The 144,179-nt window shown below is 38.8% G+C and overlaps 4 protein-coding genes and 3 non-coding genes across 8 annotated transcripts in view; 6 read left to right on the forward strand and 1 right to left on the reverse strand.

Annotated features, from left to right (window-relative positions):
* Window positions 1-5,402: 5,402 nt before the first annotated feature.
* On the forward strand, window positions 5,403-85,741 carry stk11ip (serine/threonine kinase 11 interacting protein). Its single transcript, XM_055163365.1, is given in 29 exon segments — window positions 5,403-5,577; window positions 5,716-5,783; window positions 6,861-7,063; window positions 8,272-8,346; window positions 8,428-8,523; window positions 8,613-8,696; window positions 8,698-8,721; window positions 9,705-9,776; window positions 10,130-10,259; window positions 10,429-10,532; window positions 11,244-11,333; window positions 12,039-12,080; window positions 12,221-12,385; window positions 12,472-12,550; window positions 13,405-13,869; window positions 14,354-14,586; window positions 16,281-16,388; window positions 21,364-21,527; window positions 28,999-29,016; window positions 31,757-31,786; window positions 35,285-35,438; window positions 36,178-36,415; window positions 41,416-41,525; window positions 49,235-49,332; window positions 55,497-55,678; window positions 67,062-67,146; window positions 68,608-68,690; window positions 77,015-77,241; window positions 81,855-85,741. Coding segments are annotated over 28 exon segments (3,558 nt in total). The 5' UTR covers window positions 5,403-5,577; window position 5,716; the 3' UTR covers window positions 81,987-85,741.
* A 33,768-nt stretch (window positions 85,742-119,509) lies between these two features.
* Window positions 119,510-129,667, forward strand: LOC110170897 (gap junction gamma-1 protein-like). 2 transcript variants are annotated; one of them, XM_055163492.1, is made up of 6 exons: window positions 119,510-119,888; window positions 124,092-124,187; window positions 126,943-127,211; window positions 127,280-127,508; window positions 127,626-128,306; window positions 128,540-129,667. In XM_055163492.1, the coding sequence occupies exons 3-6, from the start codon at window positions 126,972-126,974 to the stop codon at window positions 128,551-128,553; spliced, it is 1,164 nt and encodes a 387-aa protein (XP_055019467.1). In that variant the 5' UTR covers window positions 119,510-119,888; window positions 124,092-124,187; window positions 126,943-126,971; the 3' UTR covers window positions 128,554-129,667. The 2 variants fall into 2 exon arrangements, with proteins under 2 accessions (XP_055019467.1, XP_020792242.1); XM_020936583.2 differs by lacking the exon at window positions 124,092-124,187.
* Window positions 129,668-130,906: 1,239 nt separating this feature from the next.
* Window positions 130,907-133,012, reverse strand: inha (inhibin subunit alpha). Its single transcript, XM_020936592.2, has 2 exons — window positions 132,712-133,012; window positions 130,907-131,640 (listed from the first exon to the last, which is right to left on the reverse strand). Exons 1-2 carry the CDS (start codon window positions 132,974-132,976, stop codon window positions 130,907-130,909), a joined length of 999 nt encoding a protein of 332 aa, XP_020792251.1. The 5' UTR covers window positions 132,977-133,012.
* Window positions 133,013-137,089: 4,077 nt separating this feature from the next.
* Window positions 137,090-137,163, forward strand: trnat-agu (transfer RNA threonine (anticodon AGU)). The gene has a single exon. It is a non-coding gene; the product is annotated as a tRNA-Thr (tRNA).
* A 702-nt stretch (window positions 137,164-137,865) lies between these two features.
* trnat-agu (transfer RNA threonine (anticodon AGU)) lies at window positions 137,866-137,939 on the forward strand. Its single transcript has one exon. It is a non-coding gene; the product is annotated as a tRNA-Thr (tRNA).
* Window positions 137,940-138,266: 327 nt separating this feature from the next.
* trnat-agu (transfer RNA threonine (anticodon AGU)) lies at window positions 138,267-138,340 on the forward strand. The gene has a single exon. It is a non-coding gene; the product is annotated as a tRNA-Thr (tRNA).
* A 3,830-nt stretch (window positions 138,341-142,170) lies between these two features.
* spega (striated muscle enriched protein kinase a) overlaps window positions 142,171-144,179 on the forward strand; it is a 101,521-nt gene continuing 99,512 nt past the window's right edge. The window contains exon 1 of the mRNA XM_055166751.1: window positions 142,171-142,300. The gene's annotated coding sequence lies outside the window, so the exon portion shown is untranslated. The remainder of the gene's footprint in view (window positions 142,301-144,179) is intronic.

Here is a 144,179-nt window from a genome sequence, read left to right on the forward strand (position 1 = left end):
GCATTCCGCCACTGTCCATGGGTTTCAGAAAGATGAAAAGTTAGGACTGTTGTTATGGGAATTGTATCTTGTGAATGGTCAACCGTCCTCAAATTGGCAGCATATCACAGGGAGCTGAAACCCATAGATAGGTACACTGGCTTCCTTCATCAACCTATAATATTCACAATAGGCTATTCCTCCAGCTAGATACTCCTCCTGGCCAAGACAAACTGCTAAGCTAAACTTCATAACACAATAAGTGAGTTTACATGCACACGAGTATCCCAGGTCCTTATACTGGTTATGACATTATTCTGAATATGGTGTTTAAATGCGCTCAGAGACACCAGGATACTCATCTCCCTGAATTCACCTTATTGGACCCGCCCACATTTGTCTCTAAACGCTCCTAGTCTGTAGATATGGCAAGGAGCTTGTAGTGGCCACAGTGCACCTCCGGCCACTGTGTGGCACTGTGTGTTTGTTTTCTGTAGGTTGTTACCTATTTAAGACCTCTAATTACCAATACCAGGTGTTGCAAATTGATGATGAACAGTCTTTTGACTGTGTTCACTGCTCATGCTACACTGCAGGAATATTTAAGCTAAAATTTGCATCCTAGTGGCTTGTGTGGAATAGGGCCACACTACCCCTACCCCAATGCTAAACCATAGACTGTATAAAGAAGTGTTCTAAGGGAGTGTGACGTCACCCACAGTGTTCAGCTCCAGTCAAACGAAGCTCACGATGCTAACTGTTATACTGGTGACCCAGGCTCTGAAAAGAATTTTTTTTACTGAAAAAAACAGCGAAAAAAAACAACAAAAAAACACCAGGATCATGTAGAACGGATTCATACATCCTGGTGTTCAACTGAAGAAGCAGCTTGGATGAGCTGCGAAACCTCTTCAACCAAACTAACTTTTGTCCAGTTGACAAACTGAATTTTCTCCTCGCCATGGATTCTACCTGAACGACTGAGGGATTCTTCACACAACGGATTCATACGAACATTTCAAGATCAAAATGACGAGGCTCACAGCAGCAGCAGCTACAGAGAGAGGGGCCACAATATCCCAGTGTAAGTCAATGGGAGCTGGAGTCGATGGAGCCGGAAGAGCCCACATGTAAACTTCCTATATGGAACACGGCGGCTAGTGCATTAGCCATGTCCATTTATATATATAGTCTATGAGTTAAACAAGTAGCAACTTTGCTAACTTAATGAGGCTTAGCATGTTTTAACAACAAAAAATACACATTCAAATAAGAACATGACACTATGGAGCACTTATTAACATATGAACAATATGACGCAACCTCAGTTTAGTTCAAGTTCACAGAAGAAGTCACAGAAGTTAAAATGTGGTTATATTAAAGAGTACACTGCTTTATTTGTTGGAGGTGTGGAATATTATTACTTCAAAAGTCCTGGTAGGAGTTTGAGACTTTTTGGGAAACTAATTGCTCCAACCGTTTTTGTTATTTGAGTTCACACATCCTCATTACAACTCGAGTTTTGAGAAATCAGGGTACTGTGTTTACATGCAACAGTTTCCTGAATACTATCAGAAAAACCCAGTGAGAGTATCCAGGTTTCTCATCACCGGGATACTGACATCACGATACTGATTTTATGGACACACAAAAATTCGATCAGACCCAAGATACTCGAGGGCATGTATACGCGCTTAATGATACATAGCAAATATAATAGGCCTATAGTAAAGCTACCAACTTCCATGCCTCATTTGCCTCCTGTAACCTTATCACCCAAAATAATTCCCGTGCGTTGGATATGTTTTCATTTATTTATTGGAAAAAACCCCAGTCCATTACACTCAGCGGAGATTAGCAAGGGCAAATAAAACCTTCCCAATACGGGCCGTGCATCACTTGTTGCTAGGCAGTAAACAAACACACATATAAGTATTTTCCAGTGGCCCCGCTGTTGGGCTCTCCGTGTTGGGTCTTATGTACGGCAGTTTGGTAAACATTTCCATAGAGCGACATCATCTCATCGGTTACAGCGGTGTAGGCCTTTAGCTAGCATACAAGCTGTTCTGTGTTCCTATTTATAGATTAGCCAAAAGTCGCTAACATGTGGCAGTGGTTATAGTAATGGTACGTAACGCAAGGGTTAATTATACTTTCAACAAATGGTACTTACTAGGTTGTAAAATACTACACCGAAATGAGTCTTAATAAAGCATGAACACATAATGAAGAAATGGTTTATTAAAAATGATTCAAGGTTAGCGACTAGGCTAATTAAAGGGTTATAATGTATTTTCCTCGTCATAAACAAACCTGGAGTTGTGTTTTATTTCATTCACGCATGTTTAACTAATGCATAAACCCTGCGTATTTAGGCTGAGTTCTTCTCTCAAAAAGAAAATGCGCTGTTCCACCTTGTGATCATGTGTCATGTGGTGATACAGGAAATGCTCCACTGTGTTTTTAAACTCCATACACTTTCACTAGAATCATTTGGATGATTTCAGTCCAGGAATTGCCAATCTCTACTGAACTAAAGGGAAAAATAAGTAGCTGTTAACTTGAAAAATACCACTTCATGACATCACAAGGTGGAATAGAGCATTTTGTAAGCAGAAACATGTGTGAATGAACAAAACACAACTCCAGGTCTGTTTTTGAGGAGGTTAGAGTTACAAGTTAAGGTATTTAGGTACTTAGCCTGAATCATTCTTTCTAAACTCTTTGTTCATTATGATTTCGGTCTTTTATTATTTATTTTTTATTAAGGTTAATTCAATGATTATAAAGTGTTACCCAACTGATTCATGCATGTAGGCTATAAAAATGTGGCTAAATATATTGATAACTGGTAATCAATACTGGTAAACTGATAAAAAAAAAAGAGTGTACAAATAACATTTTTAGGGCAAATGAAAGCTTATGGTAGGCTCATTCACTGTCTATATATTAAAGATCTTATATTACCCAAAATTAACTCTTGTGAACTTTAAGTCATGTTATAGTGCTGTTACCCCCTCAAAAACAGACCTAGAGTTGTGTTTTGTTTCATTCACACATGTCTGAGTACACATCTACATCTCCAAAGCTCCACATGCTCTGTTACACCTTGTGATGTCATGAAGGAGTAGTTTTCAAGTTAACAACTCTTTTTACCTTTAGTTCAGTAGAGATTGTCAATTCCAGGGCCGAAATCATCCAAATGCGTCAAGTGAAGGTGCGTTGAGTTTAAAAACACAGTGGAGCACTTCCTGGATCACCACATGACATCACAAGGTGGAAAAGGGAACAGTTTTTTTCAGTTTTAGGGACAAACTCAATCTAAATATGCAGAGTTTCTGAGTTAAACATGTGAATGAAACAAAACACAGCTCCAGGTCTGTCTGTGATGAGGAAACAACATGAGCACACAGATCAGAAAACAGCATAATATGGGCCCTTTAAAAACACTTGAAGTTAATGAAAAAAAGAAGCTAGAGCAAATAGAGTAGAAGTACATAAAACAGTTCCACACTTCAGTTTAGATATAGCTTCCGATGTAAACAATCCTACAAGTTAAATACAGTGACAAGGTCCATACACCACAGCACGAAAACAGTCTATTACAAGAAATATTTAGCTTTCCTCATCTGAGTGAAATCTTTATAAAGACTCCCAGGTTCACCTTGTCCTGGTTTGATCCTGGTTTGAACCCAGAGTAGACTTGATGTATAGGAATGGGCCTGTTCTAGTACTGATTTAGTCCTGTTCTAGTCCAATTTTAATGTGGTATGTTTACAACTTTGACACTACTACGATTACTTCTTATTAACTTGAAAACACAGCCTCTTTTCTGTGCATTTTACCATGTTACTTCACCAAACTGCACTTTGCACTCTGCTTTGACACTACTACTACTACTACTACTACTACTACTACTACTACTACTATTATTGCTACTACTATTACTATTACAGCTACTACTACTTTCCCTACTTCTACTATGCACATTTTAACTTGTGTACAGTTCTTCTCTGTACATTTCACCTGGCTGGACTTGCCTTTTCAGACACTACTAGTACTACTAAGACTACTACTACAACTACTACACGGGTATTAAATTGAGTACACAGTCTCCCTGTTAATAGGCCTTCACTCATCACTGGTGCTATATTTTATACTGAATTACAGAAGACATATTTGCATTTCCATACAACTATGCATAATTATTTTTGTTTATTTACATATACTAATTAAAATCGTAGGCTATTAGGTTCACGTTTTTAAAAGACGGTTGTTGCTACCAGTTTGCATGAATTCTTAAACAGAATATTACAGTCACAACATGGCTGCCAAAGGTATGTCTGTTAATATACAGTAGATTACCGTAAGGGTGTAGTTTTCATCATACCTCAGTGCTCCCGTACCAAAACGCCTGAACCATTTGGGTTTAGAGTATCCATATATGAGCTAGGCTGTGTAAGAATCTTCTTATAAAACATTGTAATATACTTTAGGTAATAGGTCTTTAAATAACACGCATGGATCTTTAGCAATGCAGTGTGCTTGGAATATATTATATATTTCTGTTAAAATATTATTTAACTCTTAGATAAAATAAAGCAAATGGCTTGTTCACATGTGCTTTTATTAATAATGATAAATACCAAAAAATCCAATTTGAAAATATGAAGACAATACATTTTTAAATATTATTTTTGACATCTTCTGATTTATTCCCAAATGTAGTCCTATTTTAGTCCTAATTAAATTCTAGTTTAGTCCTGATTTGGTTCAATTTTAGTCCTGATTTAGTCTTTGTTTAGTCCTAACTTAGCCATATTTTATTAATATTTAGTCCTGTTGCTGCATTAGTCCATGTTGCTAGTTTGGTCCATGTTTAGTCTTGGGATAGTCCTGGATTAGTGCTAGTTAAACCCATATTTAGGTCTTGTTTAGTCCTGATTTATCTGTAGTTGAGTCCTTGTGTAGTACTAATATATTCCCTGTTTAGTCCTGATTTAGTCCAGATTCACACCCCAATATGATTGCTTCCATGTTTTATAACAGGTTAGACTGAGCCACCGGACCTTTATTTATGTTTAAATCCTCAACAGGACACATTCAACCTTTAACAGTGGTTTTATCAAGGTAGATTTTCAAAAACTTGCAGTAAAAAGTACAGCTTAATGTATAGGACAATACCGCCGATGTCTGGCGCCATCTAGTGTTTACATAATCAACTCCGGTTTAGGTCAGTTTAATTACTGCACTAAAACATCTAGAAACATAGAAAATTACGCAAAAATAAACAATTTCTTAGTTGTGAGATATTAAACCAATAAATTTCAAACATTTTTTAAGTTACACTTGAATATTTTACCTATCTCACGAAGTTTTCTTTTGACACCCAAGAGCCACCGTACAGCGCTCAACCCGCTCGTGTCACGTGGTTATAAAAATGTCAACATTGCCGTGCGCTGCGCTGTGCCCAATTATTACAAGATTACCACGACCTCTCTGCTTTTTATGACTATTTATCCAAAATACATGTGTTAAATGCTTTCTTAGACTGGAATATTGATGTTAGACGTTTAAATCGGGATTGTCACCGCGCAGGTACGTGGTTAAGAAGGCTTTGACAGGCTAGCATGATGAGTTGGTTAGCTTTAGCCCATATTAAATTAAAAGTGAAACAAGTGTCGGATTGCATGTGTTGCGTAGTATTTATTTGTTATTTGCTTGTTGTCGTTGCAGGATGGCGGTGTCTCAAGCAGGACAGTCTCCTCTTGTTCATAGTTTGGCCAAGCTCCTTCGAAATGATGGTAACCCAAACCCAGCCCACTTTCATATGTGTTTTTTTTTTTTTTTTTTTAAGCTACAGATCTGAAAGTATACATTAACAGACTTCTTGTGGTTCCCCCTCATGAGTCCTTTGTGGGTATTTTAATATAAAGTGAACTTGGTTTTTCTTTCAGCTGCAGTTAGAATGATTTGTAGTCCTCCACTTCCTATTCCTGGTCAACCACACTATTACAAATTCTGTATTACATGAATGAGCTGTCAACACTAGTTTGCTTCGTCATGTTTTAAACAGCTAAACACATGATTTTATAGTTGTATGACTTTCAATAACCTGTGATTACTGCAAAATATCATCTGATTAGGATATGAATGGTGAATGATGGATACAGAAAAATCCAGTATGATAATGTAAACACAATATATTTTTAAAACCTCTTTGTCAGTGTTAAAAGTAATTAAATAGTAAGTACATTTTTGACATGTTCTGATTTATTCTCAAATGTAGTCCTATTTTAGTCCTGAATTAGTCCTGATTTTGTTCAAGTTTAGTCCTGATTTAGTCTTTGTTTAGTCCTGAGTTATTCTTTGTTTAGTCCTGATTTTGTCCTAGTTTAGTTCATGTTTAGTCATGCATTAGTCGTGAGTTTGTCGTGGATTGGTCCATGTTCAGTCCTGTATTAGTCCCGGATTAGCCCTGATTTAGTCCTGCTTTAGTGCTTGTTTAGTCCATGTTGAGTCCTGCATAATCCTGATCTAGTCCTAGTTTATAACTGGATTAGTCCTGATTCAGTCCTAGTTTAGTCCATGTTTAGTCCAGCATTAATCCTGATTTAGTCTTAATTTATCCCTGGTTTTATCCATATTTAGTTGTGCTTTTGTCCTGGTTTACTCCTGATTTAGTCCCCGGTTTAGCCCTGGTTTAGCGCTAGTTAAACCCAGATTTAGGTCTTGTTTATTCCTGATTTAGCCCCAAATGAGCCATTGTGTAGTCAATGTCTAGTCCTTGTGTATTCCATGTTTAGTCCTGATTTAGTCCAGATTCACACCCCGATCTCTTTGCTTCCATGCTAAGTCCAGTTGCCCTTGTCTTGTCCTAGGTGACTTGGTTTTGGACGGCAGCAGCACCCTGACCCTCCCGGCCCCCACCCTTGGCCAGCTGACCCGTCTGTTTGAGCAGTACCTATTGTCCCGCAGTCAGCAGCACGGCTTCCTGGCCCTGCCCTCACACCCCGCAGACACTGCCTCCCTGCTCCAGCTGCAGTTCCTCTTCGATGTGTTGCAAAAGACAGTCTCTCTTAAGGTACTCCGTGTTGTAACCTCCAGTGACCACAAAGCAAGACTTAGTTGGTTCACAGTGCATATACAGTAAATGGATACCAACGCAATAACATTTGAGAAAAGAACTGAAAATCAACTTTCCAACTAATCCACAAATTCCATACGTTTTTAGAACATGTTAACAGAGGGCTACAGAATAAGAATAAGAACAGAAAAAGACCCCATGGAGGCACAGGAGGGGCACACTGGGACATTTCAGAACACGTTTGTAGAGGTCTGAACTACAGGGTTATCAGCTTTTACACATAGTAAGATCTCATGGAGATTGAATATATTATTCTCTAGACAGAATATTTTCAGGTTGTTAATAATGATCATTCCAGTTCCAGTTTTGATTTAGTAATCTTTCAGTATTAGATTTTAGAAGCCTAAAAGTAAATTTGCAGTACACTCTGAGATTTTCATGTCAGTGCATGCACTTTAAAGCCACAGTATGTAATTTTATGCTTGTTTTCCTTTGATTTTGTTAAGATTATGGTGGCCCAAATGATTTGTATTTGAATAATATAATCTAATTCAATTGGTGTTTATAAATGCCACTTACTGCCTAAATTGAATCATTAGCAAGTTTATGATGATACTATGAGCAATAAAGTCTAATTTTGTTATGCCAGTCTCGGCCAAGTTTTTTTTAGACTACGGGGGCTACCATAATCTCCTGTATTCATGGGAAACACTGATTTTATATACTGTATTTAAAATTTGTATTGTGCACTGAAAAACTTTGAGAAACATTCACATTACTGTGAGCAGGCTTGCATTTCCACAAATCTGACTCGTATTTAGTTTAGAGGAAATGTTGCTGGATATAATCTTCCACAGTATGACATAACACTTATCTTCATAGAAAACAGTCTGGAGTATGGTTTTATCTTTCTTTCCAAGGAATCATGCAGATGATTTTCCACCTCCAGAAAGTTGTATACGGTGCCTTTAAATGTGGTCTGAGTATATACTATTCTTTGTTTAGGACTTTCAAATACTTTTTCTTTTGAAAAACATGTTTGAGTAAATGTATCTCCTTAAATGTAACTCATTAGTAGTCACCTCCGTGTTCATATATTGTGTGATATAATCTTTGTAGATTGATGGAGCCTAAAGATTATAGAAACTCAATGCTTGTTTCTTGATTCAGACATCAATAATATGGATTCCCTTTGTGTTTGACAGATCATTAACCCCCCAGATACAAGACTTCAGTCTGTGGTAAAGATCTTCCCCTTCAAATCCTTAAAGATTTTAGAGGTGAGACACCATGCTTCTTTCCTTATATCATTAAATGTATGTAGTCCTTTGTCAACCATATTGTTGCATCCTTTCATTTAGATCAAGCGAATCCCTCCACATTGCCTTGAGGGTCTTCGAGGAGTCTACTCTCAGTTAGAAGTATTCATCTGCTCCAAAAGTGTTAGTTCTTTAGAGGTAACATTATCTTTCTTATTTTGTTAATTGTATTGGTTTAGTTAAGCTAAGTTAAAAATATTTGTCTTTTTCTTGTCCATGTTGTCCAGGAGCTGTTGTCTTTATGTGGAGGAGATCTGAGCTCAGCGTTGCCCTGGCTGGAACTGCACACACTCAACTTCAGCTACAACTCCTATCGTCTGCCTTGACCAGTCACTAGTGAGACAATTATGTATTTAGACTGTTACGTCATTACATTTACTTCCAATTCTGAGGAGATGTTTGTATGAAACTAATTTAAAAAGAGAAGGATAAGGACAACTTTTTAAAAAGAGAAGACATTTTGAGGTAGCAAATACTTTAATATAAACATGCCAGAAAAACTTTAAAAAGACTAGCATATGTGCTCAAATTTCAGAGGATGTTTCTACAGATCTAAATGAGTAAAAGTGTCAGCAGCTTTTCTGCACAATAACACAGGAGATTTTATTGTTTGTAGAGGAAATGATGGTACTTTAAAAACTGCAGTCTTTGCTATTTGTTAATTATGTCCATTCAAATTGTGATTTTGTGTCAATTGTGATTAATCTTGCAGTCCTAGAATATGGTGTGATTGGAGGTTGGTGGGGCATTAATATTGAAAGTTTAAGCGATCCTTCATTCTTTGGGTACATTGAGGCTTAATATTTGCTATTTTGCTAGCCCTTTTACACAGTGTCAGTTACGTGTCACCAGTGCTAATTATTAGGGGTGGGGCAAGATCTCGTGAGACAAAATTGCCACAAGATCATGCGCACAAGAGAAGAATGATCTTGTGAGTTTTTTCCCAAGTGTTTACATTTGGATCAGACAAATAAAGGGTCATGTGTTGGCAAGTTACATATCTTACAGTTCCAAAAAGCAGAACAGAAACAAAAATGTGAAATCAAATAAATCTGAAATTGTGAGGCCAATACTGGGAACTGAATTGTGAAATTTATTAGTGGGTTAGAATCCGAAAACTTCCAATATATTAAGAATTCTTTTCAAATCTCGTCTTGTCTCGTTCTCATGGACCCAGTCTCGTATCTCGTCTTGTGAAAATTGCGTCTCGTCTCATCCCTGCTAATTACTCAAAAGTGTAGCTACAATATGATGAGTTGACTAGTAGATTCCAATAATTCAAAAATATTTATGTACTTTTTCTGTAAAATTTTGTCTAGAGTTTACTAAATGTCCTCAAATACTTGGATTTGAGTCACAATAAGATCCAAGACTGCGCTGAATTCCTCAAGGTAAGATGGCAACGCATTTTCTGTCTACAATCTAGTATCTTTTTAAAGGTGCATTGTGTAACTTTTCCGAAGGAAGGTCTGTCACATGCTTTTCTCCATGGACATGCTATTGCGTCATCTGGAATGTTTCACAGTACGGCATTAAACCTTTCTGTCGACATCAAGACCAAATCGGACGAAGTTACAGAGAGACAACCCCCCATGTCATAGTCATACTGTGGAACATTCCAGACAGCAATGACATATCCATAGAAACAAGAACTCGACAGACCCCAATAAAAGAAAATTTATACACCGCACCTTTTAAATATTTATCTTTTCTTAAGTGTTTGTTTTTAATGTTTTGTTTTTAGCCTTTGAGTGAACTGGAGCACCTCAACCTTGGCTACAACTGCCTCCAGAGGGCGCCATTGCTCGGCCTAAGCGCGAGGGCCAAACTCCTCACGCTCGTCCTCCGAAATAACCAACTGGAGACTATAAACGGTAACAGACAGACTCGCTCTTGTTACTACACTCACCACAATTAAACACAAGTCATTTAGTATCTGAAAATAGAGTACTTTTATTTATACGTACTTGGGTGTGGTATTGTTTTTGCATATGTCTGTGGTGTTGTTGAGGTTTTAATATTTTTTTTTTTTTTTTTTTATAGGCGTGGAGCAGTTGTCGGCCTTACAACATTTAGACTTGGCTTATAACCTTCTATTGGAGCATGCTCAGCTAGCCCCGCTCTCTATGCTGCACTGCCTACAAACAGTTAAGACCAGTTTTGTATCTTTATATACAGGCGTACTATGTATTTTTTTTTGGCAGAACTTACATCGCTCGTTTGTCTCCATGGAGATGTGGCTCCTTTGTTTGGAATGGTCTGCAGTACAAGATTAAACGTATCTGTTTAGCATTTGTTTTAATGGAACAGTTTTAGTTGCTCAAAAATCTTGCATTGCTGTGAGCGGGATTGCCTCTCCACTGGTCTGGCTTGTAAATTGGTCTACTGGCACTAGGTTTGGGTTTTCAGAAGTATCGCAAATCAGAAACTAATCAATTCTAAATCTACTACCGAAACTAGATACTTGTTTGAGCAGGTATAGATACTAAAAAAAATCACGTTCACAGGACAGAAATGAGCCTTTTCTGAATAGTTTTAGAATGATCTAGAGCTGTATCAGAACAAGTATAAGAGCACAAAGACTAGTATACACCCATGGACCACTATGGACCACTGAGGAATTACACACATATAAGGCTACATGGAAATAGAAAAGAAAGTACTACTACTCGTACTATTTAAGGTTGAAAATCACATTCTGTTGTCAAAAGAAAAGAGTTAGATTCTCCATTATGATAGATTTATGCCATACTGTGGAATATTCTTACACAATCTACCAGAAAATCTACCAGTCCTCCTTTTGTTATGATTTTTTTTATATATATATTTTGTACTTTATGTCGTTTTTGTTTTTGTAGTTGAATCTAGAAGGGAATCCACTGTGTTACCAAAAGACACATCGTACCTGCACTGTGAGGCATATGTCACCCAAAGCTGCTAGTCTTCGAGTGAGTATTTGAATTTGATTTGAGTATAATTATTGTGATTTTATTCACACAGCGTGTTATGCTATTGTACCACAGTGGCATGCGCTAAAAATCAAGAGTAATTGTTTATTTTTTGCAGCTTTAAGATTATGAAAAGAACATGAACACGGCAAAGTCATCTGATTTCTTTTTGAACGTGGTCCCTCTGATCACTCACTTCAGATTTTGTGGATTTCATGTCGTTTAAATCATTTAAAAGCTCCAGAAATCAGATTATAAACAGATTTTAGTGTGCATGTGAGCAAGGCCACTGTACATTGGAATATTTACTTAGGCCTGTGTTTGATTTCTTTGTTTCTTGTTTGAGGAAATGTGTTAGTTTATTGTAAATGGAAAAACAAAATGAGACTTTGATTTGGATTTTATGAGGCATTTTGTTGGATGAGAACCACAAGGAAGCATCTTACATGGACAGTCAGTTTTATCCAATCAGAGATGTTGCTAAATGACAACCACATGGAAGCAACTGCCTGTGACGGACAGTCGAGTCTCTGACATGGTTCAGCATCAGAGGGAGTGAAGATTCTAAGCAGAAGGACTAACATTTCTTTCTGAATCATGTTCAAAATCAGGGATAGCTCTTTTATTGGTCATAGAGGGGTAATGTTTATGTCATATTTTATACACTTTTACATTCATTAACTTCTAATTATATATTTTTGCTAGTTTAAGCTGGATGGTGTCAAGCTGTCCTCAACAGAGATATCAGTAAGTGTTCTACATTTGTTTTATATTTTATTCCATATGCTATAGTAATTTTCATTCATAAAAATAAATAAATAAAATGTGCAAATACTTAAACATCATCAAAATAGAACAAACATGTGCCTTCTCTGCTTGTTGTTCAGGTGTTGCCAAAGTCTGGTCGTCTGTTGGTCCAGAGCCAGTCCATAGCGTCCGTGGGCTCAGTGGAGCGTAGTCAGGAGGGCTCCAGTGGTCCAGGAGAGCTCACTGACAGTGTGTCTGTGGTGGAGGGGCCAGCAGCCAACATGCGCAGGCTCAGGAAGTCTAAGGTATGGATCTGAAGTTCTATTTAAATCAGTGTACTTTTAAATGGTTGTAATCTAAATGGTTTCTGTTTCAACCGTACTTTTGGCAGAGTAAAGTGAGAGTGAGAAAAGCGAGCATCTCTGAGCCCAGTGACACAGACTACGAGACCAAACCAGTACCAGCACAAAGTAAGTTCTAAACAGTATTTGCGTGTATCTTTTATATGAGGGCTTATAGGTATTATTTTTATACAAGCCTGTGCAAGGCTCAGCCCACAAGCCTACGTCACCCATCCTCCCACACCATCACTTTCCAGCAGGGAACAAAACTCTTTGGAGGAGGGCAAAGGGAGTGGGGACTCGGAGCAACAAAAACGAAATTGAAACTAATGAAACATATTAATATATTGTTTTCTGTGAAAAAACATTTTCAAAACAATAAAAGGTAACATGGTGATTTAAATATGTTATGTCAGTTAATACCTCATAGAAGTAAAATAGCCACTCTTTAAAAGTTCAATTATAGTATAATACATATTATTATACTCTGGGGTGGACAGTGGCTCAAGTGGTAGTCCCATTCTAGCCTATTTATACTAGTTTTTGTCCTTGGGCAAGACACTTCACCCACCTCACCTAAGTTAAACTCAACAGAGGTGGGTAAAGTTGCTAAAATTCTTCTCAAGTACTTTTACTTCAATTAATATATTACTCAAGTAATATATAAGCTTAAAGGCCCAAACAAGGCCCGCTTGACTGTGGCCTTGGTCTATGTAGCAATATACAGCCCCCAATGAAAACAAGTGTCGACACCCCGATCTATAATGTCATGTTTAAATAAAAAACAGAGACTCTCTGTTGGCATTAAAAATCCTTTATTAAACAGGACTTGTCTATATGTGGCTGTGTAGGGCCTTCTTCAGGCCAAACATGGATAAAAAGATGCTGTCTTTTTTTTGTCCTGTAGAGCACCTGACCTGATACTCGATGGACCCACTGAAGCACTTTGTAATTGATCTATAATTCCATCTTCTCTTCCTCAGAAATAGTCCTCCCTCACCAGGAGGAGATCGAGCGCATGTCAAGCTTCAGAGAGCAGCTGGGAGAAGACTGGCTCCGCTACCAGCACCACTTGGACCAAGGACCTCCTCTGACCACCACCACTGCTACCACTGCTACTGTGGACCATCAGAACATCTCCAATGGTTTCTGCTCCTCCTCACCTGCAGCACAACCCTCCCCTGCTCAAATAAAACCACCTCTATCACACCTGGAAACTGAAGATCCTGTGCCGTCATTTGTGCGCTCTCCTGAGGTGAAGATGGTGCTAGGAGGAGAGGAAGAGGAGGAGGAGAAGGAGGAGGTGGATACAGAGTCCACACTGCAGAGACAGTCAGAGGGCACAGTGGAGGAGAGTCTGGAGGGAGCAAAGGAGGAGGTGTCAAGTAGGAAAAGTTCTGCCAGAAGTGAAGGGGGCAGAGAGGAAGAGGAGGAGGAGGACCTGGGAGGTATTTCAATCTAATCTTATAAATAATAAAAAAAAAAAATATCCAATACAAATGAAACATGTGTAACTGTGTCTCAAAATCAAAGGTAGACATTTTGTTTTTACCAAATTAAGTGTAAAATGTTGAAAATACTAATCAGTTTCATCCTTCCTGGCCACCAGAGGGTGGAGCTGAAACCACTGAATGTTCCTTGTGTTTGTACAAAGGGGATTCATAGAGCCACAGTTACATATATAACTTTTTGAGGCATTTAAAAATGATATTATATCTTTTCAAATTTCTTACATTTGATAGAAGTATTCATGTGTTTTTATACCAGCATTTTAAAATATCAATGAACATATATGGTTTTTGGGATGGTTCTTTATCTATTTTTTTTTCAATAAATACAAATGCTTTAAATCAAAATTGATGATCAGTAATTTTGGTTTGGTTATTTTTTATCTTAAAGAATCCAAAAAAACTTTGCTTTCTTTCTTTGCAGTGGACCTGTGCCACCCCCTGCTTGTGGGTGTTCTGGCCGATGAAGAGGAGGATGAGAGAGAGGAGGAGGAGGCGGAGGAGGAGGAGAGAAAGAGGCAGAGGGGAGAGGTGTTCCTGCGTCTCAGAAAAGGTCTGCTGCTGGAGGTGGACATGCACAGAGGACAGGAGAGGTGCAGACTGGAGCTGGACAGTCTCACCAGAGTGGACACAACAGAGGCCAGCTGGACACAGCGGGTAAACATGGACTATATACTGTCTACTGTATACCAGGTCCCATTGTGTGAACTAGTTTGGGGAAAAAATCTAATAAGACTGTGACTGCAATTTATTTTTAATGGTTGGATTCTTCTGTGTATATTGAACCATTCATACAGTGCCACTCCACAAATCTGACCTGTAATTCTACTCAGTGGCAACACTTGCTTGTCTCCGTGGAAATTTAAGTTAAATGCCACAAAAAAAACAAAAGAGGGTGTAAACTTTATCAGAAAAGTACACAGTGAACCTTTAAATTTCAGTCTATACAATTTGCTAATCTTGCCAATTCAAATTCTTCAGTTAGATTGCAGCTGTAATTTGACTTTGACTTTCACCTATTTTAAGAGATTTGAATCAGCATAAACATCTATTGGTGGTTTTCAGATTATAGAATGTGAAGATGTCATACTCAGATCTCCCTGTTGATCACATTGTTTTTCACCATGAAATCTCCAAAAAGTAAATTCACTAATGTTGAACCTGGTATTTTCAATTAATAACTAAACTCAAAATCTCACTCTGTTCTAACATAATTTTGTATTTTAAGAACATTTACTTTAGCTGCCCCCATCTGTATTAATTAATATTGGGCTATAGAATGCTGTGATGTCAACTGAAACCCAGCAATAAGGGAGCAATGACAAGACAAGTTATAATAATCATAATAAATAATCTTAATAAACAATAACAAACAATAAAAATAGCATCTAGAAAGCATACAAAAACAGGCAATGATGCAAATTCAATTAATTATAATAAATAAATGAATGAATAATATAGAATAAAAATAAATAAGGAATAAAATCTAAAACCAGCCAACTGATAAAAATTAGTTTTAAGTTGGGTTGTTGTACAGCTGTTTGGAAATGTGTCATAAAGGTGCTTTGATGTGTTATACAACCGTACATTATGGGTGTTAAAATGCAGAGTTGGTGATTTTATTTATTTATTTATTTTTTGCACTAGAGCTGTGCTGTTTATGATCAAGATTCAGTGTTTTCTAATTGTCAGTGTTAAAGGGGGAGAATTCTGCAAAATCAATTTTTGAGCTTTCTACAGTGTTATCACAGTGCTCCCTCATCAAAAACATGTCTGAACTGGTTTTAGATTTAGAATCATGCATTCATGGTTTAGTAATCTACTGATCTCTCCTGGACCCTATTCAAACCTGTCTTACATTTAGAAGTACAATCATGTGCAATGCTCCTCCCACTTCACCCACACAACAATTTTCAGAAATGCACAAAATCATGAGACAACAAAATATACTACAACTTCACAAACCTGATGCAATGTGTAGTTTCATTAGCGGAATGAATCCATCTTTGTAATAACGCTTTGAATAGGGCGGCTCACAGCTTCACAAAACCAAATTGTTACTGATTGAACAAGTTAAGACGTTGTTTTTCGGCAAATTGAGCCTTTTTCAAAACAATAAAAGGTAACATGGTGATCTAAATATGTGATGTGTTAGCAGTTAAAACCACCTCTCTAATGAGCCCTTTTACCCCTCTTTAATGAGCAGCTTGGGTGTTTTAATGGAGACAATCCTCTGCACGTGGTTTGGAGCTTTGGAGTGTTTTAAATTTTGTCAGACAACTTGTATTTAAAGTCATTCTTAAGCCTTGTTTGTGATCATAATTGAACTCCCCTTCATTCTCTTGTCTCAGGGCTCGGCGAAGCTCCCCGTCGTAGAACTCCAGTTTGACTACATCAGCAAAGAGAAGCAGAGGAGACGCTATGTACTGCTCGATGACAGCCCACAGGAGGCGCTGCAGGTACCAAAACTCACAATCACAATCGCATTCTAGAATCTTTATAGTTTGATATTGAGCTGGAGGACAGGTCAGAATCCTCAGGTAGAGTTTTCTATTTAACTGTCACATTGCAGAATTGGTGACTTTGGTAATTTGGTTTATGGTTCATATCTGTAATTACTGGACCTATTCACATGAAACAAAAACTGGCACGAATTTCAGTGTCTTCTCTCAAAATAAATGACAAGAGTTAAAGACTTTTTTTTTTTTTAGAATAGCTTCAGTAAGTGGTGTCATTGTTCATCCTTAAAGACATAATAGTTGTAAGTAGAAAGGACTTCAAAATATAAAATTTAAGGGGCTATAACTGATTTTAACTTAAACAGAGCTAGTTGATTTTCAACAGTTTGTAGAGGTAAGGTTAACCAACACAACCATGCTAACTGCACACTTACTGTTTCACAAAAAATAAATCGGTTTTAAATAGATGCAGTACACAAGTGTACAAGGGCAAACAATAATTTACTTAACAAAAAACTGGTACAACCCCATTTTAACATTTTTTGACATATTAAAATGGTTTGAGAGGAGAGTTAAAGAGGCTATTTTTGTTAGAAAAGACAATCCATCTTTGAACAGCAATGGAGGGCTCAGACATCACTTATTTACAACTTCATCCTCAGACCAAAACAAAAACAATAGTGTATGCTCAGAGGTGTGAAAGCATAGCCTGATTCATCAGCCTGTTACACTTTTAGAAACCGTCTGACCTTGCAGCATTAAGATTCATAGGCAGGTTATTTTTTTCATTCAGCCATTTGCTGCTATTTGGTCATGACGTATGTAATGCGCTGCTAACGGGGCTAACTGGTATTTTAAGCTTTTCCCAAATCCTGTAGGAAGAAGGGCAATAACTTCTTTCCCCTTGTTAAAATTCACCAAACATTCTCTTTGTTCCGGCTTTAAATCCTCAATCTCGGGAATTGTTGACAACACATAATATATGGCTCTTCACTGATTGGTTGGTGCCCGAACTCACACTTCTGGGGTTTATGCAAACCGTCTTGTATATTCCAATTCCTGACCCAGTCGCTGGAGAGAAATGAAATTGAGCAGAGGCACTAGGTGGCACCAGCCTGGTGAGTGAAAGTACCCATCAGGGGCCTGAATGATTCTGCTAATATGACTCAGGCATAGTCCCATAATCCGTGTGTCATTCGTTCATTCGTCTTTCAATATAAAACCAAAAATAAGAAAACGAAAAAACAACAGTTTTCTTCGTTATTTGTCTCCAAAACCAAAATGAAAAAACGGATAACGATTCGTTTTTTCAGTTTTCGATTTTGTGTTTAAATGAAGAATGGAAAAAACGGATAACGGCCATTTCCCGTTTACGTGACTTCCATGACTGCGATGCCGAGCTTTTGCACCGGGTACGGACTGAACTAGGACTGATCCAGGTCCGAGACCAGACCGGGACCAGAGCGGGACCAGACCAGGACCAGAGCAGGACTGGGGCGGACTCCAAGCTTTGACTCTGAGCCTCCGCGGGGTCCAAGCCTCAGCTTCGAGCTCCGGCCCTGCCGTGGGCTCTGAGCCTCCGGTCTGGTCCCAGTCTGGTCCTGGTCTTGTCTCTGTCTCAGGCCCGCTCTGGTCCCGGTCTGGTCCCAGTCTCAGTAGCGCTCTGGTCCCGGTCTGATCCCGGACCTGGTCCATTTGAACCAAAAGCTCTTAGTTCGGTTCGTTTTCGTTGGTGTGAAAGCCTCAGTTGGATGCTTTGCACCACCTCGGAACCAGCCGCAGTTCTGGAGCAGCCTGTCCGGACCTGTAGTCCACAGAACATTCTCACTTTCCCCGCACGGAACCAGCGCGGAGACGATGACACGGAACCGCTCGGACCGCTGGTCTCGGTCTCAGTTCCGCTCTGGTCCCGCTCTGGTCTCGGACCTGGATCAGTCCTAGTTCAGTCCGTATGCGGTGCAAAAGTCCGGCATCGCAATCACGGAAGTCATGTAAACGGGAAACGGCCGTTATCCGTTTTTTCCATTCTTCATTTAAACACAAAATCGAAAACTGAAAAAACGAATCATTATCCGTTTTTTCATTTTGGTTTTGGAGACAAATAACGAAGAAAACTGTTGTTTTTTCGTTTTCTTATTTTTGGTTTTATATTGAAAAACGAATGAACGAATGATACACGGATTTCCCATCTTAGTGCTGTTCAATAGACCGAGCTAACAAGCAGAAACTGTAAATAAGTAGGTGTGTTAGTTTCAGAGTAGTTTCAGTGTAGTTAGCTCCTCCCTTCAGGCAAATAGATATAAGGCAGTATCCACCAGCATCTGACCAGAACTGAAGAAGCAGCTTGGATGAACTGTGAAACATATTTGATCAAAATAAACATTTGTCCAGTTCACAAATTTAATTTCTCCTTTGCTATTTTTGACATATTAACCTATTTATTGACTGTTAAGCTTTGATGAAATGACTGATGTGTTCCTGTGACTGTGAGCCAAAGACAATAAAGTTAAATTAAAGTTGGTGAATCCAGTAAACAAACAACTAAATTCAACCTTTGTGGATCATAAGTTTGGATATTTCTTCCAAAAACAGTAAAACTCCCATAGAATTATACAGACCCCTGTCATCCATCTGAAATCATGACATCATCAGATTCTAGATCGATAGAAACTTATCGATTTGAGTCTCCACAATTCACAAAAAATTCACGATAACGATGATAACAATAACAACAATAACAACAAATAACAACAATCGCCCATTGGACATAGTTATGTTCCGTGGTGGGCTTTACGGTTTGACCTTTGACCCTTCTCCCCCAATCTCATGTCAACATTGTGCAGAACAGCCTGTACCATGTTTATGGCCTCTTTTATAGCCGTAGTCTTCTCACATTGTGCAACTTTCCGGAGCGTGCCAGATAGAATTTGAACACGGCAACGCGTGGCCATGCCAATTCCTTAATGTGAAGCGCTTTTGCACAGAGATCTTAAAGGTTTTCACAAAGACAAACAAGAGGCAGGGCTGAGAGCAATTCTGGGAAGGTTACAGATTTTTCAAGCTACCCAGTAAAAATGTAATGTGCTCGTCAATAAAAGCGGAATTAAGATTAGCCAGGATGAAAACCATGGCTCTCTCCAACTATTACCAGTGTGAAGCTACAAAGTGCACTTTTATGGATTTGGTACTTGACAAAAATACAGCTGTGGCGTAGACAATGTCAACAGGTTCGCCAGTTAGAATTCAACCTAGTCTTGATAATTTTTATGATGATACGCTTTTTGGAGACATAAATTTGTTCTTTCTTGCTTTTTTGTTTGTTTTTTATTTCATTAATGAGGGGTATTACACTTCTATGGGGTATTAACTGCTAACACATAACATATTTAGGTCATTCTTTCTGTTTTAAAAACGCTATGTTCGGCAAAAAAACAAACAAAAAAACAACATTTTATGAGTTCCTGTTTACTTTTTGACACTGAGTTCCCCCTCCCCTTTGCTCTCTGTGCTAAGTTTGCCCCCTTCAGAGCGCTATCACAACACAATCAGCGTCATTCTGCTAATGCAACTACCGCACATCACATCAGGTTTATGAAGTTGTAGAGTTTTGTTTTGTATCAGGCTTTTGTATATTTACGAATAATTGTCATGTGAGAGCATGGGTGTGTAACAACTAACAGGGCAGCTAAAAATGAGCTAAAAATTATTATTTATTATTAATTAATTTTCACCCAGGTTACAGGTGATGTAAGATTGTGGGCGGAGCCTTGCACAGGCTCGTGCTGCTGAACCGCAAGGAGAGTTTGAATAGGGCCAGAGAGAGATCGCAATATTACTCAAAGGGATGTTTTTGATTAGGGAACAATGTTATAAGATGGTAGAAAGCTCCAAAAAGTCGATTTGGTGTAATACTCCCTCTTTAATTAAAACCACATTTTTGGAAAAAGAAAATATATTTGAATTCTGAAATTCTGACTCACTCACTTTTGGGTCATCTGGGCAACATTTACAGCCATAATTGTTATGCATTTTTTGCCGGTGAAAATTTTGCTTTCAGGGCAACTTGACCCAAGAAAGGTTTGTCCAAAATAACACTACCCTTACCAAAGATTTTTAATAAAATTCATATTGTATAAAAAGTTCAATTTCATATTTTATTTTCATAGTGCTGTTGTGAGATGTTATTGTTTAGTCTGGGATTTATCTATCCATCTGGCCTGTTTTATTTCAGTTACAGGTGTTTTAGTGCTGAAATATACAACACTCTTACTGTGAGTGAACTCGCCTCTTCACAAATTTGACTTGAATTTTTATCTAAATCTTATCCGGCTGTGTTTGCTAATGTGTGCATTGTGTCACCTTGGCAACTGGTGAACATTCCACCTTGGATATACATGCAGTACCCTCCCAGCATGATGCCCCCCTAATGTTAAAGGGCTCATATTAAACTACTTGATCTGTTCTGTGTTATATTGATCTGTTCTGTGTTATATTGATCTGTTCTGTGTTATATCTGTGTTGTAGTTTCCTCATCACAAACAGACCTGGAGTTGTGTTTTGTTTCATTCACACATGTTTAACACACAAACTCTGCATATTTAAAAACAGAAAACACACTGTTCCACCTTGTGATGTCATGTGGTAATACAAGTGCTCTGTACACCTTTATAAGAATCAATTGGATAATTTCAGGCCTAGAATTTTTTATCTCTCCTAAACAGGGTAAATAGGTAACTGTTACCTTTAAAACTACGGCATCACGACATCACAAGGTGGAATAGAACATTTTGAGCTTTGGAGATGTAGACAGAGTAATAATGCAAGATTACTCCAACATGTGTGAATGAAACAAAACCCAACTTCAGGTATGTTTTTGCGGAGGTAACAACATTCTAACATGGTTTAAAGCTCACAAGAGGCAATTTTGTGTACTACAGGACCTTTATCGTGACTGTTTCCTCTGCGTGTGTTGTAGGCCTTAACAGAGGTGCTCCGTGGGGTGGTGGAGCAGAACCAGCGCCTCTCCCTGGATCTGGGGCATGTCCGTCTGCAGTGTCTGCGCTGCGGTCTGGACTTCTCCCATCAGCAGGATCAGGGCAGCGACCAGGAGCTAGGCGCCAGGGGCAAGAGGAGGCTGGGGTCTGCTGTGGTGCTGAGGGAGGACGGAGAGGAAGAGGAGGTTGAGGAGAGGGGCGGATGAAGAGGACAGTACGGACGCTGCAGGTAGAATTCAAATGGGAATCATGTGTATTAAAGCGCGACTAAACACCTAAACTCCACCCACAATATTTCAAATAGAGCTTGCTGAAATGAAAGTACCTGGTGGAGTGGTGCAAAAGGGGCAGGGTCTAGAGGTATAAGGAGCATTGCGATTGGTCTGACTGGCATCCACACTTCAGACTCCACCCGTGCAGCCAGGTGTTTGTGATCGGAAACATCTGGCTGGAATCAAGCCAATCTTGCATGATGTCACATAGTACTTGAAACTGCAGCGACATTGGAGCCACCATACTCATTTTTATATGTTTTTGACTAGAAAGCTGCAAATTTACCTACTTTGCACTAAAATGATAACAGGTATGAATAGATGCCAATATTTGTACTCAAGTTAGAGCACTGTTACTTCAAAATATTATTACTCAAGCAGAAGTACAAAGTAGTGGTAGTAGTAGTCCAGAATTTGGGAAGCTTAGACTTAGACAAACTTTATTTACACTCAAGGGAAATTACTTGGACACAGTAACTCACACATCACAATATAATATAATAAAAAAAAGAGAAATGGTAAATAATAATAAATTCTAAAAAATTAAATTGCAAAAATAGCAAGAGAATGGTTTCAAAAAAGGTGTAATTATACAAATGTACACTATCTGTCAAAAGTTTTAGAACACCACACTTTTTCCAGTTGTTTACTGTTGACCAAAACTTTTGATTCATGAAAGTGTCCAACTTTGGCAGATATAACAGCTGAACACACTCGTAGCATTCTTTTTACAACTGAAATAAAATGTTCTTCAGAAACTTCCCAAGTCTGTTCCAGAAGTTCTCATAAATGTGTGGCACTTGTACGTTGCTTCACTCTTCTGTCCCGTTCATCTCAACCAACTTGATTGGGTTTAAGTCTGGACACTGTGCTGGACACTCCATGTTTTCAAGTTCACCATCTTGTTCTTTTTCCTAAGGTAGTTTTGGCAGAGCTTGGACTTGTGTTTTGTATCTTTTATCATTTTTTTTAACCTCTGTCTGTTCAGTTTTTACCTTTGTACCATTTCAAGCTCTTCATTGGACTTGCACGACTTGAATTGCAATAAATAACTGGAAAAATTAGGGTGTTTTGACCAATAGTATATATGTACAAGTCAAAATAAAAAAATATAGAAATAAAGTCATTCAAATATATCTCAGCTAAATTCAAACTGTAAATTGACCTAATTTGAATGAAAATTACGCCCCCAAAATGACAAGAAACAGTAGACAATGCACCATGTACACAGTTTAGTCGTGAAAAAAGTAGATTTTGTGTTCCACTTTTTCCTCTATAGAGTTTATTTAACATTTTGCAGTTTTAACTTACTGCAAATGACCATGTTTGTTTATTTATTCATGTATTTATTTACTGTATTTCATAAAGTATAAAAAGACATCAACAGCATCCTGATATTAAACATACCAGAAATGAATGAAAAGGAGCAGAAAGAAGAATTATCTTATGTTATCTGCTCCCCCTTCCCTTTTCCAGACAATAAATTTACACTGATAATTGCTTTAAAACACATCCAGTTAGGCCTATCACGATAACAAATGTTGAAGTTCAATATATTTTAGTGGTAAATATTACAATAAACTATAATAAATGGACCTGTATTGCAACCTGTCTGCACACACGCTCAGATAGCAGCTTTGACACAATGTTGTTGGTATTTGCTGGCGTTTGTCCCTGTGTTAGCAGCGTTGTATCTAACACAAAAGCTAACGTATTATTTATGAAACCGCAATTTGCCTCTGGGTTATTCAAATTCATAGTTAGCCTGGCATGGGGGTATTTCTGAAAATCATTATGAATAATATTTAGAAAAGTGTTCCATTTTGTGTGTGAGAGAAAATACAATGATAACTTGTGTCAAAATTGCGTGCGTCAAAATGATAATAAGTATAAATAGTTGCCCTAGGCCTCTCACGATGTATTGCTACAGAGATAGACTGTGATAAACCATAATATTGGAACTGATTTCTGACACTGACACTGATAATCCCAGTAAACCCATTTTTGGTAACAGTAGTAGTTGTAGTAGTAGCAGTAGTAGTAGTAGCAGTAGCAGTAGAGATATATCCATCTCATGGCACGATATTTATTGCAATATTTTGTGGAAGCTAAATTGTGAATATGCTACTTTTTCCTCTTAAAATGCCTTGACAAGAGGTAATTCAAAGAACTAAGATAAGGGCTTAGAATTGTTATTTCTTCATGTAGTTTTCACCAAAATGGAGCAAAGGATCATGGTCGATGTAGTTCCCTCTGTTTTTTAGTTATTGCTGCACGATAATAATGAATTTAAGCAAAGAAACTTGTAATTCGATATATTGTGATGACCCATGATATTATTGAGAGACTTTTGACGATATGATATCACAATACTTTGGTTGTTCCATTGCTACATTGGTATTGGTCCGATATTGAAAGCTATTCTTTATTTGGCAACCATGTTTTTTCTGCACTGCTCCAGTCTGCGTGCCTGAGTGTCATTCCCAGTTTGTCTTCAGAGTATCAGGTTTGTCTTTTTGAACAGACCCATGAGTAAAAATATGAATTTAAATTCCAGATACAAAAACATTTTGTTATTTTTTTACAAAGGCAATACGTTAATGTGTAAACTTTATGGTAACTTAACATAAATTTGGTCTGTACTATACATTTTAAAAGATTAATATCGGTACTAGCAAATATCGGTTATCAGTCACAACAATTCAGCAATCGCATATCGTATGAGCTAAAAAGAAATCCATACTTTACACCTTACATGCTAAAATAGTGTAAATGTATCAAATAATCTTATTTATTGAACAATAAATAGGAGTAGCATGTCCAGATGACTCCTGTAACATGCACAATTTAAGAGAAAATGCTGTTTCTAGCTTATAGTTTTGCTTGAATTGACTTATAATCGCCATCATTTCTCAGTTCATTTCAGTTTCCTCTCAAATGTTAGTCGTTTTGTTTACACTTCAAACAGAACCCTATTGAAGCAATACAAACCCGTATAAAAGCCACACTCGCTACTCACCGTACCGCACTGATTAGCAAGCAGCTATATTCGCGCTTTATTAGTTTTACAATCAAAACAGGCGGAAAAAACAAGGACCACAGATATGTTTCGGTCATGGTTCGAACCAGGGGCTGTCATCCTCTCAAAATGACAGTAGGTATGAATAGTAGCCAATATTTGTTCTCAAGCATTGTTACTTCAAAATAATATTACTCAGGCAGAAGTACGAAGTAGTGGTAGTAGGAGTAGGAGTATAAAACTTAATAACAAAAGAAAAATGGTAAATAATAATAAAACTCTAAAAAAAAAATAGCAAGAGACTGGTGTCAAATAAGGTGCAATTATATAAATGTGTATGTACAAGTGAAACTTTAAAAAATAAACATAGAAATAAACTAATACATTAATACAAATATATCTCAGCTACGTACAAGAGCTCAAATTCTAATTATAGTCTTACTACAATGTACTACAAAAATACACACTCATGACGCACCATTCCACACAGATTGGCAAGAGGCTTTATTATCACTTTGTGGTAGTACTAGTAGTAGGAGTGTTTTGAAAACTACTACCGGTACTCAAGTAAAATCTCTAAATGTCTCCATCTAATTCAGACCATACTGGATACTTACATTACATTTCAAACTTTACTTAACATACTTACGATAATGTACTACAGAAATACACACTTGTGACACACAGTACTGCACAGATTGGCAAGCCACCGTATTTGCACTTTGTGGTAGTGGTAGTAGTATTAGTAGTAGCAGTATTTGGAAAACTACTACTCAAGTAAAACTACCTGTCTGCATCTGACCTAGACCACAGTGGATATATAACAATTCAAACTCTACTTACATACTTACTACAATGTACTACGAAAATACACACTCAAATACACACAAATACAAAGTGTATTTGTGTATTTGCACTTCGTCGTAGTGGTAGTAGCAGTACTTGGAAAACTGCTCCTCAAGTAAAAGTACCTGTCTGCATCTGACCCAGACCACACTGAATACTTTTCAAATTTCAAATTCTACTTACATACTTACTACAGTGTACTACAAATATACACACTCTTGACACACAGTACTACACAGATTAGCAAGCGGCTACTTTTGCACTTTGTGATAGTGGTAGTATTAATAGTAGTAGTAGGAGTATTTGGAAAACTGCTACTCAAGTAAAAACAGCTGGATACTTACATAAAATTTCAGACTCTACTTACATACTTGCTACACTGTACTAGTACTACAGAAGTACACACTTGTGACGCACAGTACCACACAGATTAGTAAGCAGCTATATTTGCACTTTATTAGCTTTACAGACAAAACGGGCGGAAAAAACAGGGACCACAGATATGTTTCGGTCGCGGTTCAAACCAGGAGCTGTCATCCCCTCCACGCACCCGCGCCTCTGCACTCCACCCCACCCGCTCACTGCACCCCACCCGCTACCCCCCACCCTCGGCGCTGAGTAATGTTCAAACCTCACTCACCAAACCTCTCAGCTATGCGCACGTTTATTTTCACGGTTTTCGGGCCCAAAACCATGAAAAATGCCTTGTTTTCGTGTCAGGACACAGGATACGCCGTTTCACCTGGCACCAGTTCACATGGCCGAGGAGCATTGACGTCAAAAAGGAGAAGCCAAGTTCTAAAAAGGATGCAGGGACACGGTGGGAAAAAGCAAGGCTAAACACAATAACGGGATTTGAAATTTGAATACAAAACAAGTTATTTCAAATTTCTGCACGGTATTTAGGATTTGGGGGAACAAACTTGAGGATTAAATGTTTTGATATAAGGGCAGATAATGGATTTACTTAGGTAATGGAAAGTCCTCTATAAAAACAAAATATTCTGTCTTTTTAAATGTAAAACCTGCCAACACTGTAATTCAGAGATGCACCGATCCAATACTTGCATCAGATATCAGTGCTGATACTGAAAAGAACTGCTGGATCGGATATCTGCTCCCAAATATTGGTTCAGTCAATATTCTGGTGTAACATATAAACAGATTTAATGAGACTATTTACTAGGGGTGTTAACCAAAAAATCGTGATATCGTATCGTCAGAGTTCTCACAATAATATCGTGTACCATCACAATATATCAAATTAGAAGTTTCTTTGCTTAAGTTAAGAGTTATGGTGCAGCAAGACAGAGGGAAAAAAAAAAGACAGAGGGAACGTGGATTAAGTCTTGTTCAGGAATTTTATATCACAATAAATATCGTACCATGAGATGTATATCGTGAAAATATCGTACCGAGAGATTTGGATAATGTTACATCCCTAATCGTGAGTCTCACCACCATATCATGAGCTTGACAATATCGTATGGTGAGACTTGGATATTGTTACACTCCTGCTATTTACTGGTTGTTTTTCAATTTTTATTGATGCAAATTTGCTCTGTGGTTACTTGAGAGATAAATAACAGATTCATAACAGATTTTGGATCAGTTTTTTGAAATAAATGCTGCTCTCAGTAGATACTTAAAGCTATAGTATTGAAAACGGTATCGGAAATGAAAAAGTTGAATTGGTGCTTCCCTAGTTTAGACCGCTACAAACATGCTCTAACATATTCCTGTGTGCCAGATGCCCTTCCTGTGTCTCCATGGGGTGTTATTCAGTGTAAAAGCTGCAAACCCTGTATTTAAGACCTCTACAAACATCTTCTGAAATGTCCCTATGCGTCAGATGCCCTCCCTGTGTTTCCATGGAGTCTTATTCTGTGGAAAAGCTGCTAAACCCCGTAGTTTAGACCTCTACAAACATGTTCTGAATTGCCTGGGATTCTTGAATTTGTTTAGTTGTTCACATTTCAGTCTTCTATCAATCACATGTTAACCCTCCCGGAGTTGTTTAAAGTGCGCACTGTGAACTGAATCGTGAATTCAAAATCATGAATTACAATTCGACCCAAAATGTGCTTCTCACACGTTAGAACATGTTTTTAGTTGTTGTTTTTTTTTGGTTTGTTCCAAATGGAAATTAAAGGCTTGTATATAGGGATCAGTCAGGATGGATGGATCTCTAGTAAATCAAAATGTTATTGTTGATTATTCTGTGCCAAGTGTTATCCATAAAATTGTAAAAATCAAAATAAATAAATAAATATAAAATAAAAAGAAGTAAATGCATACATAAAAAAACATTATAAAATAAAATAAAAATTATAAAAAATACATTTAATCAGTTTTCTTTTGTGTATTTTTAAAGAAACATTTATTCTTTTTATAGATTTTTAATTTAAAAATAATATTAAAAAATGACCAAAAAAAGTAAATAAAAAATAAAACAATACATAATTTAAGATCCAGCTACACCAGAATAAAAAAAAATGGAAAGAAAGATTTCAGAACCCCTTTTAGTCCTTAATCCTTTTTTTTTTTTTCAAGAACAAATTTTTCCAGGAATTATTTTATTTGTGTCTTTGCCAACAAGCTCTTCCCAAAACACCACCTAGCATCTCTTTCTCAGTATTTATCTTTATGGTTTAGATTGCCGGCTCTTTCCCACCTCTATAATCAGCCGTACAGATAGCAGTGCTTGTTTTGCCATGCCTCCCATTGGGCTGCATTACAACCTGTCTCCACATGTGCTCACTCTGCAGCTTTGACACATGTTGTTGGTATTCACTGGCTTTATCCTCGTGGTAGTATGTCGGCGATGTAGCTAACACCAGAACTAACCATGGATCTATAATAAGAACTGGATAAGACATTCCCCCCCATCCCTGTGTTCTGTCGAAATGGGCTACCCAGTCAAAATGAACTACCTGCAGCCTAAATCGACAGTGATGTCTATTAATTCACACTACCCTGTCGAAATAAGCTACATTACGTTTTTCCGTGTGCAATTGTATAGATCCAATAAAGCCTAACCCGGACCTCCCCAGTTTTACAACATTTCTTTGGATTAGAGACAGCGGGTTTGATGCTCTTAGCACATGGTGATCACACTTTATACCTTAATTATGTACAATTTCAACTGATTTATATGAATATGTGTAGGTACCGTATTTTCCCCACTGTTAGGTGTTCTGGATTATAAGTGACACTGTCATAGAATGGTCTATTTTCAAACCTTTTCACAAATAAACCGTACCGGACTTTAAACGAAACACAATATATGGCTCAGTTGGACTTTGTTTGGCGCATTCACAGTGACTCTTGGCTTTGTTCAGTTGTGGTGTGTAGGGAGGGTGCTGTCTGGGACTGCTGGATTGTTGGCGTGTTCGCAGTGACTCAGTTGTGGCTAGAAGTGGCACATTGCACTCGCTTTTTCAGTTTGTTCCTCTGTTCCATTCCTCGTCCGTGTGGAGTGATGAGTGTGGCTGTGGGTATTTTTCGCTGTGCGGTCATTGTCTGCTCCGTGCCTGTTTGCGTGCGCTGTGGGTGGTGTAGCTTTGTAGTTTTCTGAAGTCGAAGAGCGTGCCCAATAGCCTGGAAAATATGGTAGTTCATTTGGACAGTCGTATTCTGCTCACATAGGGCTCAGACTAAAGGGAGCACATATTGAAAGGACAATGCTCCCACTGTAGAATCACCATTATTCACTCATTTAGATGAATTTTGGTGGAGGAGCTCATATCCACAGGCTGATATCTTCTGTCAAATAAGGCTCCCACTATATAAGAGAAAGAAATGACTGGAAACACTGAGATCTTTTATATTCAATAAATATCATAGGCTACAGTGTGAATTTCCTATTCTAATATAGTGATATTGTATTTATACAGCACCTTTTTTAAACGTTTTCTACACATGGAAACAAAATAAAATATGATCTAATGAAAATGATAATGATAAAATCATATATTATATCCAAACTATTCAGTCATCTAACGTAGGTTTTCTGCCGCAGATCTAACACACACATGTCGTTGCTTAACTGGTCAAAACATACAATAAAAGAGTACACTTTTAAAATGTTACTTGTTACACCACTTATGCCTTGGGAGCTCAAATCGGCAGTATTTAAACTCTAACAGCGCTTGGGGGTTGTGCACATGAGCAGTAATGCTAGGTAGCTCAATTCGACGGTAGCTCAAATTGATGGGACACCAGCTACAGAACAACAAGTGGCTGTTCCAGGTACTGCAGCTCCTGGAAATTCTCCCATAGAGTACGTTGCATTTTTTGAGGAATTCAAACTGCCCATGTTCAGGTAACAGGGCATCAACAAGTTTCACAAAGGTCAGATTTTGCAGGATTCTTTTCTATTTTCACAACATAAAGTTTTTTAAATGTTTAAATCCTCAAAGCACCTAAAAGTGAGCTTTGTAAGACTTAGCCTAGCCAAGCTCTGAGCCCGCGTTAGCTCCGCTCTAGCAGCTCTTGCTCTGATTGGTCCAAATGCTCCATGGCGTACTCATTACAGACATCACATGAGTGGGAGACGCTCGCCCGTATTGAGGAATTAAATGCGGAAGAGAAAATTATTTTTGGGCCCATGCGCCAGTGAGCTTAGGCCATTGAAAACAATGCAACATCATCTTGGGTTCACCTTTCGGATTTTATTATAATTCTATGGAGCGAACACCAGAGCTAACACCAGAGCTAATATATCATTTTTGCAGTTTGCCTCTGGGATATACAAATACGTAGTTAGTCTGGTATATGGGTACTTCTGAAAATCATTACGAAAAATATTTAGTATGTTTACCAGAGAAAAATATTGCTTGTTTTTATTCTCATGTCAAAATTCTGTTCATAATGATAATAGTGTGAATTGTTGGTTTTCAGATTCCAAAATGTGATGTCATACTCCCAGATGGGGGCGAAACTCAGTTTTCCCTATTGATCACATTGTATTTTGTCATGGAATTTCCAAAAGGTAAACTCACAAATGTTGAACCAGATCATTTCTATTAGTGACTAGACCCAAGAAGTCACGGAATTACAACAAAGATTTTCATTTTAACAATATTCATTTTAGCTGTTCCCCTCTGTATTAACTAATCTTAGCCTATAGAATGTTGTGATGTCATCTGAAACAGTAAAGGTGGATAGAGTAGCCAAAAAAAGAGCACTGTTATTTCAAAATAATTGTACTCACATAGAAATATATCGTAGTAAGTAGTGATAAGGCATACGGAGCCCTGTAGATGACGTAAAGGAAAAAAAATAATAATAATTGCAGCCATGAGATAATTATCTTGAGGGCACAACAGGGCTAATGATGTGACTTTTGGCTCTTTTATGGGATCCAAATCCGTTCAAAGAACACTGTGTAACTTTTCTGGTGTAGGGTCCACCAGCTGCTTGTTTCTGTGGAGAATTCTCTACAGCAGGGCAATAAATTTATCCATTTCTAAAGAACCAAGCAACTGACACTACAAGACCAGATCAGATCTGTGGAGAGGCAACTACACTGACAGTGAGAATGTTTTTAAGGTATTTTTGAGCAAGAAACATCTGTCATTTACTTAATGTAAGATGTTTTATGGCATGCTGCGGAATATTCCTGGCAAAGCAGTGACATCTCCATGGAGACAATGGAGACAATTATGTTTATACTATATAATTATACCTGAACGTTGCAGAGTGCACCTTTGAAAACAAACTAATCACTGAGAGACATGACCAAAACTATGATTTGATTCACTTGTTCAAACTGAGAGTGGGGTATGTTTACTCAAGTTGTACTACAGTGATACTAATTTTAAAATGCAAGTTTTTTGTGTACAGAGCTCTCACTTTTGTTGCCTGCTCTGCTTCTCTGCAGTTCTTGTTTTGGTTCAGTGTTAACCAGTATAAAAATGCATAGAAATAGAAAAAAGATTCTAATCTTTTAAATGATCCGGTTCCAACCATTCAGATTAAGGAACCATTCAAAGGAGCTGACTCATTCACAAACGTCATATCACTAGACGGCCAACTCTAGACAAGGGTGGAAATAAAAACTGAAATTCTTGCCCACCCATTTCAGCCTGCAAACTAATGTAAATACACATATACTGTAGCTGTTATATTTGCCCTTCTAAATCCGCACTAATTCGGGTTGGCTAGAACCTAGTTCTGAAAAAGTGGGAAATGAGTTGTTATCTTGAGTGAACAAGATAGAAAACTGAGGAGCAGGTAAACTCTGAACTCTGGAGAAGAAGCGAGGTAGATGAGAGCGTGGGTACCTCTTCCAGGCTGATTTTAAGTTAGCACTACTACTACTTCTACTACTACTACTACTACTACTACTACTACTACTACTACTACTACTACTACTACTACTACTACTACTACTACTACTACTACTACTACTACTACTACTACTACTACTACTACTACTACTACTACTACTACTACTACTACTACTACTACTACTACTACTACTACTACTACTACTACTACTACTACTACTACTACTACTACTACTACTACTACTACTACTACTACTACTACTACTACTACTACTACTACTACTACTACTACTACTACTACTACTACTACTAAACTAACTCTACTACTACTACTACTACTACTACTACTACTACTACTACTACTAAACTAACTCTACTACTACTACTACTACTACTACTGCTACTGCTACTACAAAACTAACTACTACTACTACTACTACTACTACTACTACTGCTACTACAAAACTAACTTTACTGCTACTACTAAACTAACTCTACTACTACAACTACTACTACTACTCCTACTACTACTTACTACTAAAACATGGCTCATCTTTATTGATTCTCTGTTGTTTGCCATTGAATCTACTACTACTACTACTACTACTACTACTACTACTACTACTACTACTATGACTACTACTGCTATGACTACTACTACTACTACTACTACTACTATGACTACTACTACTATGACTACTACTGCTATGACTACTACTATGACTAGTACTATGACTACTACTATTACTACTACTACTACAATTAAATGGCTCATCAATTATTGATTCTCTGTTGTTTGCCATTGAATCTGCTGCTACTACTACTACTACTACTACTTCTACTGAGCTATTACTTTGTTTCATTGTTTCAGCCTTATAGATACTTTTAACCAAATAAAAAAGTATTTTATTTTTGAACATGTATTGCCTTTTTGCAAAGCCCTAAAGACACTGTTACTTACACAGCTGTCTTTTATCAGGTTCACAATGCGAGTTTTTGACACCTGGTCTACAGAGACCACTATTATGAGGAATTATTCATGGTGTTCATTGTAGCTTAAGGAAGTGTGATGTGATATTACATAACAAATACCAAGAAATAGAAGTACTAGCAATAGCCAACCAGCAAAACAATTCATGCTTTGGGGTCATTTAAACGTGAATGGGCAGAAAATGTTTTGAAATGGATACGTCTGTGTTTATGGTTGGTGTAGCTGGCAAAAACACATTGTTCACAACTTCAGTCCTCGAGTAAACTGTATTGAAAAAGGACTTGTGCTGTGTACTCATGGTGACATAAGAGATGACAGGCAGACACATGGATCAGGGAACAGGCAGGTGCATAAACTGTTGCGTAATTATAAAAAAAACCCGCCTTGAACGAGAATTTTGAAAGTGATTTGAGATGAATTTTAAAATGCGTCTGTGAGGCTTTCAAGGTCTTGTTTTAAAGGAGCAAATATTGTTGAGCTATAATAATCGAAATATTATTAGACAAGTAAAAATTATTGGAAAAAACACCCAATTTATTTGTTTCATTTTCGATTGCACGGAAAAACTGAAAAACAACCATGCTTGCTGTGAGTGGGCTCGTATATTAGAGATCCACCGATATGTTTTTTTTTTTTATGGCCAATGCTAAAACTGATTGTTTAGAATCCAGAGCAAAAATGGCTGATGAGCTCTGCCAATATTTTTGGGTTGATATGTTGGGTCGATATTGATTATTTTCCTCAAATTCTGTAATTTCACTTTACTACAAACCCACCCACAGACCTCTTTTTTTTTTTTACCATAAATTCATAACAGAGTAGGGATGCATCGATCCAGCTTTTTCAGCTCCGAAACAGAAAATGGCACTTATTTCTTTAAAACTTATTACTCATGAGATCCAGTAGTGTTCTGTGACTGTTGTTTATCCAGAATCACTACTGAACAGTGCAGTATGAATAAAAGTTCAATTTAAAGATATTCCAGGCCAATATCAGTACTACTTACTCCATCCAAATAAAGGCCCAACTGGGATATCGACTTGGCCATTGTCATGGAACCGATACTATAGAATGTATATATAAATTGACATAGCTAACATGCTAGCTGTCAAGTTCCAAACAGGAAGTTCACATGTGGATTCTTCCAGCTCCTTTTGACCCTGGCTCCCATTGACTTACAGTGGAATATTGCCGTCCCTCTCTCTGTAGCTGCTGCTGTGAGTCTCGTCATTTTGGCCTTAAAATTATTATTAACCTTAAATTATTAAATTATGGCCTTAAAATATTATTAACCCGCTCTACATGATCCTGTTTTTTTTTTTTTTTTTCTCACTATTTTGTCCATCAGAAAAATCCTATTCATAACATAGAGTCTGGCTCCAAATTTGTTCCTGTAACTGTTAACATCTTGAGCTTCATTTGAGTGGAATTGAACACTATGGGTGATGTCACACTCACTTAGTCCACTGTATTTATACAGTCTATGACCGATTCAGCAAAGTTTTTTGTATCGGTTCCAATATCCATACCAGTATCAGTATCAGTGCATCCCTATAAGAGAGTTGGATTGTCATGTTTCGTGCTGTCTCTTTGTACTTTGTTCAATGAAAGTTTTATGTGTATTCTTTAAGCAGCAGGTTGTCCAAAACTTAATATCGGCCTGTGCTGGAGATTTAAGGCCGATAGTGATATGTTAAAAAGGGCAAATATCACATACCTGATTCTGATTTGGTCTGGAAGAGAGCCTTATCCTGCTTGTTTCCATACAAATGTAGTTGAGAGGTAGTAAAATCTTTTTGCATGGAGATTTCTATGGAGTCATGCAGTTGACTCTTTTTTTTTTTTTTAAAGGCACATTGTGTAACTTTTTGGTCGAGAGTCCGTCACCTACTTGTTTCTGTGAATATGTCATTGCTCTACTTGCAATGTTCCACAGTATGACATTAAACAACTCGACATTACATTTACTGAATTACAGGTGGTTTTATAGTTCAAATATACCTAGAAAAACAGGCATTCTGACTGTGAGCGGCGTCTCCTCCCCACAGATCTGACCTGTAACTTGGTCTGGTTTGGTTTTCATGAAGATAGAAAGGTTTATTAATACCATACTGTGAAACATTCCAGACAAAGCAATAACATCTTCAAAAGCATTTGACGGACCCTCTGCCAGAAAAGTGACTCAATGCACCTTTTATCTACAATATTTTCTCAAGATTTTTGTTTGAGCTTCTGATTTCTGTTTAGTAATATACAAAAAAGATTTACCAGTGAAATCAACACTGCGCTGGAAGTAAGGTTACGTAACATGAGCTCCTCTCCAAAACATTACATAAACGAGCCTCCTCCACAGCACACGCACTGCTGTCTGAGGTCCTGCCAGTACCCATCCATTATTCATATGTCCACTTCTACTATTTCCTAGTATTTCATTAGAAAGGGGTTAAGTGTCCCGGGTCCTGTCTTGTCCGCAGGCCGGAGTACGTGTCCAGGATGTAACAGTGACCGCGTGGTGCAGCTGGCCGACCACAGCGCCCCCTACAGCAGCACGCCCGTCGATGAGCCTCGCGGACCGGGCAGTGACGGGGACGGAGACCACCTGGATGGAACCCTCAACTCCCTCTCTATTGATAAGGTACAAGACTATCCTGTTCTGGTCAGTTCATGTGTCGTGGTGTCCTTTGGCAAGACACTCAAAGCACCAATCTTCCTAGGGTAATTGTGGCTACTGGATGTATTATACAGTATTTTGTGAAGTTTTCCCTTATTATTACTACCCACTACTTATTATTGATGCTTTTGACACTACAAAAATTCTGTAAAAACAAAATAAAAATTGCCATTGTTGGTATTGTCAAAATTCACCAACAAGGAACTTGCTTTGGCAATATGGTGCAACAAAAAACAATTAATAGCAATAGTAAACATAAATATAAGCTTTAATAAAATAAAAAATAAAGGCATACTTGCAGCAGTTTTTGTTTAAATGTGCATGTTTTTTTTTTTTTTTTTTTATCTCATCCTCACACACAAAATGGTTACAGGCCCTAAACTACCATACAGAATTACCTACATCACCTCAATTTTTTTTTTTTTTGTCATTTAAAAGTTCATAACTCTGGATTACTCAAACATCCGTGAATAAAACAAAACATCTCCAGGTATGTTTTTGAAGATTTTCACAAGGCTTATAGTTCACAAGAGTCAAATTGTTGCGTAATAGAGGAGCTTTAAACTAAAAAACATAAAACAGATTCTCAAATGTGTCAACATCCTCTCATGCATCATCCCAAAATACATAACTATTTTGATAAAGGGAACTATAATTTACCATTTTGTTGAACATTTTGTAACCATCCCATGTTGTTCCACAGGAGGATGTCCCCGACTCGAGCCTCCAACTGAATGGAACTAACGCCACCGACGACCCCACCCCCACCTTCATGACCGCCCGCAGCTCCTTCTATATCGGGGGCAGCCAGGAGGACCAGTCCAGCCCCTCCAACACCACTGAGAGCAAGGAGGAGCTGGCCGGGAGCTACCACTACACTGAAATGGAGGTTCCTGCTGCCCAGGTGTCGCTGTGCCCATCTGGGAAGGCCTCTTCTGATGGTAGGTGTCACGATAAACACATTTTAAGTGTGATATATTGCTGTAGGAAGTATAGACAATAAATGATAATATTAAAACATTACTACAGAAAATGGTGACTAATACCTGAATGCCTCATAGCCTCAGACAAGCAGGTGGCAGACCTAGAAAAGTTACATAGTACAGCTTTAATCTTACACACTGAACAGGAATATATACAAATGTCTAAGAATTTTTATTACATTTTGGTAGTTTGTGCTCATTTGGTCTTGTCGTATGTGGGAAATCCGCAAATCTTAGCTTAAAACATAAATCGCAAAGCTGGTTACAAATATAATTGGCTAATATATATTTTCTTGGTCCAGATACACTTATTTTTAAATGAATTTCCTTTGAGATGAATCTTAAACAAGCTCTGGATTTATTAAAGGGCCCATATGATGCTAATTTCTGATCAACAGTATGGCACAATGTATTTTCCTCCTCACAACCAGACCTGGAGTTGTGTTTTGTTTCATTCACACATGTTTAACACACAAACCCTGCATATTTAGGCGTGGAGAGTTCTTCTCTCAAACTGAAAACACTCTGTTCCAGTTTGTGATGTGATGCGGTAATACAGTTAGTGCTCCACTGAGTTTTTAAGCTCCATACATCTTCACTAGAATCATTTGGATGATCTCAGTACTGGAATTACCAAACTCAAGGGATGTAACAGTAACCGAAATATCGTGATATTGTCTCCTCAAAGGTCTCACAATAATATCGTGGACCATTTCTTTGCTTAAATTCATAGTTATGGAGCAGCTTTAATTAAAAAACAGAGAGAACTACATTACCCATGATCCCTTGCTTTGTTTTAGTCCAATCTACATGATTTAATAACTGTTATTAAGTGCTTTTAAATTTTTATTATTTGTACTTTCACAGAAAAGTAGCATATTCACAGTTTTGTAAGCTTCCTTAAAATATCACAATAAATATCGTACCATGGCACGCATATCGTAAAAGTATTGTATCGAGAGAATTGGATATCATTAATCTGTGTATCATTCGTTCATTCGTTTTTCAAAATAAAACTAAAAATAAGAAAACGAAAATATTTACTATTTTCTTCATTTTTTGTCTCCAAAACCAAAATGAAAAAAACATTTTTTTTTTCAGTTTTTGATTTTGTGTTTAAATGAATAATGAAAAAAAAAGGATAACGGCAATGGTAATTGCAGTAATTGCAGTTTCAGTCACGGAAACAGGAAACGGCCCTTATCCGGTTTTTCCATTATTTATTTAAACACAAGATCGAAAACTGAAAAAACGAATCGTTATCTGTTTTTTTATTTTGGTTTTGGAGACAAATAATGGAGAAAAGTAATTTTTTTCGTTTTCTTATTTTCGGTTTTATTTAGAAAAACGAATGAATGAATGATACACGGATTATCGTTATATTCCTACCAATCTCTACTGAGCAAAAGGTAAAAAGTAGCTGATAACTTGGAAACTACCACTTCATGACATCACAAGGTGGAACAGAACATTTTGAACATGGAGTATTCCTTAATCATTAGTCTGTTTACCTCGCAAAACATGTGTGAATGAAACAAAACACAGCTCCGGGTACGTTTTTGAAAAGGTAACAGCATTATAGCATGACTTACAGCTCACAAGAGTCCATTTTGCGTAATATATAGGATCTTTAAGTGTCATTTGGAGCGATTTAGGCTCTCGGTACTTTGAGAAGTGGAGTTTACATGCAGTTACAGAAAAAGGAAGAACGCAGGAGGCCTATGATTACGCTCAGCTTTCTTTCCTCTCCCATCGCTTCCAGTAATGACTCCAATCTGTTAGCATGCGGTTTGGCTAAAAACGGACCAGGCTACGGGCAGATGTGGCGGAGAGAGACGTAGCCTGAGCTAGCATGGGCGAACGCAACTGCCCCTCCCCGCTTAGCTTAGCATCTTCACTCCCAACGCAGTCAATCAAAGCTAGCATTTGTCTGGAGATGGCGCTAACCTAAACTGTTTATCCCACATGCCACATCTGATGCCGCTCGCCAGCTAACGGAATACAGGATCCGAATCGGGGCCGTAAACGCTAATAAAATCGCAGTTATTTTTTACTGCTGTTTGGGCGCGTCTCCAGCTAACCGCGTTCTGCCAGATCACGGCTTTTTCTCGTGTAAAAGTGTAATGTTGAAATGATTATTGAATTAATTAGACACCACAGCCAAGAAAGGGGGGGTTGGGGGGCCTGGTTTTAGGGTGTTTGGGTTTAAATGTAAGGAGAATGGTGTGAAAATGGATTGCGTGTATTTCACTAGTACAATATAGATGCAGGTCTGGTGGTCTCGTCTTATTTGGGGCAAAGTTTACTGAAAAATTGAACGCACTCCTATGAAGTTATTGCACATTTATGTCGGATTCGATCGCCAACGCTGCAATGGAAATGATATTGTTTTATTCTCTTATATATTAGGGATGTAACGATACTGAAATCCCTTGATACGATATTTTCACCAAGCATTTCACGGTTTAATATTTATTGCGATATTTTATGTGAATGTACTACTTTTTTCTTAGGTTTAAACGTGCACTGTGTAGCGTTTCTACTGGAAGGTCCATTAAATGTTTGAGGTGGAGATGTTATTGCTTTGTCTGGAATGATTCGCAGTATGACATTAAACCTTTCTATCTTTACGGAGACCAAACCACACCAAGTTACAGGTCAGATCTTTGGCGAGGCGACACCGCTCACAGTCAGAATGCCTGTTTTACTAGGTGGTTTTGAGCTGTAAAACCACCGGTAATTGAATAAATGTAAGGTAGAGCTGTTTAATGTCATACTGTGGAAGATTCCAGACAGAGCAATGACATCTCCATTGAATCGAGCAGATGACAAACCCCAACCAAAAAGTTGCATAGTGCACCTTTAAATTTTACTTCCTTGTTTAGAATTGTGACATCACACTAGGGAATACCATAACTATTACCTCGCAAAACTCATCTAATGTACACAGAAATTATTGTCTGATAAATACAAATATAAAAAAAAAACACCTTTATTTTGTTTCTTGTTTAAAGTATCAGAAAAAATGTGTTTCTTAAATGTAAACTGTGCCTTAAAAAGCCTTTGGTTCAATTTTTTTTGGTACTGTTATAATACGAAGAATTAAGACTTATAAGTGCTTTATAACAGGTTGTAACCCCAAAGGATCATGGTCTATGTAGTTCCCCTTGTTTGTTTGTTTTTTTAGCTATTTCTGCACTATAGTAGCTAGGCTGGCGCCACCTAGTGCCTCCATTCAATCTCATCTCCAGCAACTAGGTCAGGAATTGGAATACACTAAACGGTTTGCAAGAACCCCGAAAGTGCAAGTTTGGGCACCAGCCAATCAGCATAGAGCCATATATTCTGTATTGACAACTATTCCTGAGATCGAGGATTTAAAGCCAGAACAAAGAGAAAGCTTGGTGAATTTTATCAAGGGGAAAAATGTTATTGCCCTTCTTCCTACAGGATTTGGGCAAAGCTTAATATACTAGTTAGCCCCGTTAGCGGTGCATTACATACATCACGACCAAATGGCAGCGATTGGTTAAATAAAAAAAGTACCTGCCTTCCATCGAGCGAACGAATCCTAATGCTCCGAGGTCAGATGGTTCCTACAAAATGAAATCAGACTAGCACGATGGCAAGGCAAGGCAAGTTTCTTTGTATAGCACAATTCATACACAAACGAATTCCAACATTTACAGAATACGAAAGACATGAAAATCACAAAGAAAGAGATTAAAATAACCATAAGTACTAATTTAAGCAAAGAGACTTGTAATTCGATATATTGTGATGGCTGCTGATATTATTGTGAGACTTTTTTATTACAATATTTCTGTTATTGTTACATTCTTATTATATATTACATTTTACAATTTTGATTGTAGATTTAGAAAAGTTTTATCTATTTTCCTAAAGCCTCTCTGTGTAACTTTTTGCCAAAAAATAGACTAAAACAATTAACATGTTTTCGCATTATGGATGTTTTTATGCTTGCATCTCCACAAACCTGACTCTCGCTCTTTGCCTGATTGTGTCCATGGAAATGTGAATTTGTCTATATTCCACGGTATCTCCAGTGAGGAATGTTTTGTAGTATGGTTTTAACATTGTTTCCATTCAATCATGCAATGCCACCTCCAGAAAGTTCCGCAGTGTTGCTTGTAGCGCTGACCCTAACCCAGTGTTCCCAAATTGTTCATGTTCAAAATGTTCTTGAAAAATTACAACACTAAAAGCCTTTGTTTTTGAAAGGAATAAATAAAATTGAATCTAAAAATCTATATCGATCATTGTGAGGAATGAAAAGTGATCAATTGTTTCCCGATATCACCAAGGCCTAGTTGTTTTAATTGTTTACAGTAAAAGTACAACTAAACAAAAAGTAAAACGATAACAAATACTAGGTGGTCTTCAACTACATCTAAATATTTTTGTTTGAGGTAAAACTGAACCATTTTTGAACTACTCCGAACTACTATCGATTCTTCATTTTGACATTGCATCCTTGGGCAAGACACTTTACCTGGCTGTCATTTGCAGTACTAGTTTTTCTACCAAGCCTGATCGTCACAACTACTCGCAATTTGACCCCGTTGAGCTATTGTTTTGTCTTGTGTCTCTCTCTCCTCTCTGTACTCGCACCTCTCCTCTCTCAAACTCACATCTCTTCCCATGGATATGAAAGTCGCAGAGTTGTGTGTGTCTGCGTACTGTCAGCCCGCATTAGCTGCACCTCTTCATCAGTAATGCTAAAATAACCCTTTAGCCAGATTTATTGCTCTAAATGTGGGGGCTGTTGGCTAATGCTATGGCCCCGCGCTGTAAAAATACACTCTGGCGTTCGGTTTGGGCCAAAGAATCAGTGCCGACGCTGCCAGGAAACTATGGCTCACCATTCATGTCCCATATGATCTGAAGAGTGTGATTTATTTGATTGTTAATAATGACAAAAATGTACACTTTTGTAGATGAGCTGGACTTGGGCTGTGAGGACTTCGATGCTGTGGACCACCGACTCAAACTCTTCTTCGACGTGGAGATTTTTGAGGAGGAAGAGGAGCTACATTCATTTTTAAAGGTATTTAGGCTCATAAAATGGCCCCCAGTGTGGTTCCAGTGTGGTTCCAGTGTGGTTCCAGTGTGGTTACAGGTGGGGTGTGAGTTCCTCTCTCCTCTGCTTTGCACAAAATCGTTATGACTAAATGATCAATATTCACAATGGTGCTGTTTGTTTATTTGGCTGGGACAGGACATGCTAATGAACATACAGGAGACACACGCTGTAATGTGCAGGAGTGTAGCCACAGGCTCATTTCCATCCATTGTCCTACACTGACTCTCACAAAAACACTTTTATACATACACAGTGTGTGGGTGAAGTGACTTGCCTAAGGACACAATAACAGTATGTACTGTTGTACAGATGTTTGTACCACCAACCTTCAGGCTGGTGTATGAGCGCTCTAACCACTCCACACCACCGCTCCACGGTGGCATCTGGTATCCCCAGATTCCCAGCAGTCTCCCATCCAAGTACTAACCAGACCCAGACCTGTTTAGCCTCAGAGATCAGACTGGACTGGGCATCTAAAGGTGGTTTTCACAATATTTAGAATATTATTAACTGCAGAATATTTTTATAAAGCTGCTTAAAATAAGTGACCCAGTGGTTTGAACTTACATTCATTAACCCAACGTTTGGCAGTTAGATCCCAGCTCCAACCTGTGAATACTGCAGTTTTGTCCTTGGGCGAGGTACTTCACCAACTTGATTAATGCCTGTAGTTCTACAACTGCAGAAGTTGCTTATCATCTCTGTGCATTAATAATAAAACAGTGAATGTGCTAGACTACTGTTATTATTAGTGACCAGCCCACCCAAATATTTCACGGACTGTTCCAGCTCCAGAAGCATAGAGCCAGTGCCACGGCTGATTGAAGCGCACTGCAGAAGAGCTGTACCTTATATTGTGGCCAGCCGTGAGGATACTTCCAGTAGCTCACCTTGTAAAACCCTTTTCGCCCACAGTACAAATACTGTTTCGTTAATAGCTGGCTTAGACATGGAGCGATTACAATACATTTGTGTGCTGGGCGTACTGCTGCCGGTAGCTCTGTTGCACTAATGATGCAGAACAAAGGCCTTAGATTGTATCGCGTGGATTTTTAATGGAAAATCAAAGCCAGAAAAAGTTTGGTATTAAAGAAATGTGTGAGCGGCCTTCCTGTTATGTTGGAGTACATATAGCAGCGGTGGTAGTAAGATTTAAATGCTCGGTGTAAATTATAACAAGGCTGGAAATATGTTTATGTATATAGCCACTGTAAACTGGCTGGATCAGGGTCAAAAATGTTGTTTACGTCTTTTGTGGAGGATTACTGGAGGTGGTGAAGCGTGGAATGTTAGCTACCATTTGTTCCTGCACGCTTATAGCTCCTGTACTATGGATTATACAGGCTTTAACTACTTCCTAACGCTAGCTTTGGGATTTAAAGATGCACTGTGTAACTTTTCTGCACCTGCTTGTGTCCGTGGAGATGGTATTGCTTTGTAGGATTGTCGAAGGTATGAAAAATCTGAAAAAAAATGTGACTTTTGTTAATTTTTTGCCATTCTGCGGAACATTCAAGGCAACGCAAAAACATCTCCACGGAGACAAGCGGGTGCAGGACTGCCCAACAGAAAGTTACACAGTGCATCTTTAATAATGTTAAGTATGGGAAACAATAAAAAAGCAACCCGGTTTTGGGATTTGAGGGTTTTCAAAGCCTTCAGACATGTCACTTTTTCTAATGAATTGAAATGAATTTGCATTATTCGTGAGCAGCTCCTGTTTATTTTCAGTACCAAACACTGACTTTGTTATTGGGTTGCAAAATATTTTCAGGCTTTTGAGAAAAACATGTTGCTTTATCTTTTCACAAAACCTTTTTATTCTTTTGCACTAGAGACCACTTTATGAAAACAGAGCACAATCCTATCCTATCATTTTGAGATATGGAAATAGTCTGGGTACATTCTCTAAACACATAATAGTACAGTAGATATGGATACAAATGTGTTTTTAAGATAATTTATCGTTTTTTGCAAGGTATGAAAATAAACACAATCTCTAAAACTTGGCTTATCTTTACACTTTATCATATGAGCTCATGAGCAGGAACAAAAAGATCTTAAGTGGCCAAAAGTACTTAACCTGCAATTTATTTTTATTTTATTTTTATTTATTTATTTTATTTTATGTATGTAATTTTTATTTTTTATTTTATTTAAGTTTTTGTATGTAATTTGTATTTTATTTTTATTTTTTGTATGTAATTTTGAATATTTTTTTTTATTATTTTTTTTTATTCATAAGTACATTGCATTTCAACAAAACAACAGATGCATATGAAGTTTTGTTTTTATATTCTAAAAGCAGTTTAAAGTGCCTATGACAGGTTGGATTACACATTTTACTGAAAAACAGTACCTTTATTATATAATTGATAAAATTATCAATTATATTTAAGATTTTATAGAACATTTTACACTTTTTTTTCCCCAATCTGGCCATTTTTTTGGTTTCAATTTACACCAAAGCTCCTCTAATGTGCACAGAGACTATTATTTCACAAATAAAAATGTAAGAAAACACATTTATTTTGTTGAAATCATGTTTAAAGTATCAGAAAAATGTGTTAATTAAAAAAAAATAAATTGTACGTACATTTTGGATTGAATTCTCCCTAGTGTGATGTCGTCATTATGGGATTCTCTAAAACAGAACTGTAATTTTCAGCATATTTTTCCACTTTTCTTCACAAATTGCTTCTCGATTGGTGTAAAACTATAATTTATATTTACAACACCACCAAATTATGCAGAAAAAAAACAAAGAATCACCAAAATCTGTCACACACACTCGAATGCTCTGTTTGCGTCTGGGGCCCGTGAGCATGACTAGCATCGGAACGTTACTAAATAAAATAATAGCTGGGTGTACTTTTTATAATGATTCAGTGTATTTTTACTGCAGTTGGTGTTATTTTCGGTGACTGTGTGTGAGCGGAGCAGACGTTTTCAAGCTGAACCATAACTCACTTTCACGCACTCAGGCCAAATAGTTTCCAGCGCCTTCGGGGACACGGAGCGATGAAAAAACGCTGCAGATTTTCCTTTGCCAAGATAATTTGCTTGGCTTGTAATATAGTAACTTGGATTTTTTAGTTTTGAAAATGTATTCTGAGAAAAATCTAATAAAAAAAGTCTTAATTTGAGTAATTTGCCATTTTACATTTATTTTAAAGGTCCTATATCACAGCATTTTCCGGATTAAGTCGCTCCGGAGTATAAATCGCACCAGCCAAGAAAATGCGCAGTGAAGAAGACAAAAACATATATACGTCGCACCGGACTATAAGTCACACTTTTTGGGGAAATTTATTTTGTAAAATCAGAGACCAGGGACTGACATTTCATCTCGAAAGGCAAGTTACAGTAATAACAATAGAACAGAGAACAACAGACTGAGTGAGGTGTTAATATGTTAATGTAACAGTTATTCAGATAGTTATAGCATAAACAACAGAACATAAGTTCATCAAACTCACGATCTCACTCCAAATCACTAAATCCATTGAATTCTTCATCCTTGACGTCACTTCTGCGCGGCCTCCAGAGATAAACCATAGATCCATGAGGTAAACGGAGCACCGCTTTCTCTTCTGCGTAGCTGTCATCAGACTCAGCATCAGTTCCAGTTAGAATTATTCCGGCCTTACTGAATCCCGACAGGATGGTTTCGATTGTCATTGAAGTTCAGGCTTTGTCGATTCATCCAGTGACTTCCAGGAAAGTTACATGGCGTACCCGCCCGGTTGCCCTGTAGCTGTACTCTCCATCCCCGCTTTCCGCCAGTCAATCACAAGTGTAGGAGTTTAGGAGTACTAGATACTGACACAACATCCTAGAGCGCCCTCTCGCAGCTGTCAGTGTGAAATTTTTAATATATAAGTCACACCGGAGTATAAGTCGCAGGAAACACCCAAACCATGAAAAAAAGTGCGACTTATAATCCAAAAAATACGGTAAACAAAATTAACTCTTGTGAGCTTTTAGTCACGTTATAATGTTGTTACCTCCTCAAAAACAGACCTGGAGTTGTGTTTTGTTTCTTTCACACATTTGAGTAACCCTTTATCATTAGTCTGTCTACATCTCCAAACCTCAAAACACTCCACCTTGTGATGTCACGACGCGAGAGTTTTCAAGTTGACAGCTACCTTTTACCTGTTTTACCACATGACATCACAAGGTGGAGGTTTATACTTTTACTTTAAAGTGTAAAATGGATCCAAATTTCTCATATTTAGGAAGCCAGGTTTCAGAATTCCACCTTAATTTTCTGGTCAAACCAAATTTTCCTATGTAAGAAAACAAAAATTCTCTTGTCCTGCAGGTATTGCGAATGCGGCTCTTGGGGTCAAAGCACGACCACCGTCTGCATCTAATTATAGTGCGCTGTTAACATGCTAGTTGTTAGTATCATCGTGAAGCTTGTAAACTCATTGCAGTGAATAATTACGGTGTTAGGGAAATTCAGGAATAAGTTTGGACCTCTGTAAACTGTATAAAATGGACTAGTTCTGTTTATGGGGGTAAAAAATCGTCCGTCTGCTCCAAACCACACATGCTTTTGGCTGTAGGCTTCTCCGCTAACAAGACCAAAGCTCGTCTCTGACCATTTGAAACTACTGGATCTTGATTCGATTAAAATTTCATTAAAGCTGTACCGTGTAACTTATCTCATGGAGGGTCCAGAATGTTCCATAGTGAAGCATTAATCTCATCAAACATACCTGGAGTTATATTTAGGTTCATTCGCGCTAGTTTGGTGGATTCTGTTTAGTAAGTTTGTTCCCTGTGAGCATTCAAATAACATGTGACTTTAAATTTGCCAGGATTGTTACATCTTAGGTAAAAGTCATGGAGGTCTCTTGTGTGAAAGATGCACTGCATAACTTTTTTCACACAGGGTCCGCCAGCTGCTCATCTCCACAAGGCTGTTATTGCTTTGGAATGTTCCACAGTGAAGCATTAAACTACCTGTCTCCACGAAGATAAGCAAAAAATGAACTAGGCCAAGAAACAAGTCTCAGTGTATTGTAAGAATGCTGTTTTTTCATGGTATTTTTCATAGATAAAAACATCTTTTAATACCATACTGTGGAAAATTCCAGGCAAAACAATCACATCACCATGGAGACAAGCAAACGTTGGACCCTCATACCAGAAAAGTTACACAGTGCACCTTTAATTGTATTGCTTTGCCCTACTTCATTTGTAACTTGCATTTTGAGTTTTCATATGGTGTGCTATAGAGCTATACATTTGATTTATTTATTTTTTTCTCAGGAATTTGGATCTTGTTTTTATTCGTCCATGAAAATACCCTGCCTAAGTAAATGTATTTAAGTACTTGTTTCAATTTGTACCTAAAGAGTAAAAAGTATAAGTATTTTGCGCAGATTTTGAGATCTTACAAGGCTCTGAATGTAGTGGTTTTGAGAAAGATTTGTTCTGAATTTTGTTACATTTCTATATTTTGCTCTCAGACAATAATAAAAAATACTTGTACTTTTCAGTCCTGTTTAAAAATATCATGGAGTAGAAAGTACAAATACTTTTACTTCAAATGCAGTGAAGTAAAAGTAAAAAGTATCCACTTTCAAATCTACTTAAGTAAAGTACAGATACCAAAATTTTTTCTTTAAAGGTGCACTGTGTAACTTTTCAGGTGAGGGTCCATCACCTGCTTGTTTCTATGGATACATCATTGCTCTGCCTGGAATGTTCCACAGTGTGACATTAAACAGCTCTACCTTACATTAATTCAATTGCAAGTGATTTTATAGCTCAAAATTATGTATAAAAACAGGCATTCTGACTGTGAGCGGGGTCGCCTCTCCACAGATCTGACCTGTAACTTGGTCTGGTTTGGTCTCCATGAAGATAGAAAGGTTTAATGCCATACTGTGAAACATTCCAGACAAAACTATGACAAAACGTTAATAGCGATCCTTGTCAGTACCTATATACATATATATTCTAACCAGAGGAACTGCGCTGACAGCTTTAAGACCGCAGTGATAAACCTGCTCTGTTGTAACATCCCATTCACTCTCATTCTTTTCCACCTCCATGTGTGTGTTCCTGCCTTCTGTCCAGTTCATTCACGACTACCCGCTTTGTTTATGTATCCCACTCCGCAGCTCTCCAAGACCTCCAGAGAACAAGTCCAAATGTTGAAATAGCTATTCAAAACCTCCGCCTGTTGCTTGTTATGTCATCTTATTATGCAAAATTGACTTTTTTTGAACGTTTTGCCATGTCATAACATCACTCCCTCATCAAAAACATACCTGGAGTTATATTTAGGTTCATTCGTGTTGGTTTGATGGATCCCGTTTAGCGAGTTTGTTCCCTCTGAGCACTCGAATAATTTGCCAGGGTTGTTACGTCATAGGTAAAAGTCCTGAGGTCCCTTGTGCGTTATTTTAAATCCATAAATCATCGCTTAGACTTGTTCTAAGAATTTCTGAATTTCTTGTTCCAAGCAAATACAATAGAATCTAAGCTGGGTTCATTACAGCTGCGTGCTTCTGTTTGCATGTCGGAAAATGTTGCTAACCTTAGTTGTTGTTTTTTTTCCACTGGTAATTCCCTCTGCTGCCTGTAGACGGCGGCCTAACCCCAGTTCCCTGTATAAGATAGAAACAAAGCGTCTATTGTCAGAAGATACTGTAGCTATTATTATAGGTTCTAAAACATGAAATGACAAAGGAAAGGGACCCAAGAGCATGTTTAAAAGCCAATAACAATACAAGAATGCAAAATATTTGTTCTTAGAAGTACATATGGCACTAAAACCGAGTTAAAGGGCCCATATTACTTCTATTTTCTCTGTTATAATGTTTTTCGTCATCACAAACAAATCTGGGGTTGTTTTGTTTCATTCACACATGTTTAACACACAAACCCTGCAGATTTAGGCTTCTCTCAAACTGAAAACACTCTGTTCCACCTTGTGATGTCATGTGGTAACACAGGAAGTGCTCCACTGTGTTTTTAAACTCCATACAACTTCACAAGAATCATTTGTATAATTTCAGCCCTGGTATTTTCAATCTCTCCTGAACTAAAGGTAAAAAGAAGCTATTAACTTAAAAACTACCACTTCATGACATCACATGGTGGAACAGAGCATTTTGAGCTTTGGAAATGTAGACAGACTGATAATAAAGGGTTACTTCAGGTATCTTTTTGAGGAGGTCAGTTGTGCAATACAGGACCTTTAACACAATGATATAAGATTTGACTTTTTTATGTTTTAAAATAATTTTGGTAACGTTATAATTTATAAACAGTAGATATGACATAGGTAGAGTTAACTTTTATGTAAACAAGGCCTAGAACTTGTCTAAATTGTACAAGTTATGTTATTTTGTTGAATGAAATAAAGAAATTAAACTGCCAAAATGGTCTTCCTTGTATAAATTGTCTTTGCACTGAATTTTTTGTGTTGATGACATATGTAGAAGAATTGTGTTTTAAAACTCAACACTACTTCCTTTATTTTTATATTTTTCCTCTCAACTTTTTTCCTACAAACTGCCACTTAACTGACGTAAAACGATGAAAAATATTGACGACTCTTCCACCACGTCAGAAATTGTAAAAACATGAAAACCTGTCATACACACTTTAAACGTCTGCTGTTTTTCTTGTTTTCTTGTTCTCCAAAGATGTCAGCTGTCAAATTCGGAGAGCCTGGGGAGGTGCCGTCACTGCTGGTGGTGTCCAACCTGAGGATCTACTTCTTGGAAATCACGTCGGATATACAGTAAGCACAATGCAGTGGAAGTGACACAATGAGACAAAGTAGGGCAGGAAGAGGCACGTTTATACATGATATTGTCCCCAGGAATGGGTTTGTACTTTGGGATCCTCAGTGGGAATATTTTGGTGCGTCTATTTACAGCACATCAAATAAACATGTCTCGAAGTAATTTATTCACAATTTCTTACATCATGGTAAGGTTGCATTGTGTACGCTATTCTCCATGGAGATGTGATTACTTTGTCTGGAATGTTTTACAGTATGCTATTAAACCTTTCTATCTGCACGGAGACCGAACCAAACCAAGTTACAGGTCAGATTTTTGGAGAGGCAAGCCCGCACGCAGTCACTATGCCTGTTTTTCTAGGTATTTTTGAGCTATAAAACCACCTGTAATACATGTATCATGAATTTCGGACTTCCGGTCACTGTGCATTGCATACTAGGAAGGATTTTCCAAAAAAGTGAGCATCAAACCGCCATGTTTGTTTTCCCAATGAGATGCGTCTATTGACAAAGCCTGTCTTTTCTAGTCTTTTGAACCATATCGCTTTTGTTTCTGGTTCTGATATTTTCATATTTTAGTTTTGGGATTCGGATGTCGTAATTGTTTGGTTGTTGGATGTTCTAACAGTGGAAAACGGCTCGAGAAATTTGTTTGGGAAGTTCATAACTGCAAAAGGGAATCAAATCTGTGCGACTGTAAACCTCCGTTCAAACTGTTTCCCTTCCCAACGGAATTGAAAAATAGTGAAAGGCGAAGGCAATCCCCCGCTCCACCATGGTTACGAATTTAAAAAGTCAACGCCAAAGCGAAAGGCACCAACCGTTCACTAAGAAACACCTTCCACTACAAAGCGACCAAGACGTGATGTTGCTGTAAAGCCACAAGAACAAGAATGTGCAAGCTCAGCCTGTTTGTCTTCTGCAGCTCTTGCTTAACAAACACGATTTTGCTTTGATGACGCGCCACATACAAAATGTTCACTGCAAACTCGGGATGATTTCTTAGGCAGTCAGAGGTTTCCTTTTTTGTCCTTCCTGTGGATCAATACTGCCCATCACGTTCGCCTTTCACTATTTTTCAATTCCGTTGGGAAGGGAAACAGTTTGAATGGAGGTTTGCAGTCACACAGATCTGATTCCCTTTTGCATTTATGGAGGTCGCAAACTTCTGAAGCCCATTTAACGAGCCGTTTTCCGCTGTTAGGATATCCAACAAGCACACAGTTATGATGTCCGAATCCCAAAACTAAAATCTAACAATATCAGAATCAGAAACAAAAGCAATATGGTTCAAAAGACTAGAAAAGATCGGCTTTGTCAATAGACGCATCGCACTGGGAAAACAAACATGGCTGTTTGATGCTCACTTTTTCGGAAAATCCTTCCCAGTATGCACTGCACAATGACCGGAAGTCCGAAATTCGCGATGCATCTATTGAATAAATGTAAGATAGAGCTGTTTAATGTCATACTGTGGAACATTTGAAGCAGAACAATGGCATATCCATAGAAACAAGAAGGTTTCATATTTCATATTTTAAGATAAAAAATTTTTGTTGCCATTTTGCGAAAACTTACTCACTCACTCACCATAATTCTGGTACTTGTCCCAAAATCTGAATTGGTGATATGCCATTTGTTAAACAGGGGTTAATATGCAAAATACAAACTTTTTAAGACTTTCAATGTCATAGTGTTCCCTCGTTAAAAACATGCCTGAAGAGGTTTTAGATGTCATCTGTGCATGTTTGAGTGATCTAGCAATGTCTCCCGGGCCTATTCGAACCCTCTGTATAGACCGTACGAGCCTGTGCAAAGCTGCTGTGCCCACAAGCCTGCATCACTCATGCTCTCACACTCGTAAATATACAAAAGCGTGACACAAAACAATACACTACAACTTCATAAACCTGATGTGATGTGCGGTCGTTTCATTAGAGGTGTGTGCACTCTGATGGTGTTACTGCCTTGAAGGTGGAGTGACTTAGCGTGGTGAGCAGCAGAACTTATTAAACATTAAACATATAGCTTTTTAAGACAATGAAAGGTAACATGGTGATCTGAATATGTTACGTGTTAGCAGTGAATACCCCATTGAAGTTAAATACACTCTCTTAAAGCCAACAGTGCTAGCCAGGTATCTAAAATTTGAGATAAAATTGTTTCAAGTAAAATAAAAGCTAGTGATGTACCAGGTTGAAATATAAACAGTATTTGTAAACTTTTGAATTCATTCTGGCTCTTTTATTTCGATTTATATTTTCTTCTTTAGCATAAATGAAAACTATTTCTGTGTCCAATTGTCCATCCTAGTCCCTAACCCCTCACTCACTACATGTAATATTTAGTGTGCTTATTCAAAGAGCATTTCAGACACTCAGCTCACTACATTCAGGTCACGTGACTCTGGTGCCTGGGTGAAAAAAAGTCTGCTAAAGTGCGATAAAACTTGATTTCTATCATAAATAACAATCAGATCGACTGACACATGAGTCTTTACGGACTAATAATCATACAAGAGTTTGTCAAGCTGGATTTCATGTAAACGGACTGGATTATTTGCTTTTTGTCTGAGATGTGGAAATTATCGCTATTTTAACAGCTGGAGCTAAAGCGGCTAACACCATAACAGTTTATTTTAGAGTTTTTTATTCATAATCAGGGTCTACAGAGCCATAAACCAGCGCTTGTATCTGCTTCATTCAGTCGTGTTCTGTCCAGTTAAACACCTGTCGCTGTACACTGTTGTTTTCTTGACTCTCCCAGTGCATCGTGGTCTATATTGATCGCTCTAGTGACCACCAATGCTCACTACTTTTCAAGGTGCATTGTAGGAAATTTTGACTGCACTACTTTTTCACCAACTGGACATTCGGACACCCCTAAAAATAGCGTGATCAAGTAGGGAATAGTGTGGACATTCGGTCACAGCCTATACACCTTATTCCAGAAGTTGCTGTGGGCGCTGCCATCATGACTCAGGTTGTATTAGTTTGTATGGGGCTGCCAATCTTGACAGTAAATAAATTCAGATGAAGAAAAAGAGGTAGAGGGCTTCACTGGGTCTTAAAAGAATAAGAAATAGCAGTACAGGTGCTTTATGAGGGTTAAAACAGTAGTCCTTAAACAGAAAATGTAAAAGTCGGCAAGGTACAAACCCGAGGCACTCTGACTGAATATATTAAGTAAGGGTAACTTTCTGTTTAAAGTAATAAGTTCATTTCGGACGATAAAGCTGTTTTAAAGCTCCCCAGAGAATCAGTGTAGTGTTTTATTGTTGGTGCACGTGAATATTGAACATTTTACACAAACGAACCGACTTTATATCATATTTAAGATGCAAAACTTTCCCAAATTCTCCACTGACATGAATGGGATTCCTGTTTAACTGGAAGTGCCACCACAAAAAAAGCGTAGATTAGGAGCATTTAGATACAGGGCGGGGCCGAATAAGGTGAATATTTACAGCAAGTGTGTTAGTACTTTAGAATTTCCTTTCTCACCAAACCGCAGTTCTGGAAGGTAACATCACTAATGTCAATAAAAGGATTCCTTCGACAATATAACATGCGGATTATGTAGAAAGATCGGTATTCCCAGATCTTTGTCATAAAACAAAATGTCTGGTGAGGTTAAAAGACTAGTTTAGTGAGCACAAGTTTCTCATAAATACATTTTATGAAACATTAAATCTCAATTAGAATTTACAGCCTTATCATAAAAGATATTGGTTTAGTATGGCTCCCAATAGCTGATGCGTTACATTGTGTTGCATCGTGTTTCCTAGAAAACATTAATTTTACCATCACTATTGTGTGAAGAACATGGTGTAATATGTGGCTGGCTGGGATTTGAAAATCACCATACAAGAGTCCATGTCTCACACGCCCTGCAGGATCGGGGTGGCATTACATAACACGGGCAGCTTTCTGGGTCACATCTTGAGAACACATTGACCTCAAAGTGTCCAACCCACATGTTTCCCCCAACTTCTGCTCGCTCCTCTCCTCCTCTCCTCTTCTACTCTCCAAACAAGCCCTCTGCAAACAAGACCTCCACTAAAGTAGCCAAAAAATTTACTCTAGAATCAGTAAAGTAACTCAAAGGTGCACTGAGGGTCCGCTACCTGCTTGTCTCCATGGAAATGTTATTGTTGTGTCTATACCTTGAATGATTGTATTTTTGAGCAATAAAAACACCCATAATGAATAAATTCTAGATGGGAATGTTTTAAGTCATACCAGGGAAAGCAAAAACATCTTCATGGAGACAAATAGGTAGTGGACCCTCCACCAAAAAAGTTGCCCAGTGCATTTTTTTAAATCCTGTTTGAAATAAAAAAATATATAAAGTAGTGGTCTAGGAAATGACTCAAGTAAGGGTTAAAAAGGTATCACCCAAGTAAAAGTAATTGTAACTTTCAGGACTTGGTGACATCGGATTTCAAATTTAAATCAATGTCATTTGAAAAAAAAAAAACTAAAATAATGCACAAAATCTGGTATTTTTAAAGGATAGACAGAAAAATTTGATAACTCATATTTGAAGGAGCAGAGCGAGAAACACAAATGTTCAAATCATTTCATATTGTCCACATAAAGTAAGTGCAAAATTTATGGTGTCTGAAAACTACTTGAGTATAATTTCATGGACAAGTTACTCAACCAAATGAAACTCACTTCTGGGAACGACATTTTCAACAAACCATTGAATCTCACTCACTCGCCTTCACTCGCTCTCAAATTGTGCAATAAATACCCATGATCTGATTCCATATCTGGTTTTGATTTCCACAAAAGTAAAGCGGGTACATTACAATTGGGAACGAGACGAAAATCAGATAACTGGGATAATCAGATAACCCAGTATTTAGAACTGGTTTTGGGTGTGTTTACGGAACAGTCACTGTCGGTGAATCAGCAGATTTTTGGAGTAATTGTATTTGAGAAGACAGAAGTACAATGAGTTTTAAAATAACTCTTTTGGGATGGGGTCAGTGGGTTTAAGGAACAGTGTGAAATTGAATTTTTCCTTTGCAACATTGTGATTGGTTTAACACACTTCAAACTCCACCCCTGCTGCAAACACCTGGCTGGAATAAGGGGAGTGTTGAGTGATGTCAACAGCTACTTGAAATTGCAGGCAGCACACACTTACATTTATGTTTTTGACCAAAAAGCCGCAGATTTACCCAGTTTGCACTTGAATTGCCAAAAAACTATAGGCGCAGTGCATAATCATATTAAAGCACCATACAGTTAAATAGTGAAAAAAGTGATAGCAAGGAGAAATTCATTTCTGTCAACTGGACAAAAGTTTATGATTGAAGACATTTTGCAGCTCATCCAAGCTGATTCTTCAGTTCTGGTCAGATGCTGGTGTACACTGCACATCTGCCTAAAGGGAGGAGCTAAATACAATGAAACTACTGTTGCAATATGTTAGCTCCAGAGTAGTTTCAATGTATAGTCAGGTTCCTTATATACTTTTGTGGGAATTTTTGGGGGATTTGCTAAGCTATATATTTTTTGGAAAAGTTATAATATCTGGAGTCAGAAAATCAATGTTTGCATTTGCCCACATGTCTGTATGGCAGCCATATTAAATAAAATAAAAAAAGGCTGCCAAAAAACTCTTTTTGAAATATCTCGGCCTCTGAATAAGTTGAAATGTTGATTTTTAACTACTAAACCCACATTTTCAGGGTTAGGGAATCAAATGGTGCTAGTTACAAAGCTGTAAGACCTACCCACATTAACCCTTAGATGCATAAGTGGGTTAAAAATGACTCGGTTGGTTGTTTTCTTGCAATTTCATTGTAATATTCGCATGTAATACTCCCTGTTCCTCTAAAAACATGTTTTTTTTTTTAATTATCCTGTTGAAATACATCAACAGTATGGGTAAAACAAACTATAAACATCACATGCAGTTGGTCAAATGTATTTCATTTTTTGAAATAGATTGTTTGGATCACCAATTTACCACATTCCATGATTGTAACCCTCTCTCACTACCATAATTCCATTATCTGTCCAAAAATCTGAATTGTTTCCATAACATTTCTAATCACTCCAGAAATCAGATTGCAGATTTTTGATGCGCCTGTAAACATACTATAGCCACTGATTTTGTTTTTGTTGTTGTTTCCGTTTTTCCAGCAGGGGCCAGCTGTCGGACTGGCTGGTGAAGCGGGACAGTCAGCTCATCCTGGAGCTGAGTTACCTGGAGGTGGGGCTGGGCTCTCAGTGCATGCACATGGAGTTCGGGGAGGGGGCGGCAGCCTACACTCTGCTGGTGAGGGACAGCGCGCGATGCAAGAAGTTCTTTGGACTCCTCACAGGTAACACAAGTGCTGGAAGAAGGCTGGTATGGAAAAGTATGGAATGGATTACAGGAAATTGAATTAGAGTTTGGGTTTCCATTTGTTAGCAAGTCTGTGGCTGCCCTGTCAAAAATGTTCTGTAGAGAATTAGTCTGCTAAATCATGTTGTCATTAAAGGAACGGTACGCCTGCACTCATACTGATTCAAAGGTGCATTGTGTAACTTTTCCTGGTGGAAAGTTCGTCAAATGCTTTTATCCGCAGCGATGTTATTTCTTTGTCTGGAATGTTTCACAGTATGGTCAGATCTGTGGAGAGGCGACCACGCTTATGTCCGAATGCCTGTTTGTCTAGGTATTTTTTGAGCTATAAAACCACTTGTAATTGAATAAATGTAAAGTAGAGCTGTTTAATGTCACACTGTGGGACATTCAAGGCAGAGCAATGACATCTCCATAGAAACAAGCGGGTGACGGACTCCCAACCAAAAAGTTAAGTTACGTAGTACAACAAAACGTACTACAATCATAACAGAACCTTTGTTGCCAGACTACATAGAGACGATTCAGATCAGAGAGAATCCCTTTAGGTTTAAACCAACTGGATTTCAGCATTGAAACTGGCAACCCAAATGAGAGACTCATGTGAGGCTCATGCTGCTTTCTAATTGGATAATTATCCCGAAAACCCGAAAACACCAAAATTATAACAAACAACACTCATGTACAATATTTAAAAACTATATTTGAGTTGAACATGTTTAACTCATCTGGGGAGACACACATAAGTAACGTTCATGAAATTGTTTTATCAAAATCTTGCGTACAGTTCCTTTGAAAATGCATGTAACTTTTCTGGTGGAGGGTCTGTCACTTCATGAACATGCTTTTCCTGTAATGTTCCACAGCATGACTCAATGAAAACCTCAAACATTGTCCACAGAGATAGTTGAATAAACACAAAATAGATAAGTTTAATGCCATATTGTGGAGCATTCCAGAGACACAAGCAGATGGTAGATGGTCCACCAGAAAAGTTACCACCCTAGAGCTGGGGTCTCCAACCTATAGCTCAGGAACTACCAGTAGATCTCCATCCCATTATAAGTAGCTTGCAAAAGGATTTCTGAATTACGTATTATATTGAATAACTCAAATTTGATTAATTTGGAATTGTAACCACTGTAAATGTGTTATTTTGAACTTTGTGCACTAATAAAAGGATAATGGTTTTATGTTTTAAAAGCATCTAACTGTACAAGATATAAGGCTTACCCTCATATATCAACTCAATTTCTTGCAATTGCTAAAAATGCGTAGCTTTCTAACATTTTCGTTTTCTAAAGGTACCTCACTGGATACAAAAGGTTGGAGATCCCTGCCCTAGACTATAGTACAATTCTGTTTGAATGTCTGAAAGCAGCAGTTGAGATGTATAGAAACGCAGTGCACGCTTTTACCACCAGAAGTCACCAAAATACTTATATGCTATATAAGCACAAACGTTGACCCTCTTACAAGATGAATGGCCATATAGACTGATGTTTTACATCTTAAAGTGCATGTTTTTCTTATTCTGAGTTGGTTTGGTGGGATAGTAACATAGTACCTGTGGTGAATATTTATCATAGTTTTACATCAGTTAAGTGGCAGAGAAAAAAAGTACAACACTGTAGGAAGTAGCTGAACACCCTGACCTATATCATCAATATAGAAAATGCCATCCAAATTGCAGAGACAGTTTACACATGAGGCAGGGATTTTTCTGGCAGCTTAACAAGATAAAAAATGTTGTAATTTATTTTTTATTAGTCTAATCATAACAATTTAGACACATTTTGGCCCTTGTTAATGGGCCTCTATTACACTTTTATATGTTGTAATGTTGTTTCCTCATCACAAACATACTTCAAGTTGTGTTTTGTTTCACTCACACATGTTTAACACAAAAACCCTGCATTTTTTCTCTCACGGAAAACACTCTGTTCTAGCTTGCGATGTCATGTGTTAATACAGGAGGTGCTCCACTGCGCTTTTAAACTCCATTCACCTTTGCTTGAGTCATTTCGATAATCTAAGCCCTGGAATTGACGATCTCCATTGAACTAAAGATAAAAGGTAGCTGTTAACTTAAAAAAAAAATGACCACTGCATGACATCACAAGGTAGAAAAGAGTATTTTGAGCTTTGGAGATGTAGACAGACTAATAATACTCAATAATTACTCAAACATGTATCGAAACAAAACTCCACGTATATTTCGAATGTCATATCTGTCACATGTGTCCAATCTGCATATAACTTCTACAAAATGAAAAATAGACCTTTTCTTTTGCAATTGGGTTTTAGGTTTGTATTTGCAAATGGAAATTCTATAAAACTCAAACCTTTTAGCTGTTGTGCTGCCTCTGTCTCACCGCTCCAGGCTTTCAAAGGGAAGACTCCGCTCAATAATCTCCTCACTAATTTACCCCCATTAAAGTTATAGAGTGATTCTGAGCCCCGTAGGCCTGCATAGGAACAGCGTGTACTTCCTATAGACCCAGCTACTACATCTGCTACGACTACTGCTGCTACTACTACTGCGTGTGTTCATAAGCGTGAGGCAAAGCGGAGGAAAAGGTTTTATTAGACTAGGGGCTCCCGTGCACCTCTGGAATGTCTGGACACAATATGGAAAATGAATTCAACAATATCCAACAGCCCCCCTGAAGGTACACTATGGGGAAATGCATAGAGGGCTCGTATAGTGGAAAACACTGTGGCTATAGTTGTACTAATGTAATTGGAGAAGTCATGGAATTGGTTTTGTCATAAGGAGGGATCACGGGATACATGGAAAATACACTGCGCCGGCATTTCCTATGGGTTTTTCTATGGCTTTAAAGGCCCTGTACCTGATTGTTCCCATGTATCTGTGCAAAATGTGTCTTGCCCCATATACCGTACTGTAGAAAATGTTTTATTGTCAGATGATCAGGAAGTGCACATTAGCTTGCAGAGTTATTGTGTTATTAGTAGGGGTGTAACGATATCCAAGTCTCACAATTCGATATTTATTGCAATATCATGGGAAAGCTCACGACATGGTGCAGAGGCTCACAATTTGGGATGTAACAATATCCAAATCCCTCGGTACGATATTTTCTTGATATACATCTCACGGTATATTTATTGCGACATTTTGTAGAGTCTAACAAAACTGTTAATATGTTACATTTTCCTCTTAAAATTCCTTGACATGACTTAATCCAAAGAAGACTTAAAAGTGCTTAGAACGTTTTTTTTTGTAGTCTACACTGAAATGGAGCAAAGGATCATGGTCTATGTAGTTCCCTCTTTTTTTTAGTTATTGCTGCACCATAACTCTTAATTTAAGCAAAGAGACATATAATTCAATGTATTGTGATGGTCCACGATATTATTGCGAGATTATTGATTATATGATATCCCGATATTTCAGTTATTGTCACATCCCTATTTAGTTATTAGGTAATTTTTTCAGACTAAGAGTTTTCATACCTGAGAGTTTTGCTCAGAGATATATAACATATAATGTTGCTGTGATGTGTCTGGTCAGCTGATTTATACAGGTTTTTGCGCTGTCTTCCTACCTTCTGACCACTGTAAAAGGGAAAACCATATTATGGACTGGAACGGAGCAAACATCATTGGGACAGAGGACAACAAACATCGTCTCTGGATTAAAGAGGCAATCGAAACGCAGAAATGCAAAACCTGTATAAATTAACTGACCGGACACATCACAGCAACATCACGTGACCACTCTGAAGAAGACCACTAGTGAGCAGTCCAAACTATCAGGTATGAAAACAAATTCTTGGTCTGAAAAAAGAAGCCAATAATATAAATTATCAGAATACCAAATGAACCTCATTGGACTATCATGCTAGTTCTTGTTAGCCTTATCCTGATGGTAAAACTCCAGTCTGCGGTCAGAGTTGTGCAAAGTGCTTATAAACTCACCACGGTGAAAAATTAAAATACTCTGAATGTATAAGGAATAACTTTGGTCCACTGCATACTAGCTCAGAAATTAGATACTGTGACTTCTGCATCTTCAATCTTCAATACATTTTTGTTAAAAGATTGTACTGATCTATTAAAGGTTCAGCACATAACTTTCTATATAGCCAAGGGAACAACATTTCTGCAGAAACTAGTGAGAAAGCACTCCTCCAGGCCACATGAGTCAGGTTAAAAAAAAAAAGGCTAAAAGGTTGCATATTGTGGCTTTTAATTAATATGAATGAAAGCAAATTTGGAACTTCACTGTCTTGTTATTTGTATTATTTTAGTTGGGACAGTACATTTCTGAACACCCGGAACATTACATCCATTGGCTAATATCCAGTCCAACCCTGACTGTGTAGATGAAGGCAGACTGGACGCATGTGTCCTTAAAGAGGGAAACTTAATTAAGCTTTGCCTATAGGGGGCCTCGGTTACACAGCTCAGGCTCAAAAACAAAATTCTGACGAGATTAGCAGCCTCTCATTCCACAGACCACAACAGAACATTTTGTATTAAACAACAAGGGCATTTCACACCAAAACTATGGCACAACAATACCCCCATGGCTGGGCACCGAAAACAGCTGCCGTAATGTTTTTATAGACGAGAAACCAGATTTGAACGCGCTCCCAACACTAACCACAGCTAGAATAACTGACAGGGCAAAGCTGGCTGGGAACGCAATCGGAGAGAGGATGTGGTCTATGCTCTGACGCAGCCCAAAGCCAAAAAACACACAGAACTTTTTGGAAAAATCGCCCATTGATGATTTGTCAATGAAGAGAAAAATGTCCCTGTTTTGAACTCGGGTGCGGACACAGCCAAGCAGTCTAGGTTCAGATTTGGAAAAAAAGAGGAGATGTGTTGATATAGTGCAGAGCAGGCCGACTCCAAACTTGGTGCTGCGCTGGCTACTGATTGAAATCTCGCCTGGCACCTCATTTGAAGTGGCCCCGTCAGAACACGGGAGGCCAGACGGAGTGGGTGGAGTTTAATTCTAGGGTATAATGACCGCGCCGTCACCCACTTGTCTACAATGGTTTTACAGCTTAAATCCAACTCTGGTGCCCTGGGAAAATGTGTCCTATATATTGTGTGTTATTCAACCCTTTTAAACTACATGCGTATGGAGAACAGGTGAAAGTAGTGCTACAAGTGTGACATCTGCACATACAAAACCTCAGCAGAGAAGGTAATGATTCTAATTGGTAAAACACTAAGGAGTTACCTGATTTTTACTGACTTAAAAACATTTAAAACTGAATTATTTCATTTTAGACAGTTTGCAGTTATCCAGAGTTATTCCTCTCTTACCCTTTGCATTCTAAGCATTATTCACTGCATTATGTTTATAAGCAGTTTTAACAAGCTGAGTTTTGCTGTTGCAGTAATGCTAACAACAACTAGCATGCTATCGTCCACTTCTTTATTGTTGGAGAATAAAACGTGTTACAATTAGGTGTAGACGGCATCCATACCTCAAGAGCTTATACCTGCTTATACAATGAATCTGTGCCTTGGGGGGAAAAAAATAGCTGAAATTCATGAGAAAAAATCAGGTACAGGGACCTTTAAGCAGTTTTAACAAGGCTAACAACATTAGCTGCTAACACTTAAGTTTGTTTGCAATGCAGTGAAGGCGATTTGAGGTGATCATGAGATAGCTATAGTATGAGTTTTCACTGTTTTGGACTTTTGTTGTTTCGCACTGACCTTTATTGATTCTACAATTTACATCATCATCATCATCATCTTTATTCCGGACGCATGGTCCATTTTTAAAACAGACAAGGACAGTGACAATACAAAACAACAAAAATGTTTTTAAAAGACAACCATACCAGTGTCTCCACATATTGGACTGATATCTTATTGCACTGAATCTCATATTTGTGAGTGATATTATTATTTCATTGTCTGATTTGTTCGGTCTGCAGATAAAACTGTACATTAAAATTCTTAGTGCAGCTTGCAAAGTGTTCACTCGTCGCACTCGTCCATCGTGGCCTCCTCAAAAGCATCCGTACAGTGTCATTGTAGACCACCTGCAGTCTTTGCAAAGTCTTTTTTTTTATAATTAGTCCAGAGGTGGGCTGTGTACAACGGCGTACAATATAATTTAAATAATAGCAACTTTACATCCTTTGTACAAGAACCAAACTTATAAGAGTATTTGCCTGAGCTTAGAGCATCCTACACTGTCTATACATAACATCATCATCTGTCATGTCCACAGTGATGATACGCCCCAGATGTTTAATTTTTGTTGTAAGAGTTATAGTTCTTGAGGAAACTTCGATCCAATGTACCTGTGCATATGTGACTTATGCATGTCTAAAACAGATACATTGTGATGTTTGTATAGTGTTTGTATAGTGGCATAATGCAAGCCCCAGAGTGGTTCTTAATGAATCAATAAATAAAATCAAATAACAATTGAACAAATTTGGAGCAAATGTGAAATACACCTCAAGAAGTGTTTTAGCCCCTTCACTCTTCAATCTCATTAAGGAAAAAACAGTATGATTTTGTGACTTTTAACCTGGATTATGGTCTTGACATGCTCTGATTTGACAACCACAGACTCAGTTTATTTGAATTCAGACTTTAAATTCTAACTTTTGTGTTTGTTTGGGCTATGGGGACAGGGGGGCGTGGCTTTGCTGACGTCCATGCCCTTGCTTACGTCTTATGTGAGATACTGTCAATTACTATAGCTCCAGTTTTCACTGGCGGGAAAAAATGCCATCCGCATGTAAACAAACCCTGTTTGCGTCCTGTGCTCCAGATCCATAACTATACATTTGACCCGCCATGCTTCCCCTTTAAACCTTCTCTTTAAACCCTTTGAAGCGCTCCCTTTCTCGACGTGCTCGGAAGCCAAACGCCACATATTGGGTTCTTGTGTATTGTTGTCAAAGTCAATGACACGCTAGTTGGGGACTGCTTTGTGCAGCGGACATTTTCTCACCCGCTGCTTGTATGGGGCCGAAACGCAACACCGACACCAGAGACCTGTTGGCTTTCCCTGATCTCGGACACAATGGCTCCCGTCCTCTCCTCTGTGAATGTGCGGGGCGGGGCGTTTTTGGGGCACTGTGTCTTTTACAGGATTGATTTACAGTTAAATATATCACATCTTATGCATTCCTTTACACAATAGCGTATAGGCAGACCATTTAAACCAGTACTTGAATTGATTTTACATTTTATTGTCCCCGTAACTTCTTGAAATTCCTTCTGGATCAGTAAAGTATGTCTGTTTCTTATAGTGCATTGTTCGTTGATTCCTCAAGCAAGTAGTACGTGAGGCTGCCAATCTGTGCCATCAGTCCCTTCGACCACCAACCAATCACTAACATACACACATTACATTTAAAATAGGCAAAGTAGTTGAAGTGTCTTGCCTAAGGACACAACTACAATATACACTAATCACTGCTGCCACACTTATAAAATCCCTATGCGCAACTTTTCTGGTGGAGGGTTTGTCACTTGCTTGTCTTCATTGAAATGTTATTGCTTTGTCTATGTTCCACAGTATAGATTAAACCTAAATCTATCTCAAGGGAGACGGTTATTTACACAGACTTATTTTGACCTCAAGAGCTGCTTATACCATATATTTGTACTGGGACAAGAGACATTTTGCTCAACTAAAACTGGGTACAGGACCTTTACAATAATCAAAATACTTTATATTTATTTAATGTTTGCTTTACATTCAAAATAGTTCAAATTATTTATGCTTTCAAAAATTGTATAAAGTAAATTTTTGTTATATAATGTAACCCAACACCACTGTGTTCTATCTGTAACCTCCTCTGGACCAGTTTTGTCTTGTGACCCACTACTTTTAACTGATATAGCTAGGGGAGTGCAGAAATATCGAAATACTGATATATCGTATTGTTTAATGTGATGATTCAGCATCGATATCGGGGAATGCTGCATCGATATATCGCCAAGAGTTTTTTTTGTGTGTATATTTTATTAAATTATTTTGTTACAGTGCTACAGTTTTGTTGTTTAGTGAAAGGAAACTTGTTTATACGACACATTTGACATTTTCACTGTTTTGATGATTAAAATGTTTGTGTTTCATATGAACTTTGCGCAAGAAGTGGTTTAACAAAGACTTTTATATTATCTAGTATCACAGCCTTTGTATCAAGGTATGTATTGTGTTGGCAACTTCTTAAGGATACCCAGCCCTAGATATAACTGATATCTGACGTCCTTTAGGTACAAGTACACAGTGAACCAGCATTCCAAATATCCTTGCTTGTTGCAGATGATTTAACGTTTCACCTCTCCCCTCTCCTCTCCAAACATCACCACCATCACTCTACCATCTTTCCACCTCCTCCCCCTCTTCTCTTCTCCCATGGTGGCTCTGCAGACCGCTCGCCCTTATTTGCTTCCCCTCACTTCTAAATGTTTATTGCAAACTCCGTCTGCTTTGTGTTTCCCTTCGTATTGGCATATCGGCATTCTCACACACAGCTGTCCACCTCTGCAGCTGTCCAAACAAGCACGGCTCTAAACCCAAGCCAAACCCCAAAAAAGTCCGCCTCCTGGATCTCTGGATGTCTTCTTCTCACACAAATTGTCACTGGATCGGCGCAGCGTTGGAGTTCATACACACAGAAGGGATCGCTTTGTGTCTCCTCAGTTGTGGGCCTTTGTTTTGCAGCGGAGTTGGATGAGCTAATTAGAACCAAAAGTTGTGGTCGTAATTGTAGACTCGGGGCTGGTGTGAAGTAGGCGTTTTAAGAGGCATATTTTGGTCATCAATAAATGTTGTAGCTGACTAAACACAAAATCCAGATCTTTCTCATGTGCTGATTCCGCTTCGTACGGCCTTTAATTTGCAATCTTTGACGACGTAGAGCGACTTTATATAGGCTTTATATATTTGCTGTGTCAACTCACATCTTGTTCTTTTTTATTGCACTTGTAAATCTCTAAAATATCGGTACGAAATGCAAACATAAGCAAAACGTCTGGGTCATGCTAGAGCGTTGTCAAAGGTCGAAAATTAGATTATATATCGAATCTAGATAAGATATCGATACTAAAAAGTCACATTTAGGACAGAAGTGAACCTTCCTTGAATATCTTTAGAATAATCTTGAGCTGTATCAGAACAAATATAAAAGCACATAGACTAGTATATGCCCATGGACCACTGTGGAACCTACCTGGACCACTGATACTATTTCTATTCCCTTATATGTGTGTAATCCCTCAAAGAGTTGTGTCATTACTTTTTTTACACATTTTAATACTTATTATCTACTTCATTAAATGGACAGTAGCTTTGCAGGTAGTAGGGGGGGGGGGTCCAACTAGCCTGATTCATCAGCCGGTTTCACTTTGTAGAAACCGTCTGACCTCACAGCATTAGAATTTGTTCGCTCGACGATAGGTGGGTACTTTTTTTTTTTTATTTAATCAATCGCTGCTATTTGGTCGTAACGTGATGGGGCTAACTGGTATATTAAGCTTTTCCCAAACCCCGTAGGAAGAAGGGCAATAACGTCTTACCCCTTGATAAAATTCACTAAACATTCTCTTTATTCCGGCTTTAAATCCTTGATCTTGAGAACACAAAATGTATGGCTCTTTGCTGATTGGCTGGTGCCCGAATTCGCACTTCCGGGGTTTTTGCAAACCATCTAGTGTATTCTGATTTCTGACCTAGTCGCTGGAGAGAAATGAAATTGAGCGGAGGCACTAGGTGGCGCCAACCTGGCTAGGGTCCACCACCTGCTTGTCTCCGTGGATGTTATTGCTTTTCTTTGTTGTTGTTTTTCCACAGTATGGCATTAAACTTATCTATTTCTATAGAGATAAGTAAGCCACAAGATCGTGCACACATGAGAAAAATGATCTTGTGAGTTTTTTTCTGCTGAATATACCTTTGGCTTAGATTAAAAAAGAGTTAGGAGTTGGTGAGTTGCACAATTTGAGAAGCTTTAGTTCCAAAAAGCAGTACTACAATAGCCGTGAAAGTATTACATAAAAAAAGTACAAATTGTGAAACCATAATTGTGAAATCTTTGCACTGCTTTTTTATTACAAACTATCTCAAAATTTTATCTTGTCTTGTTCTCATGGTGTGTCTCCTCTTATGAAAACTGAGTCTCGTCCCACTCCTAGAGGTAAAACATTTGAAAAGACACATACTGTAGGGCCGAATGATTTGAGAAAAATATCGAATTTCGATGTTTCTGACAAGCTTTGCAATTACAATTTGTTCTATGTTTTAAAAATCCTGATCAAAGTTCAGATTTTAAACACAGAATTCCAGAAGAATTCACAAAATGACTGAAATCTGAACTGACAAACGAATACCAGAATCACATTTCAGAACATGTTTGTACAGATAACAGTACAGGTTTAGCAGTTTTTATGCAGAATAACACAGGAAATGTTGTTGTTTGTTTAAGGAAAGGAAATTATGGTACTTCAAATAATTGCAGCCTTTGTGATTTGCTAATTGTGTCCATTCAAATTGTGATTTTGATTCGTTATGATTTAATCTTGCAGCCCAACCGTACTGTGGAACATTCCGGGCTAAGAAATAAAACCAGGCATGTTTATAGTTCATCACCAGTACTATGAGTAAAAGATTCAAATGTATTACTATACTGAAATGCCTCTTGAAATGTTTCATTTAATATTCTGGGGCTCTAATAAAATAGATAACCTTTGTTTGTGGTCACAGGTGATTAGAAGTTGTTACGCACTTTTTCAATCTTTGGTCAGATGCATACTACCAGAAAAAGCTCAGACACACTTTTTACATTTCTTCTTTTTTTATATGATTATTTACATTGTACATTCATCAAAACTGTCAACATATGAAACATGGTGAACAAAAACTAAATTCAAAATAACTCTGAATTGGTTTTTCGATTTAAAAATACCCATCCTTTGCTCTGAAGTCCAGTTTGCACTTTTGGTATGTCTTGACCCATGACCATTTCAGGAGACAATTCATCAAGAAGCTCACTGAGAGAAGGTCAATGGTTTGCAACACTGTCAACAAAGCAAAGGGTGGATACTGTGAGGAACTGAATAGAAAATGTAAAAAAATATTGAGTTATTTAGCTTTTTCTTTGTTTTGTAATTCCATACATCTTACGTTATATATTTGATGTCTTTCGTATGTATCTAAAATGTAGAAAGTCAGAAATGTAAAGAAAAAACTTTTAACTGGTAGTGCACGTACGTTATCACCATTTTTCACTTTGTGCCATCTCCAAGTCTGGATAACAAATTGTGTATAAAAATCAAAACATTGCATGGAACAATAAGCATGAAATTAGCATTTGGACTAATTACGCTTTACATTCTAGGAATCGTACGGGAAATGGCCCACAAGTCGGACAGCAAGCTCCAGTCCATCTCCACCACGCGCCTCAGCCCCCAGCACCACCTCTGGTACGTCACGCCTTTTTTACCCCAAATAAGTGCCACTTTACCGGGCGCCCCGCTGTATCTGCCCTCCGCACGCACTCATTTGTCCTGCGGTCGCGAGGTGCCAGTGGAACTACAAGAATGGCCGCCGCAGCTCTGACTCGGCACTTCTGACACAGCTTTGGGTGATTACAATCAGACTTTTTCAGACTTCATTTTGTAAAAAGGGCTCAGCTAAATTAGCCGGCAAACCACATCTTAATTTCGAACATGTGTGGCGCTACGAATGCTGGCATCTCCCCGCGGTCTAGTCTGTTGTCACCTCGCTATTCAGCTTTTCGACGCTTGTAAACAGTAGCACGCTAGCTAACTGTTTACCCGCACGGCCATGTTGTTTTGCGAAGGTAAAATGTCACATAAAAAGGCTAGGCTAAATGCTAAGTGTGCTAAAACATGCTAAATGATAGATAATTATAATAAATAACATTAGACAGAATAATATTTACAATGTTATTTAGAAAACAACAACTTGTGCCGTAAAGTTTTCTGAAATGAAGCATGAAATAGGGGAAGACAGTCTTATAAATAGAGCTGCGGTAGTTTAAATTCCACTCTAGCCGCTTGACACTATTGTCGTGTCCATGGGCAAGGCACACATCTTACTTGTGTGACTGACTGCGACCATACCTGCTTGTCAATGCCCTATCTTGTCAGATCTCTGAAGCTTAGCAAAGTTGGGCCTGGTTAGAACGTGACTGGGGAACCGCTGGGAAAATGCCGTTGTGTCCTTAGGCAAGACACTTCACTCACATTGCTCAAACTTAGTTACTGATTCATGGTTAGCTAATCAACCAGAACTAGACTGCGATGTGTGAGTGACTGGCGGTTGTAGAGGCTTGGAATAACCTGTTTAGCTTGTAACGCCATTATTATGAACAATAGCCACACACGTAATAGGCTTTTATATATATTTAATATTGCAACACTGTTCACTGTTCACACAAGATCATAACAATTATACTAAACTATTATTCAATTAAGGTCTAATAATCTACTTTACTTACTATTACGTGAAGTATTGTGAAGTAAATCGTTTTGCTGTTCCAAAAGTGCAGACTAAGCTCCAGTGTACACTTAAAATATGTACAAGAAAAATGAGTGGAACATACAGTACATTAAAATACTATTACATAACATTGCAATGCTCACACAATGTATACCCTCTCCTTTCCTGGCCACCATTACTACTCCATTATCCCCTTTACCTCACTGTTAATGGCAATACAACCCCACACCCCTCCCCTCTCTCTCTCAGTGCCCAAGTGTTTCCATGTGAGACAGAACAGCACCTGCCCCACACTCTCTCTGTTATCCCAGCCAAAACACTGTCTGCTCCTCCGCTCTGCGCCGAGTGTCCATGTTGACTTTGGTCCTATGTTCAGACACGCTGTAGATACATAATAACTCCAACTCCAAATCCCGCAGGCCCCTGGTGTGTGAGGACATCCAGGACGACGTGGAGGAGGGGCAGCTGCAGTTCTTCTACATCCTGGCGTTTGTCCTGCAAGGTGACATAACATCTGTTTTTTTCTACAACAATATTGGCAATGCTCGCTGTCTCACGAGAAAATAGTGTTTAAGCAGCTTTGGTCAAAAAGAAAAGGCGACTACATAGTCCATAATCCTTTCTTTTGTGTTAATTGCAGGGTTTCAGATGACATCACAACGTTCTATCGATACACATGATACAGTGAAACATGCTGGGGGTGTTCTACATGCATCTCTATGGAGGGGTGTTCAGTAGTTACCATGGTGACACAATGCAGATCTTAGCAAATGCAAAAAAGTTTTAAGTTTGTCTGATAAAACCCCCAAAAATACAAAATGGATTTAAACAGACACATTTTCAGGAGCCTGTGATCAGTCCGAGCATTCATGGTCCTGTTTAGGAGTTCGAGTTTCAACAAAAAAACTGAGAGTGACAAACTGAAAAACTGTTCTTTACGATCAGATTGCATTGAAATAAAGTTCAGATTTAACTCTAATAAAGCTTCAGATAGAGCAGTCCCTACAGTTAGCATCACATCCAAAGTATCAATAGGTTGATAATATTTAAAGGGACAGTCTGGAATTTTGGACATAGGACCTCATTTCTTAATGAGCCAGAATGCTGAAGACGTGTGGAGACACTTTTTAAAATAATCCATCCAGTCCTTGTATTTGCAGAGGTCGCTGGTGCTAGGCTAGTGCATGTCAATGGCCATAGTTAGCCTGCCACTAAAAACCTTACCCACTCCACAAAACACCTGAAAAAATTCTGTTATTACACCGACTGTCAATGTAAATGTCTGTTGATAGAATAATGTTTGGAATAAAACTAACCCTGCATCGCATGTCGAGGGACTATTTTCTCAGCAGTAGTGAAATTTTACTTGGCCGGTAAGGTAGGTGTTAGGTGATATTACTCCGCCACTGCCAAGCTTTCTATCAGGAAGTACAACTCGCTTCTGCTGCTCAGACATAAATTCTTCAAATACAAGGTTGGTTTTGCTTCTAAAATTATTCTATCAACACAGACATTTACATCAACAGTCTGGCGTTATAATAATAATAATAATAATGTTTTTAGTGGCTGGCTAACTATGGCCATTGACATGCACTAGCCTAGCACCAACTACCTCTGCAAATATAAGGACTGGATGGAATATTTAAAAAAGTGTCTCCACACGTCTCCAACACTCTGGCTCACTAGGAAATGAGGTTTATGTCCAAAATTCTGGACTGTCGCTTTAATACAGATGGGAGAGCATCTAAAATGAATATTGTTAAAATGCTGATTTCTGTTGTATTATATCGAGCCTGATTTTTTTTTTTATCTGGGACTAGAATCTATAGCTCAACATATGTATTTATTTGGGAAATACTGTAAAAAGTGAATCAGCTTTAATATAATATAATTCCTATACACTTTTGTTAAGCAAAAAACACACTAAATGATACTTAGCTGACGTCATCAACATTGCCTGGGGTTGTGATGTTAACTGTAGTCTCCATTCCGTCTGGGGCTTTGTTAGGCTTAATCTGATCTTTATTTTAACACAATCTAACCGTAAAGGACCGACTTAGTTAGAATTACAACAAGTGAGCGGATTGGTGCTGTTAAACAAGTCTCAACGTACAATTATACTTTATATGTTATACAACATGAACACTCGTAGTGATCACAGGCTCCTGAAAATATGTGGTTTAAATCCATTTTGTATTTTTCTTGTGTTTTAAAATGTTTGTCAGTGTTTGTTAATTAACGAATGTGTATGTTTTATCACCATGGAACCCGCTAAACATTCAACCATACAGATACATGTAGGACACTCCCTGCGTGACATGACCGCAAAGTATTAATTCAAAAGTGGGTCATGACTTTTTAAACTTTAGGCTCCGATGTGTCACTCGATGTTTTTCGTTGTTACGTCGTGCTTCGAAATTAGGTTAAATTTTGTGATCTGGACAAACGTTTTCTAGAGCGAATGCATTTGGTCGCCCGTCCAAGTGTCTTCTTCTTCGGTTCTGACCCAGCACTCAGGTACAGTTAGAGATTTGGTGTCAGATTCTGTTCATTTGGACAATAAAAAGCTGTTTAACAAAGCACTTACGCAACAAAGTTAGTGGAGCCCATTCACAAGTAAAAAAAAATCACTTTCCGATAGCACACAATGGATTTCAGATTACATAACCATGGCTACAGAGATTTTAACTGGTGATTTCCTTCGGGATCATTTGTTGTGTGTCAGATCACAATACAGCATTTCATAGGCCAGTATAATTTAATACAAATTACGGGGAGCAAAAATTAATATTGTTTGTAATACAATGAGTTCTAGAGATTTGTGAATGATAGAAAAGGTCAGGTTCAACATTTGTGTGTTTACTGTTTGGACGTGTCATGGCAAAGTACAGTATTATCAGTATCAGACGAACTGGCTCTTGACTCATATCTGAGAGTATGACTTCATCTATCTGTCCATCTGTCTGTCTATCTATCATCTATCCATCTATCTATTGATCGATCTATCCGTCTGTCTGTGTCTGTAGGTCAAGTTTATCTGTTCATAGGTCTAGCTGTCTGTCTATCATCAATCTATTTATCTATCCATCAGTTTTTCAATTTATCGATAGGTCTATCTGTCTATTAGTCTATCTATCATTCAGTTTATTTATCTATTCATTGTTTTATCTATCCATTGGCTTAAATATCAATCACTTATCTATCTATCCATCAGTCTATATATATTATCTATCTAAACGTCTATCTATCCATTCATCGGACGATAGATAGATAGATCCGTCCGTCCGTCTGTCTATCTATCGTCCATCGTTCTATCTATCTGTCAGTCTATATATCATCTATCGGTCTAATCTATTTATCCATCAGTTTATCTATCTATCCATCTGTCTATCCATTCATCACTCTGTATTTTTATCCATTGGTCTATCTATCTGTTCATCAGTTTGTCTATCAATCGATCGATGAATCTGTCTATCTATCCATCAGTCTATCTGTCTCTATCCATCATCAGTCTCTCTATCTACCCATTCATCAGTTTAACTATCTATCCATCAGTCTGTCTATCTATCTGTCTTCCATCGGTCTATATCCATCGGGCTCTGCATCTATCTATTTATCAATCTGTCTTTTTATCTATTGGTCTATCTATCCAGTTTGTCTATTCATCCATTGGTCTATCTCTCTATCCATCTGTCTATCAGTTTATCTGTTTATCTATCCGTAGGTCTATCTGTCCATCTAGCCATCAGTCTATCTATCTATCCGTTGGTCTAGCTATCTAACCATCCATCGATTTATCTATTTATCTATCTGTTTGTCTGTCTATCTGTCTGTCCGTCCGTCCGTCCATCCATCGGTCTATCTGTTCATTCTTCACTCTATCAGTCTATCTGACATCTGTCTGTCTATCTATCCATCTACAAACTGAAGCTTGCTGAAGTGTTTATCTCCTGCACTAATTCCTCAGTGCACATTTTTGTGGGTCATGGAGGACCGTAGGCCACATTCCTGTACAATTGCTCCCTGGGTAAATACACAGATATGAGGAGTGCTTCAGGGGACTATTTACACACTTCATGTTCAGCTGACTTCTGGTACTGCTGTCAGAACACTACTCCTCACAAGTGTAACCTACCAAATTAAAATAAAGGTCATGCATAGTTTAGAGGTTAACTTGGACTTTGATTTTTGTAGTAAAAGCAATTCAAGTGTAGAATTGAGCCTGGTGAAGGTATATGGAGTTTAAAGCCATGTAGGAGTACGTACTGTATTGCTACTTATAATGATGTCATAAGGTGCAATGGACTGTTTTTAGCACTTAAGAAGAGTACATGACCTAAAAATGCTGATTTCTATGGGTATAATAAATCAATGTTTTTCATAAAGAAACAAAACTCAAAAAGTCAGATTAGGATTCTATACAATAAATGTTGATTCTAAATAAAGATTATATCATTGGTTTTCATTGAATTATTTAGTTTTGAACCAAAGCAAATTATTTTGAACCAAAGCAAATCATTTTTATATCAAGATTTAAAGGCAATGTATGTAACTTGTATGATTTTATGGACATAAAAAGTTAAAACAGTACTTTGGGACATTTTCCATGGAGATAGATACTTTTTATGATACTATGGAGGATGATAGCCAAAGCAACAACATTTCCATCGAAACAAATAGTTGGAAGCCATTCTCCAGGCCAAATAAAAGTCAAGTTTGTGAAGATGCAAGCCCACTCACCTTAAGGATGCATGTTTTTTGAGTGCAATAAACACAGCCAAGCCAATAAAAAACATGCATTTATCTTAATGTATTTTTGGACGAAAAGGTTCTACTTTTCTGGTGCAGGGCCTGTTTTTTCCATGGAGATGTTATTGCTTTGTCTGGAATGTTTTACAGCAGGGGTCATCAAACTGAGGCCTGCGGGCCGACTCTGGCCCTTCACGCCCCTTTGACCGGCCCGCCAGCCCCTCTGCCCGTCAACACTTGAACTGGACCTATGAGGCAATCCTCAAAAGTTGTCTTGGCCTATTTTTTTAAATGAATTTTTGGCAAATAATAACACATCTGCATCTTGTATTTTGTTAATTTTTTCAATAAAAAAAATATATTTATATGTAGTATTTATATTTGCATTTGAATTATTATATGATGTATTTACTTTTGCTGTCGAATTTTTGTCACCTGACAAGCCTGAGATCAAACTGTGAGAGTCAATGCACGCACAGAGTTCTGTAGTGCAGTTAAGGACAGCAAAATGACTCATGTTAAAGTACGAAAAGTTGACAGAGTGCAGAGTCTGTTTTCAAAGAATATAATCAGGGTCATACAATTTTGTGACACGGCCGACCTGACCCCGGCCCCCATCACTGTCAGGAGCCATAATGTGGCCCCCAGAGAATAAAGATTTGTGACCCTTGTTTCACAGTATGGTATTAAACCTTTCTGTCTTCATGGAGACCAAACCAGACCAAGTTACAGGTCAGATGCAGCTCAGATCTGTGGAGAGGTTGGAGTGGTCAGAATGCCTGTTTTTGAAGGTATTTTTGGCCTATAAAACCACCTGTAATTGAATAACTGTAAAGTAGAGCTGTTTAATGTCACACTATGGAACATTCCAGGCAGAACAATGATATACTCATAGAAACAAGCAGGTGACAAACCCTGAACCAAAAAGTTACATAGTGCATAGTCCTTTAACATAAGTACAAACTTTAGATGGAAACAAAAAGTTGACAAATATCTTTAATTTAATTCAGGTCAACAACATAATTTATTTATTTTTTTATGTATACCGGTACATGTATGAGACTTGAGAAGACCACTTTGAGAAGCATTGTAAAGTAATCTGAAAAAAAAAAAAATCATCTTTGTACTTCAAGAGATTAGCTGTAAAGAATTGGGTCAGCCAAACGTGACCGTACAGTAATCCATATTGTTTTGCTAATTCCTTTATTCCCTTTACCTTGAACTCGTGGACTTGGCCTGGTATGTACGCCTAAGTACAGTAAGCTCTTTAGCGACTAGCCCCCATCCCTTCCTGAAGCAGTAACTGGAGCATAAACATTTTTGTAATATAGTTTAGCATGGGGAAAACACGCTAACGTCAAAGCCTCTGTATTCTGGACATATGCACCGGATATGAACACGGGAAATTAAACGAAAAGCGGACATTGCCTTCAAGCTAAAACTCAGATATTGGAATACTAGCTAATGTTAGAGTTCGCGAGCAGTTCCGCATCCCATTTCGCAGATTTGCTATTGACACGCTAGCGCTAACGTACACTTCTTTGCGTTTTCTTACAGTTAAAAGCATGCTAACTAGCAGCGAGCAAGAATTTAAAGCGCGGTGACGGGGGCAAGCCTAGATCTGCCCGGTGCGCTTCTCCAGGGCAAAACTCATGAAAAGGAGATGAGTTTTTTGCGATTTCTACAGCCTCTGAATGGCCCCGACCACTGATGCAAGATTACAGGATAAATCACAACAGGTTATTAATCAAAATGTTATGTGGAAAGCAGAAGGAAGGGCCTGTAAATGTCAAAAGTGAAATACAACAGCTATTGTAGTACAATTTTTAATGCGATTTACTGGTAGACAATTAGACTAAACTAATAAGAGGTTAATGGAGTGTAAGATGTCTATATATAGCTAGGGTAACCAGATTTCCAAAATAAAAAACTGGGACAGCCCCGGTTTGTGGTGGTTGGTAATAATAAAATTGTGAAACGAGCGCGTAATTAAGGAAAATTGTTCTGCACTCTGCACTAATTTGAGTCAGTATAGTCACATTTTCTTGGTGTTTTTGTCATTTTTATGCAGCTTTTCTGTTTTTTACCTAAACAGTGACAATTTATGCATATTTTTACTGCTAGGAGGTATCAGATTGGTCAAAAATAAGGACACCTGAGACATTTGTTGTGGAAAAAAAAAAAAAACTGGGACAAATCACTGGTTTTGTATAAATCTGCTGGAACAGGGGACATAGGGCTCAAAACTGGGACTGTCCTGAGTAAATAGGGACGTCTGTTCACCCCAGTAGATTTACATTTTAGAGGATATTGACGATAATGAATTTAAGTATTTTTAGAAGATAATCACGAATTTAGCATCTTATATTTATGGAAATTAAAATGAATTAATTTTGTTTGTTTTAAATGTTTAATGATGAATTGATGAAGGAGACACTGTCACTGATGAAATGTTGTTGTTAGAGATGGTCTAAGGTGAATAGTTTCTTTAATTTTGTACCTGCCAAAGGACTGAAGATGGAAAAGAGCTTGTGGGCACAGAGCATCTTTTCTCTCTGAGATTAATGTTTTCTGTGCACTGTCCTTGTTTTAAATAAAATAAACAACATTATTAGGCACTACTAGGTTCATTCTCCAGTAACTTCTGGCAGTTTTCAAGCACAGTTTTCTTTCTTTCTTTAGACAAAAATATATGGCAACATATTCCCTTTTTACTGTTGATGGGATCAGACTGGTCAAAAATAGAGACCCCTGGGATATTTCAAATCACTGGTTTTGGATAAATGTGCTGAGACAGGGGATACGGGCCCTCAAACTGGGAATGTCCCGGGTAAATAGGGGCATCTGTTCACCCTATATATATAGCTAACAATTAAGTTTGAGAGTATCACGATGCTACAATTTCAAACTCATTTTAATTAAGCTTTAATTTCGATACTAAGGCATAGACTCGATGCGAGTACTGATTCTGATACCACAAAAAAATAAATAAAAATCTTTAGACATTAGAATGTGATTTTCAACATTACATGGTAGTACTTTCTTTTCTATTCCCATGTGGCCTTATATCTGTGTAATCCCTCAGTGGTCCAGGTAGGTTCCACAGTGGTCCACAGGCGTACTACTCTATCTATGTGCTCTTGTACTTGTTCTGATGCGGCTTTATTTTTTTTGTATCTATACCTGTTCATACTTTTGTCCTTGATCCATTTGCAATAAGGTACAATACTATATAAATAAATAAAATAAATATATTTTTTTATTATATATATATATATATATATATATATATATATGTGTGTGAAATCTGTCTAATCTTAGCATACATTTAAAAAGGCTTCTGATTTTCTTACACTTTTCTGTTGCAACACTAATCACTTTAATACTCATAATGGAAGTCTTTTTTTAGGTTTAAACCAACTGGATGTCTGTATTGAAACTGGCAACCCAGGTCACTCATTCTCATCATTTTACTTTTTATAATGGAGTTTTCCATGTTTTAATTTTCATGTTACGAGATAGTTTAATACACAATACTCATATTTCTTAAAACTGACTCTTATGAGCTTTAAATCATGTTGTTACCTCGTCAAAATATACCTCGAGTTGTGCTTTGTTTCATTCACACATGTTTGAGTAATACTTTATTATTAGTTTGTCTACATCTCCAAAGCTCAAAACTGCTCTGTTCCACCTTGTGATATCATGAAGCGGTGTTTTTTAAGTTAACAGCTACTTTTTAGTTCACTAGAAATTCTTGGGCTGAAATCAACCAAAGGAGTCTAATGAAGGAGTATGGAGTTTAAAGAACTGGGTTTATGCAGGATTTATGTGTTAAACATGTGTGAATGAAACAAAACACATCTCCAGGTCTGTTTGTGATGAGGAAACTACATTATAATTGTGGTGTGTGATTTTTAAAAATTGCTTGATATAGTCCCTTTAAACTAAGAGTAAACAAAGCCAGATACAATTTGTCAAAAAGTCGACATTTCCAGACATACTTGATCTTAAAATGTTTCAGAGTTTGTATCATTATGTATTACTTTGCACACTGACTCATATTTTCTCTTGTAGAGGAATTCTGGACTCCGCTGACCGTCCTCGCCACCAGGGAGACTCTGCACCTGCTAAGAGAAGACCACCAGTGGAGGAAGAGCGTCATCGACCCCACGTCCAAAGGAAGCGAAGAGCCCAGCAGCGGGGGCGTGACCGTGCTAGAGACTCAGCCAATCAGCTGCGTGAGCTCCATCGTCCTCTGGCCCACAGACTCCTGCAGGGTGGACATCAAGCTTTATGACGAGGTTAGTTACAGTTTGTGTATGATTTAAGATTATTAAAAAGTACAGGGGAAGTGTACTTTTTAGAACATCAGTATTGTCAAATGAAGATTGGGGAATGATTAGCTACCATGACACAAATGTTAGACCATTTTGATGAACAAAATTTTATTATTTGCTACCCACAACTAGTGGTAAGTGTAAATATTCAGTAGTCTCTGTAGATTGCATTCATAACATTCAAGGGAACCAATACTGAGGTAAAAAATACTGTCTAAATATGATCTTGGCAAGCAGAATCAATCAATCAAACTTTATTTGTATAGCACTGTTCATACAATTGAAATGTAGCACAAAGTGTTTCACATGCAATAGAAAAATTACAATGATTAAAAACAACAGTAACCCCACCCCCACCCCATGGTTTCTTCCATAAATACAGCAATTTAGACAGAAACATAAAAACATAAAGCTCCTAAAGGTTAAAGTAAACAATAAAAAAAATTATAAATAAAAATGGAGAGCTAAAATTAGATGAATATGAAGTAAAAAAAATAATTAACATGAAATTTGTTTCCATTAAAAGCTAAATTAAAAAGATATGTTTTGAGTTTACTTTTAAAATTATGAAAACTTGCAATGAACCTCAGTGAGTTTTAGTTTGGACTCTTAGGACAGTTAAAAGATGACTACCTGAGGTCCTGACAGTCCAAGATAAAAGCAGGTCAGATAAATAAATAGGACTAAGACTATTAAGAGCTTTATCAACCAAAAAAAGAACTTTAAAATCCATCCTTAAAATTGATCTGTAATGGTCTGTAGTTACTGGACCTATCCTCGTGATCCAAAAAGTTCAGTATCTTGCGTACCTTTTTTTTTTTTTTTTTATTTACTAAAGGGTAACAAATTAGTACACAGTAAGTTAGATGGTATTAAGTTAAACGTTAGAAAGAAAATATTATGGATAAAAACCGTGACTCACCCATAGAGTGCTATTGCCCTCCTGAAAATGTGCCATCTTCAAACGCTGGAGTGTGTGAACCTGACCTATTCAACCTAATTGCTAGTCTAAACAGATGACATGCACCTTAAGATAATATCTACTCTACAAGAGAGAGGTAAAAGGTTAACTGCCAGCAGTCAACTTCATGTATAAGCACATTCAGTTGATTTTTGTTCTTGTTTTTTACTGAAAATGTACAGAAGAAATTGGATGCTAATGTACACCAATTAGTTTTAATTTTGATTTTGAAGGTGCATTGTGTAACTTTTCTAGTTGGAGGGCCCGTCAAATGCTTTTCTCTATGAATATGTTATTGCTTTGTCTGGAATGGCTTATTTGACCAAACAAGACTAAGTTACAGGTCAGATCTGTGGAGAGGCGACCGCACTCACAGTCAGAATGCCTGTATTTCTAAGTATTTCTGAGCTATAAAACCTTTGTAATTTGTAACTTGTAATTGAATACATGTACAGTAGAGCTTTTTAATGTCATACTGTGGAACATTCCACACAGAATGAGAAATAAAAAGTTACACTAGTGCATCTTTAATTTTAATTAAATGTTTTTATTTTAATTTTAATAAGTTACATAGTGCACCATTAATTTAAATTTTAATAAAAGTTACGTAGTGCACCTTTAATTTTAATTGTATTTTCAATTTTAATTTTAATCAAAGTTACATAGTGTGCCTTTAATTCTAATTTTAATTTTAATCAAAGTTACACTGTGCACCTTTAATTTTAATTGTATTTTCAATTTTAATTTTAATCAAAGTTACATAGTGTGCCTTTAATTCTAATTTTAATTTTAATCAAAGTTACACTGTGCACCTTTAATTTTTATTTGAATCTGCAGGCAATAAATGTCCCTGTGTGTACAATCCCTCTATCATCCAGGTAGAATCCACGGCAAATGAAGAAATTCAGTTTGTCCAGTCAACAAATGAATGTCCCAGTATCTCTCTGGGGTCTTATTCTGTGTAAAATCTGCTAACCCTGTACTTTAAACCTCTGCAAATAGAGTATAAAATACATGGGCTCCTTGGATTACAGTAGCAGTTCAGATTTCAGTCTTCTTTCTCATTTTCACACAACTGCAAATCAAATCACAAGACTTGTACACACAGACTCATTTTCAAACCTAGAAATTCCTCGCGACAAAATCCACATATCACATGACTCGACAGGTTATCCTCCTCCTTTGCTTTCAAATCCAACCTGTTCTTTTTCCCCTCCAGCTATGACAATTTCCACACGTGTTTTGGTGTCGTATTCCCAGATTTGAAAAGCTCACGTTATAACCAGGTAGAATTACGAGTTAAAAGCTGTGTTTAAGAAGCCACGGTTTGCTCTGTTTATTGTCGTAAGTGGACCAAATGATAATGTAGGCCAGGAGAGAGGAAGGATCATTTCAGACGACAAAACAGGCCCCACATGAATACAGGCTCTGCTACTGAAATTATACTTTTTATACACACTATGTAACACTCTGATTTTCTCCATGGAGATCTTACTGGTTTGCTTTGATATTCCACAGTATAACATAAAACTTCGCTATCTCCATGATGACGCCAAATTGTCTATCTCTAAAGACAAACTTTGAATCATTCGCCATAAAGGAACTGTATGTAAATTTGAACTATCTATGTTCCCAGATATGAGATAAACATTGTCAAATCAGATATAACTTTAACTGATTCAATTCTAAAGCTGACTTATTGACTTGACTCATTTATTTATGTTTTAATTTGGTGTGTAATTTGGTTGTCAAGTTGATTATCCAGTCAGAAAGCAAATTGAACCTCACACAAGTCTCTCACTGGGGTTGCCAGTTTAACTATGACAAAATCTGCGAAAACTGATAAGATGGCCCAGTTTTCTTCATCTATTTATGAATTGCCTATTAATTTGTGTATTATAACTTAAGACAAAAACAAAACAAAAGTAAGAATGATGTTTTTTAGTGTTTAGAGTCCCGTTCCCCAGTGGAAAGCTTTAGCAGGTTGTTGCTTCTGAAACCATGGTTTATCACATGCCCAGTGTCGATAACTACACCGGAAGTCGTCACCATGTTTCCAAACATCTTCAGTTAAGCGTGAATAGAGTCTGGAGAAAGTCTGAGCTTTCACATGAGGCCTGTTGTGTCCATATACTGAGAATGAGGCAAACTTGGATGTGTCTCTATCTGCAGGTTAAGGCTCTGGAGACACAGGTTCAGTTTTGATTGTAGAAGCTTTTCTAAAACTGAAAAGTGCAGGTTACATACAGTTCTTTTAAGAATTTACCCCTTAACTAGAAGATGTCTAGTTCAGTCCTTGCACTGTGCTCATTTGTATTTTGAATTTATTCAGGGAAATTCTCTTGTGATGCAGCATCTCATTTTCAAGATGGACCAAAAACATACAACATAAAGTTTGCACATACACATAGTTCCACAACAACACATTAAAACAAGAAAATACATACATACATACATACATACATACATACATACATACATACATACATACATACATACATGCAATACATATAATACATACATACAATACAAATAAGGACATGGACAAGACAGGACAATTTTGCATGGAACATAATTTGCTTCATCGGATTTTGAATTTTAAATGCCATTGAATTTTTCACTTTGAATTATTATTTTTTTAAACTGAAAAATCATGTTTGAATTATTTTTATTCTACATTTCTTCTAAATATTCTCTGCAAATATATTCAAGGCATCAAATTCAACAATCAAAATTCAGAGTTCAAAATTTGTACTTGAAAAAAATTTGCAGGAAGGATCCAAGATGCCAAGGCCTCCTCACTCACACATGACTGATTGGTTCTGCCTTGGCATTTGGATTTTTGCTGTAAAATTTACACTCTGAATTTTGTCTGTTGAGTTTGAAGGCTTGAAAATATCTGCGCTGAATGTGAAATTTTTATTTTAATTTTGAAACATTGAAATTGAGATTTAAAAAAACCCCAAAGTGGTTCAAAATCTGATGGAACAATTTATCTTCCATAATTTTGCTCACATCCCTCCCCACCCCCATAGGTTCGTCTCATTTTTCATTAACACAAACGCAGTGTTAACAGAATCAACAGCAGTGACAGTCAGTTTTCAGGTAAGTTATCAGAGCCATTCTAAAAGAGCTGAGAGAAGTAAGAGGCCTCAGCGATGGAGGTGGATTTTAACAGGCCCAGCATTTTCCCTGGAGGTCCTTTACTCCCAAGTGCTTCTAGTTAGTCAGCCGCGCGTTCTGATTGAGGCCAATACATTTTACAAGTCTAAATCTGATAGAGCTCTCGTTAAACTCGCCGTGTGTGGCACTCGCATGACATCACTGTTTACATAGCAACCAAAAACCCGCACTGAAGCATTTAGGGCAACGGAAATGCCTTCTTGGTACACTCGCGAAAAAAAAAAAAAAAAGCCCGCACTGTAACCTGTGTGCACTTCTGGATCTAATCTTGGCCCCGGCGCTCACCGCAAACACCTCCTCTACAAATGAGCGAGGCCCTAAAAGCTTTTCCTCTCCTATAAATACCATTAGCGTTACACAGCCGAAAAAGCAATTAATCTACTTTTCGTATTTTTTTTATTTATTTATTTTTTGTGGTTTTCGTTTTGGGCAGACGGTGAAGCTGGAGAAGACGTGGAGCGTGCGGTCGGAGAGCTCGGAGATGATCCAGGGGATGGTGGCGTGGGTCAAAAGGCAGTGGGAGGACATGTTTGGAGTCAAGTTGAGTCTGCAGGAGGCGTCGTAAGGCACACGCACGTACAGATAGGAATGAAGTTCTCGGACAATTTGTGGGACTTTTTTTTTCTTTTTTGGTTTAGGAAAAATGGAGAAATTCACCTTCACAATCACTATACCAAATATAACACATGTTGCAAATACCTACACTACCGGTCAAAAGTTTTAGAACACCACCCTTTTTCCAGTTACTGTTTACTGTTGATCAAAACATATTCTAAACTTTTGATTCATGAAAGTGTCCACCTTTGGCAGATAGAACAGCTGAACACACTTGTGGCTCATTCTTTTTACAATAGAAATCAAATATACTTCAGAAAGTTCATCCCAAGTCTGTTGCAGAAGTTTCCGTAAATGTGTGGCACTTGTTGGTTGCTTCACTCTTCTGTCCAGTTCATCCAAAACCAGCTCGATAGGGTTTAAGTCTGGACACTGTGCTGCTGGACACTCCATGTTTTCAAGTTCACCATCTTGTTCTTTTTTCCTGAGGTAGTTCTGGCAGAGTTTGGACCTCAGGCTGTTCAGTTTTTACCTTTGTACCATTTCAAGCTCTTCATTGGACTTGCATGACTTGAATTGCGATAAATAACTGGAAAAATTAGGATGTTCTAAAACCTTTGACCGGTACTGCATGTTTACAAAAGAAAAGTGAATTCTGTAATAAATGCAATGTAAAAATGCATTGTTTAGCTTTTCTGCTGGATGGTCCGTCAAGCACTTTTCTCCATGGAGATGTTATTGCTTTGTCTGAAATGTTTCACAGTATGACATTAAACCTTTCTAGCTACATGGAGGTCAAACCAGACCAAGATACAGATCAGATCTGTGGAGAGGCAACCCTATTCACAGTCAGAATGTTGTTTTTCTAGGTATTTTTGAGCTATAAAACTGCCTGTAATTGAATAAATGTAAAGTAGATATTGTAGATTAATGTCATACTGTGGAACATTCCAGGCAGAGCAAGGATCAGGTGATGGACCCCCAACCAAAAAGTTACACAGTGCAACTTTAAGGACCTGATTATACAAATATGGGCAAATATCGGTTACAACTGCGAGTCAAATATCAGACATTGGTTGTTTCCGCCTGGCACTAGGGTTTCCTTCATCAATCTAAATCGTTCACTAGCTCAAGATCTGGAGGCGAGTTCCCAAAGGCCCAAACCTCAACGCTGTGCTGTGATTGGTCCGTCCACCAACAGCCGGGCCCTCTCTTACAAGCGGGATCATGCCAAGGCGGATTCTTGCGAGTTTATCCGTCTTGCTGTACAAGATTACCCAGGCGCTGCACTCCTCCTCCTGACACACTGTCCTATAAGTGTTCAAGGATGGGTCAAATCATAGACTGTATTTATAAATTGAAGTACGTTCCAAACAGGAATTGAGCATGGGCACACTTCCGGCTCCATCGACTTCAGTTCAATTCAATTCGCTTTGTATTGAAAAAACGCTACCCCTCCCTCTTAAAATGCTCATATAAAACTGCTCTACATGATCATGATGTTTTTATTTCAATATTTTGTCCGTAAATCAATTCCTATTCTCATACAAACCTGGATCCAAATTCTCCCCTATAGCTTCTACCCTCGATGAGCTTCGTTTGACTGGAGCCAAACACTTTGGTAGACCTCAGTCCGCTTCTTTATACAGTCTATGGGACAAATGCGAAGTAAATATCAAGTATTAGAGGACCCACACGCACATGTTCTCAAAGAAACGCTCCATCGGGCCTGAGAAAGCCTGTTGCGTAATAGATTTTCTTCTTTTTTTTTCACTTGTTTTTTTACGGTCAAATTGCGTGTGCCTCGACCTACCAAAACAGCACTTTAAACATGACAACAAGGCGGAAATCGGGCGAAGAGAACAAAATGTATACGGCAATTTCAAGGCTCATTTCTGCTCAAAAGGTATGAGCTTGTTTGAGATGGCAGCCGACCCGAGTCTGTTCTTTGCGGATGATGATAAAGACACAAGCAGCCCAGTAAGTTACATCATACCAGCTGTCAATTTTTGATAATGAAACAGGAAAACAAACCTGGAGATATCGCTAATCTGCTTATGCCACTTATGTCATGGTCTGGTCATGTTATTTTGTTCTGTACAGTCATTTCTGTGTTTAAATATGTTTATATAAAGATTATGTTATCTAGATTAAAGATTTGTACATGTTTTTTACCGTCTTGAAAGCGTGAAAAAACAGAGCTAGTTCATTGTAAACAGTTTGCCGTAGTCCAAAGTTATTCTTCACTTAACCTTATGCATTTTGAGCGTCATAGTAATTCACCATGAGTTTATAAGCTAACAACAATGAATGCTGACCGTGCACTTCCTGATTGTCGGATCAATAAAAAAGTTAGTTTGATCTCAAGAGCTGCTTATACAATATATCTGTACTTGGGCAAGACACATTTTGCTCAAATACATGGGAAAAAATCAAGTACTAACCCTTGAAGTTAAAATAATTTTGCGGTTGTACTGTCTGCAGCAAATTTTTTCTAAGTTTTTTACTGTGCCATAATCAGGAAGTGCTCATTAGGATGATTATTGTTAGCTTTACCATTATTGAAGCTTTTGGGCGACAGTAGCTCAGTTGGTAAGAGCGTTTGTCCGCGGATCAGAAGGTTGGCGATCGAAGGTTGGCGATGCATTTCCAGCTCCCACAGATGAATGCAGTTGTCGTGTCCTTGGGCAAGACACTTAACCCACCTCAGTGTCTGCGTACACGGGTGTATGAATGTGTGGGTGAGTGATTCCTTGATGCAAAGCGCTTTGAGTGCCTTGAAGGTGGAAAAGCACTGTATAAAAGTGTGACTATTTACCTTTTACTTCCTGATTCTCAGACACTTTCTAATTAGATGCAGACAGCACACAGCAGTCTTATTTTTATTTAAATAATTCTAACGTGTACTGTCTGCATTTAATTAGAATGTGCTGTACTGTTCAATAATCAGGAAGTGCTCATTAGCATGCTTGTTGTTAGCTTTACCGCCACTGCAAAACTCCGCTCTGGTCTCTGAAAGTTGTGAAAAGCTCTTATAAACTCATCCTGGTGAATGCATAAGGTAAGTGAGGAATAACTTTGGACCACTGCAAACCGTTGAAAATGAACCAGTTTTGTTTTTCACATTTTTAAAACTGTAAAAAAAAAAAAAAAATCTGGTAGATCAGACAGTAATTTGTTGATTGACTAAGGCTTGAATAAGGATTTGAGAAATGCAATGATTTTGTTTTGTTTTTTTTCTTCTTGAACATTGAACATCTGTGATAAATGTTTTTTTTTTACATTAAACAATGCAAACTTTTTTTTTGCCTTATCACAGAAATATTTTACTTACATTTGGGAATATTCAATTTACATTATTTCTCAAGCATTTCAGTGTGTTTTTTCCCAAATCTTTATTGCCACTCAAGTTCAGACTTTGCACCCAAGACCTGTAGCATACCATCCCTTCAGTTGGAAACAAAGGTTTAATGACAGAATTGGGGCAAACCTTTCACCTATTGGTCAATAGTCACATGCTATGTCTGAGCCCTGTGGGATTATGGGACAGAGGCTCCAACAATGTCTCTTAATGGGAACTTTTTTTTGTTATTCTTAAGATAACTTTGTGTGTTAACTTCTGTCTCTTTGTCTAATTTACCTATGAAACCGAAGTACTGTGATATAGATAACCATCGTGACATGTATGTAAATTATCTTTTTCTTTTTCTGTGTTCAAATGATTTATTTTTATATGAAGTATTAAAATCTAATCATTAAATATTTTCCTGGGGTGTTTGTTTATTTTTTTTTATTATTTTAAAAAGGGCGACAGTAGCTCAGTTGGTAGAGCTTTTGTCCACTGGCCCCACAGGTTGGCGGTACAAATCCAGCTCCCATAGATGAATACTGTTGTTGTGTCCTTGGGCAAGACACTGAACCCATCTCGCCCCCAGTGTCTGGTGTGAGTGTGAATGGGTGAGTGGTTCCATGATGTAAAGTGCTTTGAGTGTCTTGAAGGTGAAAAAGCACTAAATAGAAATTTGCCAAATTGTATTTTGAATTAAATTTTTTTCATTTTTGTATATTAATTTTACTTTTATTTATTTAACTTATTTTATGTATTTATTTATTACTTATTTATTTGTTGTAGTTATTTATTTTTATTTATTCATTTATTACTTTTTATTTATTTATTTATTACTTTTATACATTTTTATATAGTTTTATTTTATTTTATTTTTATTTTAAAGGTGCACTGTGCATCTTTTTGGTTTACAGTCTGTTCACCTGCTTGTTTCCATGGATATGCCATTGCTCTGTCTCGAATGTTCCACAGTATGAATTAAATTAAACCTTACATTTATTAATTTTTGATTTTTTTTTTTTTTTAGCTCAATAGTGCCTATAAAAACAGACATTCCGACTGTGCGTGGGGTGCCTCTCCACAGATCTGACCTGTCTGGTTTGCTCTCCGTGAAGATAGAGAGGTTTAATACCATACTGTGAAACATTCCAGACAAACCAACAACGTCTCCACAGAGAAAAGCATTTGACGCAGAAAAGTTAACCGGGCACCTTAAATTTCAATTCCATTTTTTTTATTATTTAGATTTTTTTTAGCTTAATCATACTAATTTATGTCTTTAATGTGATTGCAGTGGAACCAACAGAGCACAGGGAGTTTGTAAAGCAAAACTGAGACGCAGGATGTGGCAGGGTAAGTTAGCTTTAGCTCGTAATGCTAACGTTGTCTTAGCAATACAAGTTAATTTGCGCATCAGTGGAATATTAGGGGACCTTATAATTGATTTGTTGGGTAAGTAACCTCGCAGCTAAAACCAGCTAGTGTTTTGTTTACTTAAATATTCTACAGGTGGATCTTATCAGCAGAAAGACGTGGATACAATACGGTTTATCTCCACCAGCCATCTTGAACCCGGGGAATTCTCCAGGTGTTTACAGCGGGTGCCCTTCCAGTCAAAATGGGCCACTTTTCGACAATCGAAATGGCGGAATGTTGGTGAAGTGTTCTATTGGGGACACAACAGCTGGGAATCAAACCGGTAACCTTGAGGAACATTTTTCAGCCATTACACAAATTACCCTTTAAAGGTGCTGTATCTGATTTTTACAGTCTTAAAGGGCCCATTTTACACCATTTTTCAGGACTTGTGTTTTTAGTTTCAACCCTGGAATTGCCTATTTTGACTGAACTAAAGGTTAAAAAACTGGTAGCTGTTAACTTGAAAACTACCACTTCATGACATCACAAGGAGGAACAGATCATTTTGAGCTTTGGAGATGTAAACAGACTAATAATAATAAAAAAATAAAACATGCAAACATGTGAATGAAACTAATAATAAGTAATATAGTACCTTTAAAAATGTGAAAAACCGAGCTAAGCAACTTTCAGAACGCAACTGCTAACAGCTAGCACGCTAACAACACAACAAGGTTACTTCCTGGTTTGCAGACGATAAAAAGGCTTTATAATTAGATGCAGACGGTACACTGCGGCCTCATTTCGTACTGGGGCAAAACAAAATGAACTTTATTGCCTAAATAAATCAAAAAACGGTGCAGCCCCTTTAACAAATGTGCTTCTGTTTATGTTAGCATCCATCTCTTTTACAACCCTCATCATTACTGATCCTTTTACGACTACGAGTCCTATCCAAACATACAATTACTACAAATACTACTACAAAAAACTACTACTACACATACTACTACTGCTGACACTACTACAATTACTGCTACAAAAACTTCTACTACTAACACTACTACAAATACTACTACTACTTCTACTACTACCAATGTCCCACTACAAAAACTACTACTACATGTATAACTACTACTACTACTTCTACTACTATAGATACTACAGATACCACGTCTACTACTACTTCTGCTGCTACAAATACCACTACTACTTCTTCTACTACTGCTACAAATACTACTACTACTATTACTACTTCTTCTGCTACTATAAATCACTACTACAACAAATACTACTACTACTACTTCAACAACAAATACTACTACTACTACTATCACAACAAATACTACTACTACTTCAACAACAAAAACTACTACTACTACTACAAATACTATTACTATGTCTTCTGCTACAAATACTGCTACTACTTCTACTACTACAAGTACTGCTACTACCACCACCCACATTCTTCCTGCTCTCCCACTCGTGCCCTTTGACCTCCATTACTACTACTACTACAAATACTACAAATACTTCTACTACTACTTCTTTTACTAGTACTTCTACTGCTACTACAAATACCACTACTACAAACACTACTACTACAAATTCTGCTTGTACTATTACTACTTCTACTACTACAAATACTACTATTACTTCTTCTACTACTACTACTATGTCAACTACTACAAATACTGCTACTACTTCTATTACTACTATTTCAACTACTACTTCTACTACTACTTCTGCTACTACTACTTCTTCAACTACTACTACTTCTACTACTACTGCCACCCCCTTTCTTCCTGTGCTCCCACTTGTACCCTTTGACCTCTATTACTACTTCTTTTGCTACTACAAATACTACTACTGCATCCACTACTACATATACTGCTATTACTTCTATTACTACTTCTACTACTACTACCCCCCTTCTTCCAGCTCTCCCCTTCATGCCCTTTGACCCCCATTAATGCCATTACTTTCCACGCCGTCGCTTAAACCCGCGCGAGAACCTCCACGTATCCGACCCCGTTTAAACCTATAGAAATTCCGAGTTGCATGTGATTCCTTCAGACTTCCACTTCTCACCATATCGCAAAAATAGTCCGCGGTACTGTCAGCAGTCATCGAAAAAACTCTGTAATTATCTTAAATGTGGCATGGCAGCAAATAAGGACCAGATGCATTGGAGGCTTGTGTTGCTTTCTTGTAGCCACGCAACATTAGCAAATATTGTAAACAGGAGTTAGCTGATATCTAAGCTTGGAGGAGCGCGCTTCGGGTTCGAGCGAGCAAAACTGGCTTCTTTTAGGCTAATCAAACGTGAAAATGATAAAAGTTGCAAGTGACGTCATAGCAGTGGTGGGAAGTAACGAAGTACATAAGTATAAATTGTAGGTATCTGTGCTTTACTTAAGTCCATGTTACAGTGGATACTTTTTACTTTTTCGTCACTACATTTTGAGAGTGTGTATCTGTACTTTCTACTCGACTACGTTTTAGATCTGGACTGAAACATAAAAAGTACTTTGAAATGGCTGAGACTTTTACAACCCTCATCATTGCTGATTGTTTTACCGACTATGAGTCTTATCCAAACATACAATTACTACAACTACTACTAGAAATACTAGTACTACTTCTACAAATATACTACTACTATTAATACTACTACAAACACTACTACTGCTTCTCCCACTACAAAAACTACTACTATTCCTTCTACTACTACGTCTCCTACTACAAATACTACTTCTACTACTACAGATACTAAGTCTGCTACTACAAATACCACCACTACTACGACTTCTACTACATCTACAAATAATACTTCTATTACTACTACTACTACTACTACTACTGCTACTACTACTATAAATACTGCTGCAACTACTACAAAGACTACTAATACTTCTGCTCTTCCACTCGTGCCCTTTGACCCCCATTACTGCTACTACTATTTTCTATTACCTCTACTACTACTACATCTACTACTATAAATACTGCTTGTACTACTACTTCTATGTCTACTACTACTTCTACTACTACTACTACTACCTCTACTACTACTTTTTCTACTACTATTTCTACAACTACTTCTACTTCTAATACTATTGCAAAATTGATACTTTTAACTTTTACTTCACTACATTTAAGAGCATGTATCTGTACTTTCTACTACATTTTCGATCTGGACTGAAATGTAAAAAGTACTTTGAAATGGCTGAGACTTTTTTTTTGCGTGTTTCATTTGAGTTTCCGCCCCAACTTTGAGTAAACCAAACACACAAAAACACACACACAAAAAAAAAAAGAAATCAATTGAAGTACTTCTGTCTATGTTATAATGTAGTTTCCTCATCACAAGTTCTTCTCTCAAACTGAAAACACTGTTCCACCTTGTGATGTCACGTGGTCATTCAGGAAGTGCTCCACTGTGTTTTTAAACTCCATACACCTTCACATTTGGATGATTTCAGACCTGGAATTGCCTATCTCTACTTACCTAAAAGTAAAAGGAGCTGTTAGGGTATCTGAAAACTACCACTTCATGACATCACAAGGTGGAACAGAGCAGTTTGAGCTTTAAAGACAGACTAAGAATTACTCAAACTTCAGGCATGTTTTTGATGAGGTGACAACATTATAACATGGTTTAAAGGTGAACAATTCAACTTTTCTGGTATGGCAGTTGTACATCTGCTTGTCTCCATGAAAATGCTTTAGAATGTTCCCTAGTATGGCATTAAACGAATATATCTTGTTGTTTTATGTCTCAAAAATACCCTGAAAACTGTGAGCGGGGTCGCCACTTCACATATGTGACCCTTAACTTGGCATGATTGCATCCCCTGTTTGTGTTTAAAGCCATGCTGTGTGACATTCCTGACAGAGCAGTAACATATTGTCTCTATGAAGATTTCCCATTACAAAAGTTATGCAGTTCACCTTCAGCTTATTGTATTACAGACAATTTTTTGCAGTTTGAATTAATTAGAATTTTTGTGATAACTTTTTCTAAATACTGAACTGAAGATGCTCCAACTTTGTTTTTATTAATAACGGAAAATATTGTGAATATATATGTACATATTGAATAATTACAGGCCTTGTACCCAATTTTCCCCATGTATTTGAGCAAAACGTGTCTTGCCCCAGGACAGATATATTGTATAAGCAGCTCTTGAGGTCAAAAGAAGTCCATCGGCATCCAATTACAAAGCCTTTTATTGTCTGAAAATCATCATCAATCAAGTGCAATGGTTAGCATGCTAGTTGCTGTTACCATTACCATAACAAACTCTGCTCTGGTTTCTGAAAGTTGTGGAAAGCACTGATCACTGATGTTCTGAATGCATAAGGTAAGTGAGGAATAACTTTGGACCACTGCAAAATGTTTAAAGGTCTTATATTATGCAAAATTGATCATGTCACGTTAAAATGTTATAACATCAAAACAAACCCGGAGTTCTGTCTTGTTTTATTCACACATTTGAATCATCTTTATTATTCATCTGTATACATCTTCAAAGATCAAAATGCTCTGTTTTACCTTGTGATGTCATGAAGCGGTCGTTTTCAAGTTTACATCGATCAGACAATAGTTATCTGGGCTCTTTAAAACAAACTACTTCTCTTTTCCACGTATTAAAGTAGAGTCCCTTTAAAGTGCTTTCATTTGACAGATATAACTCACTTTGGCTCCAATGGTCACTCAGAATCCAGAAGCCGAACCTCGCCACAGCTTTCGTGATGTGTTTAAAGTCCCTGTTGATAATGGGCGCAGCCATTTGGGCCTTTTTCCTGTCTGGGCCTAATAGCTCCCGCCTTTCTGGACGCACTTGAAAGCAGCAGCAGTGAAGGAATGCTAAATAGTCGCTTGGACAAGTCATGGACATTTGATTTGCCCAAACTGTCTCCAACTCCAGTCCGAATGGTTACACAGGCATTCCTCTTGGTCATCAGAGCTCCACGACCTCCCAAAAGCTTGGATCTCGGAGCTTAGTTGATGAGTTGTGGTAAGGTTAAGAGAAATTGGACCAAACATTCAAGGAAATACAGTATGTGCTTTCCCAGAATATTGTTTTGCCAAATTTTCATTACAAAGTTAAATTGTTTGTGTTTTGGAGAATTTAAAGTTCAAATTTGGTTTTATGTTGGATTAGGAGGTTGCATGCTAGCAGATGTTTTGTAAAAAATATTGTTACTGTTGGAGAATAAATTGAAAGAGGCACTGTGATTTTAACTACGGCTGTGCTTTCATTGTAGGGAGTATTATACCTCTGATGACGCATACAAGGATATCAAGAGCTGAGCTGGCAGTGTGGGTCTAGCGTACCACACAAACGTAAGTTGAACTTCTATTTGGTTTCAGGGGGTTGTCTTTGTCGGGAGTATTATACCGCTGATAACGTAGGCTAAGATAACAGGACTGAGTTGGTGGTGTGGCACTGGCACAACACGAAACACAGCTTTTTGTCATTTCAAGTTTTATTTTACAATTTAATTTCACTCTATAGTTCTTTCTTAACCAATGTTTTACTTGAAGCTATTGGCCAAGCTTATGTTTATTGATGGGTTTTAAATTGGTGTTTTCACTTCTTTTCCGTATTAAATAAATTCAATTTCCCTAATTGCCCAACATCTGATTCGTGGTTCTACAATCAGGCTTTTTTATTTGTCAAAGCATGATTTCCAGAAGTTTCCATAACCGCCCAAAACTTAGAACTTGGTTGATGACATGTGGTACGGTTAAGAAAAATTGGACCAAACATTGGAAGGAAATCGCCTTGCCAAATTTCATTTCAAAGTTAAATTGTTAGTGTTTTGTAAAGTTTTAGGTTAAAATTTGGTTTTCGTTTGAATTAGGGGATTGCGTGCTAGCAGATAATTTATAACGTACAATGTTTATTTAAAATATATATTTATTTCTGTTGAATAAATTGTAGTAGCCCAACCCAGAAACATGAACCCTTAAGACACTGTAATAGTATTGTCCATTCCAGTCTAGTACAGTACAATCTGGCTATGCTTCTGTTGTAGGGAGTATTATACCTCTGAAATTGTAGGCTAAGACAACAGGACTGAGCTTTTCTCTTTTTGTTTTAAGAAAAATTTTATCAAACATTAGAAGGAAATCGCCTGGGCAAATTTCATTTCAGAGTTTAATTGTTGGTGTTTTGCAAAATTTTAAGTTTAAATTTAGTTTTAGGTTGGATTAGGGGCTTACATGCTAGCAGATGATTTATAGTGTACAATACTAACTTTAAAAATGTATTTACTTTTGCTAATGAATTGAAGTAGCCCAACCCGGATTTGTATTGAAGAAATAAAATCGAACATTATGAATCTAAGCTACGCTAACTCTCCCATTGAAAATGCATTGGAGCTAATGTGTGGAATGTACCAGCCTTTAAAATGCAGCTGTTCTAGAAGGATCTGCTGGCCAAGCTATGGATATGGTGGGTTTGAAATGCAAATGTGGCATTTTGAACTTTTTCTTTCCCTTATTCAGAATTACAATATTAGAACATTCTACAATCAGGCATTTTTATTTCTCAAAGCATCATTTTCTCTTTATTTGTTATTTATTTATTTGTTTGTTTGTTTATTTGGTCACCAGAGCTTCAATGACTCCAAAAACCTGGATCTTTGAACTGGGTTGATGAGTTGTGGTACGGTTAAGAAAAATTGGAAATACAGTATGTGTTTTCTGAGAATATTATTTTGCCAAACTTTCATTACAAAGTTAAATTGTTTGTGTTTTGAAAAATTTTAAATTCAAATTTGGTTTTTAGCTTGGATTGGGAGTTACATGCGAGCAGATGTTTTATAAAAATATTGTTTCTGTTGTAGAATAAATTGAAGGAGGCTCAACCTGGAGACATGGACCCTCAAGGCATTATCATAATAGCTATGACTTTGCTTCAATTGTAGGGAGTATTATACCTCTGATAACATAGGCCATGATAACAAGGGCAGTGTGGGGCTGACATAACACACAAATGTAAGTTTAAATGTAGTATATTTGGTTATAGTTCAGATTAGGGGGTTGTCCATTCCAGGCTTGTGCAGTCCAGCCTAGCTATGCTTCTGTTGTAGGGAGTATTATACCTCTGATGACGTAGGCTAAGATAACAGGATTGAGGTTTTCTCTTTCTGTATTAAATACTAGACAAAAACACTGGAAGAACATCACCTTGCTACATTTGATTTCAGAGTTAAATTGTTAGTGTTTTGTGAAATTTTAAGTTTGAAATTGGTTTTAGGATTAGGGTGCTAGCAGATGATTTATAATGTGCAATACTTGGGGTATGGGTATGGGTATTTTGACTGCAAATGTAGCTTTTTAGACTTTTTCCCTTATTCAGAATTTCAATATTTGAACAGCTGATTCATAGTTCTACAATCAGGCATTTTTATTTCTCAAAGCATAATTTTCTCTTTATTTGTTATTTATTTATTTGTTTATTTGGTCACCAGAGCTTCAATGACTCCAAAAACTTGGATCTCAGAACTTGGTTGATGAGTTGTGGTATGGTTAAGAAAAATGTGCTTTCCGAGAATACCGTTTTGCCAAACTTTCATTACAAAGTTCAATTGTTTGTGTTTTGGAAAATTTGAAATTCAAATTTGGTTTTATGTTGGATTAAGGGGTTGCATGATAGCAGATGTTTTATAAAAAATATTGTTGCTGTTGTAGAATAAATTGAAGGAGGCTCAACCTGGAGACATGGACCCTTAAGAAATTGTGACTGTGGTCTTCAGTTGTAGGGAGTATTATACCTGTGATATAATAAGGATTGAGAGGACTGATTTTATTTCTTCTGATTCATACTTCTACAATCAGACATTTGTATTTCTCAAAGCATGATTTTTTTCTTTTATTTATTTATTTGGCCACTAGATCTTCCATGACTGACCAAAAACATAAAAAAGAGCTTGGTTGATCAGTTGTGGTATGGTTGAGAAAAATTGTACCAAACATTGGAAGGAAATCGCATTGCCAAATTTCAGATTCAAAGTTAAATTGTTAGTGTTTTGTGAAAAGTTTAAGTTTGGTTTGTGATTGGATTAGGGGGTTGCGTGCTTGCAGATGGTTTATAAATAGGCGACAGTAGTTCACTTGGTAGAGCGTTTGTCTACTGATCAGGTTGGCAGTTCGAATCTCGCTTTCGACATAAACATCATTGGTTGACCACTGACCCAGAAGTTGGCGGTGCGATTCCAGCTCCCACAGATGAATGCTGTTGTTGGGTCCTTGGGCAAGACACTTAACCCACCTCACCCCCAGTGTTTGTATTTACCATTAAAAAATATATTTACTTTTGTAGAATAAATTCAAGTAGCCCAACCTGGACCCCTCAAGACATTGTGATAGTGATGTCCAGTCCAGTCTGGCTATGCTTCTGTTGTAGGGAGTATTATACTGATAATGTAGGCCAAGATGCTGCTCGACTCTTTGTTGTGACGACGTTTATGAATGCCATCAGCTCATTTCTTTAATTAGAGAGAGAGAGATACCTTTTTTCTTTACTGTCTAATTAAGGGATTTTAGATATTATTAGATAATATAAAAATTCTAATTATAACTTAATGATCCATGTTTGTCTTAGATTATAATTATATTGCAGACTCAAGCACAATACTCTGTCTTGCTTAAATGTCAATGTTACTTTTTTGTCTTTTTCTCCTATTCAGGATTTTCACATCATAACTTCCACAGTTGCTCAACATCAGAGATTTTTATTTCTCAAAGCACAACTTCCTTTTTCATTTATTAGTTATTTATTTGGTCACCAGAGTTTCCATGACTCAAAAAACTTGAAACTGCTTTGGTACAGTTGGACCAAAAACAAAGAAGCATGCAAGGAAATACAGTTTGTGCTTTCTGAGAATATTGTTTTGCCAAAATTCAAAGTTAAATTGTTTGTGTTTGGTGAAATCCTAAGTTTATATTTGATCTTAGATTGGATTAAGAGGTTGCGTGCAAGCAGATGATTTGTAATTTTCAATACTTACAAATACTTGAAAAAATATGGGTACCCTTTTGAGTTTTATTGCACCATTTAACTTCACCATACGACTTCCTATCAAATGTCTTCAGTGTAAACTTTTTCCCTTTTTAGAATTTCAGTATTAGAATTTCTTTAATTGCTCAACATCTGATTCATATTTTATTATTTTTTATTTTATTATTATTAATTAGATTATTTATTTAGATTTTTTTTATTGTATATTTAAAATTACACTATTTTCTGATCTATGTTATGATATTGTTTCCTCATCATAAACATACCTGGAGTTGTCATGTGGTAATACAGGAATTGCTCCACTGTGTTTTTAAACTCTATACAGCTTCACAGAAATAATTTGGATAATTTCAGCCTTGGAATTGCCAATCTTTTCTAAACTAAAGGTAAAATGTAGCTGTTAACTTGAAACTATCGCACCATGAGATCACAAGGTGGAACAGAGCATTTTGAGATTTGGAGATGTGGACAGACTAAAAATAAAGGATTATTAATAAAGGATAATATATACATGAAACAAAACACAACTCCAGGTATGTTTTTAATGAGATAACCATGTTCGAACATGGCTTAAAGCTCACAAGAGTCCTTTTTGTGTAATATTGGATCTGTAAAATCATCCAATTCAGCTCAGTTTTCAAATTTGGTTTTCTTACTTTATTACTCTTGCTGTTTTCTTTATTTGTTTTCTTTCTTAGGGTCACCACACACACGTCATTGCCCTGTGAAGACACTTAAGCTAAGGGCCCCTCCCCAAAAAAGTACCCAGAACGCAGTGCCACCCCTACCTCCCTACTCGCTGGTGTGTGGAAAGGTATGCTAACCAATTTCACAGTGTAAATATCCACTCCCACCTCACCTCCACCGGGCCGTACATGTGCGGGACATATGGAGGGGGGTTGAGCACTGGACCGTATACTCAAGTACACCCCCTGCCCCCAAACACCACCCCAAACGTGACCCCTCCCTCTCCACTTCAAACAAAGACGAGCAGGGATCCTCCATTGTCCCTTTCTGAAACCTGTCAAACTCCAAGCTCATCTCCACACATCAAAGTTATCGTCTGTAGTCTGTGTGGTGCACTGTTACTTTCAGCCATTGTATTATTTTTTCAAGAGTTACCACAGAAAGCTAGTCGTATGGTGACTGAGTAGGTTTTAAAGCCAGATGCCCTTCCTCTTCCTCAACCATACACCTTACTGTGACTGACAACAGAATCTAACTTAACGAAACTCCAACCCAAGCCAAAGCGTCCATTCCTGTGTCTGGGTGGGTTTCTTTTGGCCTCTCTGTTCTCCCCCATCAACCCAAAACATGCCCATGTCAAATTCATGTCAAATAAATGTCAAATCCTCCAGCTAAGGTAGTCCTGACCTAGCCAGGCTGGCGCCACCTAATGCCTCCGCTCAACTTCATTTCTCTCCAGTGACTAGGTCAGGAATCTGAATATGCTAGACAGTTCGCAAAAACCCCCTGAAGTGCAAGTTCAGGCAACAGCCAATCAGTGAAGAGCCATATATTCTGTTTTGGCCACGATTCCCAAGATCGAGGATTTAAAGCCTGAACAAAGAGAATGTTTGGTGAATTTTATCAAGGGGAAAGACGTTATTGTCCCTTCATCCTACGAGATTTGTAAAAAGCTTAACATACCAGTTAGTCCCATTACCAACCAAATAGCAGCGATTGGTTAAATGCAAAAAAGGACCCGCCTACCATCAAGCGAACGAATTCTGACGCTGCGAGGTCAGACTGATGAATCAGGCTAGTCCTGACCAAGACTAGGTTGAGATCTAGAGCTGGGTCCCTGCTCCTGATGAAGTGCTCCAGCTGCACTGAGCGATGGGACAAATGTGGAGGACAAATTTCCCTACGGAGACAATAACATGTACTTTAACCTTAATGCATTATTCTTATTTACTGCTTTTCCAGATGCTCACTTTACAATTTCATGCTTAGTTCATTCATTCCGCACTTTGCGGTGAGCTACTTTTGTTGCCACAGCTGCCCTGGGGCAAGACTGACTGCAGCGAGGCCTTCCGACCAACACCACCACTCACTCACACACCACATTCATATTAGGCAATGTGTGTGAAGTGCCTTGCTCAAGGACATGACAACAGTTTTACCACTGGCTTACGACCGCAGTCTCCTATCCAAGTATTAACCAGCACTAACCAGGCCCAGTCCTGCTTAGCTTCAGAGGTGATGAGATCAGGCTTTGACAAGGAGGTTTATCATCTGGTTATCTGGAGTCGCCCAAGCTCTTAACAAACATGTCAAACAGTTTGTTCTAACTCTAATAATATATTGTGTTTGACACTTGTGAAGCAGGTCAAAGGTCGGGCGTGTGCTTTAATACAGTCTCCCTCTTAATCCTTTTATAGTCTGAGCTTTTAAACAAATACTTAAGTCAACTGAGCCACTTGTGTTGAGTGGAGTGCTGCTTTCATGTCCCACAGCCCTGGAGTTCCAGAGCAGTTACAGTGTGGGCCTGGTCACAGACATTTTTATTTCATCGCGTAATAACAGGCCGTTTTATAACTCCGTCTCGCTCGACAAATAAAATTGGCTACAAAACAGGCTTCCTCCCGCAGCGCTTTTTCATAAATGCCAAAATGAATCAGCAGGAACGGAGGGCACTGTAGGAAGGGCTCAGGCCTAGTGTTAGGGAGTAAGACCGAACACATGGGTTTATATATAATGACTTTATTCAGATAGAACAGCCTAGCTATTACAGGTGCTAATGATTACAATTTAAATATGTTGTCATTCACTGGAACATTTGGTGTTTTTGGTGTTTGTAAACTTTTTATGTGTCTTTGGCTATAGTTGTTCTACCAAGTTGTTGTAGAATAAATGGTAGTAGACAGAGGCAGGACCCAGAACAGGACCCAACACCCAGAGACATTGTGATAGCATTGTCCATTCCAGACTAGTGCAGTCCAGTCTGGCTATGCTTCTGTTGTAGGGAGTATTATACCTCTGAGGTATGGTATAAACTTGCATTCAATTGTTTTACTTTAAAAAAAATTAAAATAAAAAAAGAACACAGCATGAGATACATAATCCAAAAATGCTTTTTGCTTTCACAATTTTTATTTATCTAATTTACAAATAGACACTAGTCTGCGTGTATTAGTCTATAGTGTGAATGAATGAATGGTGAAACGTGGGAACAGGCTCTCCAACTGCAAAACAAATTTACCTATAGATACAAATAAAGTTACTTTACCTAACTTAACCTTGTTGACATGTTCGGGCAGCTACCTGTGAGGCTGTGATCCATCTTGAGAACTGTCACCGGTGACGGTGGGGACATGCTGTATATCAGCTGATGTTACTTCCTGTGGGTGTGGTCAGCCTGATGGACCTGCCAGGTCAAGGTAAATACATCTTCCACTTATTGTCTTTATCTTTATCACTTAATCTAAGAGAACCAAAGTTTTAAATGAAATACATGTATTGTTTTTTGCACAGGCTTACCTCTCCACAGATGAGACCTGTAACTTGGTCTCTATGAAAATAAATTAGCAATAATGTCATAAACATTCCAAGAAAGTGATAATATCTCCCTGGTAACAACCCTCCTTCAGAAAAATTGCATTGTGCACCTTTAAAGGATGTCTGTTCTCAAGTTTCCTCATCACAAACAGACTTGGAGGTGTGTTTTGTTTCTTTCTCACATGTTTAATACACAAATCCTGTGTATTTTGGCAGAGTTCTTCTCTCAAACTGAAAACACTGTTCCACCTTGTGATGTCATGTGGTAATACAGGAAGTGCTCCGCTGTGTTTTTAAACCTCTTACATCATCACTAGAATCACTTGGATCATTTCAACCCTGGAAACACCCATTTCTAATGAGCAAAATGTAAACAGTAGCTGTTAACTTGAAAACTACTGCTTCATGAGATCAGAGGGTGGAACAGAGCATTGTGACCTTTGGAGATGCAGAAAGAATAATAAAGCAGGATTACTCAAACATGTGTGAATGAAACAAAACACAACTCCAGGTGTGTTTTTGAGGTGCTAACAACATTATAAAATGTCTTCAAGCTCACAAGAGTCCATTTCATGTAATATAGGACCTTTAAGTAAATAATAGTTGATTTGATTTGACTTCACCATGTTACCCTCTCTGACCTCGCCACTACTTTTTAAACAGTTATTTTCCTATATTAGCGCGCCGCATTTGTCTTTCATTTTCAGGCAGCAGGCACGGACGTCATCGCTACATAAAACGCTAACTCTCTCAGATGTTCGGGCAGTCTTCCACATTTCTATCTCCCGGGGGAAAACAAAAAACGAAAAACTTCCAACTTCTGGCCTCGAATCTGGTAGAATTAATGACCCCCGAAAATCAACTCTAAAAAGCCTATTAGGAATCATCATTGCATTCCCGGTTTTCATGTTTTTAATCTGCGAAGAGGAAATAGGCAATCGCGGGGCATCGTATGGGGTACGGAAGGGGGCGGGTCTGCGCAGGCGGGGGGGTGGTGTCAAAGGTGAAGGAGCTAATGCGATGGCAGTAGGGGAGAGGAATTTCAATCTAGCAGAACATTTTAGCTTAAGTTGGATTGCGTAACTTGGCACAGCTGGAGGAGTATAGACAAAAACATATAGTGTACTGCAAATGCTATAGGGGCATGCCAAGAAATCTGTGAGCACAGTTTTGGCTTCTTGCACACTGAATTCATTTCAAGTAAACATGGATTGGTAATACAAGTTTAATAATTACACTTTTAAAGGTGCACTATGTAACTTTTTGGTTGCCTGCTTGTTTCTATGGATATGCCATTGCTCTGCCTGGAATGTTCCACAGTTTGACATTACATTTATTCAATTACAAGTGGTTTTATAGCTCAAAAATACCTAAAAAACAGCATTCAGACTGTGAGCGGGGTCGCCTCTCCATAGGTCTGACTTGTGGCTTGGTCTGGGTTGGTTTCCATGATGATAGAAAGGTTTAATACCATACTGTGAGACATTCCAGACAAAGCAATGACATCTCCATGGAGAAAAGCATTTGCTAACCCCTCCACTAGAAAAGTTACACAATGCACCTTTAAAGCCTTAATAAAGCAGTTATAGTTAAAAGTTAATAATTCCTAAAGAACAATGAGTTTATTAAGAATGATTCAAGTTTTCTTCACTTGTTGTATACAAATGTTTTGAATGACTGACAGGTGAGTTTAACCAATCACAGTGAAGCATGAACTTTAAAAAGAGGTAGATGGCGATACTTAGTGCAGAAAGGCTAATATAGAGATACTAAGGGTGTGCAAAAATATCGAAATATTGATATATTGTATTGTTTAATGTGATGATACATTATCGATATCATTAGCTGCTGTATCGATATATCACCAACAGTATTTTTTGGTTTATTTTACTAAATTGTTTTGTTACACAGCTACAGTTTTGTTGCTTGTTTAGAGGAAGGAAACTCGTTTATGTGACACATTTGACATTTTTACTGTTTTGATGATTAAAATGTTTGTGTTTTATATGAACTTTGCCCAAGAAGTGGTTTGACAAAGACTTTTCGTATCACAGCCATGATTTAGCCTTTATTTTGTATTGAACTGTATCGAATCAATTTGAAATATATCGTATCGAGTCAAAAGTGCGCTGTATCAAGATATGTATCGTATCGTGGCCTATGTATCGAGGTAGGCATCGTATTGGCAACTTCTTAATGATACAATGATACCCAGCCCTAATAGAAACTATATGTACATAAAGTGCAATTTATATGGAAGTATAGATGTGCCAGAAGTTTTGAATTACAATATTTCAAGATTAATTAAACAACTTGAATAAAAAAATTGTTGAAATGGAAATAATTAATATAATAAAAATGGCATGTGATCGGTGGGTATGATTTTACATTAGTTTTCAGCATCTTTAATTCAGACTGACAAAATTCAACTTGAGAAATTCAAGTTTTCAAATTGATTTGAATTTGGCAACTTCAGTTTTTTTATATCAATTTCTCAACTTGAATTTCTCAACTTGATTTTTTTTTTTTTTTTATCTGAATTTGGCAACTTGGTTTATTTTTATCTGAATTTCTCAACTTGAATCTCTCAACTTGATTTTTTTTATCTCAATTTCTCAACTTGAATTTCTCAACTTGAATTTTTTTTATCTGAATTTCTCAACTTCCATCCATCCATCCATTTTCGTCCGCTTATCCGGGGCCGGGTCGCGGGGGCAGCAGCCTAAGCAGGGACTCCCAGACTTCCTTCACCCCAGACATGTCCTCCAGCTCCTCCGGGGGGACCCTGAGGCATTCCCAGGCCAGCCGAGAGACATAGTCCCTCCAGCATGTCCTGGGTCTTCCCCGGGGCCTCCTCCCGGTGGGACATGCCCAGAACACCTCCCGAGGGAGGCGCCCAGGAGGCATCCAGAACAGATGCCCGAGCCACCTCAACTGGCTCCTCTCGATGTGGAGGAGCAGCGGCTCTACTCCGAGCTCCTCCCGTGTGACTAAGCTCCTCACCCTATCTCTAAGGGAGCGCCCAGCCACCCTATGGAGGAAACTCATTTCGAGCGCTTGTATCCGCGATCTCATCCTTTCGGTCACTACCCAGAGCTCATGACCATAGGTGAGAGTAGGAACGAATTTCTCAACTTGAATTTCTCAACTTTTTTTTTAATCTTAATTTCTCATCTCAAAAAAGTTATGTAAAATCATATGGGCCTATCACATGTTTTTTTGTTTTTGTTTTTCAATTATTTCCATTTCAACTATTTTTTATTCTAATGATTTCCTTCATCATGAAATATTCTAATTCAAAACTTCTGGCACATCTATATTTCCATAGATTTAAAGGTGCACTAGCTTTTCGGTGGAGTTTCTGCCACCTGCTTGTCTGGAGATGTTATTGCTTTGCCTGGAATGTTCCACAATATGGCATTAATCTTATCTAGCTTGTGGCAATTCCACTTTGCAATGTCATCACGTTGGGAGGTTCTACATGTATACGTATGGTGAAATGGTCAGCTGTTTTCATGATGACACAGAGTAAACATTAGCAAACACTGCCAAAAATGTTTTAAAGTCAAAGTTCAGAAAAGTCAAAAATTCTAAAATTGCTTTAAGCAACACATTTTCAGAAGCTTGTGGTCAGTATGAGTGTTCATGGTTCTGGTTAGGAGTTTAATTTTCAACAGAAAGGTGAGTGACTAACTGAAAAACTATTGGTTAATGTTGGTTAATTCTAGCTAGCCTGTGACTATAATGTTTTTTGGGAGAGCTTGTATAAGTCAGCTCCTTTATTATAGTTCTAACTAAGCCAGCTCTTTCTGGTCTGATTGTGTCGAAACAAAACTCAGATTAAAGTCTTGAGAAACGACGCTTCAAGTTAAGTAGTGCCTCCAGTTAGCTTCATGACATCAGCTGCAATGTATCAACAACAAAGGTGTTTTTAAAATAATATCTTGGAAAACATGATATCTTGTTTTTAGCAGGGTCACCTCTCCACAAACCTGAGCTGTACCTTGGCCTGGTAGTGTCTGACAAATCTTACAACAGAAAAGTTTTACATTGACTTTAATTGTTAGACTTTTTATTTGCGAATAATTCTTGAATAACTGAAACCTTACTTGGAGCCTGCTTACCTGTCCATAGATCTGACTCATAACTTGGGCTGGATTCGGACCCACTTTACAAACACACTTTACATCTATCTTATTTTCGCAATCCCCCGCAAAAAACGCAATATATTCTTTGTTTTTTAAATCAATAAATCTGACTATTATTTTGTCTTATCTACTCTTCTAAACTTTATTTATGTTAAACACTGACCTCTCTTTGACACCTCCGTGAGACTTCAGACCTGACCTTTTTGTCATTCCCCCACCCACGTCTCCACTCCCAAACACATCAGTCACTTGCATTTTCAATAAACTCGTCATAAACTTCGAAATGAAAAGGTGTCCAGCCAATCTCAAAGTCAACATTTTGTGCTTACTCAGACCTGTCCAACCCGCTCCAGAGAATGGACCCATTTCGCAAAGAATCTTGGAGGAACTAGCTGGAAGATTAGCATGCTGTGTTACTTTTTGGTTGGGGTCCGTCACCTTCTTGTCGCTATGGAGATGTCATCGCACTGCTGGAAATGTTCAACAGTATGGCATTAAACAGCTCTACTTTACATGTATTCAATTGCGGGTGGTTGTATAACTCAAAAACACCTTGAAAAACAGGCATTCTGGCTCTGAGTGGGTCGCCTCTCCACAGATCTGACTTGTAACTTGGTCTGGTTTGATCTCCATGATGATAAAAAGGTTTAATGCCATACTGTGAAATCTCTACCTTACATTTATTCAATTACAGGTGGTTTTACAGCTCAGAAATACATAGAAAAAAATGCATTCTCACTGTGCTTTGGGTCACCTCTCCACAGATCTGACCTATAACTTAGTCTGGTTTGATTTCCATGGTGATAAAAAGGTTTAATGCCATACTGTGAAAGCTGTACCTTACATTTATTCAATTACAGGTGGTTTTACAGCTCAAAAATACCTAGAAAACCAGGCATTTTGACTGTGAGCGGGGTCGCCTCTCCGCAGATCGAAAGGTTTAATACCATTCTGTGAAACATTCTAGACAAAGCCACATCAACATCTTCAGGAGCCTCCACCAGAAAAGTTACACAAAGTGGAGTTTCGAAGTCACAGTAAAGCCAAAATTGAATAGCATGCCAACCACGCACTTACTCATTATCGGACAACAAAGCGTGTTTTGCTCAAACACATGCAAAAACGTCAAAAGGTTGGCGTGAGAACCCAAGATCGTCCCCCGAGACACAAGGAGGACATGCAAAGTCCGCAGAGAATCGTACTGGAAACCTTTTACAACCTCCAACGTTGTCTTTCTTGAAAAAATCTTCAGCAATACTAGAGAACGTGTGTGCGTGACATCACAAACATTCTCGAATCCCTGTAATTTAAAACAGAGCTGGAGATAGGTCAGAATTCTATGGTGGAATTTGCAGATTTGTTAAACTGGTTTACGGTGAATATTCTCGGTAATGACTGGGCATTTCCACGTGAACCAAAAACTGTCACAAAGTCAGTAGAGTAAACAAAAGGGGAATTGTTTTTGTCACAATAGCTTCATGAAGGCGTGATAGGCTTCAGCTGAATGAACTTTAAGACAGAAGATTAAAATGTCAGGTTTGTTGGGCCAATCCCAAACAAATAATAATACGACTATTTGTGGATCACGAGACTGCAATTCACAAACCTTGGTTCCTTTTGTAGACTGTAAGTATGTTGACGTGGTCTGGAACTGCGTGGAAGGTTTCGCTTTTAAATTTCCTAAAGATTTTTTCACCTCAGATTTTTTAAATAAGGCTACATTTATATGATGACGGTCTGAACAGAAGTCTTCACTTTTTATTCCGCGTTTAGACGAGCATTTTCAGGAGGAAATCTGCGTGCATACGGTGAACAGGCCCTTAGAATGGACAAAGAAGGGTTACCTGTTGATGAGTTAAACTTGTTATAGTATTAAAAAGCAGTACTAGAAACTGGAAACTTGCACTAGTTATCTATAGAAATCATAGGAATAAAGTTAAAATCTTGTCTTATCTCGTTCTCATGGACCCAATATTGTATCTCGTCATGTCTTGTGGAAATTACTAGGGGTGTAAAGATATCCAAGTCTCATGATATGATATTGTCACGGTATGAACCTCATGGTACGATATTTATTACGATATGGTGGGGAGACTCAGGATTAGGGATGTAACAATATTCAATATTCAAATATTCATATTAGGGATGTAACAATATTCAAATCTCTCAGTTTCACAATATACATCTTACAGTTCGATATTTATTGTGATATTTTGTGGAGGCTAACAAAAGCGTTAATATGCTACTTTTTCTTCTTAAAATGTCTTGACAAGACTTAGGTTACGTTTACACTGAAACAAATCACCGTATCACTGTATCGGAAACAATTTGCGTCCAGACATGTCGTTTCTGTGTCCGCAAGTCTTCCCTATCCACACAGCTTTGCACATATTTGTTTACATTTTGCAGAAACGAAACTTAAAACCACATGGCTAATTTGCATTAACTAAGTGCTCAAAAAACAGCTCACTCCTTGTGCGCTGATGTGGTTCAGTTTCTGTTGGACTAAAGGACACGACTCAGTGGAATATGAGTGTTCTTTCTGTGACAGAGGGGTGTTCTGCTGATGGTGAGTCTGTTCTGTGCAAGTAGTTCTAGCTACGCTGTTTACCGTTCGTCTATGGGTTGTTTAAACTGTTTTCCACAATAGCGTTACATAACTGATGTCACGAACCCAGCAAAGAGGAAGGCGCTAGTCACAGTCATGTGGTCCAGTAAGGACGACAACTAGAGCTCCTACATCAGCGTATCAGCGTTTTCAGGCTTCCACACAGTGCCGGATCAGATCTGTACTCAGACGAATTCGTGGGAGCTGGCGGCACCAGATCATTTTGTCTCTTGAGCCGTTTTCTATCGGATTAGTGTGGACGAACACTGCATCTACAACAAAAACGACTCGAATACGTACTAGTGTGGATGAGGCCTTAATCCAAAGAACTACGACTTAAAAGTGTTTAGAACTGTTATTTCTTCTTGTAGTCTGCACTGAAATGGAGCAAAGGATCATGGTCTATATAGTTCCCTCTGTCTTTTTTTAGCTATTGCTGCACCATAACTCAGCAACAAGACTTGTAATTCGATATATTGTGATGGCCCACGATATTATTGTGAGAACTTTGACGATACGATATCACGATATTTCAGTTATTGTTACATCCCTCGTGCATTGTGTAACTATTCTGGTGGAATGTCCGTCAAATGCTTTTCTCCATGGAGCTGTTATGGCTTTAAACCTTTCTGTCTTCATCAAGACCAAACCGCACCAAGTTGCAGGTTAGATCCCCACCTGTAAATGAATAAATGTAAAGTAGACCTGTTTAATGTCATACTGTGGAACATTTCAGACAGAGTAAGGACATGTCAGTAGAAACAATGAAGTGACAGATTCGATTTATTTCAAAGCCAAAAGATACTAAGCTAACGTGTCATAAAATAGTTACTCCTTTGTGAAACAATTTTACAAGAAAAACGTACTGAAGCTAAGAGAATACGTCATTTTGCCTTGATAACTTGGACGCTTCTCTGTATTTTCCCATTCTTCTCTTTTCTTCTTCAGAGAACATCGTGTCCATTTGCCTTTATCAGTCTCTTACCGCTCCTATCGTGCAGACTGATCCATGCGTGACTACCGACCACGGCCCACCACATCTACTCACAGCTCCTCTCCAAGCCAGGACTTAACCAGGACCTGCAACCCAAAAGAGGAGAGAAGAGAGAGAAAGGAGGAGGAGGGGGAGGGGGGGGGTCCAGACGTTGTCCAAAACACATGAACTCATTTACCTGCTGCAGTTCACACGTGCAGACCTCAGCGCAGGGTCAGCGGCTGCGAGGTCTGCTAGAGAAATAAAGTGAGACAGATGTGAGGTTTGCGCGAGCTGTCAGATTCCAGAGACGTTTCTTGGCATTGAGTGTGCACGCTCACAGGCTCTAGAATCTGATGATGTCATGATTTCAGATGGAGGGCAGAGGGCTATGTAACGCCGTGAGAGATTTACTGTTTTTGTAAGGTTAACCAAACTCATGATCTCAAAATGTTTGCCTTCGTTTTATATTGCCAAAGTTTGGTTCTTTGTAAAGGAACTGTACTAGTAGTTTCCTGGAAAAGATATTACAATCACATCTGAACCTGTGTCTCCAGAGTCTTAACCTGCAGATAGAAATCACATCCAAGTTTGTCTCATTCTCGGTATCTCAGTTCAGCTCAGAACCTTCAGAATTCTCTCCCTGAGCTGCAGAGGCCGCACTAGCACTGATTCATGCAAGTGCTGGGGTTTAGGTAGTCACCAGTCAGATCAGAGAAAGACATTTTAGATTTAAACCAACTGGATTTCTTGAGAATCAAAACACCAACTAAATGAAGCATCTTGTCCAATGTTTTTGTAGTTCAGAATAAATCAGCATTACAGTTGTTATCACTAAAAGCTAAGTATGATTTGAACATGTTTACTTCTTATCTGGGAACACAGATAGTAGCAGTATAGAGTAAATTTGTTGTAATTTGATATCGCATAGATGTTTTCTTCTGTGTATTTAGTTATTTAAAAGTGCTTGTCTCCATGAAGATGTTATAGGAGCCACATTAGCTTAGTTGGTAGAGAATTTGTCCACTGATTCGAAGATTGGTGGTTCAAATCATGTTCTCAAAAGTGAAAAAATGCAGAGCACACTCAGATGGCCGATGTTCAAAAGCTTTTTATTTTTAAAGAATGTTTCGTCAGATATTTTTCTTGCTTTGTGTACTTTGGTCCAAAGCAAGAAAAATATATATACCATATTTTTCTTGCTTTGGACCACAGTACACTGGTGTGCTGTGGTCCAAAGCAAGAAAAATATCTGACAAAGGATTTTTTTGCTGACACGTTATTTAAAAATAAAAAAGCTTTTGGACATCGGCCATCTGAGTGCACTATGCATTGTTTCACTTTTGTCTTGCTGCTCCTTGCATTTGCACCTCTACAAGAATTTTGGTGTGCGTTTTCTGTTTCTTTCGAATCATCTTCTCGACATAATCATCATTGATTCAGATCCACTGACCCACAGGTTGAAGGTGCGATTCAGGCTCCCACAGATGCATACTGCTGTTGTGTACTTGGGCAAGACACTTAACACACCTCATCCCCAGAGTCTGTGCACAGTGGTGTATAAATATGTGTGTGCTTCCTTGATACAAAGTGCTTAAAGTGACTCGAAGTTGGAAAAACGTTGTATAAAATGTGACCATTTACCGTTGCTTAGAATGGAATGTTCCACAGTCAGGCATTATCTATCACGCGGTTATTCAATCACAGATGCTTTTATTGCTTAAAAATACTACTTACTGACTTACTGGGAGAGCACATTTTTGTGACTGGGATCAACTAAATAACTGGTTAGCTAAATTATAAGCAATTCTTCTGCAGTTCATGTACTATAATCCCCAAAGCAATCTGAAGCAGTCTAAATATTGACTACTAAGCTCTAGTTGAAAGCTAGTATTTCCTGTGGCGGTAGTTAGTAGTTTGGTGCCACCCTGAAAACCACTTTTCCAAATTTGTACCAAGTTAAAGTATTTGCCTGCGACCACAGCACTGCCAAACCGTGCCAAGGCAACCTCTCAATTTGTACCTTGTGTTAACTTGGCAAACGTGCTAGTCTGGTTTTTGCTTAGTTGAATGTAATTATTCTTTGCTATTTAAAGTGCCACTAAAAATTTAATTCACTTTTTTTCACTGCTGCACTGTGTATATGGAGTCAGAATAGAGTTGACAGCACTGTTCCTATAAATTCTTTGGTAATTTTATGGTAAAACTAGGTACATTTCCAAATCGCCTAAATCTAAGTTAAATTTCAAGTGCTATGTGACATCACGCAAGACTGCCCAGGCAGGAGTTTCTGATCACACCTGGCTGCAGGAGCAGAGTTTGAAGCGTGGATACCAAGACCAATCACACTGTTCCTTATACATTTGACCCCACCCCCCAACTCTCACCTTTATTCCTCCAGGACCTTCCCCTTCATCCACCCTCCGTCTCCCCTTTATTCCTCCAGGACCTTCCCCTCCTCCCTCCTCACTCTCCCCTTTAGTCCTCCAAACCCCACCCCTCCTCTGCCCTCACTCTCCCCTTTTGTCCTCCAGACCCCCCCCCACTCTCCCCTTTAGTCTTCCAGACCCCACCCTTCCTCCTCCCCCACTCTCCCCTTTAGTCCTCCAGACTCTGCCCCTGCTCCCCCCTCACTCTCGCCTTTAGTCCTTCAGACCCCGTTCCTCCTCCCTCATTCTTCCCTTTAGTCCTCCAGACCCCACCCCTCCTCCCTCATTCTCCCCTTTAGTCCTCCAGACCCTGTCCCTCTTCATCCTCACTCTCTTCTTTAGTCCACCAGACCCTGCCCCTCCTCCTCCCCCCTCACTCTCCCCTTTAGCTCTCCAGACCACCCCTTACTCTACCCTTTAGTCCTATAGACCCCACCCCTCCTCCTTCACTCTCCCCTTTAGTCCTCCAGACCCCGTCCCTCTTCATCCTCACTCTCCCCTTTAGTCCTCCAGACCCCGCCCCTCGCCTGCCTTCCTCACTCTCTCCTTGAGTCCTCTAGACCACGCCTCTCCTAGTCCCCCCTTACTCTCCCCTTTAGTCTTCCAGGTGCTGCCGAGTTTACCAGTTGTAGCTGAAATGCGGTTGTGGGCGGAGCTTAGGCTTCAAGTCCTGGGATAATTACGTCTGTCTCCATGGAGACAAGCAGGTGACTCAGATCTGTGGAGCGACGAGACCACTCACAGTAAGAATGTTTTTCTGTCACTGTCATGCTGTGGGGCATTCCAGACAAGCGCGGACAAGCAGGTAGCAAATCCGAAAAGTTACATAATGCACCTTTAACACAAGAGGGTCCAAATGTTTTTATGCATCAAAATTCCTAACACCATTTAAGACTTTCTTGAGGACATTTTTTAAATTTTCAACAAGATACTGACTAACAATTTGTATATTTTAAAGTCAAGCCGCAGTCCCTGATGTTTACAGTCTTAAAAATGTTAAAAACAGAATTAGTTGTAGTGATAGTAAAGCAACTAGCATGCTAATGCGCGCTTCCTGATTCTCTGACATTTAAATGCTATATAAGTAGACACAAACAGCAAGCGGCATCTAAACTGTGAGACAAATTTTGCTGTAAAACATGGAAAACAATCAGGTTTGGAGTCTTTTACATTTGAAAAAAGATTGAAATTTGAACTGCTAAAATAATCCAAGTCTCCCGTGCATTTCGGAACATGTTTGCAGAGGACTAAAGCAGCTTTTACGCAGAATAGTTTCATTTCTATAGCCTGTTACGCACGTGGGTTAGCTAAAGAAAGCGTCAAATCTCCGTCATTTATCATTTGTTGATATAGGCCTACGACATTTCAAGTGTAGCGTCACCTGCACAATGTCGGCTCTGTGGACGAGTAGAATAGGCCCATTGAAGAAGGCCGCTCCGTGTTTTGATAACTTCAGAATGGGGTCTTTCTATCTCGAGGAGGTCTGTCTTTACCATAGAGTCCACCTTGTTAGTTTCGATGTGCTAAATATCTGTGAAATAAGACACACTGTGGAACTTTTCTGACGGGTGTGGTGATTGTTTCCATGGAGATGTTGCGCAGTATGGAATTCAGCTTTTCTATGACGTGTTTATTCAAGCGAAAGTGTATGAATTCAGTTGCATTTTTACTGTGAGTGGTGTTGCCTCTCTGTGGATCTGACCTATAACTTGGCCTGGTAATATCCCTTAGTGTTCTCCATAAGGAAACATGGGTTTATTGACATACTGTGGAACATTCCAGGTAAAGCAATGACATTTAGGTGATAGAGTTTTAATCCGTGAATCATTCATTCATTTGTTTTTCCAAATGAAAAATAAGAAAAGGAAAAAACAATGATTTTCTTCATTATTTGTCTCCAAATCCAAGATGAAAAAAAAAAAGGAGAACCTTCTGGTCTTGGTCCCAGTCTCAGTCCTGGTCTCGGTTCTGGTCTCAGTCCTGGTCTAGTCCCGGTCTCAGTCCCAGTCTCAGTCCTGGTCTGGTTCTGGTCTCAGTCCCGATCTGAGTCCCGGTCTGAGTCCCGATCTCAGTCCCAGTCTACTCCCGATCTGAGTCCCGGGTCTGAGTCCTGGTCTGAGTACCAGTCTGAGTCCCAATCTCAGTCCCGGTCTACTCCCGGTCTGAGTCCCGGGTCTGAGTCCTGGTCTGAGTACCAGTCTGAGTCCCAATCTCAGTCCTGGTCTACTCCCGGTCTGAGTCCCGGTCAGAGTACCGGTTTGAGTCCCAGCCTCAGTCCCGGTCTCAGTCCTTGTCTCACTCTTGGTCTGGTCCCGATCTGATCCTGATCTCAGTCCTGATCATGGGTCCATCCCAACACTCCTGGTTCAGTCCTGATTTAGTCCTGGTTTAAGACTGAGACTGGGACCAGACCGGGACTGAGATTAGGACTGAGACCAGTTAGTCCTGGTTCAGTTCTAGTTTAGACTTGGTTTAGACCTTGTTTAGTCCTGGTTTAGTCCTGGGATCAGTCTGAATGCGGAACAAAAGTCATTGCAGTTTAAGGCACGGAAAACAGTCGTTATCTGTTTTTTTCCATTATTCATTTAAACACAAAATCAAAAAACTAATTGTTATCTGTTTTTTCATTTTGGTTTTGGAGACAAATAATGAAGACATTAGTTTTTTCGTTGTCTTATTTTTGGTTTTATTTTGAAAAAACGAATGAACGAATGATACATGGATTCGTTTCCATTAGAGAGTTAAAAGCAGGTGGCACCCACTCCTCCAGAAAAGTTCCACAGAGCACCTTTAAATTGACTCGGCGGATAAGATTAACCTGACCACAATGATATGGCTCTCGCTGAAAGTGATTGGGAAAAGAAGGAATGTTCAAACAAAAGTGGAACACGCCAAGAAATCAAACTTAAGTTACATCCAGTTGAGAGAAAAGCGCAGACATCTCCCCTATCCACAAACCACAATTCCTCTGCACGATTTTCACAAACTAAATAGTCTGAGTCAGTATTTCTGCTCAGATAGGTACGTCTGTCGCCATTTTTGTTTTGGTTCATTTGGCAGAACTACATTACCATGCTGTGATTGGTCCAGTCTTAGTGGTTTAAGGACAATAATCTCAAAAGGCTAGGATAAAACAGCTAAGAGAAGGTGTCGTGAATGAGTCAACAATAATAAATTCCTAGTCTAACATCAGTTTTACCTCAGGAATGTGTCGACAAACTGCTAAGAGTTGAGTAAATATGGCACACAGCCTATGGAGCTCAACAGTCACCGCTCACCGCCTGGTTCCGGAAGTTCATTTCCCATAAATTTTTCCTATAGACTTTCCGAAAAAACAAAAACAAATGTATATTAAAAGTTTGAAAGCTCAGGGCTAATCAGCAAATCTGTTTTTGAAACTTTATAAACTGCTACGTTAATAAAGCATTCTGCTGAATCTTGGGTTTTAAATGTGTTTTTTGGACTTAAAACAGCTGCGTTATGGATATTAGTTAGCACTTACTGTAGCTGCTGAGCCTCCGCGATGCCTTTGATGCCTCTCAATTTTTGAATTTTTTCCAAAAGTCAATGGCAAAAATAAATGGTAAGCTTACGCCATACTAACTACTGCATAATGGACTTTTTACAGTCAGTGTTTTTTCTTTACACTGTACATTTTAGATACATCCGATGTCAAATCCACTACTGGTTAAACGTTTTACAACACCCTAATTTTTCCAGTTATTTATTGAAATTCAAGTCAGGTAAGTCCAATGAAGAGCTTGAAATGGTAAAAAGGTAAGAACTGAACAGACAGAGGTTAAAAAAAAGATTAAAGATAGCAAAAAACAAGTCCAAGCTCTGCCAAAACTACCTCAGGAAAAAAATGACAAGATGGTAAATCTGGAAAACATGGAGTGTCCAGCACAGTCTCCAGACTTAAACCCCATCGAGCTGGTTTGGGATGAACTGGACAAAAGACTGAAAGCCACACATTTATGGGAACTTCTGCAACAGACGGGAGGAACTTTCTGAAGAGAATTTGATTATTGTAAAAAGAATACCACGGGTGTGTTCAGCTGTTATATCTGCCAAAGGTGGACACTTTCATGAATCAAGAGTTTAGAATACATTTTGCTCAACAGTAAACAGTAAATGGTAAAAAAAAAAAAAAAATGGAAAAAGTGTGGTGTTCTAAAACTTTTCACCGGTAGTGTATATGCTGCAATATATATGGAATTATGTAGCAAAAAAGTGAAATCACTCTAGTTTTAATATTTTAGATTCTGATTCCTCACAGTAACCACCCTTTGCTTTGTGGACAGTGCTGCAAACCTTTGGCCTTTTCTCAATGAGATGAATGATGTCTCCTGAAATGGTCTTCGCTTCACAGCTGTGTCATTTCAGGGTTCATAAGTGAAATGCCAAAGAATCAAAAATATGAACCTTTCTGTTTAGTTCATTCCACCAAATTTAAGTCACTGTACCTGATTTTGTCTTAACATGAAAACAGAACGAGTTCATTTTAAACCGTTTACAGTGGACCTTATGATTCTGAACATCCTAATTATTCTTACAACTATAGTTTGAAGGAATGAGCACAAGGGTTGTTGGATTATGTGAAATGAACAGTTTGTTTTTCCTGTAAGCTGTGGATATTTGAGATGCCACAGAGTTTTTACACCATATGTGGCAGTAAATGTGGCAGAAGACCTTCCAGAAGAAACACTTTGAGGGAATGGACCATTTTGTCACCGACCAAAACACGAAGCCTTTCCTGTTGTGCCAAAGAGGTTCATTTTGTCTTCTTATGTACTTTAACTTCTTGGGTTCTTTTTACTGTTTACTGTACGACCTTTCCTGTTGTGTTCACCTGGCGCCTCCTGGACACTCCTGTGCTGCTGTAGGACACAAAGGAAGGACATTTTTGGCTCTTCCTCTCCTGAAACTCCCCTGACACAGATCTGCTGACCCTAGCTGACCAGTCCTCCTGTTAAACAACAACTAGCATGCTATCACGTACTTCCTGATTATCTGACAACAAAGCTCTTTCTAATAGATGCCGACAGCACAGGGAATGTCCAAACTTTTGACTGGTCATGTAAGCCAGTGTCCAGTCCAACTTCCTGACAATCAACACATGTATTTTTCCTTTGTTTGACCACACAGGCTCCTGGGCTGTCACTGGAAACAATGCTTTAGCAAGAGGGAGGAAGAAACGTGATGTTCCACCGCCCAAATGACACCACATAACAGTGGATTTGGTATCCACAGCGACGCCTGACTCATCCACACTTCTTTAAAAAGTATGACAGGTTCATGAAAGCAGACAAACCACAGATATGAAAGTTAGTCTTAACCACGGCATGGGTTTAGGGAACACGACTTAAACTATAGCAGACCACATGTGAAGTACAAATCAACAAATACTAGGGGTTGAGAAGCAGAAGTAGTAGTAATAGTAACAGTAATAGTTGTTGTAGTAGTTGTAATTGTTGTAATAGTAGCAGTAGTAGTAGCAGTTGTTGTTGTAGTAGTTGTTATTGTTGTGTTAGTTTTAATAATTGCAGTAGTAGCCATAGTTGTAGTCTAGTAGTAGTAGTAGTAGTAGTTGTTGTTGTCAGTGTTGGGGAGTAACGGATTACATGTACCGCTGTTACGTAATCAGAGTACAAATTATGAGTAACTGTATTCCGTTACAGTTACTGTTTCAATGAGTGGTAATTGGATTACAGTTACTTTGCTGAAATAAGTGGATTACAAGGCGGTATTTTCCTGTTTTCACATTTTGTGCTCCCATTTATTTATTTTTTTATTTCGGTAATTTCACTCATTGCCTGAAGCCCAAACAGAACGCGCGCAATAAGAGCGATGGAAACGTCATGTTAAAGTTGGCGGTGTCAGTCACACAGTGGAAGCAGCAGTGCATTGGTAAAAACGCATTTGTGTCTTCGAAATTCTTCTCCCGATGTGAGAAATATATATAAAAAAACCAAATATAAAATCGCCTACAACTTAAATGTGAAACCGGAGCTACTGGCACTGGTGAAAACAACCTGCATAGACTCATAATATCTGCACTACTGTCCTATAGTGTCCTGCCGCATGAGGGGACACACACACACAAACACACACAAACACACACAAACACCTTCATCATCGTCATCAACCTGAGAACCCGCGGACCACGTCTCCTTCCGTAGTTACAGCGCGGACACCGCCGTCTCGTGCGCCGCGTGTGGACCGTGTTTTCTCGCGTAAACCGCACTTCCTCCTGTGCGCCTCTAAACCAGAACTAACACCAGGACTAAACCAGGACTAACCCAGGACTAAACCAGGACTAAAGCAGGACTGAACCAGGTTTAAACTAGGACTAAACCACGACTAAACCAGAACTAAAGACCTGGTCTAGACCAGGTCTAAAAATCAGGACTAAACCAGGTCTAAACAACATGACACCTAACAGTAGGTTGACATAATTTAAGGTGATCTCATATAATTTCTCTATCAATAATATTTTTTAATCTGGTGAAGGAAAGGCTTATCTTGTTACTGTCTTTTAACAGACAAAACCTCTTATATTAAGATCTCGTGGTCTTTGTTTCTCTACAGCAAACAGTTGCTTATTTATGGAGACTTGGGCTCAGACAATTTGAAGACAACAAACAAGAATTTTGAGGATGTGGTTGCTACATTCATGTCGTTTAAAAAAACATGACAATATCAAGTAATCCAAAGTAATCAGATTACGTTACTCACTTTAAGTAATTTAATGGATTACGTTACAAATTACATTTTGGGGTGTGTAATCTGTAATCTGTAGGGGATTACATTTTAAAAGTAACCTTCCCAACACTGGTTGTTGTAGTTGTAATCTAGATGCAGCGTAGTAGTAGTAGTAGTAGTAGTAGTAGTAGTAGTAGTAGTAGTAGTAGTTGTTGTAGTTGTAATCTAGATGCAATAGTAGTTGTTATTGTTGTATTTAGTAATAGTAAGTAGTAGTAGTAGTAGTAGTAGTAGTAGTAGTAGTAGTAGTAGTCATAGTTGTTGTAGTTGTAATCTAGTTGCAGTAGTAGTTGTCAAAATTGTAGTAGTTGTGGGCCTATTCTTAAATAATACTTCCAAAATTCTACTGCTACTATTCTGCTACTAGGTATTAGGTATATAATTAAAAGTACCACTAGTAGCCTATTAGTTTTTTGTCCCAAATACACACACATTATATTAGGCCTAATACTATCCATAAGTACCACATAGTAAGTTTTTAGTATTTTATTAGTTACATTTTCGATGATAAACCTTTGTTAGCTAACTTCTTTATTTCTACTTTACTGTAAATATTAGTGGAGTAATTTGAACAAGTACTTTAATCCTTGTAGACTAACTATTGTCAGCTAATTTTTGTGGCTCCAGACTTAAGTTAAATACCTCAAGTTATGAACACAGCTTATGTGACAAAAGCATGTATGAACCATGTGACTTAGCAGTAATGGGCTGATCCCCCCCAATGTATTTCTGAGAATCCCCCCGCTCATCACAGGATTTAATGAGACCCGCTCCATGGGTGGGGGCATGGGTGGGGGCAAGGGGGGGCAAGGGTGGGGGCATGGGTGGGGGCTCTGTCATCTCCTGTGGGACCCCTGCAGCTCATCTTATTGAACACTTGAGCACCCCGAGTCCATATTATCTTGTCCACTACCATTACATGCATTGTACTCACACGATTCCACTGTTTTGTTAAGATTTGTTTAGTTTTTGAGTAGTTTTAGCACAGCAGGTATTCATGGTAGTCTCAAACAAAAACTTAAGAGTGAAATTAGTGATGCTACATTAATCCTACCAAGCTAATAATTATCCATATGGTTACAGCAGTCACCTCACCTGACACCTGTCCACCAGTGTTTGGACCAGGTAAAGGAATAAACAAAACCAGCTGGGACCTGGATTTGGATTGGACGTAAAATAAGAGGTGAGTATCTAAAAAATGTACTCAAGAGTGACGAAGTACAAAGCAGTGAGTCAAGTAAGAGTAAAAAGAAAGTGCTAGAACTAGCCTTCTACTCAAGTAAGAGTAAATTCAAGAGTAGTCTAACCATGATATCTGATTTACAGTTTGAAGTGAATGTAATTGGAAGTACAAAACATTAAATCATGCACAAAATCTGGGGTTTTCAAAGGTTAAACACAAAAACTAGACAAACTAAATCATATCTGAAGGAGTGCTACAAGAAACACAACTGTTCAAATCATTTCATATTGTCACATAAAGCATTTGTCACTTGTAGACTCACAGTGGAAAAAGGAACCAGAACTTTTACTTAAGTAGGCTGAGAGTAGCCAGGCTGGTGCCACCTAGTGCCTCCGCTCAATTTCATTTCTCTCCAGCGACTAGGTCAGTAATCGGAATATACTAGACGGGTTGCAAGAACCCCGGAAGTTGTAGACCGCGCACCGGCCAATCAGTCAAGAGCTGTGAAGCCATGACGTCAAACTCAAGCGTCTGTCTGGGTCCCTTTTGTGGAACAGCGCAACAGTAAACAAAGCGGTTGAGATGGATGTAGACAAAGACAGACATTCTGTGTTGGCAACGATTCCCGAGATCGAGGATTTAAAGCCTGAACAAATAGAATGTTTGGTGAATTTTATCAAGGGAAACAACTTTATTGCTCTTCTTTTTACGGGATTTGGCGCATTACATACATCATGACCAAACAGCAGCGATTGCTTGAATAAAAAAAGTACCCGCTGACCTTTGAGTGAACAAATCCTAATGCTGTGAGGTCAGACTGTTTCCACGGAGTAACTGGCTGATGAATCAGGCTAGGCTGAGAGTATAACTTTAATGAAAATATTACTGTTACTATTATTAGGAGTGATTAATGCAGCTATGAATAACCTACTTTGAAAAGTACAATTTCTTTAAAAAGTTACCAAGAAAGTACTACCTTAAAAGGCTAAAAATTGTGTGTATAGATGGGTGTATTTTTTTCATAGCTTCTTACAGTATAGTCTATTATGTGTATGTACTAGCCTAACTACAGTATGCATGTCATAAAAGCATGTTATGATTTATTGCCTTATTTTTTAATATTTTTTACTTTAACTAAACAGTGACTTTTCTGTGTATAAGCCTGTTGGAAAAAGTGGTATTGTGGGCGCAGGGCTGGCTGTTTTAAACTGGGCTAAATGACGCAACGTCTGCTCGTATGATTCCCTGTATAGCTTTAATAATATACTAAGATATAGGCGACACTGCGTATTTATATATAAGGGGAAAACGACTTTTCCGCACACACTTGTTGAAACATTGCCCTAAAAAGTTTTTCTGGGAGTGGGTTTAAGTTTAGCTATGTCACAAGTTACGATTGCATCATCCCACAATAAAACGTATATTCCCATAGCAGCTTTTGTGGTGAGCGCGCAACGGTAGTCAGTCCGCAGCGGGGCTTGGCGGGGCTCGGCGGGGCTCGGGTTACAGGAGGGGCCTCCACCTCCGAGAGTCCTGAATGGGGCCGAGACTCGTTACGTGGAGGCGGTGGAGAGAGAAGGGGGGGTCGTAGTGATGGGATTTTCGGCTCTTTTATGGGATCCGAGTCTTTTTTGGATCGGTTCATTTTAAAAACTGTCTCATTTAATAGCCTGGTCCAAAGTGAGAGTAGGACTGTTTCAACCGCGAAATGATCTAAATAAGACGTTGCACTCTAATAATGTAAATGTAAAAATAGGGTGACCACATTTTCAAAATAAAACAAATGTACAATTAAAGACAATTGTTCTGCAACTAATGTGAGTCAGTATAGTCACATTTTCTTTGTGTTTTAGTCATTTTTAAGCAGCTTTTTATATTTTACTTAAACAAATTACAATGTATGCCTCTCTTTACTGTTAGTAGGGATCAGATTTGTCAAAAATAGGGGCACTTGGGACATTTCTTGTATAAAACTGGGACTGCTTTTGTATAAATCTACTGGGACAGGGGACACATGGCTCAAAACTGGGACTGTCCCGGGTAAACAGGGACGTCTGATGACTCAATAACCAACTAAAAAGCTGTCACTCCTTTGGTCAACTCTGTTCCCGTTTTGATTTTTTGTTGGTTCAGCGTTAAAATGCATAGAAAAAGTCAGATCCGGCTCTTTAAAAAGAAACGAGCTCCGATTCCAACCATTCCCGCTAAAGAGCCGTTCAAAAGAGTCGACTCGTTCACGGACGTCACATCTCTAGGAGGGAGGAGGCGGAGGGAGGAACGGACGACGGAGACTAAGCCGAGACTGAGAGAAGACGTGTGGTTAGCTGCTGGAAGTAACGCGCCGTCACACACTCCACGCGTCCCCCGAATTGAAGACCCCTCGCTCGGCTTATGGGGTCACGCCGGCTCGGAGGGCTCCACTGCTCTTGTACCGACCGCCGCGGAAGGAGACGCCGAATGACAGCCACGTCCTAGCCCCCGCGCGCTAATTAGGAAAACCTGTGGGCCAATTAATTAAAGCGCGAGGACGAACGGAGCGGACGGATTGGTGGGACCCTGCACGAGGTTGGTGTCGGCAAGTGGAGCGCTTGCCTTTGAACTTTTAGCTAACGTTTTCTTTTAGCACTTTTTGTAGTTTTTTAACTTTTGAAAAGTTGTAAGCAAACGTGGCCATTTTTCTGGAGTAACTTATGCCCCAAAACGCTGGTGAGTTTCCCCCCCGTCGTCGGCTCGAAGCTCTCCAACTTCCAGTTCCAAATTTTCCGGTGTTTCTGGCGTTGTCTCGCACTCAAGAAAAGTTCCACAGTATCACCACCGCACTATTTTCTTTTGTTTTTAATGAACGACTTTGTTAAGCGGCTTCTGTTCGCTTTTTTTTCCCCCCAACCAGCGTCGTCTGTGGCTCCAAAAGTTAGCTGGATTCTTTTTTGTTTACCACTAAAAAGTTTGGCAGCTATCATTTTCTTCCAGCTATGCCACAATTTCCAAAACAATACAGTCTGACTAAGCAAAACGTGTCCATTGGATATTTAGTATTTGGTCTATTTACTGTAATAATTTTACAAACTACTTGGGCACATTTTGTTTTATAGGACACAGAATATCCCAAAGGTGCAATCTTATATGTATTATCAGTTTTGACCTATAGAAAAGTTACATTATGGAAGTTTTATTTAAAATCTTAATCAAAATTTGGTTCAGGCAGTTCCTTGTAGGAGTTGCTAGTAGTTCTCATAGTTTTACAAAGTACTCAATTGTCTTCATTGTTTTGCCTGGTTAACCATTTAAACCATTCCGCATTCTTGTATATTGTACACATTTTCATTGGGATTGTGTTGATTGACGTTTCGCAGGTCCTGCCTATTGACTGCATCTCAGACTGCGTGGTGCGTTCATGTGCCCTCTGTCTGCTCCCTGAACCCTAAAATCCTGCTCTCCTCTGCTTTCAGTTAGCCAGGAATGTTTCTGCTTCCTCTGCCTTAGCTTTGTCCAATACCCCACGAGCTCTCCAACCCCCCATCCAGGCGCTGTAAGGCTCGGAGCTGGGCAACTCCTCAAGCAAGAAGCCTGTAAATCAGTTTGAGCAGTGAGCAAATACGCTACTGTTTAGAAGTTGTCTGGGCTGCCACCGGGAGACTGTCATGTATACCTTAGTTGGATTATCAGCGTAAGGTAGGACCAGCAGGGGAACGTTTTTATCAGACTATTGCATCAGAATTTCCCCTATTTTATTTTCAGTGCGGGTTTCAGCGTAGTTTTTCGGTGAAATATTTGGAGGAACGTTCCATTCCGAGGTGGTCAAGATGGTGCATGTAGCCGAACAGCTGTTTTCACTTGGAACTTAAAGGGAAGTCTTGTCATATGGCTTTCTCATTTGAAGGCAAAGTTTATGCGCTATCAAGGTTCAAAAACTATTTCCTCTTTTGAATAGAAAAATGTCACAAATGTCCCAACTTTCATTGCAACTTTGGAACGTGATGAAATATGATCTTAAAAATGTGACCTTTTGCTCTTTTTAGTACTTCTTGTTGTGGCACGAAAACAGTTTAGTCATCATTGAATTGCAAAAAAGACAAATCAAAGTTCTCTGAAAAACAGGTTTGGTAAGAAGGCCGTTTTTTGTATTTTGGTCCTACTTCCGTCCAGTTTAATTGCCAGAGAAAAGTTTTAGTAAGTAGAATTTTAAAGTTATTTTTTGGTCTTTTTATGTGTTACAGTTGCGAATGTGCGTACTGCAGCTACACGCTCTCCCATTCTACTTTACAGCTGACGTTGTAAAGTGGTGGGCCAACAACCAAAAGTGGCTTACAGGCATGTTCCTACTAGTGGGTCAGGGAGTTCAAAAGCAGAAATGATTATGGTTTTCTTCAGACTTATGCTTTGCTATTTGCAGCTTTTAACCATGCTTTTTTCTGATCCAAAACCTGCAAAGAGTTGGATTTTTGTTTCTCTGATGCGTTTTGAGTTGTTATTCAGCATATCTGGGCTTTCTACATCTCCACTGCTCCAAACACATGGCTCCACTGTGTGATGTCATTAGGTGGTAGCTCGGACGCCTTCACCGTACATTTAAACTCAGATTTGCCTCACTGTGCAGTTACGCAGCTTCGAAGTTGGCCTTATTTTTGCTTCGTCATTCTCTCCTGATACTCTTTAAAATGTTCATGTTTTCCTTTAACGTACAAGTTATAGAAAATCTGACGTGTTCAAAACTAAATTTAGGACTTTTTTGGGGTTGTCAAATCAAATTCTAATCAATGCTGAAACTAGTATTGCAAATAGATATTGAATTTAAAGTATCAGTACTGAAAAAAATGATTTTTTTTTTTTTTTTTACATTTTTTGAGCAGTTTTAGAGTAAACTTGAACCTGATCTACTCCAGTATAGAACCTTAAACTTAAAGAACATACCATTTTGTGCTGAAAATTACATTCTATTGTCAAAATTTTATTGCAATGTCAAATTTGGTAGAGTATTGAACTATTTCAAACTTTATTTTGAAACCTAAGATTTCAGAATGGTTTGGAATCCTAGTATCGTGACACCACTAAGACATTTTTAAATATGTCATAAGAATTTTTATAGATTCAAAGTTGGAAAAATTGAATTCCTTGGCAAGTTTGTGTCAATTTTGGATCTGATTTTGAATGAGTCTGAAATTCCTTAGTTTCCTTGATGCAAGTTTAAGGTTGTAACCTGACGCTGTAATTCTAGTCTTGTCCAACTGCATGTGTCACAATGTACCTTTTAAAAGCAGGATGCTACTTAGCCGTTCAAAGCTGCTCTAACAACCCCCCTTTTGTTCTAGTGAGTTAAAGGCCCATGTTAAGTCTACGGTAACCCTCAACAACCTCAAAGAACCCTCCATTAACCGCTCACCCTATCTTACCTCCTACTTCCTTACCTCCTAGCACCTCACTTTATGCCCTAGTAAACTGCTCCAGTACTCCTCAGCCCGACTCACTAGTGGCACACGGCCAGGCTCTTGAATTACAATCAGTTTCGACAATACCCAGCCAAGACAAAGTTAGCAAACAAACAAGAACGCGGCCGGTGCCCAATTTGACACTTAGGGTTCAGAAATGTGCTCTGTGGCTGTGAAAGTCCTGGCGCGTGGACACAGCAAAGCTTTTGTTCTCCACAGCTTTGATACAAGTTTAACATTTGTACAGCCAAAGTCAAGTGTGTAAAGCATTTCTTTTGACACGAGTTTTGATAAGAAGTCTCCTTTAAGTCTGTAGGTACAACGCGTGCCAACTCAGCTTAGCATTGCGGCTCTGCGATTAGCTCATAGAGGGCTGCTAATGCTAATAACCGCTGGCCTGATGTTTTAAATGGATGCTTTTGGGTTGGCGTGTTTCAGGTCGTGTCCTCAAAGCACCATTGACTGTGATTTTATTTATTTTCTTGTTCAGTTTTGTGAGAGGAAAGCAAGCAAACCTGGCAACGTCTCAGAGGAATCGCGGTTTAAGTGCCTGGCTAAGACTTTAGCCCCAGGACACAGAATTCACCTCCATTTATAGCCCTTTATAGGTGAGGCTTGTAATTGCATAGTAGGGGCAAGAACCAGATGTCACCTCCTCGCTCCAGCAGCGTGTCTGGTTCTTCTTCTCGAGGCAGCCATGTTGGGTAGACTTTTAAAAGATGCGGCTGTATGTTTTCATTTTATATTTTATGCCACAGTTGACCTTTTCCTCGCTCTTTAACTTTTCTCTTTGGATATTTGGTTTTCTTGTTACTGACTGGAATGTCCCGCAGTACGGCATTGACTTAATCCATCTTTCAAGTTCATTGTAGAGATATAACTGATATTTACACTTTTTATCGACCTTAAATCTCAAACACAGGTCAATATTTTGCTTTGTTTAACCTGTTGCATAAAAGGTATGCCTAAAGCTTTATTTTATTTAAATACTGCGATGAGATAAGTGCACAAAACATGACTACGCAGTTCTCTTGAAGGTTAGTGGTTAAAATTTAAAAAGAGAATTTGGAAAAAATCTGCCCTGAATATTGACTCAAAAATACCAGAGTTCTTCGTTCGTCATTGTTTTCTATGGATTTTCAACAGTTGGCATCGGCAAACATATTGGTTGATCTCTTGTTAAAAAATACTTAATTGGACTTTTAAAGTTTAATGCCATGTGTGGAACATTCCAGGTGATGTTATTCTACAGAACATCCTACAGAAAACTTAGAGTGCACCTTTAGTAGCCAGTTTGAGGTTGTCTTCCTACATTTTAAACAAATATTTCTATTCTTTACAGAGGCAATACCTGGAAGTGCTCTTTACGTTTATTGGACTTTCCCCTACGTTGTCAACAGAGGGCATCAACCGCCAATCAACCCAAGTGCTGAAAAAGGCACGTTTCCTTTTCCACATTTCCATGGAGAAACACTTTTTAGAGTTATAAAAACGCATAATACCAGTTCAAGAGTGTCAGTGTTCACTTAAAAAAGCCACACTAAAGCTCGATGACATGTCCCCTTTAAGTCTGGTGTTTTTGCTGTGGTCCAATAGAGCCCATTAAACGCATTGTAAACACTTTTTATGTACTGTATGGAAAGATGCTTCAGAGCCGCCGCGGCCCCGCTCACGACTTCAGTCCGCAACAGACACGTTTTGACCAATTTTCCTTTTGCGCAGAGGACAATTTTAGTCACGTTTTAGACAACAAACCTTCTTAACATGAGTAACTGTGGTGAGAAGTGAATGCGTTGTGAATCATGCCCGGCTGAAATCAAATCTCCAGGGTGAGTGCTAGCATGTCTTTAGCCAGTCAACTGTCTAGTAATTACATCCAGCTATCTGGGAGCCATTGGGATTGAATGCGGACCACCAGACCTTTAATTACGATCGAAATTCGCATCAGTTTGCTCCGAAAGTAGTTTAAATTTTTGAGGGGAATATTTTAGTAGAAGCTGTAATGGCGGTACGTGTAGTTTTACATCGGTTTTCTAGTGGGCTGCAGTTTGGACAATGAGGTTTGAATGAAGTGAAGTGGTTTTAATGAATGGCTTTTGTTGGTGACACAGGACGGAGAAAGAGAAGGGGGCGTAAGGCTATTGGACTAAATTACAAGTTAAAGCTCCATCCATCTTCAAGCTGTCAACCATGTGTTTTGTGGTGACAAATTATTTAAAATGCTTTGATTTCGGTAACTCCCATGAGTATTGGTAGCAAGTATATTTCTTAAAGCAATAGAACTCATTAACATCTAAGTTTGACATGTCTCTACCGACACGCCAACGATTTCAACGATTTTGGATACATTTTCGATTGGGTAGTTCATGCATTTGATCATGATTAGTTATTCTATCATTACTACATAAGGTAATTAAACAAAACAAAAAAAAAGTTTGAATGTTCCCCAAAACCTGAAGCAAAGCCACGTCTTAATCTAATTTTCTGTAACTTCAAAGCATGAATTATAAACTCTCTATACTTGCTCTAAAAAAAGGAAGGTATAAACATTTCAGAGCATGAATTATGATTTATAGCCGATATATTAAACTGCTTTAAATCTCTTGCAGAGACCGATCTGTGGTTTGAGGCAGACCAGCTACTTAAAGAACATGCATAAAGCTTTATTTCTGCACTTGAGTAACACTTGAGGGAACTGCACAAACTCGGATCACACTGCCGTCTTACCCAGTTTGTACTAAAACACAGTTGCGGGTGAGAATTCAAATGATATTTAGTGGAAAGTACTCGGCCCTACATATCGACCTAAAAATATTGGCAGGTTATTGGCCATCTGTTTCTCTGTATCGGCATCCAACATGGAAAAAGGAAAAAAAAAAACATCGGTCAAGCTGTAATTATGATCCAAAAACATGTGAAGAAATATTCCCATAACTGAGAAGCCTTCATTCTTGGTTTTGGTCCGTGTTAGTGCAACATTTTAAGTACTTTTATTCCATTTGTCAATCTTGTTCACTGACAATGGCAATAAAACTGCTTCAACTCATTTCAGATTTCAAAATGGGATCTTGCTTCAGTGTTATGGTGTAACATTAAACAAAGAATAACATCAAATAAAAATAAAGGCATGCATTAAAATAAAAGTAATAAAATGGAGCTTTGAAGCAGGATAGCGAAAAATGTGCTTTGAACAAATCTGTCTGGTCGTCCAAACAATAGCCACATTGTGCCAGCTCTGGAGTTTGACATCATTTATGGGCCGGGGTCTGGTAGCGCTACAGGAAATCAGGGCTAATCTCCTCTCTGCGCTGTAGCGGGTAATTGGCGCGGGCCGGTGCACGAGTGGAATCATGGGTAGATTCTGCTGAGGGCTCCAGGTGGCTGCAGCTCTACCTGGTCTGGCTCTGATTATTGCCCGTGCGCTGGTGCCGTCTCCCCCCTCCCCACGCCTCCGCTCCGTGGCACGCTGTTTGATCGTGGGGTGGATGGAGAGATGGACCAAAAAAGGAGTGGAGCCCGCACTTGTCCCAGTGTTTGTACGGGCACATTGTTATTGAACTGTTGTGTTGAAGTAATGAGGAGACGGATGATCTGTTGAACAAACAGAGCAGAGTGATCTATGTGTTCCATTACAGCTGTACTTCATTCAGTGTAAGCATTAGTAATTCCAAATGAAGTTGATTTTGTGGCTGTGTAGCGGGGGTGGTGGGCGATGGTGACATTTTAGTATCCAGAGGCCCAAAAATGTTTAATCATGTTTTGTTTTTTTCAGCATTAACAGTTATTACTTATTACTCAGTCACTATTGTAATTTGGCTATCTCCATGGACTCCCAAATGCTCATGCTCGACACACGACAGCTCATGACTTGGGTGTTGACTCAGACTTGACTTTGTGGGAGACGTGACTGTTTAAATGCTTTTCTAAACACATTTTAAATGATTTGATGTTCAAAGGTCTTTGGGGAATTTAGAGGAGTGCACAACAGTGACCACAGTTAAAAAAACAAAACACTTGCATGAGCTGGACTGGACCAGATTTTGGATGAGTCGACTTAGAGACTGGGAGACCTAAGGACTTGGGGCGGTCTCAAACAGTGAGGACTGATTTGATCCACTGCATATTAGTCAACAATTTACAGAGTCAAGTATTCATATGTGAGTCTTAACACTGTATGGTGTTGTGTCTTCCAGAGCACTAGCTCCCCTGGTACTTGGGCATCATGAGTTGGAGCTTCCTGACGCGGCTGCTGGATGAGATCTCCAACCACTCGACGTTTGTGGGGAAGATCTGGCTCACGGTGCTCATAGTTTTTCGCATCGTGCTTACGGCGGTGGGCGGAGAGACAATCTACTATGATGAACAGAGCAAGTTTGTGTGTAACACGCAACAGCCTGGATGTGAGAATGTGTGCTACGACGCCTTCGCCCCGCTGTCACATGTGCGATTTTGGATCTTTCAGGTGAGCCGTGGTCACATACACTTACATGGTGTAACCACCAGGAGCTGACCAGGTGTGTGTGTCTGCAGGTCATCATGATCACCACTCCCACCATCATGTACCTGGGCTTTGCTATGCACAAGATCGCCCGCATGGACGACAGCGAGTACAGGGTGGTCCGCAACCGCAAGAGCAAACGCATGCCCATCGTGAGCCGTGGAGCAGTGAGGGACTACGAGGAGGCCGAGGACAATGGAGAGGAGGACCCCATGATCGCAGAGGAGATCGAGCCTGAGAAGCCAGAAAAGCCAGACAAAGGTCAGAACATTATTCTATAATCTAATGCTGTAATATTGTAATACCTGGAGTCATATCTGATGAAGGACATGGTGAAAGGTTAGTGTATCTATACTGAGTGTGTGCTGCCCCCCTCAGGCTCTGAGAAGAAGCACGACGGGCGGAGGCGGATCCTGCGTGATGGCCTGATGAAGCTGTATGTGTGCCAGCTGCTGTGGCGCTCTGCCTTTGAGGTGGCCTTTCTGTTTGGACAGTACATCCTGTACGGCTTTGAGGTCATCCCGTCGTACGTGTGCACGCGCATGCCCTGCCCACACACGGTGGACTGCTTTGTGTCTCGACCCACGGAGAAGACCATCTTCCTACTCATCATGTACGTGGTGTCCTTCCTGTGCCTGCTTCTCACTGTGCTGGAGATGATTCACCTGGGCATCGGGGGCATCAGAGATTCTTTCCGTCGCCGTTCTGCTCACAACACTCGCGCCAGACCTCCCCTGTCCGGACCAGCCATGCCCACAGCCCCACCTGGCTACAATGCCACCATGAAGAAGGAGAAGCTCAAGAGGCAACTCAGAGACTCTCCTATGGGCGACTCCGGGCGGGAGAGCTTCGGGGATGAGGGACCTTCCTCCTCTGAGCTGGAGCGCCTCAGGAGGCACCTGAAGCTGGCCCAGCAGCACCTGGACCTGGCCTACCAGGTGGATGAGGGCAGCCCGTCCCGGAGCAGCAGCCCTGAGGTCAACACGGCCGCTCAGAGCGCCGCCGAGCAGAACAGGCTTAACTTTGCTCAAGAGAAGCACGGGGAGACCAGCGGGAAAGGTATGTGCCCTGACTATATAAACATGAGTTTATGGCAGCTTGTTCTGTCCAGTACATACTGTATGCTACACTTCACTTCACACTATATATGATGCACACAGAAGAGGCCCCTAAGTCACTCTGCTCTTGTTTAGGATACATTTGTAAACACATTAGCCCTCCTCTGTCTCACTGTCCTCGGCTTTTGAAGTGTAAGAGTTTCCAGTTTTGACTTGATGTTGTGTCTCCCTCAGGAATCCATGCCTGAGCGTGCTTCCTGCTCGTGTGCCGTCCGCTCGCCCAGCCCTCACCATGGCCTTCACCACGGCTCAGCGAGGCACAGGAAGCACATATGGGAATGCAGTCAGACCACTGAGACTGGAGACCAAAGTGTTTGTGAGAGCGGTGTGTGTGAGTGTGTGTGCGTGCGTGCGTGTGTATGTGAGGAGGAACGTGCCTTTCAGTATTCCAGGGCCAGGAGCAGGCCCACAGATCATCTCCAGACTTGAAAGCCTGCCACATCTCCAGTCTGTGCTTGCAGACGCTCCAAACATTTTCTTTATCCACACAATACTCGTGTTTCTCCAGGACGATCAGGATTACCCACCATGTTTTCTCTGTGACACTGCCCTCTTTGTGGAGAAGCAAGCAGACACATTTTTACGGCGGCTTTTTTGTTAGACAATTTTCTCTTAATTTAAAATCCACTCGTCAAAAAATAAAAAAATCTTTGATAGATTTTGAAGCCTGTATCCAATCGGCCAAAAAATGTTTACCTGGGAAATGCTTGAATTCTTTATCGACCGGAAATGTTCCAAGAAATTTCCAAGATTTGTTTCTGTTTTAGTACAATAATGTTCAATGCCTGATTTTTCTTCTTTTTTTTTTTTTTTACTTTACTGTTGAGGACCAAATGTGTAGACCCTCCTAGATCTACCGAAGGAATTCCTTTTGTTAATAGTCACGTGCGCAGTTTCCATTTCCATGTTGTGCCATTTGATTTGAGGAAATGATTTTGCCTTTTAGTTGAACCAGCTGTAAACATCTGTCTTCTGTGCAACTGTCAGAATTCCTCCCACTTGAGCGGACTTTTCGGGGTGAGCCATATTTTCCAGCGCGTGGAGGAGACGGGAGGACGGAGGAGCACACAGCCTGGTGCCAGTGTGTCAGAGTCGGGCACTTATCGGGGGACGAGCTGCTGCCACGGAGCTGTACCATGCTGTAGTTATGTAATCATCTCATTCCACTTTTGTTTTGTTTTACTTAGTGTAAGGTACGATGTCGCGTTTTGACTCTTGATCTGTTTTCTATGCCAAGTTTTGTAGTATTTGTAACTGTAGAGATTATTTTTCTTCAGAGTTAATAAATATATTTGAACATGACTGAGTCTCTGGATTTTGCTGGAGTTTGTAGTTTGAATGAACCTCTGCTTGCTAATTCTCAGTTGTGGAAATGCTCCTACAGGTAAAGTTGGCTTGCTTCCATCTAGAAGTCAAGTTGGCTTTCTTACTAAACTTGTAGATGTGAATAATCACTGAAATAATACAACTTGTTCTTTGTTCCATATCCTTTCTAAAAGTTCTCTTTAAAATGACCAACTTGTAAAATTGAGCTTGTAACGCCATCTAGAGGCCATACTTGAGCTTTACAGGAATTTATTTTGGAAAAGTCCCTATTTGGAAATGAAATCTTAATTCCTTTTAAGCTCAAACATTAAACTTTTGAGCCAAAAAAGACATGTTTTTCTCCATTTTGAATGTATTTGTCTAAAAACACACTACATACTCATTAATACAGATTTGTGAATTTACCTTGTGGATATTTTGTGGTAGAGTACAATATAATCCATAGGGAAATCTGACCCTTGCCCTCATCTGGGAGTATCACATTCTAGAATCTGAAAACTACCAATACTACTATCTACTATTAGGCCTACTACTTAAAGAACACTGTACTTGCATGAATTGAATAGTATTGACCAAACACTTAGTAGGCCTATATTATGAAACGTAATCTTAAATATGAATTACTTATCACATTCCAAAAGTTACAAAAAACTGCTTCTTTCCATGGAAATGTTAATACTCAATAGTATCAAATGACACACCAAAGTTGTAGTCGCGGTACAAATGCAAGGAGCAGCGATTTAAAAACGCACAGCACACTCAGATGACCGATGTCCAAAAGCTTTTTTAAAATAACGTTTCTGCAAAAAGCCTTCGTCAGATCATTTTTCTTGCTTTGGACCACAGTACAGCTAATATGCCATAGTATAGCATAAAATGTAGCCTATTTATCTCCATGGAGCGCGTTCCAAAGTTTGGTTTTGACGCCAACTCCAGAAAGTGCCATAGTATGCTTTAAATACCGGTACTTAAGTAGGCAATTTAATCAAGGCATGCAATCCACAACAAAATGAAATGTATAAAATTATGGTCTTGAGATTTTAACATTATTTAGATAAAAATACAAACAACTAATTGATCAAAAAAACACTTTATTTATAACTACAATAACAAAATCAATATTCCATCTATGCACATTACATTTTCTATAGTCCTAATGAACATTTGTCTAATAATCTACGAACTTAATAATGCAGTGTGCTGATTTAAACCCTTTTATATGCACGCACATTCCTCTGGTATAATATTAGGCAGGGTCTCATACTTGAACGAATACCCCCCGTCCGACGTGGTGGTGATGCGCACGGACCTCATGCTCCCCGGTACCGGAGCGCAGCACTGGACCATACCCAAACGCGCCGCCGCCCTCTCCGGAGACGAGCAGTTCCCCTGGCAGTAGTAGAAATCCAGCGTCTTCGGGTCGACTATCCAATTGTCCCACCCCAACTCCTCAAAACTGATCTCTACGTGCGCTCTGCTGCAGTCCCCCGGAGTCTCCACAGAGGGGCGTTGTAGCAAATCTAACGCAGACGACGACCAAGGTATCCCCACGCTTCTGGATTTCCGTTTTGGCGCGCGTTTTTGGATGTTTAAACTCAAAAATGGCAGCTTGTCTTCGTCGTCATTGCATGGACATTCTGGGCAGTCGATTTGGAGCGAAAACGCGCCGTGCCCGATTGTTTTTAGCGCGTTCTGGTTTAAATTGTACGCGCTCCAGCCGTCTGTAGAGCGGTGCGCGGGGGCGGGGGATGCCGAGAGGAGACGCTGATGCCCGGAGGTGAGCACGGAGAGAGGTGCAGAGGTGTTCAGAGGGAGGCCCGCACCCGAGAAGAACCAGAGCTCCGCGGAGGTGACCAGGGAGGTGTGGGGGTCGATGGACGGCTGGAAGGTGAAGGTGAAGGGGCTACGGGAGGAGGAGTGTCCCGGGTCAGACTTGGCACAGGAATGTTCTGAAATAAGAAAAATCAATAAATTGGCCTATTAATGTCCAATAGTTATACAAAAGTTAAAATAAATCAATAAACTTGCAGTATGTAACTTTTCTGGTGGAGGGTCTCCTACTGGCACCGATTGATTGTCACCATGGAGATGTAATTGCCTGCTTGTTTCTGTGGAGATGTCATAGCTCTGCCTGGAATGTTCCACAGTATGGAATTAAACAACTCTACCATACATTTATTCAATTACAGGTGGATTTATAGCTCAAAAATAGCTAGAAAAACGACATTCTGACTGTGAGTGGGGTCGCCTCTACTCAGATCTGACTTGTAACTTGGTCTGGTTTTGGTTTTTTGGTTACCACAAAGATAGAAAGGGTTAATACCATGCTATGGAACATTCCAGAAAAACAAATAACATCTCCATGGAGAAAAGTATTTGACGCACTAGTTTTTTTTTTTTTCCTAAACATGAATTTTCTTTGAGTAGCGTCTCCTTTCCACAGATCTAAACTGTAACTTGACCTGGTAATGCCATTACTACCTGCTTGTCTCCATGGAGAACAAGAAGTTTAATGCCATACTGTGGCACATTCCTGGCAAAACAAGAACATTGCCATGGGGACGAACAGGTTGTAGACACTTTACCAGGAAATTTAGGCTATGGAAAATAACAAGTAAACCTAAACTAATGTCATCAGAAAATAAACTTTGATAGTTCATTCAAGCCAATTTGTAGCTGTTACTATTACAATGAGTACAAGACAAGATTTTGTACTATTACCACCACCACTATACTACTACTAATACTACCATTTGCTATACTAGACAGATACTTTTTTCTTATATAATATACTCTTCTATTTACATTAATGAAACAGTACTGACTAAACACTTCGCAAAAGATTTTGCAAATCTATAGGCCTATATCTTGAAATAAAATCTCAAATATTAATACTTAAAAACATTGCTTTCTTGCCTTGCAGATACCGCAAAAGTCACACTTTGCATTTTGATTAGAATTTTTCTGTCAATTTTTTCCTCAAATTAGAACAGTTTTGCCAAAACAGAATGCCGTCTTACCTGAAATTGCAAACAAAATAACTTGCATCTCATCTTGTTGCTCCACGCATCCATCGCCCACACTTTCTGCCCTGTTCAGGAGCACGTTTCTCCCCAGCTTCCTCCTCTCCTCGTCGGGCGTGCGAACCTGCGGTGCCTCCTCCATTCCCAGGCCCTCCAGGACTCTGAGCTTGACCCAGGACAGCACCTCGTCCCTGGGTAGACCTTCTTCTCCCGTTACCCCTTCGCTGGAGACGCAGAGGAGAGCGAAGAGCGGCCAGAACATCGTGGCGTACCAAAGAAGTCAAAATGTGCACGTTGAGAAGAGGGTTAGAGAACTTTGTTGCTAAAGAATGAAACTGATAACAATGAATGACCTTGGACGTTTGTTTTTATATGTAATATTCACACACTTTTAATATGTTTTAGGTTATAGTAGCAATAGCAAATGTCTTCAAAATTTAACTCTCAAGAATAGGTTATATTAATTGTATAAAACAGTGCTGATTTAATATAAAAATTGGTTTTGTGCTTTGACTATGCATTCTTATCTTGCACCTGTTTTCCCACTACACCAGATGTTTTCTTCTGAAAATCCTTGAAACGTTACCACAGTATTTTGCAAAAGAAAGTTTGTCAGTTGTATAAAGTGCCACAAGTTAAAATACACAATATATTTCAACAAGATTTAGAATGGTGCTCATGTTTTTTTTTTTTTTTTTTTTTTTTTTTAACAGCCCTGGAGTAAAATTCCTTATAATAATAATAATCTGAATTAATTATATTATGTTAAAGATGTATTATGTATGAGATTTGTAAAAAAACAAACAAACAAAAAACCTCCTTCAAATTATTATTATTAAAACAACATACAATGTCATAAGACTATGGTTTTGGTTAAGCTCATAAGGTTGGGTAATTACATGTAGTTAAATTTTACTGTGTTCAGGCTCTATACCATTGTCGTTGTTATTTTGATATAAAACCTCTATATTTTTTCCTTTTTGTGTGTTATGAATTTATATATCATAAAAGGTAAGTACATGCACATTGCTGGTGCAAGGCTACTACAGTGAACATAGAAAGTGAGACAAAGCCTGCACACTTACTCCCAAACTGCATTTAATGAATGACAATGTTTGGATCAGTGGATCTTCGTCAGGTCATGGTTCTCTCTGTGTGTCACTCCCATATAAATCTTCTGCCCACTGACTGGTTGGCCAATCCAAAAGTAAGCCACAGGCATAGAGTGTATGGCCACAGGGCTCACTTTTGGCTGAAGCTCTAATGTGGCCTTTAAACACTGGAACAGGGTTAGCACTTCCTGGAAGAAAATGTACAAAAAATAAATGAAAACTTAAGTATATGTTCGTTTCAATCACTGTCTATGTTTCAAATTATGAAATAAACAACTGGCAAAAACAAACAAAAATCTACTTCCCTACCTAATACAAACTGCATTTCAGAAAAGTGCCCACAGAGTGGTGCTGTACTCCTTTTTAGACTTTGTTCTTTAGTAGTGTTATCAGGATAGGCTCTTAGACACAAAGAGCATGATTTTAATAAGCAGGTAACTTTGCATCTAAATTGACAAAGGCTGTAAATATAATGAACCTATAATACACACAAATGACACTGAAATTAAAGCAAAAATTAAATAAGACTAAATACAAAAAGATAAGCGACTGTTTTCAAGACAAATGTAGAATTTAAATAAATTTCTCCATTTGTAAGATCCCCTCTCTTATGAGTGCGTCATCACAGCTGTGTCCAATCACGCTGCTCTCCAATAGTCACAGCCACTCAGGAAAAGTTGATTTATTTCGTTTAAATTGTGCTTTTAATTCTTGCAATGGGATTTTCCGCTTGTGCAGAACTCAGGTAAGTAACATGTATCTAATAATACACATATTTGTGATTTTTAGCGAGTTAATATTCGCGAATATTGTAAGCTAGCTAACATTTTCACGTGCCTTACTGGTGGATACAGAAATGAACTCTAGCTACAAATATAAGGACGTTTACTTAACCCTCCACTTAACTGCCACTAGAACTAATTTCCACATCTAAATGTAATGAGTTTGCAGTTTTCTTTAATGACAAAGTTCAGGGCATCAAAAATGCCATCAATTCCACAACACAAATAACAAGCTGCAGCCACAGACACTTAGAGCTGAATCACTTTGCCCCTGTAACTGACAAAACTGTTTTAGAGATCGTTACCAGTCTGAGTTCATCTACTTGCTGCCTGGACATGTTACCCACTAGATTTCTAAAGTCCGTCCTCAACAGTTTACTTTCACCACTCACTCACATAGTGAACATGTCACTTCAATCTGGAACATTCCCAAATGCGTTGAAAACTGCGGTCATTAAGCCTCTCCTAAAGAAGAGCAGTCTTGATGCCACAGTACTGAACAATTTCCGACCCATCTCAAATCTGCCGTTTTTTGGCAAAGTCCTTGAAAAAGCTGTTTACCAACAGCTTACGAACTTTCTCCAAATGAACAACTCCTTTGATGTTTTCCAGTCAGGTTTTAGAGCCCATCACAGCACTGAGACTGCTCTTATCAAGGTGACAAATGACATCCGCCTGAACACTGATGCAGGCAAAGTCTCAGTCTTGATCCTGTTAGATCTGAGTGCTGCTTTTGACACTGTCGATCATGGGATCCTCTTACAGAGACTAGAGGACTGGGTGGGCATCTCTGGTACTGTACTAAACTGGTTCAAATCCTATCTAGAAGACAGGAAGTATTTTGTTGAAATTGGAAACTGTGTCTCAGATCACATGGCCCCCTGTTGTTCAATCTCTACATGCTGCCATTAGGCCAGTTAATAAGCAGCAATAATGTGTCCTACCACAATTATGCAGATGACACTCAGATCTACGTCTCTCTGGCAGCAGGAGACTATGGACCAGTGGACTCACTTGGTCACTGCATCCAACAGATCAGTGTGTGGATGCAAAACAACTTTCTCCAGCTAAACTCTGACAAGACTGAAGTCATAGTGTTTGGTCCACAAAAACAAAGGGACAGTGTCAGCATCACCTGCAGTCTCTCTCTCTAAAACCTTCAAATCAGGCAAGAAATCTAGGGGTAATAATGGACTCAGACTTGAACTTTAACAGCCACATCAAATCAATAACATCTGCAGCCTTTTACCATCTAAAAAACATAGCAAAAATCAAAGGTTTACTGTCTAAATCAGACTTGGAGAAACTTATCCATGCATTTGTCTCCAGTAGATTAGACTACTGTAATGGTCTGCTCACTGGTCTCTCCAAACGAGCTGTGAGACGCTGCAGAACATCCAGAATTCTGCAGCTCGGGTCCTTACTCGAACTAGGAAGTACAAGCACATAAGTCCTGTGCTCAGGTCTCTGCACTGGCTTCCTGTGCCTCAGAGACTTTAAAGCAGCTCTGCTTGTGTACAAGTGTCTCCATGGCCGAGCACCAAAGTACATCTGTGACATGTTAGTGTCATATGAACCATCTCGCACTCTGAGGAGCTCAGGGACCGGCCTCCTGCTGGTGCCCAGAGTCACGACTAAACAAGGGGAGTCAGTGTTTCAGGTTCATGCAGCTAAAACCTGGAACAGTCTTCCTGAACATGTGAGACAGACTCTTCTGTGACGCTGTTTAAATCCAGGCTCAAAACATTTCTGTTTAACTGTGCATATAACTGAAAGGTTTTCATTCCGCACTCTTCTCTCCAATTTATGTCTCTCTTTTTTAATTTTAATCTTCATGATTATTTTTATGTTTTGATTTGTTTTTATTATGATTTTAATGTATTTCTTATTCTGTAAAGCATTTTGAATTACTTTGTGTACGAATTGTGCTATACAAATAAACTTGCCTTGCCTTGCCTTACTTCATGGATAAAAGCACCATCATATCCCCATGTGGTAATTATTTATATTTTTTAGATTTGAATAATAAAATACAAACTATACTTCAGTGTAGAAGTGGCAGAGGTGTTTGTTAGTGTATTTGACTGCAAATGGAAACGGTGGAATATTTGCATCTTCTCCACGTGGGCATCCTATACTAAAATTAAAGGTGCATTGTGTAACTTTTCTGGTGTAGGGCCGTCAAATGCTTTTTCTCATGGAGATGTTATTGCTTTGTCTGGAATGTTTCACAGTATATTATTAAACCTTTCTATCTTCATGGCAATTAAACCAGACCAAGTTACAGGTGAGATCTGTGGAGAGTTGACCCCGCTCACAGTGAGAGTTCCTGTTTTTCTATGTATTTTTGAGCTATAAAACCACCTGTAATCGAATAAATGTAAGGTAGAGCTGTTTAATGTCATACTGTGGAACATTCCAGACAATGTAACAACCAGGTGATGGACCCAATCAGAAAAGTTACACAATAAGAGGCTATGTGGCGCTGTGGCTTAGTTGGTTAAAGCGCCTGTCTAGTAAACAGGAGATCCTGGGTTCGAATCCCAGCAGTGCCTATTTAGTGCAAAAGATTGCATTAGATAATCAATATAAAACTATGCAAATACATGTGACAATTATTCATATGTAAAATGCAGATTTGGGAAATCTTCTCAGTCAGCAATTCTCACATTATCATAATTTATGTGCAACATTTTGGTTGGGGGTCCGTCTCCTGCTTGTTTCTATGGATACGTCATTGCTCTCCCTGGAATGTTCCACAGTATGACATTAAACAGCTCTACATTTATTCAATTACAGGTGGTTTTATAGCTCAAAAATACATAGAAAAACTGACATTCTGACTGTGAGTGGGTCCCTCTCCACAGGTCTGACCTGTAACGTGGTCTCGGTTTAGTCTCCATGAATATAAAAAGGTTTAATGCCATACTGTGAAACATTCCAGACAAAGCAATGACATCTCCATGTAGAAAAGCATTTGATACTACACAAAATACTTAGAAGGTGAGTCATGTACATTTTCATTCATATTTTGTGTACTTTTTGCTTCCATGCCCATAGGAGAAGACCAGAGTGAATGCTGCAAAGTGATAAGAAACATTCCTCAAGATAACCTACAAACTGGGAGAGGATTTGATTGCTATTCCCTGTAACAGTATCTTTGCATGTGAGGTAGGTCTTTTGTGGATAAAGACTGCTCGTTGTGGCAAAGTCCTTATACAACTTGAGAAACTGGTCATTAAGAAATAGCAATATGTGGCGCTGTGGCTTAGTTGGTTAAAGCGCCTGTCTAGTAAACAGGAGATCCTGGGTTCGAATCCCAGCAGTGCCTATTTACTTGTGCAATGAAAGGAAAGATAAGATGTCAAGCTTAGCTGAATTTAAACTCAAATCTGACATACAGGTTCCTTTAAAACAGTCGTGAATATTTGTGTGTTTATAGGCCTTACCATGAGAGCACCTGAATGTTACCTGCTGCTCAGGAATACCTGTGAGGCTGACCTACACTGCAGAGGATTTGATTGGCTTTTCACTCTAAGAGCTTAACAATATACAGTATTAAGAGGTAGGTCCATTTGCATGGCTGTGTTTATTTGTGAAAGGACAAGAGCCCGGGTCATAAACTTGATAAACTGGTCATTGAGAAATATTGATATGTGGCGCTGTGGCTTAGTTGGTTAAAGCGCCTGTCTAGTAAACAGGAGATCCTGGGTTCGAATCCCAGCAGTGCCTATTTAGTTTCCTCGTGGTCCAGGAGACTGTTTTTAAGCAGCTGCTACTGGAGTGTGAGCGGGGACAGCCTTTCACAGTCAGAATGCATTTATGTGCGACTAGTGGGAAAACAGCACCCCAACTGAGGAATGAATCAGATCATACACTCAAGATGATATGATTATGTGGCCAAACCTTCTTGTCAAAATCTGATCTCATCAGATCTCAGAAGATAAGCAGGGCCTGGCCTGGTTAGTATTTGGATGAGAGACTGCTGGGAAAATCAGGTGCCACAGACGGCCAGCAGAGCCAGTCACTCAGCGTCGCTTCACACATTCATGCTTTTCATGCTTTATTCATCCACTCCACACTCAGTGGTGGTAAGCTGTTACTGTAGCCACAGCTGTCCTGGGGCTGACTGATTGAAGTGAGGCTGCCAGTTTGTTCCATCAGTGCCCACTGACCAGGACCAAACACTTGCACACCACTAGGCAATGTGGGTCTTGCCTAAGGGCACAACAACAGTTTTGCCACTGACTTTCCCAGCAGTCTCCCATCCACGTACTAACCAGGCCCAGCCGTGCTTATCTTCTGAGATCTGACGAGTTCAGGCTTTGATCAGGAGGTTGGGTGACTTTCGGATATATCTACATGTTGCTGCTGTGGCTGATTCTCGATATTTGTCGATACCAGTATTAAGGTTTTAAAATCCAGAGCATGGACTACAACTTAATGTTGTGTTATAATAAATGAACTTTTCATGATAAAAAGCATGCATTTATCTGGACGTAAAATCCTCTGTCATGGTTGTGTAAGCAGGATGACAGTAGACGTTAAGAAATCAGGATTAGGCACTAATACTTACTCTTCCTGCCTTGTTCTTTCACAGCTGGAGAGGTTAAACTTGCTGCCTCATGTTGTGTTGTGTTGTTGTGTTTTTCAGCTGTGAGGTGTGAGCTCCGAGGGCATGTGAATACTGAAGTATGCCTGCAGGTACACAATGTGCAGTACAATGACTTATGTAACACTGTGCTTCTCTTACAAGGAGAATAAGTAACTACAGTCTGTACGAGACTGGGCTAAAGAATAAATTACAGACGGATCTGGAATTCATGTGTTTTCAAAATGCATGTATATCCAGAAGTAGAATGGGCAGCATGATGATTTGTGTTAGTCACAATTTATAGGGCTATCATTTCTGCTATTTATGGGTTTCAAGTGAAGACCGTTGCTGTAGCGATTAACAATTCAAATGACATTGTATAATTTTAAGGCTATAATATTTTAAAGGTGCACTCCCTTGTTTGTTGAGTGTCTGCATCTGCTTGTTTCTATGGGTATGTCAATGCTCTACCTGGAATATTCCACAGTATGACATTTAACAGCTCTATCCTGCATTTATTCAATTACAGGTGGTATTATAGCTCAAAAATACCTAGAAAAACAGGCATTCTGACTGTGAGTGAGGTTGTCTCTCCACAGATCTGACCTGTAACTTGGTCTGGTTTGGTCACCATGAAGATAGAAAGGTTTAATACCATACTGTGAAACATTCCAGACAAAGCAATAAAATGTCCATGGAGAAAAGCATCTGACAGACCCTCTACCAGAAAAGTTTTCACAAGCTAACAACTAGCATGCTAACACACACTTCCTGATTCTCTCACAGTCAAACGCTTTATAATTAGATGCAGACAGTATACAGTGGACTTATTTTGACCTCAAGAGCTGCTTGTACAATATATCTGTACTGGAGCAAGACACATTGAATGGTTCACAGTATGATCTTCACGGAGAGCAAACCAGACCAAGTTACAGGTCAGATCTGGTTTTTCTTCAGGGTAGCTCCGGCGTCTTAAGTCTTAAAAAGGTCTTAAATTTCATGTTCCTAAATTAAGGCCTTAAAATGTCTTAAATTATGTTGCCCAAGTCTTACTTTTTTCACAAAGCTCTTAAATTTCATTTGCCTATTTTTTTTTTTGTATACTCAACCGGGCTGCAGTGCAATGTTAAACGGAGGGAAAAAAACAACAACGTGAAATCATGTAACGTGAATGAATGTCTAATTTGGAGTATGCGCAAAAAATACTTTGGTTTCTGGCATCATCGGCAATGAGTAAACAATCAGAGTGGAGGAAGACCTTGGATGGATCATGGGGAAGTGCAGGTTTAATCCACAGTGGCTCTTAGATTTTAGATATAGCAGTTGTTTGCTCATTATTAGAATTGGTTCTGGTGTTTTTCACTCGCATAATGGGTGCGATGTTGGTCTTAATTTTCATTTAAGTGGTCTTAAAAAGGTCTTTAAAAAGTCTTAAATTTGGGGTAGTCACACCTGGGGAAACTGTGTTCTTGGTATTTCCGAGATATAAATCCACCTGTAACTGAATAACTGTAAGGCAGAGCTGTATAATGTCACACTGTGAAACATTCCATGGTGAGCAATGACATATCCATAGAAACAAGCAGGTGACAGACCCTCCACCAGAAAAGTTACACAGTGCATGTTTAAGAAGTCAGTCTTTGCTCATCCTAAGGCTAACTTAGGCATAGTTATTAAAAGGTGGTGCTACAACAGTTAGCTTGTTTTTGTCGTCAGTGGCGTACAATCGCTCACCCAGTCCTGCCTTTTATTCTTAGCACTTCTTTTTATAGCCGCTCCAACTGTCACCCGCATGCCTTCTCCTGCTAGCATGGCCTTCTCCCTCTCTCCCTCCCTCCCTCCCTCTCCCCCTTCACCCCTATCAAGTCTTTAAAGTCCTTCCAACTAGTACTTCTGATAACGCAATCCACCGTGCACTCTCGAGCCTTCTAAACGTGCAACCTCTGAATACAGTACTTCTCGTAGTACTTCACATAGTACAGTAGTTTCTCAGACGCCATACTTTGACTCCTACTCGAGTAATGTATCTGACGGTGTAACAGTACTCTTACTCGAGTAAAGGTTGTTGTTCCCCTTCCGTTCCTTCACATATACTAGGAATTTTTTGTTTTTTGCAACTCCAGATTTGTGCATTATTTAAAGGTGCACAATGTAACTTTTCTGGTCTGGTCTGCTGCTACCTTCTTGCCACCATGGAGATGTTATATCTTGGACCTGGAATGTTCCGCAGTATGGCATTAGGCTTATCTATCTCGCATTTATTCTGCTGCAGGTGTTTTTATTGCTCAAAAACACACTGAAAAGCACGCATTCTTACTGTAAGCTGGCGTGCCTCTCCACAGATCTTACCTGTAACTTGGCGTGGTGGCGTTACCTGCGTGAGACCGATACATTTAATGCTATACTGTGGAACATTCCAGACATTGCAATAACATCGCCATGGAGACACACAGCTGACCGACTTTGCACCTGATGTTTTGTCCTTCAAATTACATGAACTTCAAATTACTTTTACTTGAGTAGTACTTTACCCAAATACTTTTTTAGTGTAACTTGAGTCCCTATTTGAACCACTACTCTCCTACTACTACTGCAATTCTACTTGAGTAACATTATTTGGAAGTAGCAGTACTATTACTCGCATAATAGTATCATTACTCTACCCACTTAGTAGTAGCTACGCACTGAAGTTCTAAACAAGTTGGACACAAGCAGCTGTCCCCCCTCTCCTCCTCCTCCTCCTCCTCCTCCTCTTTTCCTTTTCGATGAGTAAGAGAGGTTGTCCCAAGTCTTGTAGAGCGCCTAAGCAGTTTGACATTTCGCAGTCCTCCCCTCCCTCCCTCCTCCGACCATCCCTCCCTCTCTCCCTCCCTCTTTCTCTCTATCTGTGTGTCTCTGTGTGCTCGTAGAATGAAGCAGGACCATAAGAGAGGCCGCTAATGCTACATGATCCAGCCCGGACTTACACCTCGGACCTGGGCCCTCGGTTTTTGCCCCCGGCCGCACATAGTTGGACATGACACGGATACTGTTACGCTAACCTGGAGTTTGTGGGGATGTGCGCCGGGATTCTTGGACTAGAAAATGGATCAACTCTGGTAAGTGTTATTGGGTGGACACGCAGTGTGAGAGTCACAGGGGAGAGTTGGGACAGGCAGAAGCTGAGAAGTGGAAATATTTGTGAAGGTGAAATGGAAAAAGTTGTGGAAAGTTGGCGTGATTTGGGGTTTCAGCTGGCGTGTTATCGTTACCTAGTAGTTTTCAAGAGAGGTTTAACGTTTTGCAATAAATGTAATTTGTGTTTCGTGTTAATTATTGATAAATTACTGTAATTATTTACAAATACCCAAATCTTTCTCAGTTGTCAATGGTCAAATGGATTCGGGTGCAATCAAATAACCCACAGCTCACCTCACAACTCCTAAATGGCAATTCAATTTGAAATACAATGTGTAAATTTTGAAAAAAATATGGATTTATTGTAGGGATAGGACGAGACACAGTTTTCACGAGACGAGACACTCCGCGAGATTGGGTCCACGAGAATGAGACAAAACGAGATTTTGACATAATTTGTAATAAATAATAATAACAGTGCAATTCCAATTCAGAATTATGACTTCACTATTTTTATTTATGTTATGTAATACTTTAAATGGTCACTGTATTCTGCTTTTTGGAACTATACTTTCTTAACTCTTAACGATTTTTCTGTCCAAGCCAAAGGGAAATTAAAGGTTGTATGGAGGATTTTTTTTTTGTTTCAAGTTGTCAATGATAGCATTATAGAGGTGCAGTAGCCTTGTAATTATGATGACCAAAAAAAAGAGAATAAAAATTCATCAACTCTGGACGTGGTGGGGCTAAACATTTGCCAATAGATAACGACATTGCCTCGTTATCTGTTAGCTGACAGGCTGTCAATCAATCTCCCTACGTTTCTAGTGTAACTGACTTGCCTGCGCGCTGCCGGTTACGTGGTTTACGTACGCCTGTCACGCAGTCCACAGACGCACAGACGCTGTTTACTCCACCAACGCAACAGTTCTTAGCGGCTTTTTTTTGACCTATATCTTCCTCGCAGTTAGCACAAAGTTTGTTTGCAATGGCGACAAGAATCCAGGAGCAGTTTCGAGATTGCTGAAAGAAGAAGCAAGAAAAGAACTAAGGTGATTCTTGAAGATTCATTCCAGCGATGGCGCGACTGAAGCAGACGCAGGGTCTAAAGACTGACGCACTGGTCGCCAAATTACTCCTGGACAGGAAACTTCTGCTTATTATGAAAACGTACTTTATTTCCAAGAGCTAGTCAAACGTTTTTCAGGACACGAAAGCGATATCCTATGTCTGAAAACGTAATTTTCAAGGCAAAGAAAGAGTCCACTTGCTGCTGTGTTGTAGCTAGTTCATTCGCACTGAATCTCCGCGCAACCTTCTCTGCACCCCTTTCCTGCTCCTCTCCCCGCTGCCCGTTCCGCTCTTCTCCCTGCTCCTCACTTCTCCAGGCACGGAATCTCCGCGCACCGCTCCCCTCTCCTCTCTCTCCTCTCTCCTCTCCCTGCTCCGCTCTTCTCCCTGCTCCTCACTTCTCGTCTGCGAACGAAATGTCCGCACACCCGCTCCCCCCGCTCCTCACTTCTCCATCTTGCCTAACCAACACTGTAGGTTAGTTGTTTACAAGTCATGTGCAGCACCGGCTGTAAACAAACCTGTTTCTGGCGTAAGGAGGAGGCGGGAGGAGACGTTTCTACGTAGGAGCTGTAGGGGAGGGGGGGTGGTTTCACACATGCGCAACATTTGAAAAAGGACAAACAGTCGCTGGATTTCTCGTTCCTTGGAAAATCCTCTATACAACTTTTAAGGAGGAAAAAAATCTCACAAGATAATTTTTCTCATGTGTGCACGATCTTGTATCAATTTTGTCTCGTGAGATTTTGTGGCACAAGATCTTGTCCCAGCCCTAGTCTATTACTTAGA

This window comes from Boleophthalmus pectinirostris, unplaced genomic scaffold, assembly GCF_026225935.1.
Source record: "Boleophthalmus pectinirostris isolate CB_2022bp ecotype Guang Dong unplaced genomic scaffold, ASM2622593v1 HiC_scaffold_11, whole genome shotgun sequence".
Lineage (NCBI taxonomy): Eukaryota > Metazoa > Chordata > Actinopteri > Gobiiformes > Gobiidae > Boleophthalmus > Boleophthalmus pectinirostris.

Coding starts and splice junctions, on each gene's coding strand:
- inha (XM_020936592.2), bottom strand. CDS start 132,976: ATGTTCTGGCCGCTCTTCGCTCTCCTCTGCGTCTCCAGCGAAGGGGTA. Junction 131,641..132,711: donor TATTTTGTTTGCAATTTCAG/GTAAGACGGCAT, acceptor TTCTTATTTCAG/AACATTCCTGTGCCAAGTCT.
- LOC110170897 (XM_055163492.1), top strand. CDS start 126,972: ATGAGTTGGAGCTTCCTGACGCGGCTGCTGGATGAGATCTCCAACCAC. Junction 127,212..127,279: donor TGCGATTTTGGATCTTTCAG/GTGAGCCGTGGT, acceptor GTGTGTCTGCAG/GTCATCATGATCACCACTCC. Junction 127,509..127,625: donor GCCAGAAAAGCCAGACAAAG/GTCAGAACATTA, acceptor TGCCCCCCTCAG/GCTCTGAGAAGAAGCACGAC.